The sequence below is a fragment of the Homo sapiens genome, chromosome 6, assembly GCF_000001405.40.
Source record: "Homo sapiens chromosome 6, GRCh38.p14 Primary Assembly".
NCBI lineage: Eukaryota > Metazoa > Chordata > Mammalia > Primates > Hominidae > Homo > Homo sapiens.
This window is the reverse complement of record NC_000006.12, coordinates 8157757-8282809: the sequence shown is the minus strand read 5'-3', so window position 1 is coordinate 8282809 and position 125053 is coordinate 8157757. Positions and strand designations below refer to the sequence as shown.

Genomic DNA, 125053 nt, shown 5'->3' with positions numbered 1-125053 from the left:
GGGCACTTTGGCAGCCCAGAGGGAGCTCGTCCCAGACAATCAAGAGGAAAAGAGGAAGCGAGAAAGAGATCGAGACCTGCTCTCGTGGACAAATGATCCCGGGAAGAGGGAACGGCGGCCCACGCACGGGATTCAGCCTCCGATCAAGCCCAGCAGGCGCCTGCCGGCCGCGCCGAGTGCCGGGCTTGCCGAACCGCTGCTCACCTAGAATCCACGCCCGCCCTCGAGCGCCGGGCGCGCAGCCCCGGCACACACCACCCCACGCCCCGTGCCTGTCTTCTTCACACTTCCCCGCGAACAGAGGGAGCCGGCTGGGCCTCTGCCAGCCCCAGAGAGGGGCCTTCATAGTGCAGCAGAGGGCTGAAGGGCTCCTCGAGCGCGGCCAGAGAGGACGCCGAAGCGGAGGAGGCGCCCAGAGCGAGCGAGTGCTGCTATCACGTTGTCACCTCTCACAGTGATAACAAGGAATGGGCTGTATTTCGGGATGGAATAACTGTCTTACTTGAGATATGCAATGTCATATATCTTCAGGCAGATTAGGGAAAGCCATGAACAGCAGTCAGAAGAATTTAAATAAAAGTGCCTTGGCTAGGCGCAGTGGCTAACACCTGTAATCCCAGCACTTTGGGAGCCCGAGGCGGGCAGATCACCTTAGGTCAGGAGTTCAAGACCAGCCTGGCCAATATGGGGAAACCCTGTCTCTACTAAAAATACAAAAATTAGCCCGGCGTGGTGGCACATAACTGTAACCCCAGCTACTCGGGAGGCTGAGGCAGGAGAATCGCTGGAACCCGGGAGGCGGAGCCTGCAGTGAGCCAAGATTGCGCCATGCACTCCAACCTGGGCGTCGCAGCGAGACTCTGTCTCTAAATAAATAAAGTGCCTTGAGCTGCTCTAGCTAAAACGTTCCTGAACCAGGTGAAGGTAGAACCTAGAAAACAAACTAGAAGACAATTACAGATCATTCAATTCAACACATTTTATTAGCACCTCCTCAGTGCCCAGCACTTTGGTGGGAGCTATAGAGACTACAACAAATACTAAGAGCTAGAAATACTCTGATCAGTATCAATAAACATTTTTTGGACAAATAAATGGGGAAAAATCATTATTAAGTAGTCTAGAAGGAATAACCACATTGGAGCAAAAGTTTCAAAAAGAAAAAGAGGATTATTTTTTTAAAAAACCATGAGAACTGAGCTAATGATGTGGGCCATAGGTTTCTCTCTAGTTAAAAAGAAACGTACCTTAATGAAATACTACATAATGAAATGAAATAGCCCTCTTAACAGTGGCCAGAATAATGCTCTGCTAAATATATGACCTTTTAAAAGTTCTAGATTTTGTTAACATTATCTGGATCATTTAATTTAAACAAAAACTCACGTGAGCCTTATAAATTGAAGAAAAGTCAAATCAATAAAAAGACGTTAGATATTCTTTTTTAAAAACCATGGCAACAAATATTTTCTCTTTTTTTTTGGGGGGGGGGGGGGCATGGAGTCTTACTCTGTCGCCCAGGCTGGAGTACAGTGGCAAAATCTCGGCTCACTGCAACCTCCGCCTCCTGGATTCAAGTGATTCTCCTGCCTCAGCCTCCTGAGTAGCTGGGATTACAGGTGCCTGCCACCACGCCCAGCTAATTTTTTTTTATTGTTTATTTTTAGTAGAGATGGGGTTTCACCACATTGGCCAGGCTGGTCTCGAACCCCTGACCTCAGATGATCCGCCCACCTCAGCCTCCCAAAAGTGCTGGGATTACAGGCGTGAGCCTCCACACCCAGCCCAAATATTTTCTTAGTAGGGTATAAATGAGGACATTGTCAGTAAAATGCTCCCAGCAACTGGTTTCTAGTCTTTCTGTTACATGAGAAAGAAAAAAAAAAAGGAAGAGAAACGGGAAGGACAAGGGAAAGTGGGTGGGGGGGTTCAGAGAGACATTGATTCATTCGCTCAATGTAAATAAGTTTCACTGAAACTAATACAATCTATAAGGTCATTTCAGCATGAGAATGGAAGTTGAGTGTACATCCATTTAGACACAAAATCATGACTCCTACCATGCTGTCCTTTCTAAAGACCATGAGTAAGCCAAAATGTTTTCTAAATTACATTTTCCACATCACCTGAGCTAATATATCAGAGTAATGTGAAATAGTATAAATTTGACTTTCAAAGGGGGTGTTTCAACCTGCATTTTTAAGTGTGGAAAATTAAGCTAATCCTTCTGAATTGATTAACTGCAGAAAACAAACCTGTGGGGAAAAAGGATCTATTTTCTGACTCTCTAGGCTACTCTCCAGGGGAATATATTTTTGATGTTCTCTTGGGAAGGAATGATGTAGGGTTGTCATTAAAAAAAAAAATCACACATCACATTTAGTTACATGTGACACAGTTGCCAGCCTGTACACCCAATTTTAACTGGGACATCCTTGCAGCTCTTTTGTGGCTCTTCTGTTTGTGGCTTTTTATTTGTTTTGTATTTGTTCACTGAGGTAACGACACCATGAAGCATAAGTGGCCTGTGCAAGGTACCTCATAAAGTGGACACATAAGTGTTTGTTGAAGAAAAGGAAAGGGAGAAAGGTTTAGAACAAGGTTAGGGAAAAAAATCACCACTCTGTTTCTGTTTTTATTTTACTCTTCAAGATATTCCTCCCATCCTAGCCTATGGCTAGGATCTGGAATCTTGCACTTATCCATCAACATTTTAAACAAATACCTGCAAACAGTTTTCTGAGAAATAAAAGAAACAAGTGAAGGCCCTTATGAGAGAAAAAAACACGGATTATTTCCCAAAAAGCAGGACTGTTTGACGTGATTTTAACAGGAACAGAAAGCAAATGGTCCCTGCACCTTCCAACTCACCCTTTTGCAAAGTCCAGCCCGTCTACAACACAGACCTGAAGCCTCAGGAAATAGTCCCAGCAATGTGAAGTGGGAAGCCTTACCTTTTGGCTCTTTCTCTCTCCCTCCACCCTTTACCCTTTTGCATTTCTTCCTCCAGCCATGGACATTATTTTAATCACCTTCAAGGAGGTTTTCGGAAAGAGAGGCTTGAGGGAGAGGAGGGGACAATGTAATAATTGTCCTTAGACAAAGGCAGAGAAGGAAGAGATAGAAAGGAGAGGGATGGAGAGGACCCAAACACAGAGCCTCATCTGCAATGCAGGGCCTGCGGTCCCCAGATGTTACCAAAGCATCATCTTCCCTTCCTGCAAGAAAAATTGGATTAGTCTCCATCTTGTCTCCTAATGGACACACTCTGTGATCTTTAGAGCTTCATTTACTGGGTTAATAGTGCTTTGCCTCAGTTCCTCTGCTATGGAAGGAAAAAAAAAAACAAAAACCTGTGAGAAGAAATATTCTGGGTGCAGTCCGCAACCACTGACACGAGTAATATCGTATTCATCACAGAGAGACCTCGTATCTCATTACTGCTGAAGAATTGCCCCGGAGGCGTCTGAGCTTGGCCAGACCAGGCCTCTCATGTGGAACCGTTCAGGTATATTGTGAAATGATTTAATGCGATAATAATGTCCACTTTGCGAGATAGATTATGTTTTTTATAGTGGCTGATGGTTAATGAATGATACATTAGCAAACATCACTAAAACGTTATTGGGAAATGCAGATGAAGAGACGGAGTGCTTTCTCTTGCTTCTTCTTGGCTTTCTCCCCAGGCGGTCCTGCTACCCCTCCCCCACGTTGATGCATAAAGATGAAAAGCAGAAGAACTTACAAGAATCAGAAAACTTAATTAATTTAAAGGAAAAAAAAAATCCCAGCTGTGTGTCCCTGCCTCTCAGTCTCTCCTTACCAGAAGGAAGGATGAATAGTAAAAATGTTCAAACATGAGCTGAAATATCTCTTCTTAAATCAAATGAGAATCAATGAAAGCGCGAACCTGAACAAATACATTATATGTTGACCCAGTTTATTAGATGAAGCCGTTTACCCTGATTTGATTTATCTGGCAATACACAGCTCAGCTGTGAAATGAGATAAGCCGAGCCCATTCACCTTATTTACTGTATTATCGCAGCTCTTGCTAGCACTGCCATGGTTAAGGGTCTGTCAGCATTTCCATTACAAATCCCTATTTTCAGTGGCTGCAGAGATTCACTCCCAGCTGTTAGTGGCATGGCCGACCCTATGCCAGGAGTGCAGCCTCTGCGTGGAAGGATTCCACTGCATTATTCACCATCTCCAATGCCGATGCTGAGTAACCAGGGAGAATGTGAATTTCTCTAAGTTGGTGAGGCTTCTTCACACCAGGCGAAGAGGTCAAGCGAGCTCCCAGCTACATTTTATTTTGTTTCTTCTCATTGACCTTTTCTAAATAGATATTTCCAAGATGTTCTCTTTTCATGTCCGTTCATTTTGGAATGCCAAAGCCTGCCTGCTTCCCAGTCCCCTTCTCCACCATCCCTCCTCCGAGGTCTTCATCAAGCAGAGAATGAGGGACTGGGATCCTAGAAGACGGGCTGTGGAGTTCACATGGGGCCTTCCCAGGAGAAGGGAAACAGACCCTGTTATTTTGAGGTTTTCAATGAACACCTATAATCCAGATGCCCAGATCCAATGAAGTTATTATAGAAACACAAGAGAGAAAGAGAGGCGAGGGGAGGGGGATTTTGACTATTGAAAGTTTTGCTTAAAGAGTAATAAAAAAGTATGTTTCTTATCAGCCAGTGTCATTCCTGCACATATGGGCAAGAACCTCCCCTGCGAGCCTCCCTGACACACCTCCAGGCTTTGGTGCAGGCACAACGCTGCAAAGCAGAAAGCAGGCAGGCAGGAAGTTCAAGGGAACTGGTGGTTAACACAAAAGCCCCTCCCCCACATCCCTGCGCAGTCCACGCTAGTCTCAGGCCTGACGCGGGGCCTGGCCACTGGGCTGAGAGGGCAGCTGACCCTGAAACCGCAGGGGACTGCCAGGCAACATGGCAGGCTGGCCCTGCCCTCCCTTGAAATGCCACTAAAATAAAGGAAATAGAATAAAATAGGCAGAAGCCCAAAGGGACAAAGAGAACAGGAGAAGATGCATCAGCAGATGAGCAAGGTTAACTGATTTTTGGAAGCTGGTAAGAGAATGGAAGGCAGGTGATAAGAGGAAACCACTCTGCAACTAGAACCCTCAAAATGCCTCCCCAGACACCCTGCCCCAGAGATGCAGATTTAGTCTCTAAATATATTCACCTAGAGAGGCTCCAGATGCCAGGCACGGTGGAGAGGCAGGGAGCTCCCATCCTAAAAACAGAAAGATTATGAAACGTCTATGACTGAGCTATGCCCTTTACTCACTCTGTTCTTCCCAAAATGCTGGTGGCGGGGAATGTGCTCTCAATACAGGAATTTTTTTTTCAGATTTGATGGAGAAATATGAGGAATATATACATAAAGCAAATAAAGAAATGAAGCAAAGTATTAATTCAAGGAAAGCCAAAAACTGTGAAGAAAAATGCATGATCACAGTATACAGCAGGCTCCGCGGTGAACAATATTCACAAAGTTTCTGCTGATGTCAACAATGGTGACTATAACCATGTTGGTGTGATAGGGAGAGTGAGGTATGAGAGACAGGCTGAGCCTTCATCTGCAAAAACAGGACACAAATGGATAGGTTTAAAATTGGGAGATGAATGATTAGCAGTATAAGCATATTTAGAAATGTGGGAATAAAAAACCCAAAGAAACAACTGAAAGAATTAAATGTGATGAATCGCTCACATTATTCATAGTGGGGGATGTGGGAGGCAGGTAGATGAAGGTTAAAGGTGGGGTAAGGATAATTCAGTCATGAACATTGGATTTAATTATGAGCCTCCTAGGATTCTTGATCGATCTATCTATCTGTCTATCTATCTATCTATCTATCTATCTATCTATCTATCTATCTATCCGTCTATCTATCTAATCTATGTATTTATATTATAGGGGTATGAGTGCAGATTTCTTATTTCAAATGTTACGTAGTGGTGAAGTCTGAACTTTCTGTGTGCCCATTGCCTGAATAGTGAACACTGTACCCAATACGTCATTTTTCAACCCTCACCCCCCCAAAACCCTTTTTTAGTCTCCAACGTCTACTATTCCCCTCTATGTCTATGCGTACCCATTGTTTAGCTCCCACTTATAAGTGAGAACATGCGGTATTTGGCTTTCTGTTTCTGAGTTATTTCAGTTAGGATAAAAGCCTCCAGTTCCATCCATGCTGCTGCAAAAGACACAATTTCATTCTTTTTTATGGACTCTTTATTTAACCCTCTGTTGATAGACGCTTAGGTGGATTCCATATCTTTGCTACTGTGAATAGCGCTGTGATAAACGTATGAATGCAGGTATCTTTTTGACATAAAAATGTATTGCCTTTTGGCTATATACCAATAGTGGGATTGCTGGCACTCTTTAAAACAAGATGCAAAAAACGTGAAATACACCTAAAAACAGGAAGTGAAATCCTGGTCAACAGGTAGGTTCCGGCTTCCTACTGTTCATTTGGATTTCTCTGTAAACCTGAAGATGACAGGGCTGCAGTAGCTGAGAAGCGCAGGGACATGGGAATGTGGCTCTTCCCCAAGCCCCTCCATCCCTGCCTTCCACCTACAGTGGCCTTCTTCCATTGCTTGAACACTTGGGCCCTCTTCCCGCCATATACCCATGTCACAGGGGTTTTGCACAAGCTGTTCTATCTGCCTGATATAACGTTTCATCTGCCTTTCTTCTCTCTTCTTCCCGTGCTTCCTTCAGCTCTCAGCTCAAAATACCTTCCTCATGGAACTCTCTGCTGACCACCCTTAGTCAAGTGCCCTGTTACTGACTCTCATGTGACCTTGAGCTGCTCTTCTGAAGCTCACAGCAGTTGTACCTCTGTCCCTGGGATCCTCAGACTGATGTCTCTCTCCCTCTGGTATTCCTTTATAGCTACACAAAAATATGCTGACACAGGGTTTTGGAGAAAATATATCTTTTACACCAAAAATAAATAAATCTATAAATAAAGGACCTGGTACAATGCCTAGCCTAGAGTTGGCTCTTGAGGAAAAGTGTGATGATAACTCAACCAGGACCCTGGAAACCCTTCCCACCACTGTAAGCAGCAGTGCCTAGATTTTCTCTCTCTGCTCATAATTCTAATGACTAGCATAGTAGCTGTTCACAGAAAGCACTCAAAAATAGGCCGGGCACGGTGGCTCATGCCTGTAGTCTCAGCACTCTGGGAGGCCAAGGCAGGAGCATCGCTTGAGCCCAGGCGTTCAAGACCAGTCTGGCCAACATGGTGAAATCCCGTCTTTATAAAAAATACAAAAATTAGCCGGGCATGGTGACGGGCACCTGTAGTCCCAATTACTTGGGAGGCTGAGGTGGGAGAATGGCTTGAGCCCCGGAGGGCAAAGTTGTAGTGAACCAAGATTGCACCACTGCACTCCAGCCTGAGTGACAGAGCCAGACTTTATTTCAAAAAAAAGAAAGAAGGTACTCAACAATGTGTTGAATGAAAGAATAAATGAATGAATGAATAAAAAACACAAAATAAGGAAAGAATGAGGCTGATACTTTTTTAATGATGGAGCATGATACTGTCACACTTGTGTAAATCCAGAAAGAACTTTCCCATAAAAGTGTATGTGTCCCAGCCTTGAAGATCCCACTCAACAGTGCGGAGAGTGGAAAGGGTATTATTTCTGTAGTTCTGTGGTTAAGAAATGCCCTTGTCTCCTCAGTACCCTTCCTCCCGAGAGAGTCATCCACAGCACTCCATCATAGTTCAAGGAACAGAGAATAAGCAGCAATACTTCACAACTCCTTCACTGGGAGTAGTTGTTTGGAAACTGGCATTCCAAAGGTATTTTAAGTTCTCAATTATACATCCAGGAAAGAACTCATCTTGCCTATTTTAGAGATAAACTCCATAATATGCAGATGCCTTTTATATCTTTTGTGATTGCACCTAACAATGAGTCCAAAGGCATTAATGAGGACAAGTCACTGATTTGGGGATAATTTCTTTAGGGCCTTATGGGATTCAGAGGTTAATTTTACTCACAGTAAAATTGGGTTTCAATGGGACACTAACAGTTTACCAGTTTTCCAACAATGGAAAAAATTAGCCATGCGTGGTGGTGTGTGCCTGTAGCCCCAGCTACTTGGGAGGCTGAGGTGGGAGGATGGCTTGAACCTCAGGGACAGAGTTTGCGGTGAACCCATGCCCAACCAACATCTTTTTCCCGTGGTGTAGAAGGTAGCAATGACCTTCACTATATTTCTTTTCAAATGGTAAAATTTGAGAGCTGTATCTTTTAAACAATACCACTGTTTTCAGCTCAGACCCGGGACTTGTTTTGAAGCCTCTGACTGTGTGAACACAGCTGGCTGTGGACCAGAGAGTCATTCAGATGCTTAGAGACAGCTCCAGGGGACCTAGCTGTCTGGGAGCAGATGGCCCATCAAATTGTATCAAAGCCAATATAGAAATATAGATGTGCTTTATTCAAAATTTCTCTCATGTGGCTGGGCCATACAGGGAAGGACCTGTGGGTAAACCTCTGGCCTTAGCAACTGTATATATATTTCTGTCATGACAATACTCAAATTTACTTTTGTGGAATCTGGAGCAAAATGCTAGTAGGTATTCCCTGAATTTAAGACTTAAACATTTGAACACCCAATTAAATTATAATGCTGATAAAGGATAACACCTGTTTCTAGGAAACATTTGGATTCCAATACTTTATTAACCAACTTTCCCCAATGCCATTTTGATATTCAAATTTCTTCATGTGGCATCTTTTAAAAAAATACGTTCTTCTAATACCAAACCAAGCTATTTTTCTACTTGGGGATGTTTTTTCCCCTTCCAATTTACAACAGATATAAATGGTTCAAGAGTTTATTTCTCACATCTGCTCTGCATTCAGGGATCTGCCATAGTATTTGCAAGCAAGGAAATTCAGTTTGGATTGTTTACACCGGCTGCCCACCAGGCTGCAACACAAATTCAGCTGGGACCTACTATGTCGCTGTTGCAGAAGCAACAAAACACTGCTTAAAGGACTCAGGAGCCAAAAATACTGCCCCTTTATAGTTACACAGAATGGTCTGACCAAGACAGATTGGTCGGTATTCTGTTGCAATTTCTCTTTATATTAATATTGCAGTACCACATCTTCCTCAGCTTTAAAATGCCTCTTTCTACCACCAAACAATGTTCTCATATGGGACAAACTGGGAAAAGCTTCTCACACCAAGGCTATTTTTTTTCCTGAAGTCCAACAGTTTTGGTACATTTTCAGAAAGCATTAAATATTTTGAAACCAGATGCATCTGGATTTCGATCCTGGTTGGGCCTAAACAGACTTCCTAATCCTACTGAACCATAATAATAATATTGCCTGCTTCATGGGTTTGAGATAGCCAATTCAATGAGATTTTTATCATGTGTATCAAAATATGACATGAATGAACATAAGATACATGCCAATTTTACCAGGAAAAGATTTTGGGGAAAAGAAAAGTAGTTTCATGGTACATGTGTTAAGAATTAATTTAATGCAGTTTTGGAAGGGGGAGTCATGACTTGTTAAATGTTAATGTGTTAATGTTAATATGTTTGTAGTAGTATATGCTGAAATCCAGGCAGAAATCAGCTCTTTTTCTAATTCCCATGTTTGGTCTATCCATACCGGTTTTTCCTATCTTTCTTAGTTATGCAGACTTTGATTTTGAACTAAGTATAGGTTGACCCAGATTAAAGATGATATTTTCCATCCTCCTTATAGAGGTAAAGTGGCAGTGTATGTGGCAGCTTCTAGGGAGTCCCTTAAAAGATAGTGGGTTCATCTCTGCTGCTTTTTTCTGTCTCCCTTCTTCCTGGTGGATGAAATGCAGCTACCTTGGCTGCAATCCAGGAAGCCTTCCTAGACCATGGCACATCAGATGACAGACAGTGGATGGATGAGAGAGAGAGATGGATCCCTGACCATTGTGGAGCTACTGTACCTAAGCGTACTATCTACCCTGGGGGCTCCTTTTATGGAAAGAAAGAAAATGCATCTATCTTGAATAAGACGTAACTATTTGGCATTGGACGGGATTTTGCTCTGTGATGCAGGCTGGAGTGCAGTGGCGCGATCACGGCTCACTGCAGCCTCGACCTCCTGCCTCAAGCAATCCTCCTGCCTCAGCCTTCCAAGTAATTGGGACTGCAGGTGCATGCCACTACACTCAGCTGATTCTTTTTATTTTTTGCAGAGATGAGTTAGATATACCAGGGCTTGTCTCTAACTCCTGGGCTCAAGCAATCCTCCTGCCTCAGCCTCCCAAAGTGCAGGGATTACAGGCATGAGCCACCGTGCATGGCCCCTATTTTCGGTTTTCTGTCACACTCAACTGAAGGAACCCCTACTTGATACATGGCCCCTTCCAGTTCCCTTCCAGGGGTGGTGTTTGCTGCATTTAGCAGCTTTCAGTATACTTCTTTTCCATTTTCTTGGTTGGTGACAAGACCAAAATACCACTCTGCAGCCCCTTCACCACATTTCTTTATAAAGTCTGTAACATGGAAGTTTGAATGTTAGTATTAATAACACCTTAGTTGCTTCTGAAACTTGTTATAGTAATAAAACTGTAAAATGTTATGAGCATAACTCCATCTCATTTTTCCTTCTCTGATTAAGTTGTCACCTGTGCGCAGAAGCCCTGTGTACTGTGGCTCACTAGAAACAGGGAAATTTGGAGATACTTTCCTTAGAAGGGGCTGCTCTGGTTTGCATATGGTTTGTCTGGCCCTGCAAGTCTCCTGTTGAAATTTGAGCCCTGTTGTTAAAGGCCTGGTGGGACCTGGTGGGAAGTGTTTGGGTCACAGGGGTGGATCCCTTATGAATGGCTTGGTGTCATTCTCTAGGGAATGATTTCTCCCTCTTAGTTCCCAAGAGAACTGGTTGTTGAAAAGAGCCTGGCACCTCCCTGCCCTTCTTTCCTTCCTTGTGACCTCTACACACACCAGCTCCCCTTCCCCTTCTGCCATGAGTGGAAGCAGCCTGAGGCCCTCACCAGAAGCAGGTACCAGCACCATGCTTCTCGCATAGCCTGCAGAACCATGAACCCAATAAACATCTTTTCTTTTATAAATTACCCAGCCTCTGGTATTCCTTTACAGCAATACAAAAATATGCTAACACAGGGTTTTGGAGAAAATATACCTTTTATGCCAAAATAATAATAATAATAAAGCTTTAAATAAAAGACCTAGTACAATGCCTGGCCTGGAGTTGGCTCTTGAGGAAAAGTAGAGGTGGATGGTGATGATAACTCAGCCAGGACCCTGGAAGCCCTTCCCACCACGAAGACAGCTTGATCTCAGCTAGGAGTTCTGGATGTCCAGCCATTGTTCCCATACAAGGAAAGTAGTCTCATAAGTTTCTGACCAGAAAATAATCCTTTTCCTCAGAGGTCTCCAGCTGTGGTAAGAGGAGTTTCATCTTTATTATTTGTCTTATGTTGTTTTGATTTCTTAAAAGCCCAGAGATCACTCAGAGAGGCACTCATTGCCCCACTTTTCATGGACTCCTGCACACACCCAAACATATATCTCGAGGCAGCTGGAAGGTGACTGGGCTTCTACCAATATGGTAGGTCCAGCCAGTTTGTTTTCATGATCAAAGTGCAGGTCCCTGATGTCCTGACTGTATTATTCTCCACTGTAGAAGCAAATGCAAAAGTGTAATCTAAAGAGCTTCAAGACATCAGCCAGTGTGCATTGCATGGGGCTGATGCAGCTACCCCCATCTCAGATTCATCTCTACTCCAGGTGCTCAAACTCTTGAACACCTGTTAAGTCAGCCAGTTGTGTGAAATCAGCATACGTCTGCAATGAGGAGAAAAATGGCATGAGAAATGTGTGGGAAACCTGCTCCTCTGTGCTTTTGTATCATGTGTCCACCCCTGGGAACCTTCCCTCAGCTGGGAAAAAAGAGGAAGGCCAACCCAAAGTCTTGGCTTGATCATTTATTTAGCTAGGTGACTTTTCTCAGACTGAGTTTCCTATTATTAGAAATAACGAGCTGAGAGGTAGAATGTGATGAAGATCAAAGGAGATGACATATGGGAAAGTGTCTGAATAACTCTGAACATTCATCTGTACAACACATTGGATTGGAAGTGGAGGTGACAGCAGCACTTTCTGAGAAGCTGCAGTAGAGTCTGTCTACTTCATGGTACTCATTATGCTCAGACTAAAGAACAGAGAAATCCTGTACCAGCTCTCCAGTTTTTCAATGAAGATCAATCAGTTTTGTCACACTGTCTTCTGCATTACTGGCCCCACTTGCTGATACAATGTCTATCTTCCAGCCAAGTATGCAGAAAGACTAGAAATGAATAAATGAACACCCTGTAACAAGCCTGCTTGTTTTCTTGACCTCTTCCAAAATGACATAAGCCAGTGTGATTTTGGATTCCATCAGGAATACAAAATAATCCCTATGACTCTGTTTTTTATATCAAACTGATAAATGATTTTACCCACAACAGAACCAGGATTTTGAAAGTCAGCAAATTAAATAAGCATGCAGACATTATGGTGTTGCTCCACAGTCAGTAGGGCATGAGTTTTCAAAGTGTTCTTTCCTGCAGTAAAAAGACGGCCACAAAGTCTTTGATGCTCCTTTTATGGAAAAGTAAAGTTTATGTTTTCATCCTTTGAACTGGGGCAGGCTCTGTGATTGCTTTGCCCCAGGGTTAAGAAATTGGAAACTTCCACTTCCTCTCTTGGACATTCTCTGGGAGCCATGTGAAACGCTGAGAACAGCTGCCATGCCAGAGAGGCCATGGCACCACCCACTCTTCAATAGTCTCAGTTCACTCCAGTCATCTGGTCATCTCTACTATGTTAGGTTTGTTGGTTTATTTTTTTTTTATGGCTGCTATACAAATTGCCACAAACTTGGTGACTTAAAGCAGCACACATTATTTTTTTATAGTTCTGGAGGTCAGAAGCCCAAAATCAATTTCACTGGGCTGAGACCATGGTGTCAGCAGGGCCTCGCTTCTCCCAGGGATTCTAGAGAAGAACCTGTTTCCCTGCCTTTTCCCAGCAATGACAGCAGAACTCCATGCATTCTTTGGTTCATGTCCTCTCCCACCATCTTCGAAGCCAGCAATGTGACATCTTGTGTCAGTCCTCACAGGGCCTTTTTCTTCTCTGTAGTGAAATCTCCCTCTCCCTTCCTCTTGTAAGAACATTTCTGATTGTATTTAGGGTCCACCCAGACAATTTAGGATGATCTCCCCATCTCAGCATCCTTAATCACACCTGCAGAGTCCCTTTTGCCATATAAGGTAACAGTCACAGATTCCAGGGATTCACACCTGAATATCTTTGGGGACCATTATTGAGCCCACCACACCCTCTGAGGCACATCTGTGCAGGAAACTGTCCTCCATACCAGCCCACCCGCCAACTGAATCCACCACCAACCAAGCACAGTCCATGCCACCTGGAACAGAAGAACCTTCCAACTGAACCCTGCCCAAATCCCTGACCCATAAAAGCAAGAAACATAATAAAATGGTGGTTGTTTTAAGCAACTAAAGTTTTAAGGTAATTTGCAACATAGCAAACCGGAACAGGTACTAATGGGTCTTGGTTGATCTGTGCCACTCTCTGTGCACAGGTTCATCCTATGATAGAACCACATATCTTTGAAACAGCTGTCAGGGTCAAGAACGCTTGGAGGAATATCCTGGTTTTCTCCATCACCACTGCTTGTGATGAGGGAAGTGAAAGGAATTGATGCTCCCGTTCTATTAATGGGCTTGGTTCTAAGCAGGTGAAAAACAGCCGAACATCTTCCCCTATTTCTTTTCTAGACTGTTTTTCACGCTTTGCTTAGCTTCATATTTTCCCTAATGTCTGAAGTAAAGACATGCTTTCTGAGTAAAATAGAAATCATGGGTCTGGGGAGAAGCATTTCAGCTTCCTTTTTTCTCATTTCAATATCTGACCTCACGAGCAGAGACAAGTTGCCCACGCACCTGTCTGCGAGCCACCACCACAGCTGCTCTTCCCACTCCCAGCTCCGGCGGGTCCTTCTTGTGACCTGGCAAAGCCTGCCAGGGTGTTTTTAATATTGTAGGAGATGAGTTGTCCTAATAGCCTCTGCCCTTCCTCTGTCACTGTGGGAACGAAACTTGCTTTCTAATTTTCTTGTTTGGAAGATTGAAATCCTTGATGCTGACTCTTAAACATGCTGTATGAATAAATACTCCTAAACAGTTTAAAGCAGTCAAGGGTCTGTGTAAAATTACAAAGGACTTCCCACATAAATTACTGAGTTTGTTTACTGGAGCTTGAGTCAGGACATTGTGTTCTTTGCAAGGCACTTCATTTCTTCATGGGCACAGATCATACATTTACTTAGAGAGACATCCATGTCCCCAGGGGTTGTGGAGGAAGAAGAGACATGTGAAGGCAAGTAGGATGTTGTCATAGCCTGACCCAGGCCACCGTAGGAGTCCTAATGTCTGCAGACATTAGCCTGGAACCCATGCTAATTCCTCCCCCCACTTCAGAATCACAGCTGATAGAGTTTAGAGTCATCTCCTATCACAGTATTTGCATTTCACTAGGTAATTTACAAAAACTCTCCCAAGAGAATGAATATAATTTACTAGTGAACCTGGTAGAGAGATGTATTTTGAGGATAGGCACAAAAAAATACTATTTGCTGAATGAACAAATGGACACCCCCATGTTCAGCAGACTGGACTTACATATTATCTTGCTATTTGTCTATAGTCTTAAATTCAACCACTGCCTTTCAGGGTGAAAGGTTGGAGTCAGACTCCTAAAATCATTTTGAATAGTGGCTGTTTGCCATTTTTTCTCCTTCTCAAGGAACATTTGTTGAGGTCAGGGGAATATTGAGAGTGATGGCTAATTTCTCTTTTACCCACTTTAAGCACTACTCAATTTTGTTTCGTGCACATATTTTTTTTTTCATGCATATATATTGAGCGTATGATAGGTGCTGGCCAGTGCTAGATCTAGGGTGTGTTGTGGACCAGACTAGGATGACAAAGCATCCTGGTTTGCCCCGGCTGAGGAGTTCCCAGGACACTGGACTTGGAGCTATAAAACTAGGGAAGTTCCAGGTAAACTGGAAGGAGTTGGTCACCCCTCTCCTAGCCTACCATTTCTGGTAGAAAACAGAAAATTTATAGTAAACACAGAATTATAATACAACTGTGAGGCTGGGCATGGTGGCTTATGCCTGTAATCCCAGCACTTTGGAAGGCCAAGGTGGGCGGATCACTTGAGGCCGGGAATTCAAGACCAGCCTGGCCAACACAGCGAAACCCCATCTCTACTGAAAATACAAAAATTAGCCAGGCGTGGTGGCACACGCCTGTAATCCCAGCTACTTAAAGGCTGAGGCATGAGAATCGCTTGAACCCAGAAGGCGGAGGCTGCAGTGGGCCAAGATGGTGCCACTGTACTCCAGCCTGGGCAACACAGCAAGACCCTGTCTCAAATAAAAAAACAAACAAACAAAAAAAGCAAACTGTGAGATAAGTTGAGAAAGGAGAGGAGAAAGGAGTCCTAGTTTGGTACTTAAGAAAGTTTTCCCTTAAAAGAGACACTTGAGTTGTTATTAGAAGAATCAGTAGAAGCTAGCTAATAAAGCAAGAGAAAACCCATCCTAAGAAAGCCACAAATACTTGTGAAGGCCTTGATGCTGGAGAAAGCACCGTGAATGCAAGGAAATAGAACACATCCTCTGTGACTGCAGTCCAGGAAAGAAGGGAGAAACTGCCTCAGGCCAGAGTGTGAAGACCTCTGTACCTAGCATTGTGGATTCTAGATTGTACCCTAAAGGCAATGGGAATTCATTGAAAGGTTTTCAGGAAAAGAATGAAGTCTTCATGCCATCAGGCTTCACCCAAGGCCTCTGCTATCAAACTCTTCATTCTTTGTGAGGGGCAACCCTACTCCATGCTAGCTCTGAACCAAAACCCCTTTCAGGCATAGTGAAATGAGCCACTCCTCTTTTCAGCACCAACAAACTGATATATGCATGGAAAAGAGCAATTTTAAATAACTAGTGATGGGTAAGTGTGAACTGCCCATGCAGACTTTTACTGCTACTTGAAAACACTCTGGAATTCATCTGGCTCACCCCATCCTGTTAAAAGGCCCAAACTCTCACCCGGGTGCAGCCCACAGTGACCCCAGGCTCCCAGTCACCCCCACCTCCACCTCTCCATGCCTACTCTGCTTTCTGGACCTCTGCATGGTGGACAGTTTCTTTTGCCCTCAGCCCTTCCAAGTGTGTCCATTTAACAGAAGGCAGGATTTTCCTAGGTCACTGTCTCAAAATGTGGTGCCAGGACATTGACATCACCTGGGAGCTAGTCAAGAAAGCAAACTCTTGGGCCCCTTGCAGACCTACTGCCTTAGAATCTCTGGGGTGGCTCCCGCAGCCTGCATTGTAGCAGGCCCTCTAGGTGATTGCGACGCACACAGGGGTTTGAGAAGCACTGTACTGGGCAAAACTCTGGCTTCCCAGCTGGCTCCATGCTGGGTGCTGCTTTCTCCCCATCTCACTGACCATGAAGAGTGGGAACAACTCCAAATCTAGTCCTCTCCACTTCCTCACTGTTTCTAAACCTTTCCTTCACCTTGGTGGCAACCTCTAGCCGATCGGCCTCACTGCCTATTTGAGGTCTGTTGGTGTGGTCTCTATGTACCTGATTTCCTATCTGGCCATGATCCTCTATTACCAACAACTCTCTCACCTCCCTTATCAACAGCTCAAACTCCTCCCCCTTGACCTTCCACTCTCTCCGCCTTTCCCATTCCTCATTTCCAGTGAATGCAACTCTACTTTCTCTGTCTTATTACCAGTTGCTGAGCTGTATTACAGTCAGTCAAACAACCAGCATTTCATCAAGGGCAGGCCCTCCACACCTAGAGCACCCTGCCTTGCTTCCCCTCCCTCTTTCCTTCCATCTCTCCCACTTTCCTTCCTTTGTTCATTCCTTCTTTCCTTTCTCTTCTCACCTCCTCTCTCCTTCTTGTCCCTTCCCATCCTTTTTTCCCTTCCTTCCTCTTATGTCTTGGTTGGTTCCCTGTTGAATTCTCCCCAGCAGCTCTCTCATCCTCAAACGCCCAAACCATTCTATAAAAGTCTGGATGGGCTGGGCATGTTGGCTCATGCCTATAATCCCAGCACTTTGGGAGGACGAGGTGGGTGGATCACCTGAGGTCGGCAGTTCAAGACCAGCCTGGCCAACACAGTGAAACCCCGTCTCTACTAAAAATACAAAAATTAGCTGAGCATGGTGGTGGGTGCCTGTAATCCTAGCTATTTGGGAGGCTGAGGCAGGAGAATTGCTTGAACCTGGGAGGCGGAGGTTTCAGTGAGCCGAGATCACACCATTGCACTCCAGCCTGGGCGACAAGAGTGAAACTCCATCTCAAAAAAAAAAAAAAAAAAAGAAAGTCTGGATGAAGCCTTCTTGTAACCAGGAATGTTCAGTGAGGTCCACAGTTCCCTCAGAATCACCTGGGAAGTTTGCTAAAGATGCAGGTTCCTAGTCCAAATGGTGGAAGTCTAGTTTCCTCTCAAAATACTCCTTTAAATATTTGAAGATAATTAGCACATCCTCCCTAAGGCTTGTCCTCACCAAGTAAAACACATCTATTATTCCAGGCATTTTTCTCACACGCTACTTGTTGGACCCCTTATATAATTCTTGCTGTGCTCCTGGGTGGTTTCTGGTTTTTCATTCTCCCTTTTAAAATCATTGCAAGGTCAACATTTCCATCTTTCTTTTGGCTTTCCCTGCACAAAGTGTCACCTTGAGCAAAGGGCCTTCTCTTTTCAGTTCAAGCACATTTTGGAAATTTACCAATTTATTGGTTAAATATAGTTATCAAATGCGGTCAATCATCATAGCTGCTTAGAGAGCTTTACAAAAAAAACATTCAGGGGCCAAACCCTCGCCTCACTGGCTTAGAATTTTTAGAGGGTGAGGCAGGGACTCCTTAAAAATCTCTAGGGATTACTGTTAACCAGCCAGTCCTGGTGCACCACTGACCTAGGCCTTTGGAAAAACTTCTGGTATTAAACTCTGGAAACTGCCTCTGTCTCAAATAATTATTTATCCATTTAATCCTTGGGTATTTAACAAGAAACTGAAACCAGAGTATTTCTCTCTCTCTCTCTCTTTTTTTTTTTTCAGCCAAGTATTTCTTTTTTGGTTCATCTCCCCAGATTATAGAGTTTTTCAAACCCCATGGTATTTTTGATGTGTAATTCCAAGTAGAAATATTATTAGGCAAACAATTTATTAATACATCTTATCTCATTTAAAAACCATCACAGGAAATTATCTTCAAAAAATCTTTGGGGCCACATGTTAGCATATCACAACAGTAAGCTTTGCTTTGAAATTATTTTTAATAATCTATCCTTGGGACTTTCCATGGGAAATTAATTTTAGAAACCTATTCATAACCTAGACACATTTCTCCCTTCTTTCCCCCACTCATTATAACTATAAATCCTAGAAGTAGCTCAAGAGGCAACCAAAGGAGAACGCTGAAAGGTGGTGAGATGAAAGCCACCAGGTTTGGGGTCCCAGGACTGGAGGAACATCACAGGGGCAGGGCACCTTACATCCTCCCAACCAACTCAGGACTCAGACTTGCTGACTCAGACCCAGCATTTCTTGACCCCAACCTAGCAACAGAAGGCAGCCCAGGAAGCCTCATTTCTCTCCTGGAATAAACAGGAATTCCTCCTGCAATAGGAGGCAAACCTGCACCATTTACTATGGCAAGGGGACTGGATGCCTGATCCCGGAGCCTCGCTAACAATACCAGAAGAGATGCTCTCCTGCCCTGCAGGGCTTGAGACTTCTCTACCCCAGTGAGAAATACCAGAGCAACAATTAGCTGGTCAGGGAAGCCCCGTCCCCATTCCAATGGGAACTTCCCTTCCCCACCAAGGTAGACATGGGGAAGGCTCCCCTGGGGAAGCCCCTCAGCCCCTCTAGCAGCCCTAGCAGGAACCAGTGAGAGCCTCGCTGGCAACGTATAAGCCAAGCAGACAAATAACACCACAAAGGCTCAGAAAATTAAACTACAGGCTGGGTGCAGTGGCTCATGCCTGTAATCCCAGCACTTTGGGAGGCAGAGGGGGGCGGATCACTTGATATCAGGTGTTTGAGGACTAGCCTGGCCAACATGGTGAAACCCCATCTCTACTAAAAATACAAAAATTAGCCAGGTGTGGTGGCAGGTGCCTGTAGTCTCGCTACTCGGGAGGCTGAGGCAGGAAATGGCTTGATCCTGGGAGGCAGAGGTTGCAATGAGCCAAGATCACGCCATTGCACTCCAGCCTGGGCGACAGAGTGAGACGCTGTCAAAAAAGTAAAGGAAACGAAAGGAAAGGAAACAAGGAAAGGAAAGGAAAGGAAAGGAAAAGACAGGAAAGGAAAGGAAAAAAGGAGAAAGAGAGAAACAGAGAGAGAAAGAAAAAGAAAGAGAAAGAAGAAAGAAAAAGAAAGAAAGAAAGAAAGAAAGAAAGAAAGAAAGAAAGAAAGAAAGAAAGAAAGAGAAAGAAAGAAAGAAAGAAAAGGAGGAGGAGAGGAAGGAAGGAAGGAAGGAAGGAAGGAAATTAAGCTACTGTTGGAACCACAGCCTACCAAATTAGGCAAGATCCTTGAGAACTAACCTATACGAGGTGACTACCTGCCAAAATAAAAGATTTAAATGGGATCCAGTGTCGCTCAACATAATAGCCAAAATGTCCAGGATGCAATAGAAATTTCCCGTCATACCAAGAAAATCACAACTTGAATGAGAAGAGACAGCCAACTCACATCAACTTCAGTTGAATCCAATGCTGGAATGATCTGAAAAGGATTTTAACTCAGTCATCAGAAAACATATACGCAATCCATCAGATTATCTTCAAACAAATAACAAATTAGAAAATCTTAGCAAAGAGAAGGGAGTTATTTTTGTTAAGCCACATGGCAATTATGAATGTGAAAAAACAGACTAACATAAAAATCTATCTATCTATAAAGAAATTCAAGAAAATATGGAACTAATTTTTAGAAACATTATTCATTTTATAGCTGCAGCTCTGGGGGCTCTTTAAGGCTTGTCGGATGGACAGAACCCATACCCTTGCAACTTCTTGTAAATTTAGGGTCCAGAAATGCGCAACATTTCAACAAGTGGCACAGAAAGGGAAATCTGGAGGGGGAAAATAGAATAATGTCTAAAAACACCAAAAAAATGCAAATTATTCTACAGGTTTTTCAATGATTCCAAACATTCACTCACTGATGGTCATGGGATGACTGTCGAAACAGTAGAGGCTCAAGCCCACCCTGGTGATTCTTTTTCCATGTGTCTTCCCTGGGTGCTGTGTTCATATATTTAGTGAGCTTCTTAGGAGCTACTGAGGCAGCCGATACATGGCTTGATTTGGGAGAACCAAACCTAAGAAACTATCACTCTTGGGTGTAATGCCCATCCAACTTTTAGCCCTTTATATGAGACTGTGAGTTCTAAAAGCCAGATGTCTTAGTAAACCTCACTGGGGTCGTGAAATAAGATATAGCAGTCTCAAAAATTCTGTAGTATATGCTTTTCTTTCTTGCTTTCCTAAGAGTTACCATCATCCATTCTCCTATGACCCCAATAAGATAACTCAGAGTGGTATTAGAGAATGGTGTTTCATTATGTGAACCTCTCTAAATCATTTCTCCAAAATAAACGTTGATATAGCAGAAGGCTAATAATGTGGTTATATTATGTTGCAGGTGTCACTGAGTGGTTGGAAAATCATATTTTGCAGTACATAAAAGGTTATTTGTTATGGCTCTTCAGTGATATCCCTTTCTAAATTTAATCACAGGCCCCACCTTTTAAAATATTGGGGCTAGCCAGGCACGGTGGCTCACACCTGCAATCCCAGCACTTTGGGAGGCCGAGGTGGGTGGATTACAAGGTCAAGAGATTGAGACCATCCTGGCCAACATGGTGAAACCCCATCTCTACTAAAATACAAAAAAATTAGCTGAGTGTGGTGGCGCACACCTGTAGTTCCAGCTACTCGGGAGGCTGAGGCAGGGGAATTGCTCGAACCCGGGAGGTGGAGGTTGCAATGAGCCGAGATCATGCCACCACACTCCAGCCTGGTGACAGAGCAAAACTCCATCTCAAAATAAATAAATAAAATAAAATAAAATAAAACATTGGAGCTAAAATATTTATGACTAATGGCTGAAAATTTTGGCAAAATATTAATGACAAGAGTAGTTCTTTGTGCATCTTATTTTGTTGATAATGGAGTTCTTAAACTGGGCCTTGGATCTTGTCCTAAATAGTTGTTTAGCTTTTTGGAAGGCCTTTGTCTTGGATCCAACTCAAACTTCATCCTCAAAACCATAAACTCAGAGAGTCCTCAATTAATACAACCCATCGTCATTTTCATTCATCAGTTTTAGTCACAACGGTAAGTCAAGAGGTGCTGTAGCACCATTTTATGGGCTCAAAATAAAGTCTGTTAGACATTTTCAGATACCCATTTCTTGTTCAAAAATTATTCTTTCCTTTTAAGAAAAAAAAAAAAAAAAGGATCCCAATGATAAACACCTTTCCACGAAGGTACCTTGTCAGATAGTGGGACATTTCTAAATAACATGTTCCCAGATTTGATCAGGCTTGTTTTGTCTGGCAAATGAATTATGTAAACCTTATCCACCAGAAACTGTTTCAAGTCAATTAATTGTTGTAATTACTTAAGATTTCTTTTTAATGAATATGGCTCTCCAGGGATTCGATGATATCCTGTCATCTGTAGGGCCTGATAAATGAAATGTGATTTGTGGCTCACTGCAAACTGAACCCTTGTACTTGAGCAATGTCTGCTTCCTGCGTGCTCGTTAAATGGAAGAAATGCCCTTGATGGAGGCAGGGACATTCATTATAAACAGTTCCCAGTTAGCTTGAAAATGAGGGGCTGAATTGACTGTACTCACCCTTCTTGCTCTCTTTCTCTCCTTCCATCCCTTTGGAAGGGAATTAACCAAGCCCATGACCTCAGTGAAGCTGCACATCATAATCATCATCAGTCTCACCATTCTGTCACTCATCTCCATTAGGTTCAATAAATTGAGGTCTCGAACAGCTATATGGGGATGATCTTGGAAGCTAATATAGAAAGCAAAGGATTATTTTTCCAGCTCTGCTGGCTCTCTGTCTCTCTTTCTTCCTCTATCTCTCTCTCCACCGCCCCCCCAACTAATATTTCTCTCATTTTTAAGGATTCATCTCTCCAAGAATTGATAAAGTAGGGTAACTTCTCTCTTTCAGGGCCACCCCATTTCCCAGTGATTAGTAAATTAGACTATAGCTAAAGAAAGGGAATCTAAAAATGGTACAGCAAAGTTCTGGAAACCAGTCCCAATTTTCAGAAATATGGGCACCCTCTATTCTAGCAAACAAAACTCTGTAATGAAACACAAATTTTCAACTTATCTATTATCGTCAGTGGTTTTATTTTTGCCCAGCGAAACATTTAGTCTACCCCAATAAAATAATGTTTTTCTGGGACATTTCTATTTGGTGGAACTCATAAAGTATGTGTTCATAAAGAGGCTTCTGTCAAAATTTATAGAGAGGATTAAAATAAATGAACATTACTGAGCCCACAACACTCTTATAAAACAGTATTGCTATACTCATGGTCTCAAATCAAATGTTTTTTGATTCACAACTGAAAACAGTCAGATTGGAAATACTACAAATAAAAGATATGTTTTCTTTGAAATTCATCACTTTTGCTGAAATTTATGCCACTGGATTGTGTGAAACTGGTTATAATGCATACCTGTAATAAAACTCTCCAACCACAATTCTAAACAGTTATCAATTACTATCCCTAAACAGCAATGTTTGCTGATTTGAAGTGAATTAAGATTTCGCCTTCTGTATTGCAGACTGTTACCATTCCCCTACAAATTCACTAGTTTTAACCAAATTTAAATAGGAAAGATATTGTAGTAAACAAACATTGATTTAAGACTATACGCCTTTTCACAATGGCATATCTTGCACTGCTTTAAAGGCATAACTCGAGGAAAAAAACTAGGAATATAAAAGACATTTGAAATTAAGAAATTTGTTGGACGTATTCATTCAATCAATAAACATGTATTTAGTGGCAGATAAAGAACCAGGCACTTGTCTAGACCTTTTAGTGACAATGATGAACCACCACCTTGATCACCCCATTTATTCAATATTTACCACAAGCCAAGCACTGTCCCAAGAGCTTTGCAAACAAGACACACTCCCTGTCCTCAAGGACTCACTGAGCCTTTAAACAATCTTTTGTTTAAATAAAGATTTCACAAGACAGAACAACTAGATTGCAATGTGCAACTTCTATTGACTGCCTCTGTAAGGTGAGTACCCAGAGGCAATAGTTGTTAGTTATTATTTATTTTTTATTTATTTGTTCATTTATTTTTTGAGACGGGTCTCACTCTGTCACCCAGGCTGGAGTGCAGTGGCGCGATCTTGCCTCACTGCAAGCTCTGCCTCCCAGGTTCACACCATTCTCCCGCCTCAGCCTCTGGAGTAGCTGGGACTACAGGCGCCCGCCACCACACCTGGCTAATTTTTTTGTATTTTAAATAGAGACGGGGTTTCACCGTGTTAGCCAGGATGGTCTGATCTCCTGACCTCGTGATCCGCCCGCCTCGGCCCCCCAAGGTGCTGGGATTACAGGTGTGAGCCACCGCGCCCCGCCTAGTTATTATTTATTACCTGGGCTGGGTAAGTACCCATTGCTGGGCATTTATGCAGATGGTCCCCTCATGGTAAAGAGCTGCCCAAGTTCTGGGTCTGATACCAAACCCAATAACTGCATGATTTTTGGCAAGTTATGGTCATCTCTTTACCTCTGCTTCCTCCTCTGTCAAAATGCAAATAATATCCATAATGATGATGATGATGATGATGACGATGGTACCTACCTCTCAAGATTTGTGTGAATTCAATGATTTCATGTATTATAAGCACTTTGTGCCGAGGACAGAACAACTGATCAATAAATTGTTTGTTATTGTTACCATCATCACAGCAGGCAAGTTAAGCATTATTATCTAAATTTAAGCAGTGAAAAAATAGAGGCACAGAGAAATTAAGTAACATTCCTAATATTATATGGCTAGGAATAGAACTAAAATTCAGAACAGCTTTCTTTCCCGACACTGGCAAGTGCTGCCTAGATGAATTGCTGGGTACAATTCTGCAGCATATCAGTTATTTTCTCCTCCTTTTCCTCTTCCCCTTCTTCCTCCTCTCCCTCCTCTTCCCCTTCTTCCTCCCCTTCTTTATCATCATCATCATCATCAGTAACCATAGGCATGTATTGAGATCCTAGGTGGCATACTACACTAGGAACAGTGGATTTGATACCATTTTAGTTGGATGCAGTCTTTCCCTTCTAAGATAGGACGGTAAAGAAGTGGCACAGAACAAACCGGATCCCTTAATAAACCCCTATAAAATATGTGGTATTGGGTTCATTTTGCCATAAAATTGATACTCTGATTGATTAAATAACTTGCCTAAGGTCACACAGAAAGTGGTTGGAAATGAAAGAAAGATCTCCTATTTCCCAAGATTTTGTGACGTAAAAATTATTAGAAAGGGCAATGAGTTTTCCCTGTTCCAACTATGCTATGTCTCCTGAGCCCCCTTTTGACCGATGACACCTCATTTCATTTATTTTTAAATAATTTTTTCTAAGAATTTGCTCCCATTTATTTTTCTACATACATTTATTTTCTATACACATTTCAGAATCACCTTGTCAAACTCACACATTAATTTTGTTGAAATTTTGCTGGTGGTGGTGTTGTTTGTTGTCTGTTGTTTTTTGAAACATGATCTCATTCTGTCACCCAGCCTGGAGTGCAGTGGTGCAATCATAGCTTACTGCAGCCTCAACCTCCCGGGCTCAAGCGATCCTCCCACCTCAGCCTCCCAAGTAGCAGGAACAACAGGTGCATGCACCACCATGCCTTGCTAATTTTTGTATTTTTAGTAGGAACAGGGTTTCACCATGTTACCCAGGCTGGTCTCAAACTGCCGGGCTCAAGCGACCTGCCTGCCTCGGCCTCCCAAAATGCTGGGATTACAAGTGTGAGACACTGCACCTGGCCAGAATTTTAATTAGAATTATATTAAATCTATCAATTAATTAAAGAAATTTGACATACATACTTTAAATACTCAGTTTTCCGTTTAGCAACTTCATTTGTCTTTCTTTTAATTTGTCAACTTTTACTTTCTTTATTATATGTTCCTATATTTACTCAGGCAGATCCTGAACATTTCAGGTTCAAAATGTTTTAGGTAGTTTTTAGAGACAATTTGCTATTGACAATTTGCAAAAGACCCATTTTCCATTATATTTTCTAACTGGAAATTATTGATACTTAGGAAAGTATTAATTTTTTAAAAAAATTATTTTAACCAGTAATTTATACTTGTCCCATCCAAGTGTGTTTTTCTGCTTTTCTTGGTCACAGAGCTACCCAGATTTCCCAAACCCTCTTGAAGCTCAGCAGGTGAAATGTCTGGCCAATGGGATGTGGATAGAAGTGATATTTGCAACTTCCAAGTTATCACTAAAAACATTTGTGTTTTTATCCTGGAGCACAAGCTTGAGATGAATCATTTTTAAGCACAAAGAATTAAACAGCATTCTAGAGCAGAATTTAGCAAACTATGGCCTGTGGATCAGATCTGACCTGTAGCCTGACTTTTGTATGGCCCGTGAGCTAAGAATCGTTTTACCTTTTTAGATGGTGGTAAAAAGATAAATACAAAAGGAAGAGAGAGAGAGAGCGAGAGGAGATGGGATAGGGAGAAAAAGAAAATGTGTCAGAGACTATATGAATCTCAAAGCCTATCTGGCTTATTACAGAAAACGTTTGCCAACTCCCATCCTAGGGGACTATTGTCAGGAAGATAGAAAGAACCTGGGTCTCTGAATCACCATGTGGAGCAGAGCAGTTGTATCATTCTTGAACCACTGAACTCTGGACTAGTGTGACAGGTGAAAATAGATTCCCATCTTATTTAATCTATCATATTCAGGCTCTCCTTGTTACAAGAACCATTTATCTAATTAATCAACTAACTAACCTTATTAGTTTGGACAGTTTTTCAGTTGACCTCTTGCAATTTCTAGATAAACTATCATTGGCAAACAATAATAGGGTTTTTTTTTTCCTCAGTAACAAACATGTTATATCTTCTATCCTTGTTTTTGGTCTTATTTTTTAATAGCTGGAGGTTTCAAGACAATATAAATTGATAGTGGCAGCAGCATACATCCATGTTTTGTTCTAAATTATAATGGCAATGCCTCTAGCTCTTTACTGCCTAGTAAACTATTACCTTCTGATTGTAGATATTTTTCATTATCCTAAGCATATTCAGAAGAAAAATTGTTCAATGTTTTTTCTCCTCTTTGATTTATCCTTTTCAAGTTTTGATATCAAATGTATTCTATTTTTATGAAAGGAATTGGAAAGTTTTCCATCTATGATTAGCTTGTATAGCTTAGAAAGAGCTATGATTTAAAAGTTTGAGAAAAATTATGTCAGAATAATCCAGCTGCAGAGCATTTTTTTCTTCAAAAAGTTAATTTCTTTCATCACAATATTCAGTTATCTATTTCTTGAGTTGATTATAATAATTCATATTTTCCTTTAAAATTATTTTGCCACCAAATTATTAACAGACTTATGTTAATAGGTCTATACACAGCATTCTCTTTAAATTATTTGATTTATTCAATATCTGATGTAATAATTGCTTTCCTATTTTGCTTGTCTTCTTTCATTTTTTGTTATCAGAATTTTCAGACATTTGTTGCTTTTTAACTTTTTTCCAAAGGGCACATTCTTTGATTTTGTAACTTAATTTTGTATTTGCTTTCTAACAAATTTATTTTGTGGTTGTGTTTATTTCTATAATATTCTTATTTCTACATTGGTTATTAAGCTTTTAAATAAACTGTATAATTCTTATTTTTTCTTTTTCAATAATAGAAATTTATACTGCTACAAATTTGCATCAGAGTCCAAATCCTGTTAAGTAACATCCTATTGCTTTTGAGAGGTAGTGATCTTCATCACACTATTTTAAGATACCGTGTGTTGTAGCTTGGGGTTCCCAGAAAGCAGACCCTGAACAAGTACTTGGGCGTAGAAAGTTATCTAGAATGTGATTCTGGGAAGCATAAAAGAGGAAGTAGAGAAAGTGATAATGGGCAGGAGAAAAGCCAATAAAGAGTGAATTAATAAGTGGTTTAATGCTATGAGCAACGGGAACTCCATCTCTGAAAAAAAGTTGATAGCATGTCCTGGAAATGTCCCATTGAGGAAAGGGAAAGCTGGGATATGTACCCGTAAACATTCCTGAGGGTGTTAAATCCTCAGTAATTCTAGGCGGCCATGCCTGTGAGCAAAGCACACTGAAGAAATCCTTAAAGCTAAGAAATAGAAAGCCATGGTGGTTTGAGGCAGGAAACTATCACTGCTCATGGATGCTGTTCATCTCAGCTGAAAGTGAACTTAGGCAAGGGCTGGGGGGCTAAGGATGAGCATCAACAGCATCTACTGCAATGTGTAATTATGGATTTGCTTTCATTTTTATTCAAGAATATTTTCCCAAGTGGTTTGTTGGGGCTTCATTTTTTAAATGTGTATGCTTTTAGATTTTAACACGAGTATTCATTGCACATTAAAATACACATTCTCAGCTGTAATATGTAAGTTTTTCTGTAAATGGAAGAAAGGACAACAGATGAATCTTTAGGAAATTTTACATTTCAGAACAATAAACACTATTGTTTTTAGCATAGCTGTTTTACGGATTTCTTTTATTCATTCAATTAGTATCTACTCCAGTGTGTTATTGTTCAAATCATGTAACATTTTTATATTTCTTTAAGTTTTTTATTTTGAAATAGTTTCAGAATCAGAAAAATTGAAAGAAAAGTACAGAAAACTCCTGTATAAACTTTATCCAGATGTAAGGGTCTCTTTCTGAACTCAATTCTGTGTGGTTAATCTGTTTGTCTATCCTTTCGCAAATATCACACCAGTTTGATGATTAGAGCCTTATGATAAATTTTGAAGTCGCAAAGTATTAAAATATATATATAACAAAAAGTCTTCCAATTTTGTCATTTTTTTAAGAAATGCTTTTGCTTTTAGTTCCTTTGGTTTTCATATATATAATATACACACATATATAACATATATGTGTATAATATACACATATATAACATATATGTGTATAATATACACATATATAACATATATGTGTATAATATACACATATATAACATATATGTGTATAATATACACATATATAACATATATGTGTATAATATACACATATATAACATATATGTGTATAATATACACATATATAATATACACACATACAATATACACATATATAATATATATACAATATATACATATAATATATACATATACAATATATATACATATATAATATATACATATATAATATATATACATATATAATATATACATATATAATATATACATATACAATATATACATATATAATATATACATATACAATATATACATATATAATATATACATATACAATATATACATATATAATATATACATATACAATATATACATATATAATATATACATATACAATATATACATATATAATATATACATATACAATATATATACATATATAATATATACATATACTATATATACATATATAATATATACATATACTATATACACATATATAATATATACATATACTATATACACATATATAATATATATACATATATATCTCTCATATATTTTCGAGACAGGGTCTCAGCATGTTGCTCAGGTTGATCTGAAACTTCTGGGTTCAGACAATTCTCCCGCCTTGGCCTCCCGAAGTGCTGGGATTACAGGTATAAGCCACTGTGCCCAGCCTGATTTTCATATACATTTTAACAGAAGTATTTAAAGCTATAAATTTCCCTCTAAGCCTGCTTTAGCTGTATTTGACAAATTTTAATATGTTGTACTCCATTATTCATTTTTAAATATCTTCAAACGTCTCTCTGATTTTTTCTTTGACCTTTAGATTGCTTAGAAAACAGCTGATTAATTTCCCAACATTTAGGGTTTTTATAGGTTTTAGGGTTTTTATAGATTTTATTGTTTTCTATTTTTGATGTAATTTTATTATAATTAGAGAACATACTCTGTGTGATTTCAATCCTTTTAAATTTATTGAAATTTTTACTGCACAGCTAACCTTCATGTTATATTGGTGAACATACCATTGACAGCTGAGAATATGTAATCTGCATTTGTTGGTTAAAACATTCTATAAACATCAATCAAGTCAAGGTGGTTGATAGCATTGTTCTGGTATTCTATGTTTGTTTTAGTTCATTTTGTGTTACTGTAAGGGAATACCTGAGACTGGGTCATTTATTGTTTTTATAGAAAGGTTTATTTAGTTCATAGTTCTGCAAGCTGAGAAGTTCATGGTCATGGTCCCGGCTTCTGGTGAGGGCTTTCGTGCTGCATCACAACGTAACAGATCGGGGGTGGACACATTCACAGACAAAATCTGAGGGGTGTCCTGGCTTTATAACAACTTCCAGTCTTGAGAAAACCAATCCATTCCCATAAGAACTAACCCAGTCTCCCACGAGCAAGAACCCACTACCTCGAAAGCAACATCAAGCAATTTGTGAGGTACCTGCCCCCATAATCCAAACACCTCCCAGTAAGCTCCGCTTCCCAAAATCATCACATTAGGGATTAATTTTCAACATGAATTTTGGAGGGGACAAATATTCAAACCACAGCAATGACTTTATTGATTTCTTTGTCTAGTTGTTCTATTAATTGCTAAGAGAGGCATGTTGCAGTCTCGTGTTTTCATGGAATTGACTATTTCTCCCTTTAATTCTATCAATTTTTGATTAGCATATTTTGAAACCCATTATTAGACTTAAACACATTTGAGATGGCTATCGCTTCCTGAAAAACAAAGTATTTTATCATTACAAAATATCTTTATCTCTGGTAATGCTCTTTGTCTTGAAGTCTTTTTTATCTGATATGAATTCCACTCCACTCAACTATCATTACTATTTGCACAGTATATCTTATTCTATCCATTTCTTTTTGATCTGTCTATAGCTTTATAATTAGAGCACTTTTGTATACAGTACATAGTTAAGTATTGCTTATTATCCAGTTTGATCATCTATGCAGTTTAATTGGAGTGTTTAGTTCATTAATATTTAGTGCACTGTTGATATGATTGGAATTAGGCCTATCATTTTATTATTTATTCACCATCTGTCCTTTTAAGTTCCTGCTCCCTAGTTCCTCTATTCTTGCCTTATTTTAGATTCTTTGAATTTTTTTAAAAAATTATTTTATTTTTCTGTCAGCTTTTTAGCTTTACTGCTTTGCATATTATTCATTGGACACTATGGGGATTACGATACACACTATAAACTTTTCAGTCCTTTTACAATCAATATTGTATCTCTTCCTATATTCTACGATACAGTTGGTATACGTATTACATCTGTAGACTATATATGCCCCCACAAGAATTTTGTGTAATCAGTACTTTAAACAGACCTATGTAGTGTAAAAGAAAGTAAGAAGAAACTTATTTTATATTTACCCAGGTATCTACCATCTCTAATATTTTTTTCCTGAAAATATAAATTTACATCCAGTATTATTTTCTTTCAGTCAGAAGAACTTCATTAGCATTTTTAGTGCATGTCTGCTGTTGACAAATTCTCTTGATTGTTTTTTATTTGAAAATGCTTTTTGTTTGCCTTCATTTTAAAGGATATTTTCACTGAATATAGAATTTGGAGTTGAAAGCTTGTATTTTTCTTTCAGCAGTTTAAAGAAGTTATTCCATTTCCTTCTGGTCCCCAGAGTTCCTCATGAGAAATCAGTGATTATTCAGAATGTTGTCCTATTGTATGTAGAATGTCATTTTTCTCTAGCTGGTTTAGATATTTTCTTTTTATACTGAGCCCACTTCAAGTACTTTTCCGCCAATTCTCACTCTTCTTTTCTTCTGGGACTCAAATTACTCATATATTCGATACTTTGATATTTTCCATGGTTTCATGTGGGTTTTTAAAATTCATTTCTGTTTAAATCATTATCTCTTTGGCCTACAGCTTGGATAATTTCAAGGTCACGAACTCTTTCTTCTGTTGTATACAGCATGCTGTCAAGCACATACAGTGATTTTTAAATTTCAGATATTGTATTTTTTACTTATGTAATTTCCATTTATTTCACTTTTTATGGTTTATAATTCTCTGGTGAGATTTCCAATATTTTCGTTTATTTTAAGTATATATTCCCCTACCCTTGAGCATAATTGTAATAGCTGCTTTAAAATGCTTATCTGTTAATATGTGGACTTCTGTCCTGTGGTTCTTTAAGCCAGTAGGATGATGGGTTTTTATCCATTTTTGACAACCTGACAGGACAACAACTGGGACTTACCCTCAAGCTAAAAGCCTTAAGAATGTGGGACTCACTCAGTTCTCTTCCTTGGTTTAGCTTTTAGTGCTTCTCTAGTATCTGCCTGCTTTTATTTGCTCCCTGGTGCCTTAAAGTAGTTGTTTTTTAATATTTTGTCTCAAGGATATTTTTTATTATTTGTGAAAGTGCTGAGTTTATAGGAGCTAATATATCATTACCAATTAATCACTTTTGACCATATTTTTTGTGATTTTCTAAAATTGGGGATGTCATGCAACTTATATAATGGAATTTCTGTGATTATCAAAAACTTTCAAATTTGAGTAATGTATATGAATAAAATAATTTCATTGTTACTTGTTTGAAACTGCCCTTTTACTTACAGACATTGTGCCAACAACTAGGGACTATTAGAAGTTTACAGAAGAAACTGAGTGAAAACCACCTATCTGTCTAACAGATATACTTGCCTTTTTTTTCTTTTTTTTCCTCACTACCTATCTGTATAATCGATATACTTGCCTTTTTTTTCCTCACTACATTTTTTATTTTACCTTTTTTTAATTCTTCAGTCTCAATTCACCCTCACCTTAAATAGACAGGTATCCCATCCTTTATTCTCCAGAAAACAAAATCCTAGGTGTTAAATTTGAGGCACTTTATACTGACACCTCTCCACTGCCTCTACTGAAATACACAGCAAATATTATCAACTTCTACTTCTCTCTTCAAAATAATACTTGCATTTGTTTTCATTCCCAAAGCAAGACTCACAGATGCTGAACATGTAGTATGTGCTCAATAAATACTCAGGTGAATGAAAGAATCTCATCCATCATTACGCCTCTGTACATTTTTCTTGAGCCACTACTTCAGCCAGAAATTCCTTTGCTAAGAGACAAAACAGTCTTAATTGAATATTCTGCACGGTCTTGGCTCTATATCTCAAACTCCAAATTATGTTTAACATTTCTCCTAGTAGATATTTAATTCTAAATATGATTGATAATAAACTAGAAACTAAAAGGCTCAAAGCTTCTTTAGCAGACATTTATTTTCCTCCCTCTATCCTCTCACAGCTCTTGGTTCATTTAATGTCAGCCAAGGAGGCTTATCCATGGATGATAGAAGGTCTATCTAGTTCCCTGAGCAAATGGGCAGATAAACTGATAAGAGAAGTGATCCTTAAGTATTTCAGAGGTGAAAGTTCTCTGAGACCTTATTCAACTTGGAGTTACTTGTGCTGAGTTTTAAACCCCTCATCTGGAAGAGTCCATTCCATTATATAGTGTGGAAAGTGATTACTTTCCAGAAACCTGTTCTTTGCTGTCAGTTACTGAATTATTTGCAGCAGGTGGAAGTTTCTTTGTTCTCATCTGACTAGGAGGCACCCCACCCTGACAAATGGCTTCTAATAGCCAGGACCAATTATCCAGGCTTCTGTCTCTCAATCATTTGCACTCTGGGTCCCCTGCTTGGATGCACACATCTACTTTTTTATACAATTCATTTTTCTTTAGCTATTATCTCATCTCAATTAATACTGGATGGTTTTAGATTATCCTCTTCTATGCCATAATGTTGAATTAGAGAGAGAGAGAGAGAGAGATGATAGATAGATGACAGATAGATAGATAGATAGATGTTTATGTATTTAACTAAAGTAATATTTTGTGCTTGCTCACCTTCATACACACCAGTCTGTGCTCATATACAATATTTCTACAGCACTTTGAATAGGAAATTGAATTGATACAAAGGCTTGTGAGATTAGAATTGGAAAAAACAACTTTAAAGTTCATATGGAACCAAAAAAGAGCCTGCATTGCCAAGTCAATCCTAAGCAAAAAGAACAAAGCTGGAGGCATCATGCTACCTGACTTCAAACTATACTACAAGGCTACAGTAACCAAAACAGCATGGTACTGGTACCAAAACAGAGATATAGGTCAATGGAACAGAACAAAGCCCTCAGAAATAATGCCGCATATCTACAACTATCTGATCTTTGACAAACATGACAAAAACAAGAAATGGGGAAAGGATTCCCTATTTAATAAATGGTGCTGGGAAAACTGGCTAGCCATATGTAGAAAGCTGAAACTGGATCCCTTCCTTACACCTTATACAAAAATTAATTCAAGATGGATTAAAGACTTAAATGTTAGATCTAAAACCATAAAAACCCTAGAAGAAAACCTAGGCAATACCATTCAGGACATAGGCATGGGCAAGGACTTCATGTCTAAAACACCAAAAGCAATGGCAACAAAAGCCAAAATTGACAAATTAGATCTAATTAAACTAAAGAGCTTCTTCACAGCAAAAGAAACTACCATCAGAGTGAACAGGCAACCTACAAAATGAGAGAAAATTTTTGCAATCTACTCATCTGACAAAGGGCTAATATCCAGAATCTACAAAGAACTCCAACAAATTTACAAGAAAAAAACAAACAACCCCATCAGAAAGTGGGCAAAGGATATGAACAGACACTTCTCAAAAGAAGACATTTATGAAGCCAAAAGACACGTGAAAAAATGCTCATCATCACTGGCCATCAGAGAAATGCAAATCAAAACCACAATGAGATACCATCTCACACCAGTTAGAATGGTGATCATTAAAAAGTCAGGAAACAACAGGTGCTGGAGAGGATGTGGAGAAATAGGAACACTTTTACACTGTTGGTGGGACTGTAAACTAGTTCAACCATTGTGGAAGTCAGTGTGGCGATTCCTCAGGGATCTAGAACTAGAAATACCATTTGATCCAGCGATCCCATTACTGGGTATATACCCAAAGGATTACAAATCATGCTGCTATAAAGACACATGCACACGTATGTTTATTGCGGCACTATTCACAATACCAAAGACTTGGAACCAACCCAAATGCCCAACAATGATCGACTGGATTGAGAAAATGTGGCACATATACACCATGGAATACTATGCAGCCATAAGAAATGATGAGTTCATGTCCTTTGTAGGGACATGGATGAAGCTGGAAACCGTCATTCTCAGCAAACTATCACAAGGACAAAAAAAAACAAACACGGCATGTTCTCACTCATAGGTGGGAATTGAACAATGAGAACACATGGACACAGGAAGGGGAACATCACACACCGGGGCCTATTGTGGGGTGGTGGGAGCGGGGAGGGATAGCATTTGGAGATATACCTAATGTTAAATGATGAGTTACTGGGTGCAGCACACCAACATGGCACATGTATACATATGTAACTAACCTGCACGTTGTGCACATGTACCCTAGAACTTAAAGTATAATTTTAAAAAAGATTAAAAACTTTTATAAGGAAAAAAAAAAGGCTTGTGAGATGTAAATCTTATTCATAGTAAAAGGACTCCTGCACCTGAAGATTGTCCTATAAACCATCTCTACAACATGCATTAAATTCATGTTTTTCTGTTCAGACTCTGACCCAGGTTTTCTAATGTCATGCAGTGTCTTTGCCTCTAGATGCTCCAAATGTCCATCTATACTTCTCACATCTCTACACTCCAGAGGTTTAAATTCAGATCTCTTTACACTATAATTTTTAAGTGTTTTAAGATCCCTTCAAAAACTTTCTCTACAGTCTCCTTCTTCCTCAAAGAGTATATATGTGATCAAACCAACCTCCAAACTCAGCTTCATTTGGATGAATGATTAAGACTTTTTCATTTGTGTATTTTGTTCCTATTCATTCACAAAATTCTCTTAATTTTTCTTTTGTTTTGTGTTGTTGTTGTTGTCCTTCATATGAATTGAAACAGTCACAAAATAACCAGTCGACTCAGGCAATTTTAAGAACAATCACTGAAGCAATATGTGGTAATGACAGATAAAACAGAACAGGTAAACTAGATGTTCCCTATTTAGCCAATTATTTGTAGATACAAACATAATTCCCTATTCACATATGAAGTCTTTGTTTATTTGCATTAAGGCTGCATGGCCATATCTGTTCAAATTTGCAGAGTGTCATATTTTATTATGATGATCATTGTAAAATAGATTGCTAATATCTTCCCCGTACCCAAAATCTGTCAGAGATATTTTAGGTATCACTGCACCACTAACTCAAGCTGTTCATATAGAAGGAAGGTAATCAGAATTGAGAGAAAAAAATAGAAAAGAAAATAAAAACCATTTCCCAAAAGTGCAGGAGCACATGAAAACTTGTCTAGCTAATCATCAGGAGTGTAAAATGTTTATTTCTCAGTTAATAAGCACCACCTGTGTTTATAAGAAGTCTCTGATGACTTGTTTTGTCTCTTGCAAAGAACATAAAACGTTCTCAGATGGATTTCATAGAGTATATGCAGATTATTAATACATTTTCAAATCCCACCATGACTGATGCAGCCTTCATTGTCTTCTTTCCACTCCCTACTACACACTTTCTTCTTTAATTTTTTTATTGAAATGATATAGTATAAAAAATCATTGACTACATATAAATCAATTGTCTGTGACATGTTACAGGGAAAAAGAAAACATCAAGATTGCCAATAACAGGCACTCAGTCTCATAAAACTTGTAATCAACTTCTAAGCCAAGGCGTAAACTGTAATATATTGCCACAAACCTATAACAATAATAAACTATTTGAATTGCACCTTCACATTCTCAGTCGTTAATAACAAATAAGCATGAAAAAATTTTGACATTCATTCATTTTAATGGGTGTCTGCTTGTTTATCAGATTGTGTCATCTGGCATTACAAAATACAGCCTTATCCTTGGAAGGGTATGTAGAGAGAAAGTGTCTAAGCTTTGGGTACTAACTACAGACAATAAGGACTCCATTTGTTGGAAAATTTTAAGAGTAACTTATTCTTTATCTCAGTTCAAAGATTATACCAAGCCTTTCCTTAGTCCTAAGAGAAAATAAAAAAGCAGATCCTCCATCTGATTAATTTTTATTATTAGGACTCCTCCAGGCATCTATTGCTGCAGAAAAGCCACTTCAAAATGGTGGCTTGAAACAATAACAATCACTTATTTTGCTTATAAATCTGTTAGCTAGCCGGGCTCCACTTGACAGTTTTCATCTGAGGTCTCTCATACAGTGGCAATCAGTCTGTGGCTGGGTCCGAGGGCTGAGGTTGTCTTGAGAGCTTTTCATTCACGTTTAGTGCCTGGGCTGGGAGGATTCAAACAGCTGGGTGCTGGAACAGCTGGAGTTCCTTGGGCGGCTCTCTCTGCCTCTCATCTCTCCATGTGGTCTCTGCATGTGCTGGCCTCAGGGTAGCCAGACTTCTCACATGGTGACTGAAAGCTCAGAGCAATTGTCCTGAGAGGGAGCAGGTGGAAGCAGAATCACCTTTTATGACCTAACATCACAAATCACACTTTGGCCGCTCTCTACTAGCCGAGACTGTCACACAAGCCCAGGTTCAAGGGGAAGAAATATACATGCCACCTCTTGAGGAGGAGTCAATGAGGTTCTTAGATAACATGGGAAACAGTGTGGTCAATTATTTTTGCAAAATACACTCTGCCACCTAGAGTTCTGTGGCACACGTCCACACTCCAATGCACACACACTCACACACAATAAACAGAATTCTTGCTTGATAATGCAGCGAAATACCATGAGGCTAATAGTGCAAAGTTTCCTGAAATGCTCCCAAAAGCTCCCATAGTTGTGCTGTAGTCACTTTGTAAATGACCATGTTAGACAAATACAGTTGGGTTCATGAAAAGATGTCTTAGTGCCTTCAATACACCAAGAGGCAGAAAGAATCTCAGAAGCCTCGTTGCTCAAAATAGGGCTTATGGACCAGCAGCATCGCGTCACTGGAGCGCTGGTTAGGAATGCGGATGCTCAGGCCCCACATGGACCTACTGAGCTAGCATCATCCCCAGGTGATCTGCATGCACATCAAGCATTGTCTTACAGGACTGTGCAGTATGGAGTGTTCGCCAAACAAATGTGTCTGTGGAGTCCTACGCTGGGCACTTCCTGGGATTATGGGGAATTCACTTTGGGATCACTGTGATATAAGTGTTCATAGGGACCTGCAGCCTCCCCCACACCATGCCCGACTGTCTAAAACTTCTCCCAAGAGAACTTGATGGCTCAGATCTCAGGCCTGAGAGGAGTGAAAAAAGGCTCCTGGCACCTAACCACCCAGCTGTCTAAACTCTTCTCGCCCTCCCCACAGTCCACTGGGGCTTAGGAAGGTGGGCTCTTTTCATAGCTTCCTTTCCTATTTGGTTGGAATTTCCCCTACACCATAATCTAATTTATACTTCATTCTTCACTGTACCCCAGTGCTCAGGGCAAGTCACATAGGAGGGAGTCCACCAGAATCTGTGGAACGAAAGAATAAGTGGGCTGGATGCAGTGGCTCACACCAGTAATCCTAACACTTTGGGAGGCCAAGGCAGGAAGTTTGCTTGAGGCCAGACGTTCAAGACCAGCCTGGGCAACATAGCAAGACTCTATCTCTACAAAAATTTTTTAAAAAACCAGCCATGCGTGGTAGTGCATGCCTGTAGTCCCAGCTACTCGGGAGGCTGAGGCAGGAGAATTGCTTGAGCCCAGGAGATCAAGGATCTAGGGAGCCGTGATCACACCACTGCACTCCAGCCTGGATGACAAAGTGAGTCCCTGTCTCCAAGAAAAAAAACGTGGGGGTGAGTGTGGTGGCTCATGCCTGTAATCCCACTGCTTTGGGAGGTCAAGGCAAGAGGATCGCTTGAGACCAGGAGTTCGAGACCAGCCTGTGCAACATGGCGAGACCCTCTATGTACAGAAATTTTTTAAGAAACATTAGCCAGGCATGGTGGCACATGCCTGTAATGCTAGCTACTTGGGAGGCTGAGGCAGAAGGATCACTTGAGCCCAGGAGGTGGAGGCTGAAGTGAGCTATGATCACACTGCTGTACTTCAGCCTGGGAGACAGAGGAAGACCCTGCGTCAAAAAAAAAAAAAAAAAAAAAAAAGAATAAGTGAATGAATGTTAGCAGACGGGGAACAGAGGAAGAAACCAATTCATAGATAGCTATGTGAACATGGGTCAGGAAGAGCAGTCACTACATCTGTTTCCTTTTCTTTTTCAAGTGTACCTGTGCTCTCCCTTGTCTTACTCAGATGTGCCTTCCCTATGTCAGTTGCTCAGCAGAGGACCCAGGACCATTGAAAAAATGACAGTAAGTTTTATTTAGAAGCCTCACTGAAAACTATAGATGGAGGCCTACAGCTTGGGGGCAGTTCTGTCAGACTGCTCCAACACAGTACTACAACTCACAGTTTATATACAGGTGGTGAAGATTCAGTAAGTGCAAATCTCATGAAAGTTTGGGTGTAAGAGTACATCTGGTTATAGATTACTAAAGTACATTTGGTTATAGATTGTGGATGCATAATCACTAACCCTGTCAGATGTTATCTTATGTGTAGGAAAAGGCAAGGCGAGGTCATTTATCTTTTAAGGAATGTAATGACTCAGGCAAGAGACGTGGGGAGGCTGTGTGCTCTATTCTGTTTTGTCTTCAAGGCATTCTTCCAGAGAGCTGCATTTCATCAGAGTTGGGGGTTCAAGCAGAAATGAGCAAGCGTGGCTTCTTATATTGGTTACTTTGTCTCACAATAGTCAAGTCTGTATATATACTGGCAGTCTTTTCCCAATTTCCATATTCCTCTTCTATTTTCTCCTCCTCCTCCTGTAAGCGTATAGCCCTCAAGGTTGTTTTGCTTATTGTGAAGAAATGGGAAAGAGGAGGAGGGAGAAGGATGTCAGGGGTTTGAGGGATTTGGGAGTGATTAAGAAACAGCAACACATAACAAGCTTGGTGCTTGGACAGGGTTGCATGGGGGAGAAAGTCCCTCATAGAAGAAGTCTGTTCAGAGGCTAAAAAGCAGAGGCCGCTGCTCAGAATGGGGGAGCATAGGCAACTCTCCAGGAGAAGAGGGGAGAAGAGGGGCTCAGATGTCTAGTGATGTGGCACAGCAGCACAGAGAGCAGTCTCTGGGTCAGGGAGCTCAGAGGGCTCATTGGGAAGAATAGCAGCTTGGGATTTTATCATGGGAAGGCCGTGTATTATCAATAGATGACAGCTGTTGGGTGAGGTTATGCAGGTATGCAAATCAGGCAGTTTCTAAATGGCTTCAAAATTTGCTTGTTTGAGCTATTTTAAAAATAACTGATGTGTACAAATTTGGATTGGGCACTAGTAAGCATTTGAGCTAATGGGTCTCAGCCCACAGTCAAAAAATTGACAACTGTGGGGCCAGTTCGCAGAGGCTATCAATGTTCACATATATGAGAGAGGAGGACGGTGTCAAACATTCCCCAGCACTGCACTGCGAGGAGGAGAAAGCAGAGAAGAAGTTGAAGTGGCTAAGGGGTTTTTCTTGGATGCTAGGATTAGCTAATTACGCCTCAAGTAACCCAGCATGGCCCACCCTGTACTATCCTGTAGTGGCAATTCAAGAATCACTGGAATCAATCAAACCATGGAGAAACACAAATTGCTCTCATTTACAGATTCTTTGGGAATGGAAGTACCGTACTAAATGCTATCAAAATACCTACGCTTGTCAAAAAGATGTCATTATTTTACATTTGTCTGATGCTTTACTATAAAATCGAAAATGTCAACCACAATCCTTCTTGCTTAAGAAAATACTGTGTATATGGAAATGGCGTGTACGGTTATGATGACACTATTGACTGGATTTTGGTTATGCATTTTTTTTCAATAAGGAAATCATTGTTATGGAGTTTGTGTTTCTTTTTTTCTTTTTTTTTTTTTTTTTACAGAAGGCAGTATCATTAGTCGGGCACTCAGACTGCATAACCCTTCTTACAACAGGCTCAGTCACAAGGAACCATGTAGATTGGAAAAAGAAACACATTACTGCACACCCATGAAAGGGGTCTTTGTAAAAGCACAGGGGGCAAGGAGGTGCATCTAGATCAATCAGCCTCAAACACAGGGTGAGATATTATCAAACCAGATTTCACTCAAGCTAACAGCTCTTAGCTCTCAAGTTCAACTGTTTTCTAATACATCAAATTTTCCATTAAAAGGCAAACTATTGGTAGCATTTTTGGTGGGGGAGATTATGGAAAATAATTTTAGAATGTTCATGTCCCCTTCCATGGGACAGAGGGAAGGACCTTTCATAGCCAGGTAGCAATTCTAGAAAAATGAAGCCTCTCATGTTGGAAGAAAAATAAACCAATTTTTAATACTCAAGAATACAATGGCTGTTTCCATTTTCAACCTGGTGGTTTATTTACACTTTCGGGACCATTACAGATCTCCTGCGAGGCAGATGAAGTGGATTTCATTTCTGCTCTTACGATCCATAATAGCTGCACCACAAGAAATAGCAATTCCCCTTCTACATCAAGTTATGCTAAGTGAGGATATAACATAAGTGACTTCACATGAACATGGGAATTACATAAATGAGTTGTTTAGGTAAAAACCACTGCTAAGTTAAGCTGCCTATTTTTTCACTCATGAGGGTTGAATACAGTGACAAACTCATTTGTGGATGTTGGGCAATTTGATCCAAGGTGACCTGTTACTGCCTCTGCTCAGAAATACATATTCGTTACAAACTAATTCTCCTTTTACCAAACTCATGACTTTGAGAACAATAATCCTACCTAGCAGCTTGCAAAATCTGTTAGGGCTGGACAAGGTACATTTTTTTTTTTTTTGAGACAGTCTTATTTGGAAAGATCAGTGTAAGAATTCAAAGCCTACTGGTTAAAACCATTAGTCTATTCCTGGACTGGTCCTTACTCACTAAGCCATCCAAGGTGCAACTTAGACATCCTGTGCCCAGGATCCATTCCAATGCCCTATAGACATTCAAATCTACAGCATTTCTTTGAAGTAAGACCTCAAATTCCTCAGGCCAAAACCTTTCCACACAGTTAACTTTGCAAAGAAGCTTACTTATATCAAGGGTGGAAAACATTTTCTTACTTAAATTCTCTCAAGATAAATAATTAGGTCTCTAATTAAAGGCTTGAAGCATTTCTGATTTTACACGAAGACATACATCAGCACAAGAAAACATGTTAGCACGTTCAAAAATAACACCATCATTTAATATCTATATTAAACCTTCTCTTAAAAGCAAGAAACAAGTAGGAGATTGAGTCAGAATTGTTGCACTGTGTCAGCCCCTTCTCAGCCTGTGTCCTGAATTCTCACCTATCATTCTAGCTCTCCTCTAAGTGCAAACATCCAAGCATGTGAAAGTTTTGCGTGCAGGTGTGTTTCCTGTACCTGCCTCAGTGTGAAGCCACCCTGTTTCTGGCCCCGAGGAGAAGTTCTCTTTCCTTGCAGCAACATAATGTTTTAAAAAGCTGACTTTCAAACCTCTTAGTGAATTTTTTAATGGATTAAATTCATCATGTCACCAGCTGCTGTGCAGCTAATAGAGCCATAAAACACTGTATTAAAGGATTACCCATGCAAAATTTCCTCTGGTGCTAATGTGAATTTTAATACTTTTAACATTTAGTTGAGACGGGAATGTCCAAGAACAGCTTGTCCAATAGGTTGTTCTATGAAATTAAGTTCCTCGTCTCATCAGAAATGCCAGGACTCCATTAAGTTAAAGTTTTACAGAGAGGCTACGATGATTCACTGTGCAGCATTTGTGAAGAGAGAGACAGCATCTGCTTCTACATTAATGCTATCTAAAAAAAAAAGAAGAAGAAGGGAGGAGAAAAGCAAAACAGTCATGAATCCCGTAAGTTCACGGAGACTGGGCTGAACAGAAGAAAACGCTAACTTCAGATTTGTGGAAGGTCAATTTATAAAAACGGAAAACAATGCTAATAATTGGGAACACCTAAATTTATATCCTCTTACAAGTCACTTGTCAGAAGGTCAAAAAGTCTCAAAGACACACAAAGTGGCGATTATACAAAATCACATGGATATCAAACTTTGCATAAGAAGAAATGTGATTATCTATATCTGGGCAACAGAAGAAAGAACCGAGGGAAAAATGTAGCTGATAGGGAGTGAAAAGAATCATAGGGAACGATGGCGGAAATTATGTAGTTCAAGTTCTTCATTCTACAGGGGATAATGCTGAGACCCTGAGAAGTTGTAGCTTGCCCAAAGGTTACACAGCTAGTCACATGCAGATTGGAGAATAAATCGCAGGTTTCCTGACACCCAGCCCGAGACACCATGTGTCTCCCTTACGTATCTATAAATATATACATATCGATTTTATTTATGTGAAATGGCTTACATATTAAGTAACAATAAAGAAGCAAGGAGTAGACAATAATAAGATCAGGATCCTCCAGCGATATGTTGATAAATAAGCTAACAAAGCTGTATATATTGCGTGTCGTTTCCAAAATAGTTCTAAATCAGACCACTTTCAGAAGACTTAACTTGAAATGTTACATTCTTTGTTTCATCTCCTTCCCCTTTTTTCCTGAGTGACCCTTCAAATCCAGATTGCAACTCTTACCTGTGCTTCTGAAACATTACAGCATTTCATTATTTGCTAAAGAAATTGCATCTTAAGTGAGGTTACTAAAAACAATGCAATCTTTCTTGAATGTTGTTCAGTAATTGGGCTAAATGTAATCATCGACGGAGGCTGCAAATTCTCATCACAATTAAAGTGGACATTAGAGTGTGTACCATGCCCTATTTGAAAATACAACCCAAGGATAATTGGTTTTCATGGAAATTCTCCAAAGCCAATGTTCTTCACCCCGACTGAATTTTGTCCACAGCTCCATATTTTGTACTCTGTATGTATTGCTGTTCTGAGAGCCTGTCATTTCTTATCAGAATGAGAAAGGCTAAAGAGATAATATTTCAATAACATACTGGCCTGATCATAAAATAACTCAATGGAAATGTGTAACTGCCTCAGGCAGCTCGGCAGGGTACTCAGCAGTCAGATCATTTCTATTCTGGGTTTTTTTTTTATGGTTACATTTTCTGTTATATCAGACATCCCCTCAAGTCTTAGTTATGCTTTTATTCAAAAGGGAGAACCACAGTATAAAGACCTACAAAACTTATTATGATATATTACTCTAAAGAAATAAAAGTCGCTGCCACAGTGGCATATTGATAAGGACAGGCCCGCCTCTTTCACTGACCTTTCTCCATCATCTCCCCCACCCGGAGTTGAGGCTGAGCTTCTCAGTTGCTAGGCAACAGGGGTCACAGTTTTCAGGTCTTCAACCTAGTCAAAAAGAAGACATGATCTTCAGAGAAAAGGCGGATACTCGGCAGCAGTGAGAATTTCAATACATACGGAGGTTTCTGATTTTTTTTTATCATGCTAAAGGCTGAAATGGAGAAATTTTGACTTGTCAAAAGATTGTGGGAACAGGTTTTTAAGTTCTGGTGATTAGAATCTATCACTGAAACAATATGAAGAAAATACAGTCAAGCCTCTTTTTGATGAACGCACTGACATGTGGCTTAGGATTTTAGCTGCCAGGAGAATGATGATCAAGACACGTCAAAAACAGATCTTGGGAGATGAATTTGGGGGCTGATTTGGAGATGAGGGTTTTTTGGTTTGGGTTTTTTGGTTTGGTTTTAACATTCCTTCTCAGACATTACTGCATTCTGGCATGTTTAAGAGCAGTGCTGCAGGCAACACAGCCGCTCCTGAAGGTCAGCTGCAAGAAAGCTCATTCCCCACCCCTTTTCCTAGCACCAAGTCAGCACTCCCTTTAAACTTTAATAAAGGGCAGGAGAAAGAACCTATTCCTCAACCGGAGAGGAACACGGCACCACTATGTAATTGCATTTGACAGTACATTCTGTAGGTATGTATTTAACTTCAATTATTATTACTCTAATAACACTTCAATCATGGCAACTTTTTAAACACAGAATTTGGTAGATTTAAAAAAGTGTGAGAGTTAGTAAGAGGGCTTTCGAATTTCCCAATTCATGGTCTACTTGATTATTTTTGTCCTAGAAAAAGAGCAGCAATTTTTATTTCACCTTATTTCAATACCCACTCACTCTGTAAATAATAGCAGTATCTTGGAGAAGAGAAATAATTATTAACTCCGAAAGTTTTAATTTGCTCAATGTGACGTTTTGAGGGAGAGAATAAAAAAGTGTGTGTGAGTGTGTGTGTGTGTGTCTGTGTGTGTGTTGGGAGAAGATAGCTAATTATAAACTCCAGATGAATAATTTGAAATCTGGACTTTAGAAAGCCAGATATAACGGTTTCCTGGTTTCTTTCACTCTGGGCCATATCTAAGTTCCTATAGCTCCCACCTGATTTGAGCCCTGGCCGCAAGATAGACATCCCAGCTCATATAAATAGCAATGAGATAGCCAGGGGGCAAGTCATGTGCCTGGAGACTGTGGCTGTCAGATAACTCTAATGATTTCTTTGGCCCTTCAGGGTGAAAAATTTACTTCATACTTTTTTTGTCTAATATTTGCCATTTTCCTTTCCCTGAAGATAACTGTCATTTTTAGATATGTCTGCTGCCTTTTCCAAGTTGTCAGCATCAAAAGAACACAAAACGAGGCAGTTGGAAAAGATGTAGACCCCGTTCCACTGAGTGAGAAGCACAGAGATGCTTTAAAAGGCAGAATTGGGCCGGGCATGGTGGCTCATGCCTGTAATCCCAGTACTTTGGGAGGCCGAGGCGGGTGGATCACCTGAGGGCAGGAGTTCGAGACCAGCTCGGCCAACATGGTGAAACCCCGTCTCTACTAAAAATATAAAAATTAGCCAGGTGTGGTGGTGCATGTCTGTAATTCCAGCTACTCCAGAGGCTGAGGCAGGAGAATCGCTTGAACCTGGGAGGCAGAGGTTGCAGTGAGCCAAGACTGCACCACGGCACTCCAGCCTGGGCAACAGGAACAAAACTCCATCTCAAAAATAAATAAATATAAAGGCAGAATGGGTGAAATACTTCTCAGCTATTGCTAAGCGTCCTCCTCAGATCTGTTCTGCACCAGGTCCTTGCTGACTCACAGATCCTGCTTTTTGTTCAGTCTTGGCCATGACTTCCAAAACTCACAGGCCACAGAGGGCAGGAAGGGGAAACATGAGTTTCCTTCAGAGTGGCCTCCTGCAATCATAAGGACCATCTTGGATGGTGTTTCTAGGCTTGTGTGGACAGTAGACCGGAACCTGTCCAGAAACTGGCTGGCTGGTCTACAAGGAGGCAAGCACAAAGTCAAGAGTAAGAATTAATTTTTTTATTATTATTATTCTTTTTTTCAGACAGAGTCTCACTCTGTCGCCCAGGTTGCAGTACAGGGGTGCAATCTCGGCTCACTTCAACCTCCACCTCCTGGGTTCAAACAGTTCTTCTGCTTCAGCCACCCGAGTAGCTGGGACTACAGGCATGCGCCACCACACCCAGCTAATTTTTGTATTTTTATCAGAGACGGGGGTTTCACTGTGTTGGCCAGGCTGGTCTCGACCTCATGACCTCAAATGATCCACCAGCCTCAGCCTCCCAAAGTGCTGGGATTACAGGCTTGAGCCACCGCACCTGACCAAGAATAAGAATTTGGAAATTTTCACCACCATTGGATAGAGTCACTATATGCCTGTTGAATCTAATCAAAAAAAAAAGAGATCCTATGTATTGTATGTCTCTTTCTATGAAACTCTTCCAGTAATTTTTATAATATATTATATTTTATCAAAGTATGGGCCCACAATGGATTGGATCTTTTTTTTTTTAAAGTTTTTTTAAACGCTGGCCCTGGAAAAGGACTGTCTTGAGCTGAGGTTATTGTATTCAACTTGCAATGGTCCTAGTAAAATTACGATGAACCAGGTCTCTATACAGAAAACTCTTTAAAGTAGAGAGGCAGGAGCCCACTGAGGGTCCCAGGGGGAATCTCCTGCCCGAAATCTGTTTGCCTTAAATGTCACGATGCCTGCAATTTTTTTTCTTTGAGCTAAGCATTTCTTCTCTGAGTTCTTTTATTTATTTATTTATTTATTTATTTATTTATTTATTTATTTATTTTTTGAGACAGAGTCTCACTCTGTCGCCCAGGCTGGAGTGCAGTGGCGTGATCTCAGCTCACTGCAACCTCTACCTCCCGGGTTCAAGCAATTCTCCTGCCTCAGCCTCCCAAGTTCTTGAAAGGCAAATCAATGTAGATACATTGATATCTGTGTGGGTTCGCCATTAGACTGATTTTCACTGAGTGTAGAAGGCAGACATTGACCACTGTTGCAAGAGGAAAAAAAGCAAATAACAATAATAATAAATAAAATAATTTGGGTTAAGTGTAGGGTTTGGTGGAGAATCCAAGAATCTTCGTTCTGACAGGGGTCCTTATGCCTCCACACAGCTTTTACTTCTCTATCTATCTCTGCTGCCTTCCACGAGGTTGCATCTCCCCACATTCCTCCCCGGGGAGTGGTCCTGACTTCTCCAGAATCTTTCTTACCCTGCTCCAGCCAAGAAAGAACCAGAAGTTCCTTCAGAGGAGGACAGCTAGAGTTTGCCCTTCCTTGGACTTTGTCCTTAGATCCATTCTCCACATTCCCCCTGCTCTGTCTGTACCTCAGGGATGGTGGTTTCCAGAATGCTTGTCCTCTTGGCTTCCACTTAGATTTGTTCAATGGGAGGTGCTCACAGAAGACTGGAGCACAAGACAAAGGGGGAACCAAAGATTCTCTCCTTCTCACTCTACTTTGATGGACACCTCCAGCAGTAGCTACATCTGTCTAGGATTCCAGCTTCTACCAAGCAGTTCCCATTGTGGTTCCAGAACCATCCAATGGAGCCAGCTTCTGGGATCTGGTAACACCATCTTTCCCTGTGTCTCTTCAGCCCTTCCTCACATTGCAAGTCTCTGAGCGCCCCCATAGTCCTGTCTGCCTCCTCAGTTCTTCTAATACCTATGTTATCAATACACTAAATTAAACTCTCTCTGTTTGAAATGCCCAAATTGATAGTTATTCTCTTGACTTGATATTCTTATGGGTAAGAGACCTAGTTGTATGGGCAACTATGTAACTAATATCTAGGCACACAGCTTGGGCAAAGAGATTTCTGACAGAGAATAGAATATGTGCATGTCAATCATGACTACAAGTTTATCACTGGACTGGAAGCTCCTTGGGCATCAGAATCCTGCCTTGTTTATCCTTGTATCCCCAACACATAATTGGTGCATATTGGAAGTTATTTGAAAATTTTGACTTTTTAAAAAGCAGAAAAATGAATGTTTTATTTGAATACTTTTAAATAAAGAAAAAAAATGTGTTCATTCTGTACTGTGCAGAAGTAAGACTACAGTCCTTCATTTAATCTTTTTAAACCACAGAAATCCCTGGACACTGGTTTTTAGACCAATCATTAGCCTAATATTTTGGTGATATAATGAGCCCAAAGGAACATAATTTTCCAATTAAAAAAAACTCAATCAGATTTGCCTTCAAAAAGGAAGAAATTGTTTCAGTAGAATTCCTTGCTGAAACCCAGATTCAGCTAGTCAGTTTCTACCTGGGCAAAGTGTACTTACTTGTAAGAGGTAAATTATCACATCGTAAAACTGTCTGGTGGGGTTCTAACTGTTTGAGGTGTTAAATACCTATGTCACCTTCAAAGAAAACTACTTTTGACATTTACTTCTTAGAAGAAAGGCAGGAGCTAAGGTAGGCGGGACTGGCCTCAGGCAAAATTGGGAAGTCTGGTAGATTGTTCAGTTACCTGCCTCCCTTCTTAACCCCACTCATCCCCTTTCACCTCGCTCTCTCTAGCGCGCGCTCTCTTTCTCTCTCTGCTGCTGGTGCTGCTGCGTCTCTCCTCACCTCCTTTAGAGTCTTCATCTACACTGAGCTCCAAGTAACTGATAATAGCTTAGAAATGGCCGTGTCTGGAATACGTACATTTATACAGTAAACAATTAGATCGGTGTTCCTCAAATTTTAGCAACCATTAGAATCACCTGGAAGACTATTAAAATACAGATTGTAAGGCACCACCCTAGATCCCCTTTAGGCAGTCTGGGTGGGGCACCAGGATTTGCATTTTTTTAACAAATTCCCACATGATGTTGCTGCCACTGTATGGGGACCACCCTTGAGAACCACTGAATTTGTGGTGATACCTACCAGGTTGGCTGAGGCAGGTTCAAGTCCTTCTGAATATGGGGCTGCCTGTTTCCACATTTCCCAAACAAGGACAAGCATCAGAATTTAAAGAATAAACCAACAAATAACCAAACTTTTTTTTTTTTTTTTTTTGAGACAGAGTCTCACTCTTGTCACCCAGGCTGGAGTGCAGTCGCATGATCTCAGCTCACTGCAACCTCCGCCTGCTGAGTTCAGGCAATTCTCCTGTCTCAGCCTCCTGAGTAGCTGGGATTACAGGTGCTCACTACCACACCCGGCTAATTTTTATATTTTTAGTAGAGACGGGATTTCACCATATTGGTCAGTCTAGTCTCGAACTCCTGACCTCAGGTGATCCACCCACCTTGGCCTCTCAAAGTGCTGGGATTACAGGCGTGAGCCACCACACCCAGCCCCAAACATTTTTTAAAAATACAAATTCCCCTGGCTGTACCTCCAAGATTCTAATTTGGTAGGCCCATGGTGGCACCTAGAAATTTTTTTAAAGCACCTGATCTGATGCTGAGGCTCAGGCCTTTGCGAACTCTCTGTTGAGAGGCCAGTGTGCAGGGAAAGACCATTACCTCTTACATCAGGCAAACCAGAGTTCCACCCCAGCCCCATTGCTCACCACCAGTGGAACTCTAGATAAATTACTGAAACTCCATAAGCCTCCATGTGTTCACTCACAAAATGGAATCTTTAGTAGCCTTAAAACGACCTCATTTTGTCAGCTCCCACCCTGCCTATCGAGAGGGCAACCTCTAACTCTGGATTCCATAAGGGAGAAAGAAAGAAAGACACTATGCTTGTCAATGACATTTTTAATTTGGGGCTCTCAACAAAATTTCAAGGTAGGGGGACAAATCTTCCTAATCTTTTTTAGTTGCAAAATAAACATTCTGCTCATCAGTTGCTTCTTTGCAAAGTGGTGGCTGCTTGGACAATTAGCATAACCCATCTCATTGTAGATTCCTTAAGTAGAGTAGCAGCATGTTTGTAGATGACTTTCAACAACAGGCTCTGATCCTGTCATTTTTCCCGCAACTCCTAGCTATATGATTTAATTGGGGAAAAATCTACCATCAAAAAATCTTAGAAAAAGGAATGTCAGATTAATTAATAAATTTTGCAGCCCCTCTTGCCACAAGAAAATGACGTGACTTAGCAGTTTCCTTAATTTATTCAATAGTTTTCAGAGGTGCTACATACTAGGGCTATATAGGTGAAGACCAACTCCTCAAAGGGCCCATGCCAATGAGTGTAATGGTCATGTAAGCAAATCCCTCAAATAAAATGTTGTGGGTTCCTGAAAAGAAGCATGTCAAGGGTACAGTGTCTCCTTAGGGAGAAAGTATGCTATAGCCTATAGAACATGAGGCTAAGCGTGTTTCAAAAAATCACTGGCAGATTGGGCGCAGCGGCTCAGGCCTGTGATCCCAGCATTTTGGGAGGCCAAGGTGGGTGGGTTGCTTGAGCCCAGGAATTTGAGACAGACTGGGAAACATGGCAAAACCCCATCTTTACAAAAAATTAGCCAAACATCATGGCATGTACCTGTGGTCCCAGCTACTCAGGAGGCTGAGGTAGGAAAATCGCTTGAACCTGGGAGGTTGAGGCTGCAGTGAGCTGTGATTGCACCACTGCATTCAGCCTGGGCAACAGAGTGAGACCCTGTCTCAAAAAAAAAAAAAAAAAAATCACTGGCAGCTCTCTAAAGGATAGAGGGAATGATTCATGCCTAGATGCAAGAAAAGCAGTTAAGTAAGTGGTTTCTGAACTTCAGCATGCATAAAAATCACTTGCAAAGCTTGATTTTAAAATACACATTCCTGGGAGCCACCCCAGATTCAGAGCCTGAAAAAGAATCCAAGAATGTGCATTTCCATGAAGTGCCAGGTGACGCTGATGCTACTGTCCTTGAGTCACACTTAGTCCAAGCCGGAGTTGGAAGCGTGTTGAGACGGCACGGGCAAATGTGTTGAGGTGGCTTGCAATCTAGTGATGAGGGCCTGGAAGGCAGGTCTACTTGTTGGAAAATGGATCATTCACAATACATTCATTTGGAGAAACAATGAAGCACACTTTGCTAGGGGCAACACCAAGATTGGAGGCAAGAAGACTCTAGAAATGTTATTTCTAGAGAAATACTAGATATTACTAGAGAAATGTGGGCTTTACACTCGCAGAACTGAGTTCAAATTTCAGCATTGCCACTTACTGACTGGGTGATTTTAAGCAAGTTACTCAATCTCTCAGACAATTTCTTCATCTATGATATGAGCAAAACAATATCAAACTCCAGAGATTTTTAAATATTAAAGGAGATGACATACATATAAGAGAATCTGACACTGAAGCCAACATTCAGTGGGCCCATGAATGGTAGTAGTAAGTGCATGGCCTCTGCTCTCTCACCTCACAGAGCCTAAAAGTTAAGGCTATTTTTAAAAGTTAATTTTATACAAGGATGATTTGAAGAAATTCTATATTCATGGTTAAAATAATGTTCAATGGAAGAAGTTTGTTTTTTTTGTTTTTTTGTTTTTTTTTTTGTGAGACAGGGTCTTGCTCTGTCACCCAGACTGGAGCGCAATGGCGTGATCTCAGCTCACTGCAACCTCCACCTCCCAGGTTCAGGCAATTCTCCTGTCTCAAACTCCCAAGTAGCTGGGATTGCAGGCGCATGCCACCATGCCTGGCTAATTTTTGTATTTTTAGTAGAGGCGGGTTTCACCATGTTGGCCAGGTTGGGCTTGAACTCCTGACCTCAGGTGATCCACCTGCCTCGGCCTCCCAAAGTGTTGGGATTACAGGCTTGAGCCACCGCACCTGGCCAGGAATAACAGCTTGTTAACAGTCGCCACCTCCTAAGGATATTTGAAGTTTAAATGAAATAATACATCTAAAGACCCCAACATGTGATTTTTTTTTTTTTTTTTTTGAGACAAGGTCGTGCTCTGTCACTCAGGCAGGAGTGTGCAGTGCCGTGGTCAGCGCTCACTGCAACCTCAAACTCTTGGGCTCAAGTGATGCACCTGCCACAGCTTCCCAAGTAGCTAGTACTGTAGCCACACACCACCATGCCTGGCTATTTTTTTTAATAGAGTCAAGGATCTAACTATGTTGCCCAGGCTGGCCTTGAACCCATGGCCTCAAGCAATCCTCCTGCCTCAGCCTCCCAAAATGCTGGGATTCCGGGCGCAAACCACTGGGCCCAGCCTGTATTTATTATTTCATAGAAACTCAGCAAATGCTGATTTATTTCTCCCTTCCTCCTGTTAATTCTAATGGAGGAGATTTCTAGGAAAGTCTCATGAAGTAGATGTGGTTTGAGCAGAACTCCAATTCTCCTAAGCCAGGGCTTGCTTTAGTGGGTTTTCCCCAGTGTTTTGAAGGGATAATATTCTATCAGATTGCCAGACCACTGCAACAACACTCCCCAGTGCTCCTAGACCCTGTTATGTTCAGCAGCACACAGATTGCAAAGCATTGTTATTGTCCTGCTAATAGATGTACCCTACCACCGAATCGCTCCTGTCTCTGTGTGATGAAAGGCAAGGAGAAAACCTGCTGAAGTGTAACATTTAGGATCAGAAACTTGAAAGTGCTTTTTAAAATTCTATCAGAAAGATCATGAAAGCCACTTTGGTCAAACTCACTGTGCATGTAAAGGGCTTTTTGAACTTTTTACCTTTTGGTGATGCTTTTGATCCGCAACGCACATGATCTCATTAAAAACATATTATTTAGCTTAAACTTGGAACACTTACCATTTTTTCCAGTAGCCTGGGGCTTGGGGCAGAACAATGCAGTTCATGGCAACATGACATAAAGTATCTGCCAGGATATTGCTGCAAAGGTATGCCGGGGAGGAGTGGACCCTCTGCTCAGACACTTCAGAGAGCTTTGCAAGGTGAGGTCAGCACTCGCCTGCCAATGAAGTGAATCCTAATTACTCAGGAATGCTCAGCCTGGGCTGGCTGACACTCAAAGCAATCAATCTTAGTGGAAGAACCAGAGACACCTGGTTTTCAGATGAGAATTACTTTCCCAGGTCCAGGTAAATAAATGGTCTTGTTTTTCAACTCTCATATCATCTTTGGAGCAAAAGTACAACTTAAATCGCGAGACTACTGATTTGTGGCTTAGCTTTCCTTCGTGAACTGAAGGTGGTTGAGGTCTAACAAGGTAAAGAAAGCTATTGCGAATGTGAACACAATGTATAATGAATAATGACTCCTCTTATTTTAAATTACATTTGATAGCTTACCGTGCAAGATTATTCAAATACCCCTGTGTGGTGGGTGGAAAATAAATAGAAAACAAAACTGTCCAAGTCAAGCGGGTAACAATTCCAATTAAGAAACAATTTAAATCAAGGAAAAATAGATCACCAGGTAATGGTTTGTTTCCAGGGGTGATATATTTCCCAGTTAATGTCAATTTCTCTTTGTATATAAGTCAGCCCCTTCCTACTTCAAAAACGGGATTAACTGGGGGAAATACATAGTTCCTCTTATGTTGCAGCCCCAAATCAAACACCAACGAGGACCTGATAAAACAAAATGCCCAGAAGTTGGAGGTGCAGAGTAATTTGTGGGTCAGTAAAGTGAAAGACACTGACTTTTATCTTTCTTGCCTTTCATCCTGCTGACTTGTCACCTCATGTGGCTTCAGACGTCCTGACCCAGTTGGAGGAAGGAAATTGCAGGGAAGGGCAGTCTCAGCTCACTGCAGCCTCGACCTCATGGGCTCAAGCGATCCTCCCACCTCAGCCTCCTGAATAGCTGGGACTAGAGGTGTGTGCCACCATGCCCGGCTAATTTTTGTATCCTTTTGTAGAGATGGGGTGTCGCATGTTGCGCAGGCTGGTCTCAAACTACTGAGCTCAAGCAACCCACCCACCTCGACCTCCAAAAGTGCTGGGATTTCAGGGGTGAGCAACCATGGCTGGCCAGCTTTTTCAACAGGTTATTTTCTTTCATTTCTCTTCAGTTCTTGACATTCCCATTTCCACTATCCCAACTGCCGACTGGCTCCTCTAGAACCATTTTTAAGGAATACCTATCTGGTCTCTTTTTTAAAAAAAAACAAAAATAGAAGCAAAAAACAGGGTCTGGCTTTGTCCCCCAGTGTCACCTAGGCTGGGGTGCAGGGGCGTGACCTCGGCTTACTGCAGCCTTGACCTCCCAGGCTCAAGCTATTCACCCACCTTGGCCTCCCAAAGTGCTTACAGATATGAGCCACCACCCCTAGCCTGGTCTCATTTTTAAGAACCATTGGTGATATTACCAACTCCTGATTTTTCACAAATTTTTCACAAACAGATGGACAAAATTATTTCTGTGTCTAAGAAGTAATGTGAAGAAGAGATACAAAAGTCAGCCAGGCGTGGTGCCTCACGCCTGTAATCCCAGCACTTTGAGAGGCCAAGGCAGGCAGATCACCTGAGATCAGGAGTTTGAAACCAGCCTGGCCAACATGGTGAAACCCTGTCTCTACTAAAAATAGAAAAATTAGCCGAGCATGGTGGCATCTGCCTGTAATCCCAGCTACCCAGGAGGCTGAGGCAAGAGAATTGCTGGAACCCGGGAGGCAGAGGCTGCAGTGAGCCGAGATTGCGCCACTGCACTCCAGCCTGAGCGACAGAGCGAGACTCAATATCAAAAAAAAAAAGGAAAGAAAAGACACACAAGTCCTCAGCTAACTCCAGCACACTTTCTTTAACATAGTAAATTACTTTAAAATAAATTTACTAAAATATATCCAGTTAGCTAGTGGAATTTCGTTGGGGTTTGAGGTTTTTCCTGAGTTGTTTAAATTGACTCAGTCATGAATGACTTTGTAAATTAAAAATTAAATGGACTTTCAAAAAATAAAATACATTTACTCAAAATAAAATTACTTAAAAAGAAATTCAGGAGTCTTTACTATTAAGTCTCACGTAGCTTGGACTAATAGTCTCCAAGTTCAGTGCCTCACCCAGTAGCACCATCACTCAGAGCAACAGAAGTCTCTTAAAAAACTTCACAGTAGGCCGGGCGCGGTGGCTCACGCCTGTAATCCCAGCACTTTGGGAGGCCGAGGCGGGTGGATCATGAGGTCAGGAGATCGAGACCATCCTGGCTAACAAGGCGAAACCCCGTCTCTACTAAAAATACAAAAAATTAGCCGGGCGCGGTGGCGGGCGCCTGTAGTCCCAGCTACTCGGGAGGCTGAGGCAGGAGAATGGCGTGAACCCGGGAGGCGGAGCTTGCAGTGAGCCGAGATTGCGCCACTGCAGTCCGCAGTCCGGCCTGGGCGACAGAGCGAGACTCCGTCTCAAAAAAAAAAAAAAAAAAAACTTCACAGTAAATTAAGTACAATTAGCAGAGCAAACATCAACACTACCAGCCCAGGAAAGAAGTAATCGCTCAGCCTTCATTCTCAGCGCCCATTAAGACTTGAACCATTTCTCAAATCAGTGATCTTTTTAAGTGATCATCATCATGAACGCCCTCCTGAATTAGGGCCTCCTCATTATGGGGCACATAATGATATTAAACTTCAGCCTTTGTTAAGAAGTGGAGGTAATAAAGCTTTCCAAGAAGCGACAGCTTATAATTTTGATCCAAACTATAAAAATAGCTAAGTGCTTCCTAATGCTTTCATAAGCTAGGCTTTTTAAAATGTTCCTTTAAGAAGCATTTCCTTGAATGACAGACATAAACGGCTGGAAGAGACCTTTGAAAGCAGATAGTTCTGCTCCCTCATTTAACAAATGAGAACACTGAGGCCCAGACATGTCAGGTGATTTGCACAATGTCCTACAGCCAGTTAGTTGCAGAATCAGCTTAACATGTAGCAAATACAGTCATCCCTCGGTATGGTTCAACAACACAGGGGGTATTGGTTCCAGGATCTCCCAAACTCCCAAGGATACCAAATTCCAAGGATGCTCAAGTCCCTTATATAAAGTGACATATTATTTGCATATTTGCACACCCTCCTGCGTACAGTTACGCACCGCATAATGATGTTTTGGTCAACAGCAGACTGCATCAACAGCAGTGGCCCTAGAAGATTATAATGGAGCTGAAACATTCCTATTGCCCAGTGATGTCTTAGCCATCCTAACCTGGGCCTGACCTGGTGGTCCAGCACGTGCCTTACATGTTTGTGGTGATGCTGGAGTACACGAACCCACTGTGCTGCCAGTCAGCACATGAAAAGTAGAGCACATGAACAAGGTGAAACCCCGTCTCTACTAAAAATACGAAAAATTGGCTGGGCGTGGTGGTGGCCGCCTGTAGTCCCAGCTACTCGGGAGGCTGAGGCAGGAGAATGGCGTGAACCCGGGAGGCAGAGCTTGCAGTGAGCTGAGACGGCGCCACTGCACTCCAGCCTGGGCGACAGAGCAAGACTCCGTCTCAAAAAAAAAAAGAAAAGAAAAGAAAAGAAAAGTAGAGCACATGCAATTATGTATAATCCATAATGCTTGACGACAATAATAAACGACTGTGTTACTGGTTTATGTATTTACTATACTTTGTATCATCATCTTGGAGTGCATTGCTTCTACTTATAAAAAAAGAAAAAAGTTGGCCGGGCACGGTGGCTCATGTGTATAATCCCAGCACTTTGGGAGGCTGAGGCGGGCAGATTACCTGAGGTCAGGAGTTCAAGACCAACATGGTGGAACCTCGTCTCTATTAAAAAAACAAAAATGAGCCAGGCGTGATGGCGCACACCTGTAATCCCAGCTACTCAGGAAGTTGAGGCACGAGAATCACTTGAACCCAGAAGGTGGACGTTGCAGTGAACCAAGATGGCGTCACTGCACTCCACTCTGGGTGACAGAGCAAGATTTCATCTCAAAAAAAAAAAAAAAAAAAGGAAAAAAGTTAACAGTAGACAGTAGACCGGTCTCAGGCAGATCCTTCAGAGGGATTCCAGAAGAAGGCATTTTTACCATAGGAGATGACAGCCCCATGTGTGCCGTTATGCCTGAAGACCGGCCAGTGGGACAAGATGTGGACATGGAGGCCAATGATATTGATGATCCTGACCCTGTGTAGGCCTAGGCTAATGTGACTGTTTGGGTCTTAGTTTTTAACAACATTTTAAAAAGGAAAAAAATTAAAATTTTAAAAATAGAAAAAAGCTTATAGAATACGAATATAAAGAAAGAAGGTTGGGCACGGTGGCTCACACCTGTAATCCCAGCACTTTGGGAGGCTGAGGCCGGTGGATCACCTGAGGTCAGGAGTTCAAGACCAGCCTGACCAACATGGTGAAACCCCATCTGTATTAAAAACACAAAAAATTAGCCAGGCATGGTGGTGGGTGCCTGTAATCCCAGATACTCGGGAAGCTGAGGCAGGAGAATTGCTTGAACCCAGGAGGTAGAGGTTGCAGTGAGCCAAGATCATGCCATTGCACTACAGCCTCGACAATAAGAGCAAAACTCCATCTCAAAAAAAAGAAGAAACAAAAAGATTCCTGTATAGCTGTATAATGAGTTTGTGTTTTAAGCTAAGTTTTATTACATAAGAGTCAAAATTTTTTTAAATTAAAGTTTATGAAGTTAAAAAGCTACCATAGGCTGTTTATTATCGGAGAAAGAAAAAACAATTTTAATAAATGTAGTATAGCCTAAGTGTACAGTGTTTACAAAGTTGACAGTAGGGTACAGTAACTTCCTGAGCCATCACTTTCACTGCCAAATCACTCACTGACTCACCCAGAGCAGCCTCCAGTCCTGTGAGCACCATTCATTCAACAATGGTACACCTGTACACCACTGTACACCACTACAGGCCAGGTACGGTGGCTCACGCCTGTAATCCCAGCAATGGGAGGCTGAGGTGGGTGGATCACAAGGTCAGGAGATCGAGACCATCTTGGCTAACATGGTGAAACACCGTCTCTACTAAAAATTTTTTAAAAAAATTAGCCGGGTGTGGTGACATGCGCCTGTAGTCCCAGCTACTCGGGAGTCTGAGACAGGAGAATCACTAAAACCTGAAAGGCAGAGGTTGCAGTGAGCCGAGATTGTGCCACTGCATTCCAGCCTGGGCAACAGAGCAAGACTCCATCACAAACACACACACACACACACACACACACACACACACACACTTACCATTGTGTCACAATTGCCTACAGTATTCAGTACAGTACCAGCCTGTGCAGTTTTGTGACCTGGGAGCAAAGGTTTCTACCACACAGCCTAGGTGTGCGGCAGGCTCCACCATCTGGGTCTGTGCAACTGCACTCCACGGTGTTCATTCGCACAAGGATGAAATTGCCCAGTGATTCATCATTTCTCAAAATGTATCTCATCATTAATCAACACATACTGTACTTCAAAGCTATGTAAATTGTTGCTATACTATATTGATTTTTTAATTTTTTTATTATGTTTTTGTCATATATTGTCAATCCGAGGTTGATTGAATCCAAAAATTTGGAACCCGAGTGTATTAGTCAGGGTTCCCTAGAAGGACAGAACTAATAAGATATAGATAGATACATATAGACACAGACATAGATATGGGAGTTAATTAAATATTAACTTACAGGATCACAAGGTCCCACAATAGGCTGTCTGCAAGCTGAGGATCAAGGAGAGCCAGTTCAAGTCTCAAAATTGGAGAATTTGGAATCCAATGTTTGAGGGCAGGAAGCATCCAGCATGGGAAGAGCCAGGCCAAGTCTCAAAACTGGAGAATTTGGAATCCAATGTTTGAAGGCAGGAAGCATCCAGCATGGGAGAAAGATGTAGACTTGGAGGCTAGGGAAGCATCCAGCATGGGAGAAAGATGTAGGCTTGGAGGCTAGGCCAGTCTCACCTTTTCACGTTTTTCTGCCTGCTTTATATTCACTGGCAGCTGATTAGAGTGTGCTCATCCAGATTAAGGGTGGGTCTGCCTTCCCCGGCCAACTGACTCAAATGTTAATCTCCTTTGGCAACACACTCACAGACACACCCAGGATCAATACTTTGCATCCTTCAGTCCAATCAAGTTGACACTCAGTATTACCACCACACCGAGGATACACATGGCCAACTATATAGTTAGAAATAAACATCACTGAGACAGAAGTCTAAAAGCATTTCCACTTTTCTGTTTTTGCTGACTCTAGTAGGCACCAAGAAGAATCCACTGAGTCCAGGTAATTGACTCATTTCCTCATTGCCATAACTATGACAAAGGCACTCCAGATAGGATTATCAGACTTAGCAAATAAAAACACAGACTATCCAGCTAAATTTGAATTTCAAATAAACAATGAATAACTTTTTAGTACTAGTATGTTCCATGCAATACTCGGGACATACTGACACTAAAAGGAATGTTTGATTTTTATCTGAAATTCAAGTTCAACTGAGCATCCTGTACATGATCTGACAATCCTAACTCAAGCCCTTATGAAGATGATAACAAGAAATATTGAGAACTGCTGAACTATGACATTATATCAGTTTTCTAGGGCTCCCATACAAAGTACCACAAATAGGGATGGTTAAAGGACAGAAATGTATCATCTTACAGTTCTGGAGGCTGGAAGTCTGAGGAAGTCCTATTCCTTCTGAGAGAGCATTTGTTCCATGCCTCTGCCAAGCTTCTGGTGACTGCTAGCAATCATTGGCACTCCTTGGCTTGTGGACCCATCACCCCAATCTCTACCTTCTTATTCATGGGCATTTTCTCTGTGGGCAGGTTTCTGTGTCCAAATTTCTCCTTTTTATAAGGACACCAGTCGTACTGGGTTAGGGCTCACCCAATGACCTCATTTTAACTAATTACATATTTAACGATCCTATCTGCACACAAAATTCCATTTTGAATTACTGGGAGTTAAGACTTCAATGTACGAATTGTGGGGGAAGACAGGATTCAACCCACAACAAATTACTTTATTATTATTATTATTATTATTATTATTATTATTATTATTATTATTGAGATGGAGTTTCCCTCTGTCACCCAGGCTGGAGTGCAATGGCAGGATCTCGGCTCACTGCAACCTCCACCTCCCAGGTTCAAGCAATTCTCCTCCCTCAGCCTCCCAAGTAGCTGGGATTACAGGTGCCCACCACCATACCTGGCTAATTTTTGTATTTTTAGTAGAGACGAGATTTCACCACGTTGGTCAGGCTGGTCTCAAACTCCTGACCTCAAGTGATCTAGCCGCCTCAGCCTCTCAAAGTGCTGGGATTACAGTCGTGACCACCGGGCCTGGCCAATACATCACTTTTAATGGCAAAAACTGCAATTACTTTTGCACCAACGTAAATGGCAATGGGAACTAGATATGGCTTATAACATACTCTTGAGTACAGTAGTCCAGTCCTGGGATTCTGACAACCATCACTGTTTCCCCCTCGCTCAGGCTCACGTAATAACTCTGAATCTGTTTCGATGAAAAATATTTCAAAACGAAGCTGGTTTGACGTCTTTGGTCTTTTGCTGTTTTCCAGAATCGTTCTTGGACACTGCTCTCACTGAGCTTACCGTCAGGACTTGATTTCCATGGAGAAGTTTGATTCCCTCCAATACGCTGGCTGCCAGCCCTCCTCACTAAGAAAGGTGACTCTGGGACGGCAGCCTCCTTCCTTCTGAGCCCTCGTCCTATACCTGTGTCCATTTGAGTGGTCTTGTTCTCTCTGACCCCATCAGCTCGGTTAGGCGCATTGGCAATGTGAGGAGCATGCGAAAGCCCCTCTGTTAAAAAGACTCACTTCCTACTTAAAGTTTGAACTGAAAGTGGACCACAGAATCGGTTAGTTGTAATTACTCTTTAATTAGTTTATGCCCCAAATTATGAGGGCTCCATATAAAGCCAGATAGATCTAATGATTGCTCAATTATCTTACAGATAGTTGCAGAATTCGCTTAATATATAAGAAATCCAGCAAGAAATAAACCTCTTTGACATCAAAGTCTAAAAGCATTTCTACTCACAGAAGAGACTCTAAGTTAAATGCTCTTTCCTCTCCACCATGCAGCCTCCTGCTATTTTCTAAATAGTCTAAAAGATGCAGGACTGGCCAGGCACTGTGGCTTGCACCTGTAATACAAGCATTTTGGGAGGCTGAGGCAAGAGGATCACTTTAGGCCAGGAGTTCAAGACCAGCCTGAACAATATAGCAAGATTCCACCTTTACAATATTTTAATAAGCTGGGAGTGGTAGCACATGCCTGTAGCCCCAGCTACTCGGGAGACTGAGGCAGGAGGATCCTTGACCCCAAGAGTTTGAGGCTGCAGTGAGCTATGATTTGATTATAACCCAATGAAGCTGGTTTCTCTCATCAATAAGACTTTGGACAGTGATTTGCATATGCCTGATGGAGCTATAACATTTGCTTCAAAGTTTGCACCAAGAACTGTAGATGCCGCTCACTAGAATATTCAGACATCTGGCTTTGTATAAAAATGACTGGGGCTGGGCACAGTGGCTCAAGCCTGTAATCCCAGCACTTTGGGAGGTAGAGGTGGGAAGATCGCTTGAGTCCAGGAATTCGAGACCAGCCTAGGTGACATAGTGACATCCCATCTCTACAAAAAAATTAAAAGGCATGGTGGTGTGCACCTATAGTCACAGCTACCTGGGAGGCTGAGGCAGGAGGATCACTTGAGCCCAGGAGGTTGAGGCTGCAGTGAGCCATGATCATGCCACTGTACTCCAGCCTGGGTGACAGAGCGAGAACTTGTCTCAAAATAATAATAACAATAATGCCATCCCAACTACAGAATTGATGGGATTCTGTAGTTCAGAGGCTGTCTATTAAGATACCAGAAATTACTTCATCTATGTGAATGCTCAGTTCACTTTTCAAATAAACACTGATTTCTACAATTTGATGTTTAATCAGATGCTCAGCCTAATCAGTATGCACTTTACCTATTTGAAAGAGTACATTCAACAGTGACCACAAAATGTTACTCTCCACAGTTAACCCTGCCTTTCTCAAGTCTAGATAAGCTTTTGCATTCTAGACTATGGTATGTCTGTTACATGTGTATGGCAGATCCATCTTACAACTCTAGCCCAAAAATCTATTTTTGTACTATCCTTGAGCTTAGGATAGGGTTTCAAGATTCTCATTCTACCTCAGATTGTGCCTTATTTATCTAAAATCCTTGCTGAAGTTTCACTGGGTGAGGGGTATTGTAATTAATATCACTGAAGAAAAAAAACCAGAAATGGTAATTTACTATCACCAATCCAGATGTTAACTTTTGATCTTTTGTCCTAGTGCAAAGATTGCCTTTAAAATCAGAGCCAGAAGAATTTTAGACAGTGCTGCTAAATCAGCCCAATCAATGAGGTAGTGTTCTGAAGTTCACCTTGCAGAATTAAACTTGAAATCATACTTTTTTCTACTCCTGTCAAATCCTAATTTTCTTCTGTCTGAAACAGATATATTTTGAAGAAATTTTTTTTTTTTTTTTTTTTTTTTTTGCTCTAGCTTTGCATAGGCCTTTGGCTGAAAGCAGTCATGCTGTTATTTAACCTGGCCTGCTGGGATTCTTGAGGTTATGAAGGCTTTTAAAAAGGTTATAATCTTAGAAGTTATAGTATAAATTTGCATTCCATTCAAGTAGAAAATGAAAAAACAGACACTGTTAGAAAAAGAGTAAAATGCATTCATCTGATTTTTAAAAAATATAAATTGTGGATAAAGATTTTCTTTTGTGTAGGCATATAAAACAAAGTATGCATTTCTGGTTTGAAACTTTGGTGTTCTTTATTCAAGATCACTTCATCTTCACTCAAAGAGGCGATATCTTGTTAATGTATCTCCATTTCTAGCACACTGACATCAGTAACATGTCATATCAAGGGCATAATGTCATATTATATTGTAATAAGTCCTTCCTTCTCAATCTTTTGTCTCTGTGTGTAAGACAGGGCCTCTCTCTGTCGCCCAGGCTGGAGTGCAGTGGTGCGATCAAGGCTCACTGCAACCTCAACCTCCTGGGCTCAAGCAATCCTCCCACCTCAGCCTCCAGAGTAGCTGGGACCACAGCCATGCACCATCATGCTCAGCTAATTTTTGTATTTTTTGCAGACATGGGGTGTCACTATATTGCCCAGGCTGGTCTCAAACTCCAGGGCTCAAATGGTCTGCCCTCCTTAGCCTCCCAAAGTGCTGGGATTACAGGTGTGCACCACCATGCCCACCCTGGGATGGCATTATTTTTATTTCTAGTCCTTAGTTGTATCTGAATGTAATTAAATATCATAGGTATAACACAAATGGCAAATGTCTGTGGATAGACAAGCTGTGAGAAGCATATTAGAGGTGATTGTTTTAATTTTAACGTATTTCCAATCTCCAAACAGAATAATGGTACCTGATGAGTATTCTTTAGAATAAGAAAAATAAATATCTCCAAGGAGGAAAGAATTGGTAGCTGAGGAAATAATGGTTATGTTTTAAATTCGGTTAATACAGGGTTGGGGAAACTCTACTATGTCAATCCATGTTGAACCACCAGGTGGCACACTACTGCCTTCTTTCCACCATTCAACCACAGAAAAAGAAAATGCCGTTGGGAGATGTTGGGTTTAGTTTATTGGTTGCTTTTTACACAGAAAATTCACCAAAACCAACTTAGCCACATGAAGATATGAAGCTACAAGTGGTTCTTTCTCAGCTTTAATATTTTTATTACTATCAGTAGAATTTATATTGCTTTGCTTTTTCTTTAAGCTTTGAGCCATCAAGACGTAAACACACCAACAGAAATGCTAATAAAAACAAGCTCATTGATTACTCTTTACATGAAAGCAGAAACAACTGGGGAAATAATTTTACTTTTCAGAATACTTAAGGATTACCGGCATTTAATACTCTACACGAGCATTTCATATTTGCAAAGTGTATTGTTATATATTTATAAGTAATTACTCACAATAATGAATGTGGTGGCATTTTTTAAAACCCATATGCAATCTAGGTCAAATTCTGAACATTGCACAGATTTCTCTAGCTTTTTGCAACATTTATTCAATGACTTCATTGGCAAACTAACCAGAATCAACCCAATTTTTAAAATACTTTTAACGGAATTCTATGTTTATACTGATTTAGATTCAGCAATTGTCATAATGCCTTACAAATAGTCTTTCCGCCTAAAAGTAAATACGTCTTTAACTCCAGTTTACTGAAAAAAGTACCCTTTTTGCTTACTGAAGTATATCAAACACATTTTGGATTTACCTCAGTTGACTAAGTCCTGGCAATCGGTAAATTAACTAGCACTTTAAACAGAACTTTTAATGTCCATTGATGAAATGGGCTGCACAAATGAGAAATTAGCTTCTTTCAGTTCTAAAATCACAAGGCAGAATGAGGTGAATTCTAGTCCCAGTTTTGCCACCAGCTAGCTGTGTTGCCTCAGGCACATTATTTAAACTCTTTATACCTTCTTTCTCTCAAGTGAAAAATTAAATAAAGTGGAATCTTTCTAAGGTTCTATTTTACTTTTAAAACTGTATGATTTTATTTTTATATTTGAATCTTATATTGTGAAGCATAGTAAAGTATTTCAAAGTAATTCATCAAAGTAGGAAAAGCTAGGAAAAATTCCTAAAGCAATGACCCCCTCGAGTGATGGCAGCAGTGTGCAGACAGCTTGGAGTCTTCTGCATCTCCTCTGATGAGTAAAACCAAGAGCTCTCACCACACAAAGGAAGAGCTCTACACACACCTTTTGCTTTACAATTTCTTCACTTACTCTGGCTAATTGATATCTAGCCACCTCAGAATGAATTCATTAAGCTCTTTCTCTAGCTGTCTTGCACAGAATTTTCAGTAGTATAGATCTGTTTAACAGATTCCAACTGCTGGAACCCACAATGCAAGCTTCCAGAATGATTGATAGCCATAACTTGAGAAATGTATGTTGTGTTCGGTGAAACTCCGTCTCTACTAAAAATACAAAAAATTAGTCGGATGTGGTGGCGGGCGCCTATAGTCCCAGCTACTCGGGAGGCTGAGGCAGGAGAATGGCATGAACCTGGGAGGCGGAGCTTGCAGTGAGCGGAGATCCTGCCACTGCACTCCAGCCCAGGCAACAACGAGACTCTGTCTCAAAAAAAAAGAGAAATGTATGTTGTGTTCATGTAAGATGGTCCTATAGGCACTACATCCCTTTTCTCATAATGCGAATGAAAACGAGTTATTTTCTTATGTTCGAGTTGCATTATATCTCATATATTGAGTTTACAAAAGCAAAAATTCCTGAATCCCTCAAAATTGAGAATGACTATACTTACACTAGCCAGATACAAAATCTCTACTAAGTAAACAGACCCACATGTTTTATTTGCAGACTTATGTTTTTATATCTTCTGTTGGGGAATATGTTTCTTCTTTAAACAAACAAGGGCTTCTTTCCCCATTGATTGTGTACTTCTGATGATGTTTTAAAAAAGACTTTCACAAGGGAGGGATGGGTCCTTAATCAAGACTTTAAAATGAGGGCAATAAATATATTTTATTGGTTATAATACCTTTTTCTTTATTAGAAGGATAACAGACTGCTGGTTAACTGGTCATGAAATATTAATTAAAAAGAAAAAATATATGATAGAAGTATCTCAGTGAGTGCTAACTCATGCTTTTTTTTTTATTATTATACTTTAAGTTTTAGGGTACATGTGCACATTGTGCAGGTTAGTTACATATGTATACATGTGCCATGCTGGTGCGCTGCACCCACTAACTCGTCATCTAGCATTAGGTATATCTCCCAATGCTATCCCTCCCCCCTCCCCCCACCCCACCACAGTCCCCAGAGTGTGATATTCCCCTTCCTGTGTCCATGTGATCTCATTGTTCAATTCCCACCTATGAGTGAGAATATGCGGTGTTTGGTTTTTTGTTCTTGCGATAGTTTACTGAGAATGATGATTTCCAATTTCATCCATGTCCCTACAAAGGACATGAACTCATCATTTTTTATGGCTGCATAGTATTCCATGGTGTATATGTGCCACATTTTCTTAATCCAGTCTATCGTTGTTGGACATTTGGGTTGGTTCCAAGTCTTTGCTATTGTGAATAATGCCGCAATAAACATACGTGTGCATGTGTCTTTATAGCAGCATGATTTATAGTCATTTGGGTATATACCCAGTAATGGGATGGCTGGGTCAAATGGTATTTCTAGTTCTAGATCCCTGAGGAATCGCCACACTGACTTCCACAATGGTTGAACTAGTTTACAGTCCCACCAACAGTGTAAAAGTGTTCCTATTTCTCCACATCCTCTCCAGCACCTGTTGTTTCCTGACTTTTTAATGATTGCCATTCTAACTGGTGTGAGATGATATCTCATAGTGGTTTTGATTTGCATTTCTCTGATGGCCAGTTTACTGGGATTTTTTTTCTGCATAAAGTTAAAGGTATGTGGACCCAGTCATGTCACCCACAGGGAAACACCAGCTGGTCTCGTAGCTCGCATACTAGAGGCTCATCTGGTGACAGCAAGCCATGGAGTCTTCTCTGCACCAACATTTGGGGCTCACATTGCATTTGGACATAAGCAGTCAGAAAGCATGCCCAGGACAAAGTGTTCCTGACAGATCTGCCTCTGCCTCCAGGACCAGATAGACCTACCCAAAGCAGTGTGCGTGAACACAGCAACTCTGCATGGAACATTCTGTTTTCACCAAGCAACGCAAGACAACAAGAACTCTTTCTGCCCCAGGCACCCATCTTGGCTAACTAGAGCCTTCCATAACTTCCAATGAAATACCCACATTTCTCCCAGATTCTGTTTTTACCCATGCACTTCAACTGCTCCCCTCAACTGGCTAGAAGACGATTTACATCTTAAATTTAAGAGAAAAGGCAGATGTTTTAGGATGGCAGGGGAAAATAATCCTCAAATACTGCCTGTAATATTAAAAATGGAGTTAAGCGAAGTTTCCATGGGCAACTCTGATATACTGATCTCATTTCGCTGGAAGGGACCCTGACAGATAGAGACAGGAAAGTAACCTCACACTCAACTGTGGGGAACAGCAGAGGTGTATGTTCTGTGGCCACCCTCCGAGGAGAAAGGACTGACTTCAGTCCTCTGCAGCAATCGGCATGGCAACCAGAAATCCCCAACGACCCACTTGCAAACTTTAACATGTAGTGAATCACCTAAGGCAGCTTCTGATTCCACAGGTCTGGAGCGGAGTGGATGATTCTCAGCCCACACTGGGAACAAGGAGGCCCTCTCCTTCTCTCCCTGAAGCTCTGACTCAGGCTGGCCTTTGTCCAGTAAAGTGAAAGAGAAGCAGAAACTTCACTGAAGCCTACAGGATTTTTTTTTTAATGCAAACATTAAGGGCACAGTGGCTCACGCTTTTAATCCCAGCATTTTGGGAAACCAAGACGGGAGGATTACCTGAGGCCAGGAGTTCGAGACCAGCCTGAATAACATAGCAAGACCTAATCTCTACAAAAAAGAAAGAGAGAGAGAGCGGATCACCTGAGCCCAGGGGGTCCAGGCTGCAGGGAGCTATGATCACACCACTGCACTCCAGCCTAGGCAACAAAGCAAGACCCTGTCTGTAATAAAATAAAATAATAAAAAATAAATGTAAACAAATGATTTACTGTGGATACATGATTCTTGGTGACTTCTAAAATTTCAGTCAGTACAATATCATCTACACAATAAGTAAAAATAAAAAATCTTCAACAAAAATTTAAACAACTTTTGAAATAATTGATAATCCCAAGGTACTATTTCCCTTTCAGGAATTTTCTTTACTTCCAAACATGAGCAGGATTGGGTGTTTTATTTTCCCCCTGATTAACAATTTATTTTCTTTTAAAAATTATCGTAACAGTAAAATTCTCTTTGTTCTCTTTGGGTACACAGGTCTATGAATTTTAATACACAGATAGATTTGTGTAACCACCACCAAAATTGGGATATAAAACAGTTCCATTACCTGTCCCCCCAAAATTGGTGGAATTTGGGTTCCCAAATTTTTACAGCTTTCTCTCTTTTCCTAATTCCTCTTTGCTTCCACATTTGCAGACAACATTTTTAAAAAATAAAATTAAGTATTGTTTTGCAAAATCATCCAGAAAATTCATATTCTCCTCGAAGTCACAGAAGACAAAAGAGGGCTGAGACTCGAAGGCTCAGAACTACTGTGGCAAAATCTTGAGGTTAACTGAATCTGAGTGAGAAGTATACACAGCCTCCTGGTTTGAGCTCCCAGATGGAGAACAAGTTTGCTCAGGTTCAAGAGTGTTGTACTTGGACCTTCCTGAGGATGGGAAATTCTCTACAGTGGTCTCTTTATTGTATTGCCAGAGTCAAACCCAGAAGAAAGTCCAGGCTGTCTCAGAGCCAGTAGTGACCTCTAAACTCTCAGCCTCAAAGTTGGAAGGCAAAGCACCCCGCTGCCTGGGGATTGCATCAGAGCCCCAAAATGGGTCACCGGCAGAAAGCAGAAACAAGTCAGGTAATTTCTTCTGTTTCAGCTTCCAGGGCAATGGAAACTATGGAATCTATACACCCAAAAAGTTTCAAATCACAGAAAAGCTCTCAGATTCTTCAATTATTCATATTAACAACTATGGGTAAAAGAATAAGCCTTCAGGAGATGACAGAATTGCCTTCATTTGGGGGCTATTTCCAGCCCCTGTATACTTTTAACTCCATTCATGCTGAAGAGCTGAAGGTCTTTTAATACTGCCTTTGATTTACGGAAGGGAAAAAAAAGATGGTATTACTGAAAAGACCCATTACTCCTGTGCCTCGTCATGTAGTTCAATGTTAAGTACTCTACAAAACTGAATCCTTGGTGGAATGCAATTCTGTAATTCAATCGAGAGATCTTGCTAATGTCCCAGTCTGCAAGAACATAGCTTAAGGGTTTAGGTTTAGAAGGAAACCTTGCAAACCAGAGATGGAATTACAGCCTGCCTCTTCAATCAAGAGATGAGTGAGGGTTGTTTGCAGTGTAATATTAAACAATTATTAAGATTTTTTCAAAGAAAGTGAAAGAATTATAAAGTTACGTTTGTCTCTGTGGGAAGGTAAAGGAAGAAGAAAAGACAAAACACCAGATGGGCAAAATGTTGATCACTGTTGAAGCTGGATGTTTAGAAAATGGGGACTGAGTATACCATTTTCTCTACTTTCCTATGCATTTTTACAATGCCCATAAGAAAAAGTTAAAAAAAAAAAAGATGCCACCAAAAGTACTATGATAGGAAAATAACACTTCTGAAAACTCATGGAATTTGTAGATGTTTCTCACTTGTGTATTAAATGTCAATATAAATAAATATTATGTGATAACTTTTGCAAGATTATAGGGCCCTTAGTGGGTATAAATGAAGACTTACTGTCAGTGCTGGGGTCAGATATCTTCTAAGTGGACTAAAGGAAGTTTCTTATGTAATGAAGCCTGTGCAGTTGTCTCATTACGTATTATTCACACAGACACTTGCATGCAATATTAGATACAGTCATGCACATCACAACGTTCCTATCAACAATGGACTGCATATCCAACAGAGGTCCTTGAAAGATTATAATACATATTCTTACTGTAGCTTTTCGATTTTTAGACATGCAAATATGTGCCATTGTGTTCCAATTGCCTACAGAATTCAGTAATGTAACATGCTGTATAGGTTTGCAGTCTAGGAACAACAGGCTATGCCATATAGCCTAGGTATGTAGCAGGCTGTACCACCTAGATTTGTGTAAGTACACTCTGTGATGTTCACACAACCATGAAATCACCTAACAATGCACTTCTTGAGACATACCCCCATCATTAAGCAATACATTACTGTGTACATATTCAGACTTCCAAATAAAAAAATTAGAATGCTGGAGACAGGCTATTTGCATCACAAAAAGGCCATTGCCATATTCCTTTAAACACCACTGCATATTAATAATACGGCTCAAGAATTTCTACTTATCTAACAATCTGTTTCTTAGCTCTAGCTACAATTATACTCTTCTGGGGAGCATTTGAAAAATACTTACTCCCAGTCTCTACTCCAAACCAGTGAATCAAGCTGTCCAGATGATTTTAAAATGCATCCAGGATTGAAGGCCATGAGGCTACTGCTCTCAGGAACAGAGCTAAGACTTAGAGTAAGGAGAGTTCTTCAGAACTTATCAGGATAACCCATCAAGATGCCATATTGTTTGGAAACCTCAAACATTCATGCTAAGTAGGGAGGTATCTGCTGTGGGGAAATTAAATTATAATGAAAGTCATAATATGCTTAATGTTAAATAGAATTATCTACGTGAAAATGGAAGAAAAAAATAAAGCCAGATTTCTTCCCCAAACCTCTGACTGATGGACCCTAGGCTAGACCTTTCAAATGTAAAATAAATTTAATTTCTGGCCCAGCACAGTGCCTCATACCTGTAATCCCACACTTTGGGAGGCCGAGGTGGGCGGATCGCTTGAGTCCAGAAGTTCAACACCAGCCTGGGCAATATGGAGAAACCTCATCTCTACTAAACATACAAAAAATTAGCCAGGTATGGTGGAATGTAACTGTGGTCCCAGTTACTTGGGAGGCTGAGGTGGGAGAATTGCTTGAGTCCAGAAGGTCGAGGCTGGAGTGAGGCATGATCGTGCCCCTGCACTCCATCCTGGGCAACGGGAATGAGACCCTGTCTCAAAAAATAAATACATAAACTTTACAAAATGAAAAACTAAAAATATTTAATTTATTTAAAGGCATAATTAAACCAATAATTACATTATTATTTGAATAAAATAAATTGTGATTGCTACAAGTTATAAAATGGCCATAATCATCATTGTCACTCTGCAAACATCTCCTACCTCCACCTCATCTGTGCCCCATTTGGGAATCCGTAAAATGTATGTTGATGAGGCAGCTGGGTTAAACCCACAGTTCCCATAGGGGAGGGGTAGTTTTCACCAACACCAAGGGAAAGGCCTTACCCTGAGCTCTCTTCTCTCTTCTGACAAGCAATAGTTTTTAACGGTGTGGGCACAAGTTAAAACCAGACTTGTATCCTTACTGGAATTCTGTTACCACTAAAATTAAGCATTGGGCGTAGATGGGACCCCCAGTGAAGGCCCAAGGAGCTCCAAGAGCCCAGCCCCCAACCATTCCCATTCTGCCTTCTCACAGCTTGTCAGCTTTCCAACCCTAAGCCTTTTGTCTTTTGATGTTTATGGTTTATGTTCATGTTTCGGCTTTAACTTTTAACATGTTTTTACTTCCTTATAGAATTTAAATGCAGACTCCCAGTGCTGGAAGGTCTGAATTATTCTTTCACCTATGGGCCATGCCGTAAGTCCTGAACTCAACCATCAACATCAGAACCTACCATGCAAAATTTCCTTTCTTCTCTATCCAAGATTGAGTCTAACACACCATATAAGTTAGTCCTAATGGGACTAAAAATCCAAAATCAAAATGGCTTTCTCTGGATCTTATCTGGCATCATCCAATTTTTCTGTCTTTTAAAACAATTATTTTGTGATCAGCCTACATCATTCCTAAATCAGCTGCTAGGTAAGAAGTATCAGAGTAACTAAAGAAGTACCTAGAACTTAAGCTCTTAAGCTTGGAAATAAGACAGACTTGGAATCCGGCTAACTCTGACATGTTGGCCAGGTTATTGACCTCTGTGAAACGAAGGAGAGACACCTGCAGTGTCTAAAAAGTGGATTGATGGGAGAATCAAAAGAGATCAGCATCCAATACACTCTCATTAATATGCATCATTAGATACTAGCAGAGAGGTACAGGAATGCACAGAAATGTTGTTAGAAGGGTGTCTTCCCAAACTGATGGCAGCTCGGAGACGGGAGACTGAATTGAGATATGTGAAATACGACCTGCCAATCTTACTCTGGGTACTCGTGTATTATTTGAGCTGCTTATAATACTGCAGTGAAAATATATTATTGAGTCCCTTTTAAAGAACAGTTTGTCCTCCTCTCTTTATCAGATACTAAATGTAACCACTTATTAACAATGCTGCCAAGGAGATGAAGTAAGCAGGGGGAAAATATCCTGACTTGTGGTGGGTTGGGTGATGGTGGATCAGCAACGGCTTGAGGACTCTCTAGTGAAACACGCAGTAGGAGGGAAATAAAGACACAGTAAGGAGGCTGAGGAGAGCAGTTCACTTGAGGTCAGGAGTTCGAGACCAGCCAACATGGTGAAACCCCATCTCTACTAAAAATACAAAAAATTAGCCGGGCATGGTGGCAGGTGCCTGTAATCCCAGCTACTCGGGAGGGAGGCTGGGGCAAGAGAATTGCTTGAACCTAGGAGGCAGAGGTTGCAGTGAGCTGAGATCACACCACTGCCCTTGAGCCTGGGCGACAGAGTGAGACTCTGCTTCAAAAAACAAACAAACAAAAAAAGGTCTGGACCAGACTACCGCATTATCATTGGAAATTGGCTCAGTAGGAACTGAGCAAAGTGGACATTTTCAACCACACCCTCCCCATCACAGTGATGTGCCTCATGGCATGCGATTCCTTGGAAGAGAGTTAGGAAAAGCTCTAGGTAAAGTTTGGTGGTCCTGGGAACTCTCTTCCATGGAATCTCATGCCCTAGAACTTTGCGTTTGATGAGATTTGATTAGCTTGATGGGTTTGTCTGTCTAATCACAGGATAGTCTTTTCTATCTTTTTCTCTGTTCCCAGCATCAATTCTTATTTAGGGGAAGGAGGTCGGGGAGCAGGTTCATAAACATACATTTCTTGCTTTCTATGCTCAAGGCTGTCTGTTCTTAAACCAACAGTGTCACCTGTCACACAATATCAGAAGGGGAGACAAGCCCTCCTGGCTTTGGCCTAGCCTGATTTCAGCTGCAAGCAAATAAGAGACCAGTATCAGCTCACCTCTATCCCACTAATGCTTTTGAGGATCCATCTCCCCTCAGAATGGGAAGGCCTCCAGTACAAAAATGATAATGCATGGGTGGTACAATCACAGCCAAATGCAAAAGTCATTGCTGAAATACTTTAGTGTACAGTGATATATTTAATCTTTACAAATACACTGTTTAATCCTCTTCTATAGATAAGATGTGAATTATTATCCGTATTTTACATGTGACCCAACTGAGGTTCAGAGAGATGATGGCTTATTCACTCTCATGCTGCCTGTCGGAGCACAGACAGACTGACATTTTCTTATTCCTAACCTAGTGCCCATCCTACTGGATCACAGCTGCCCGGTCACTATTCAGCACATACAGGCACTAAGCAAAGCACAGAACTGGACACTGCAGAGGAAACAAGAACAAAAGTTCCTGCAGCCGCTCAAAATCCAACAAGGAGAAGACTTTCATGGGATGAAAAAATAACTGTGATACCAGTACTAAACATTCGAAAATAGGTAAGAAAAATCAATACAGGCCAATAAAAGCTATGGGACCTGAGGATTCAAACTGAGTAAAAGGGAAGATTTTTTTTTCAACAAACAGTTCTTCACAAATATTTATTGAGCACCTACTGTGTGTCAGGAAATTTTCTCCAAGATTGAAGACCTTGTACTTTTCTTTTCCTGCCTCTCACAGCATTTGGAGAATCTGGGGGTGGGGGAGATATGAAAGAATACACCTGGATGACTTTTTGGGGTCCAGGGAGTGCATAGTTGATGGGACCTTCCTTCCATGAATGGTGGATGATGCTGGGCTGAGACCCAGGACGTCGTGCTCAATTACACATTTGCACATGGCTGTCTCGTGCCCATCCCCCATCGAACAATCCATACCTTGACCATTCATGGGACCAGATTAGGCTTTAGAATCTACCTAATGTACCATGAAATGTGTAGTGTCTCCAGTAATCAAAGCGGCCATGCTGACCCGACCTCCTTGGTAGTCAGGTAGACCTGTCAGGCTCCGCAGCCGTATTCTTCTGCTTTTTATCCTTTCAAGTCACTGTGGGAAAATAAATCTCAGTGCAACTCCTTCCAGCTCATCAGTCTTCCCAGTTCACCCATCCACATCCACATCCTTTATTTTTCTGTTTTCCTGAAGCAGTTTCTCCTACATCCCAATCGGAGCCTGCCCCCAACCAGGGTAGCTGAAAAGGTGATCCCAAAAAGGATTTGGGGTGTTATTTTCTTCAGAGGAATTGTGTTTTTTTAAAAACATGTTTTATTTGTTGCTAATTTGAGCGATAGTATTTGCCACAGACAAAGTTGCATGCTTAACACTGGGCCCCGAGCTGACCCTAAGTGGTTTTAAATCTAACTCAATTAAGCAATATCACATTTAACTAATTAATTAGCAAAGGCTGTGTGCTTACTGTATGCCAGAAGTTGCATATAGAAAAATAATTGATCTCATTTATTACATGATCATTTTTCAAGGAAGTTATTGTTAAATCCATTTGAATGAAATAGATAACTGAGATTGAAAGAGGTTAAGACATTTGCCTTAGTCTCATACCTTTGTTTCATACACACTTCCATCACCTCCACGTAGACCCTCTGTTCTGTCAGGCTGTTCTCCTCATTAAGCCATCCATTTCACAATGTCCTTGACCTTTGAGTCCTGTGGTCCATCACCCTGGCTTGGAATATCCTCATGAATGCCCGTTCACACCCCACTTACCCTTTGTAGTCAAGAAAGCTCCTAAATCCTGTTGAACTTTTCTTGACCACTCTAGTCTAGTCCACAAAGTTCTCCCTCTCTTCTGAACTCTTCCACAGCAGCCAATAGGGAGCCTCTGTGCCATTTCTTTAAAGGATTGTATTTGAGAACTTTGGTGATTAGTTCCATATCCTATATTTTGTACCATTCATAGTGTTGTACACATAGTAGATGATCAATAAACACTTGACCAACTGACGGATTGACTGTTTCTAAACCAGTCTCCTGCACTGTTGGAGATCTTAGAAAGATAAAGGAGGTCCTATAAATGTTTATTTTTCAATAAATCTATTTTTATATTCTTCTGATGGAAGGTAGGAAATTAATCTCCTTTTTGCATACTATCTTTTGCCACACTCTTTTTAAAAGTCTCAATTCTAGATTATACTCTTTTTTATCCCATCAGCAAAAATTTAACCATTTTCATTTCTTGGACCAAATGCAAAATGTGAACTTAGTGACTCCAATTAATTATAGGGAGTTCTTACTAACCAAATCAGGGATTCTCTGTCCAAGAACGAAAAGCTGATGAAGGTCTTAAAATCCACCAACAGCTCCGCCACTTCTTACACTGCCCCATTCGTAGCTACAATCAGAACTGAGTTGCCTTTGTTCCCCTAGAAATGATCAGCTGACACCCATCAGATCCGCTGATGTACACACAGGGTTAGGTCGACCAGGGCCCGAAGATTTCTGCATGCCACTCTTTGTGCAGCCTAACGATACATGATTTTAAAGTTCTTAACCCACCTCTCCTCCCTGCCCCCCAGAACTAATCTATATGCTAATTTGCACTTGATAATGCTGCCCCACAATATGGTAATTGCTGTAATGTTTTCCAGGGAGAAAAAAAAAAAGTAGAAATTGAGCTACAGCTTCAGCGCTGATGCCTGCGCAGTCACAAGACGCTCTGCACAGACGGGGTATCAAGCCAGAGCCCACGTCCAGCAATTGGCCACACTGAGGTCAGAATGAAATCATTCTGGAAAAACTGGAAATGCTCTCCTAGGCCACACTATTTTGAAATGATCCTCAGAAGCGTGATAAGTATCAGAGGCGGCAAGCTGTAGCCGCCTGAGTTAAACCTAGCTGCGTTCCCTCATCTGTGTGTTAGGGCCTTAAGATTTACAGAAAATCTCAAACCACTGATTTGACAGTGCAACCTTTAAAACACGGCCAAGCCTTCCAGGGCTTCTGGCTTCTCCATATCACCTTTATGTGCATGAAGGTACTTTCCTTTTTGCCTATTTCCCTACATATGCTCTCAATGCTATTAAGATATCAAATGCAGGAATGACAACAAGAGAGTCCTAATTAAACAGCAGCAGCGTGTGCCCTCGAAGGAACAGCCTGAACCCAAATAAGTGGAGCTTGGGACCGGAAAGGGGGAAAAAGACAATGGGGGCTTTGAAATCAGCTGGGTTTAACGCAACGGGTCTGTTGTGTGTATTTAAAAGGCCAGATGACACGAAGGGCTCTCCGTGCTGTTAGGACAGAGACCAAGCTCTGGATTCACCAAGACAGATGGGTAATAGTCACTGAGTCCTGTGACCAGAATCCAATTGTAATTGGCCTCAGAGATCACTTATGGCAATCAGGGAAGTAATAGGCTTCTGAATAATTATGAATAATTAGGCACATTTATGAATAATTACACCGATAATAACTATCTAATTCACTCCATTTTAAAATAGTAATTCAGTCATTATGGATTGGGTGCTCACTCCCTTCATCCTGCCTCTGCATATTCATGGCCTAATCCATCCTCCAATCTTACAATGACTGGAGTCCCTCTCCAGGTCAGCACTGGACTCACCTTGGGGACAAAGGACCATCCTGGTCCTCGGGGTTGGAGTTTCCTATCCCTTTGATTAATTTGAGAGGACTCTGGGCAGTAGAGAGATCAGAAAGGATATAAGAAAATATTTTCCTAAAACATCGAAGCTTTGCCATCTTGTGACTCATTTATCAATATGCAAATGACTTCAAAGTAATGTCCACGAGCTCTTTGCTCTTTTCAATACTGATGATAAAAAGAAGCAGCTGCTTGCACATGTCATTGTAGAGAATACCAGTGCATTAGACAAGGGCAGTCTTTTTATAGCATTTCTGATCGAGTACTAGTCTGCTTAGAAAATCAGGAGTCCTGGCTGAGTGCGGTGGCTCACACCTGTAATCCCAGCACTTTGGGAGGCCAAGATGGGCAGATTGCCTGAGCCCAGGAGTTTGAGACAAACCTGGGCAACAAAGGGAGACCTTGTCTCTACAAAAAATAATAAATAACAAAAATTAGCCAGGCGTGGTGGCGTGCACCTGCAGACCCAGCTAGCTACTTGGGATGCTGAGGTGGGAGAGTCACTGGAGCCCAGGAGGTTGAGGCTGAAGTGAGTCAAGATCGCACCACTACACACTCCAGCCTGGGCAACAGAGCAAGACTCTGTCAAAAAAAGAAAGGAAGAAAGGAAGGAATGAAGGAAGGAAGGAAGTCAGAAGCCCCGATTTGAAGATGGAATCTTAAAATGATGTGTCCTCAGGCTTCAGACATAATATGTCCTCGCCCTGTGGCCATATTCTTTCCTCCCCCATATTCTCTCCTTTTCTTTTATTTCTGTTCCTCCCCCTTTTCTTTCCCTCCCCCCTCCACCATCGTTTGCCTACTTCTCTATCACTTTCATATCTCTTCCTGTTATATTCCAACAACGACAATCAAAAGTTAGCTTATATTTTTCTGATTCCAAACATACTGTCTGTGAACTCAAAAAAATTTAAAAACATCGGGATGAGAAATTTTTTTAAAAAGTTAAAAATCAATAATCTCAGCACCAGAGAGAAGCAATATTAACTTAATACAGTATTTTAAGGTGTTTTCTAAACATACTTTACACAACTGAGATTGCAAAAACAATTTTGCATCTTGACATTTCCCTGAACCTTATAGAATCAGCATTTTCCTTATTGTTAAAAACTCATGTTTGATGGTAAAATCATAAAATATGAAAGTATACATGATCATTAATTCCCTAAACTTTGGCAACTCAATATTTCCCATTTGTGCTATTTTGCCATGCTCTTTTGTGGGGCAGTCTTCTTTTGTTCTTATATCTCGCCACATTCTTTCCTGTTCCTTTCTCTTCCTCTTAAATTAAGACTTGGGTATAAGGAGGTATGCTGCCCCTGAATTAAGACAGGGGAATAACGTGACTGGTTTAGTGCACAGGAAGGCTTACCACACACAATCTTTTCAGGTACAAGCAACATTAATATCCCGCAGTTTAACTATCAACAAAATCTTTTATGCAGAATTAACCATAACAGAATTCCATCTTGGACCCAACCCAAGGGGGCTCAGTAACTGAAATACATTATGATGCATCCTTTCCTGAGGCTTGATTACAGGAAAATTGAGACATAAATGGCATCCTATTGAGCTTCTGGAATACTAGTTTCCAAATAATTATCAATGGATCCCATACATGAGAATTGCCCAGGGAGCTTTTTAAAAATGTGTCTTCCCGGACTGCACCAAGTGATATTTTGATTTAAGAGATCAGGAGGGAGGATCAGGCTGGGCAGGAAAGAAGGCAGCAGATATGCAGTCTCATGTCTGCCATGCCAAGAATCCTGCATGTAATTTACCGAGGAGCAATATGGTCTGATGAGTGGCATGGTCAGACAGACAAAGGAGAATGAAGACTCCCATGCAAGTGACTGGCAGACACTGGCTGATCATGAGAAAGGACACCATGTGGTATGAAGACAGGGCTGGAAGTATGTGGATCAGTTAAGAAATTGTGGTAACCCAGAAATCTAGTTTACAAATGATGAGAACATGAAATGAGGCAGTACCGTAGGGGAGTGGAGAAGCACATTGATATGAAAGCTGTATATGGTAGAGTTAATAAACTCATGTGAATGTTGGATGTGAGAACTAAAAGTCAAAATCAGGATGACCCCCAGTTACCTGACTAGAATGAAATCCAGGGGAGCAGCAGCTGGATTTGGTGCAATATGGTGGGAGGAGGAAGGGTGATATATGATAGGTGGCCATGATGAATTCAGTTGGAAATGATTTATCCAAAAGAGGAAAAATTCTCTCTTATCACAAGGTCAGGAGTTCAAGACCAGCCTGGCCAACACGGTGAAACCCCGTCTCTACTAAAGATACAAAAAAATTAGCCAGGCGTGGTGGCAAGTGCCTGTAATCCCAGCTACTTGGGAGGCTGAGGTGGGAGAATCGCTTGAACCCGGGAGGTGGAGGTTGCAGTGAGCCGAGATAAGGCCATTGCACTCCAGCCTAGGTGACAGGGTGAGACTCCGTCTCAAAAAAACAAAAAAAAAGAGGAAAAGTTTTGCTTTGCTTTCTTCCCCTCATATGGATATTTGTATATGATGCAGTGCAATAGCACCCCAGAGAAAGTGAAGCCTTCTTAGGCTGTTGGCCTTTTATGGGGAGCACAATAGAGAGAGGCTCTCATAGTACAGATACCTTCTCTCATCTGTTCACTGTATGCTCTGGAGGGGGGCGATCAAATAATTTCTGTGGGATTTGTTTCCCCAGGTAACCTGAGGACAGAAAAAGCCACACATCTAATCCAGCGGGATGCTGGTTGTAGGTCTTTGCAAGTTCTCTCTCCTGGCATGTTCAGACATCTGCAGTTCCTTGCACTCAACAGCTCTAACTAGATCTGATGTCACAATCTCCAAGTCCCAGTAGGATTTCCTGCAGACTTTGAGGAGACTTGACATCCAGAGGAAGATTTACCACCAAATCCCAAAAATAAAGCCCAGGGGCTGCTCCTTGGGACATTTTAATCTAAGAGTTGGAAGAATCGAACATTTTACTGAAAGAATATGGACAGACTAATTTTTTTTTTTTTTTTTTTAGATGGAGTCTTGTTCTGTCACCAGGCTGGAGTGTAGTGGCATGATCTCACCTCACTGCAACCCGACTCCCTGGTTCAAGCGATTCTCCTACCTCAGCCTCCTGAGTAGCTGTGATCACAGGCACGTGCCACCATGCCCGGCTAATTTTTTGTATTTGTAGTAGAGACTGGGTTTCACCATGTTAGCCAGGGTGGTCTCAATCTCCTGACCTCGTGATCCACCCACGTCGGCCTCCCAAAGCGCTGGGATTACAGGCGTGAGCCACCGCACCCGGCCCAGACTAACTTTAAAAAGAGAGTTAACCAGTGTTTGGGTTTGTCTGGGGGCAGTGTGGGGTTGAGGTTCATTTTTGTTTTTATTTGGGCATTTTATCTCTAAGGCACTGGCTAATTTCCTACTCTAAAAAAGAAACCCCTGAATATTTCAAAGGAAAGGGAAAATAACAAGAGGAAATTCAAGGAGAATTTCTCAGTGGATTTTACTGTATCTCAATTCCCAGTATATTTTCTAGGTGAGCTAAATGGAAGAGACTAAGAAATACATCTTGAAATTATAAAGTTATTAAGAATCATGATTATAAAGATTATTCAGCAACCTAGGAACATGTCCCGGAAAAAAAAAAAAAAAAAAAAAAAAAGCAAGCTATTCAGGTAGAGATTCAATGATTGCAACTATAATTTTAAAGCATAGAAAAAGGAATGGGAAGAAACATCAACAATGTTCCTGTTAGATTCATGATCATACATTTTCCTTTCATCTATTCTACATTTTGTTTTATAACACGGTCATGGTTTTTTTAAAAAGTGCTTTGGTCAGATGAGGAGAAACTAAGAGGAGGAGGGGGAACCCGGAAAGGTCAAGGGTCTTGCCCAAGGTCATAGTATAACCCGGTGGAAAGAGCTAAAAGTAGAACACATAATTTGTCATGAGAATCACAGTCTCCCTTGAGCCAGCAATGGGAAAAATGCAGCCTCACCAGGCCAGACTCAGTTTTCCTAACTCAGCTATCACCTTTGATGGAAATGGAAGCCCCCTGTTTGGAAAAGCAGAAATGAGGACCCTTTCCAGAGTAGTCCCAGGGAACAGAAGGTCGAGCCGTGAGAACAGCTCCATTTTTTTCTTAGCAAAGGGGACTGCACTCACCAAGGGAGCTGCCACCCCCTTGGTGGCAGCCTGGGTCTGTTGTCGCAGCAGGTCCCCCTCCTCCTTTCTTGCCCCATTCTCCCCAACCCAGCAAACAGGGGCCATGACCACGTTGTTGTTCTTGTTATAAGGTATTTGGACAAAGCTTCTGCTGCTGTCCAGCAACCCCCGCCCCCTCTGCCCCCAGCTAAATCCAAATGATTGATAAGGGGAATACTTTGAAATTTTGAGATGGGGGTGCTGGTGGGCAGAAGGAAAGAGAACACGCTTCAGACAAAGAGCAAGACAGAGTGGGTGGCGTTGAAGCATGGGGGACATTAGAACCTGTCAAGGCTGGAGAATGATTCATTGAGGTAATGATGATAAACACTTCATCTCTGAGCATCTATGTGCATTTTACCTAACAATCTCAAGCGTCCATACTTGAAGAAAGGCTCAGAATAAGTCATACGAACACACCCAAATGGGAATCCCTTAGGAATGGGATCTGAATTGTAAATGCCTGCCTGAATTTCACACATCAAATTACAATAAACAGAATGATATTTTAAGCAGCTTGGTACTTAAAGGGCACCATGCGGAGTCCTGAGGATTTTCTTTTACTCTAGAATTCCAGTCTGTGCCAGTTGGAGCTTTGCATATCTCTCGCTCACTTGGACATTTCTGGTTGTGGATTCTAAAGTGAAACAGAGGTTTCTCATCAATAGCCAAGTCCTTCTCTTGCCACAACATAGTTCCTGTAAAGCCAGGTGCCTCCGCAATAGAAGATAATGCCTGTGAGATTGAATACACATGGACAATAGCCAGATCATATACAAAAATAGAACTCCAACCCACGACCTGCAGCAACTAGCCAAGGAAACCAATCCCTTATCTATAGTAACCAATCCAGGAAGCCAGCCCACTGTCCATCTACAAGTCAGACCATTACCTCTAGCAACCAGTTCAGGAAGTCAAGCAATAACATCCATAACAATTGGCCCAAAATGTCCAGGACTTCATTAATTGTCCCCTGAAAAATTAATCTCTAACTTTTGCTCCCACTTCCAACTTAGGACCAACCAGAGAAAGTCAAATATGTCCTCTTAACTAATCACATGGGATGTCTGTGTTTCCATCCATTCACGTTGCTATAACAAAAGACTTTAGACTGGGTAATTTACAATAGCAGAAATTTATTTCTCACAGTTCCAGAGGCTGGGAAGTCCAAGATCAAGGGGCCAGCAGACCTGCTGTCTGGTGAGGACTTGCTCTCAGCTTCAAAGATGGTGCCCTGTGGCTGTGTCCTCCCCTGGCGGAAGGCAGAAGGATGCACTCACTCCCCCCAACAACCTCTTTTATAAGGGCACTGATCCCATTCATGAGGGTTCCACCTTCACTACCTAATCGCCTCCTAAAGGCCCTACCTCTAAATACTATCACACTGGCAATTAAGTTTCAACAGATAAATTTGGGGGAGACACATTCATACCACACACCCTGCTTCTAGTGAGCTGTCTCCAGTTTCCTCAATCAGCACGCGCCTGAAGCCTTTGCTCTGCTCCACTCTGAGGCTTCTCCACTCCTCTGTCTGCATGTGAGTTGCTAACAAAGCACAAGTAATGTTGACCAATTCCCTTGTTATGACAAGTTCTGAATAAGTAACCATTGCCTCTTCTCATTTGGTTGGTCTTCGCTTATTTCCACATGCCTCAGACTTGCACTTCCAGAAAGTTTTAATGAGAAAAAGTCCATCAAATCAGTCCTTAAGGAGTCCGAGGACATACTGCAGGCCTGAACCTGCAACTCCAGTAGCTTGAGTCAGAATATGGCCTATAGTGACCACCCAAGTCACTGCAGTGTTTTTCTTCTGTATTTTTCACTTTAGCCATTGGCTTAGCCATGGAAAAACGTACATATGGGAACACTCTCAGGAAGTAGCTTTATATCATTCTCTGAAATAGGAATTGAAATAAGCCAAGTCTGGCTCAACTAACAGCTTGAAATAATCAGATTCTTAGCTATAAGCTTTTATGATCCGCATCAAGCATATTAAAGAGAATTCTGGTACAGAGAATAATAAAACTAATCTTACATATTGTGATTTTTAAGGGTAATAGGAATGCTACTATGAGCCTCAACTTATGCCCTCCACTGACCTGTCATCAGGCCTAAATTTTCTTCATTAGAGACTAATTTCTTTGAGTAAAGCACTCCTCAGAGTCACTACAACCAAAAGACTAAATGCACACCAGAATCACTTGAAAAGTTTTAATGAATAAGGGCTTCCTACACCAGACCTATTTCCTTTCCCAGGGTATGGTCTCAGAAATTCTCTCTTTTTTTAATTGATAAATACAAATTATATCTATTTATGGTGCACCAAATGTTTGTTGAAAACTGTATGTTTGAAAGATGTATACATTGTGAAATGGCTAAATCAAGCTAATTAACATATGCATTACCTCACATACCATTTTTTGTGGTTAGAATACTTAAAATCTCTCTCCTCCCAGTTTTCAAGTGCACAATACATTGTTACCAATTACAGAAACAATAGATCTCTTCAACTTATTCTTTGTGTCTAGCCAAAATTGTGTATCCTTTGACCAACATATCCCCACCCCAAACCCAGTAACCATTCTATTCTCTGCTTCCATTTCAACTTTTTGAGATTCTACATATAAGTGAGATCATGTGTTATTTGTCTTTCTGTGCCTGGCTTATTTCACTTAGCATAATGTCCTCCAGGCTCATCCATGTTGTTACAAAAGACAGGATTTCCTCCTTTCTTAAGGCTGAATAGTATTTCATTGTGTATATACGCCAGTTTTTTTAATCCATTTACCCGTTGACAGACACTTAGGTTAATTATACAGTAGTCCATCCTTATCCATGGCTTCACTTTTCATGGTTTACCTGTGGTCTACCACTGTCTGAAAATATAAAATGGAAAATCTCAGAAATAAAACAATTCGTAAGTTATCAATTGTGCACCGATCTAAGTAGTGGGCACTGTCACCTCTCAAAAGACCCTTGCTCGGCCAGGTGCGGTGGCTCACACCTATAATCCCAGCACTTTGGGAGGCCGAGGCGGGCTGATCACAAGGTCAGGAGATTGAGACCATCCTGGCCAACATGGTGAAACCCCATCTCTACTAAAAATACAAAAATTAGCCAGGCGTGGTGGCATGCACCTGAAAGCCAAGCTAATCAGTAGGCTGAAGCAGGAGAATCACTTGCACCTGGGAAGTGGGCATTGCAGCGAGTCGAGACTGCATCACTGCACTCCAGCCTGGGTGACAGAGTGAGACTCTGTCTAAATAAATAAATAAATAAAATTAAGCATTATTTACTATTATTATCTATAGGTTTCACTCACTACTCAGAATTGAATTATAATTTCTCTCCGCTATATATCTGTTGGTTTGCCTGATGACACACAGAATATAAGAAACTTAAAATGATCCAGCCTAACAATTCAAAATTACAAAGATATGGAACCAACCTAAGCGCCCGTTGACCAATGAGTAGATAAAGAATGTGGTATACCAACTTCAAATTATACTGCAAGGCTAAAATTACCAAAACATGGTACTGGTATAAAAATAGGCACACAGATCAATGGAACAGAATAGAGAACACAGGAATAAAGCCAAATACTTACAGCCAATTATCTTTGATAAAGCATGCAAAAATATAAATTGGGGAAAGGACACCCTATTCAATAAATAGTGCTGGGACAACTGGCTAGCCACATGTAGAAGAATGAACATGGATCCCCATCTCCTCAACTTATACAAAAATCAACTCAAGATGAATCAAAGACTTAAATCTAAAACCTGAAACCATGAAAATTCTAGACGATAACATCAGAAAAACTCTTCTGGGCATTGGCTTAAGCAAAGAATTTATGACTAAGATCCCAAAAGCAAATGCAACAACAACAAAAATAAATAAATTGGGCCTAATGAAACAGCTTCTGTGCAGCAAAAGAAATAATCAGCAGAGTAAACAGACACCCCACAAAGTGGAAGAAAATGTTTGAAACCTATGTATCCAACAAAGGACTAGTATCCAAAATCTGCAAGGAACTCAAACAAATCAGCGAGAAAAACAAAAATAATCCCATCAAAAAGTAGGCAAAGGACATGAATGGACACTTCTCAAAAGAAGATGTACAAACAGCCAACAAACATATGAAGAAATGCTCAACATCACTTCATCAGGGAAATACAAATCATGGCCACAATGAGATACCACCTGACTCCTGCAAGAATGGCCATAATTAAAAAGTCAAAAAACAATAAATGTTTGCTTGAATGTGGTGAAAAGGGAATGGTGTTACACTGCTGGTGGGAATGTAAACTAGTACAACCACTATGGAAAACAATATGGATATTCCTTAAAGAACTAAAAGTAGAACTAGCATTTGATCCAGCAATCCCACTACTGGGTATCTACCCAAAGGAAAATAAGTCATTTTATGAAAAAGACACATGTGCATGCATGTTTATGGCAGCACAATTTGCACAAACAAAGATATAAAACCAATCTAAGTGCCCATCAACCAGAAAGTGGATAAAGGAAATGTGGTATATATACACCATGGAATACTACTTAGCCATTAAAAGGAAGGAAATAATGCCTTTTGCAGCAACTTGGATGGAGCTGGAGGCCATTATTCTAAGTGAAATAACTCAGGAATGGAAAACCAAATACCATATGTTCTCACTTATATGTGGGAGCTAAGCTATAAGGACACAAAGGCATAAGAATGATATAATGGACTTTGGGGACTTGGATGGGGGGTGATGGATAAAAGACTACATATTGGGTACAGTGTACACTGCTTGGGTAATGGGTGTACTAAGATCTCAGAAATCATCGCTAAAAAACTTATATATGTAACCACAAATCACCCGTACCCCAAAAACTATTAAAATATAATTTAAAAATTAAAATCAAAAAAAGAAAAAGGAAAAAAAGAAAGTTTATGTATATATAATATATAGTATATATATAGCATATGTTGTATCTATATATATATTGTGTGTGTGTGTATACATATATATATATAGTGGGTCTATATACACACTATGGAATACTACTCAGCCATAAAAAAGAATAAAATAATGGCCTTTTGCAGGAACTTGGATGGAGTTGAGGCCATTATTCTAAGTGAAGTAACTCAAGAATGGAAAACCAAATACCATATGTTCTTACTTATAAGTGGGAGCTAAGCTTTGGAGCATACAGAGCAGTACAGTGGACTTTGAAGACTAAGAAGAGGGGACAGGTAGGAGAGGAGCAAGGCATAAAAAACTACATATTGGGTATAATGGACACTATTCAGGTGATCAGTACACTAAAATCTCAGACTTCACCACTATACAACACATCCATGTAACCAAAAACCACTTGTACCCTAAAAGTTATTGAAATTTAAAAAAATTTAAATTATGCAGCCTAGTCAAGTGTTGATTAATTGAATATTGCAGTGAAGTAATACATACATCGAGGGTCAGTATATATAAACATATAAGAATTACAGTATACTATAATATACATATCATTCAAGCTACACTGCCAAAACATAACTTTTCTTTGATAATTCAAGAATTCAGGATTTTTGAATGCCTTATGATCATTATTTTGAACACTTATTTTACGGATTGCATTGTTTTCCTGTGATAGAGATTTCTAGAGAAAAATACTGAATAACAGACAGCTTTCATATAGGAGTAATAGTAGTAATGATATTGATCATAATATTCAATAATATCATGAGTGCTGACTACATGCCAAGCATATAACTCATCCTTGCCTTACAATCATTTTAACAGACTCTTCTGATACCCTTTTGTGCTTCAATGCAGATTTCAAGAGACCAGAAGACCAGCCCAGGTCAAACAGCCAATAAAAGGCAGACATAGGAATTTGAACTCTGACCTATCTTCCCCCAAGCTCTTTTGTTAAAAGCTCTCGGGCTTCCACAGCAAGGTTCAACCTACAAAGAACTAAAAATGAGAAAAGAAATATTGTATTGATGAGCAAGTAAAAAACAGCCCATTTTATAGGAGAAAAATTGCAAGGCTAAAATTTCATTTAAAAAAATTTTTAAAGAAAAAACAGCTAAAATAAAGTCAAATTTTAATTGAAATGATACTTAAAAAGTGTTTTATAATCTATTAAAGACCTTACAAATAACATATTACATAGTCTACTTTAAACGGATATGGAATGTGTAACCTTATTTTTTGTTTTAAAGTGGTATTTGAAATAGCGTTAAGCACCCTGCAAGTTCATATTTCTAATGTAATGGCTACATTTCATCTCACTGTTACTTTTATCTTCCTATCTCCAGAGGCTGATGGAAAAAGACGTATTAAATGTGATAGGATCAGTAGAATTTTGAGTAATGTCAAATAAAATGCCTTACGTGTTGTTGCTGTTTTGATTGTATGACATCTTATAGACTTTGTTCTCTGCCAGAATGATCAATCTGTCACTTGAGTTATTTGACTATTGATTCATTTTCAGAAATGTGTTGACATAAGTCTTACTGTGAAAAGAAAAGCAGCTCCCCTGTCTCCTGATACCAGATTCTGAGTCTCGGGTCTTTGGCTTTTTGCATGATTAATGTTGTTCTGAACCTAAAGAATCAATAAACATTTTCTGAAGCAGAGATATCTACATCCCTAAAGAGGGTTGCCTATTTAGTTTCCTACTCAATCTACAAAATGCATTACCTTGTAATGAAAGGATCAGGCCTGGCTGGTTGATGTGAATCAGGAAGTCTGTTCCAGTGTATTCTTTTCAATGTGAAAAGTCCTACATTTAGGAGTACACCAAATAGCCCCCCACGGTGGCCTGGAAGAGTAACTACATTTACACATTCCCAAATGACCCAAGTTAAATGTTGGGAGGATTTCATCCTTTGAGGACTCTATGTTGAATGCTGCTGCTAATTGTCTTCTTAAGAGAAGAAAACTGAAAGAAGCGTGCACACACATACACTTTATATAGAATTCTCTGGAACAGACAGCATCATCCTTAAGGGCTTAGAGATCCACCCTGTTCTAGAAACATCATTCACTAAGGTTGAGAAAAACTTGCTTCCCCCTCCTGAAGACATGTAGTTTGGCTCTTCTGCCTCTTTGGGAGAGAGATATGGCCTAGCTGTATATAAACACAGATGTGTCACCCACACAAGAGCCCAGGAAAGAAAACAAAGGACTCAAAGCAGTTGATACGGAAAAGACAAGAGAGGAATCTCTTTGGAATCCTCTCTTCTTCCACACATTACATAGAATTGTCCTCAAGGATAATAAAGCCACAACTTCAATCCTTTTCAAGGTTAGAGCTCCTTTCCAAGTAAAGCAAATGAAATAATGTGAAGGCAAGATTTAATTGTGTGAAGGTAAAACAGGAATTCAAGGCAAATATCAGGTATTATTGACTCCCCTCTGCCTCTGACAGCTACACACATTCAATCACACTCCTTCGGTGCCAAGGAGCGTGACAAGGCAGTCCAGCCATGAGTAAAACCTGACACGGATCCACTGTTTCAGTCTATATCACTCCAGACCCAGGGAAGGACAAGGAAAACTTGATGGCTGAATGCATGGCTGAGCCCTTTGTCTGGCAAAAATGAAATTCTTGTTGTGATTCTGGTCTCCTGAGTTGGGGTTGATTCACAAAATTAAGTAAGACAAGGAGAATGTGATCTGATAAGCCTGGAAATGACTGCCAATTCATTCAGCCTGAATGGGGTTCCCACTGGGACCTTGTCAACACACTGGATTTGAGCTCAAGAGTTCCAAGCTTTTCCTGTAAGAGTTCCATGCCACCCAGGGTCACCAGCTTAAAGAGGAAGAATGGGAAAACTTAATTTTCTTAAACAAGATGCCATGGCGAGCTCTGGGTTCAGTGCAGCAATGACTCCAAAATCAGCCAGCTTCTGGGGCTATTTGTGGCACAAATCTTCAGGGAGAATTCTTTCCATGCCTGGAAAGAAGAGAAATTAGCAATCCAACCATGTCATTGAACCAACCTGGGACATTATTTAATACATCTAATTACATGAGAATAATTTCATTAGCACCAGCTTTCATTTGAATATGCTGCAAATGGTCCAAAAAAATTATATCTCCTTCCTGGAATACATTCATAATGAGATTTTGTGGCTGAAGATTTACTCCATATGACAACTACAAGGTACCAAACTTTGAGCTAAATGAACACGCTAAACAAGCAGGCAGTACTTCTTGGGTTCCTAATTATCATTATTTACAAAGTATCAATGAACAGAGTGAAATTCTGTAAAATGTTTGAAGACATTTATTCTAAGCCAAATATGAGTGACCATGGCCCACGACACAGCCTTCAGGAGACCCTGAGAACATGTACCTAAGGTGGTTAGGGTGCAGCTTGGTTTTATACATTTTAGGGAGACATGAGACATCAATCAAATACATTCAAGATATACATTGGTTCACTCCAGAAAGGTAGAACAAATAGAAGTGGGGAGGCTTCCAGGTCGTAGGTAGATTTAAAATTTTTCTCATTGGCAACTGGTTGAAAGAGTTGTTATCAATAGAAAGGAATGTCTGGCTTATAAGAGGTTGTAAGAGGAAAGGAATGTCTTTGGAATCCTCTCATCTTCCACACATTACATAGAATTGTCCTCAAGGATAATAAAGCCACGATTCAATCCTTTTCCGGATTGTAAAGGTTTCTTTTTTTTTTTTTTTTCTTTTTTTTTTTTTTGAGATGGAGCTGTTGCCCAGGCTGGAATGCAATGGTGCTATCTCAGCTCACCGCAACCTCTGCCTCCAGGGTTCAAGTGCTTCTCCTGCCTCAGCCTCCCAAGTAGCTGGGAGTACAGGTGTGCGCCACCACGCCCAGCTAATTTTTGTATTTTTAGTAGAGATGGGGTTTCACCATGTTGGTCAGGCTGATCTCAAACTCCTGACCTCAGGTGATCCACCCACCTCAGCCTCCCAAAGTGCTGGGATTACAGACATGAGCCACCACACCCAGCCGATTGTAAAGGTTTCTTAAGGTTTCTTCAGACTTAAGGTTTGTGCTGGTGTTAAATGCTGGTCAGCTTTTCTAAATCCAAAAGGGAGGAGGGCATAAAGAGGCATGTCCACCCCATCTTCCCATCATGGCCTGAGCCAGCCTTTCAGGTTCAGTTTGGAGGGCCCTGACCTAGAGGAGGAAATCCACTCAGGTGATTGGGGGCAGGCCTCCAAACTTTATTTTTGGTTTACAAAAGTATCTCATAACCACCAGGCAAATGTCACTGAAGTCCTATGCACCACTTTACCAAGAAAAACTAAGTGAAAGACATCTTTGCAGAGGCCAGAGATCACTGGATTCCTGGCTCCTTATTAACCATCCATCTCTCTGAAGGTGGAGAAGAGGGCTTGGAGGCAGGAGAGCCCCACACATCTTCCACTCTCTCTTATTAGGCTGCAGTGACCTAGGTTTCTTGCTTTGGAAGGGTTTTCCACCAAGAGCAGAAAATAAGGCTTTCCCCTCTTTCCTGCTCTCTCCCTCTCCATCTCTCCTCCCCACCTTCTCTCCTTTCTCCTTTCCTCCCTCTTTCCCTCCTTTCTTCCCTCTCTCCCTCCCTCCTTTCCTCTCTTCCTCACTCTCTCTTTCTTTTCTTCTTTCCCTTCCTTCTATCCCCCTTCCTTGGCTCCACTCAGCACCACCAGGAAGTAGACACTCACTGATGAATCTTACTACCTAATAATGTAAGCATTCTTATTTTAATTTTGGCCCAGGCCAGTCTCAGGATATTTAGCTAAGTGTTATTATAGAGAATGCACTCACCCCATGACACCTTAAAGACTAACCGATGAATATGTCAAAAGATGACATACACAGCATCAACTGGCTAGCCTAAGAAGTTGGCAATCACATGATCTTTCATTAACTTTATTTGACTTGGCCAAGCTGCCCTCTGCCTCTTCAGACCCCTCCTGTTGCTGGTGCCCCTCTGTGTTTTATTTTCCTTCTGCATCCGCTAGAGGCCTGCATCTCTGCCAATCGCCACCAGTTCCCCTAACTACTTAACCGTATCTGGTATCCAGTAGCCCTGAAATGCCATTCTGTTGGAATCAGCAGGAAAAGGACGGCAGTTATAGATGAAGGCGGGCCACCAGTAAAACCTCATTAATACCTGCAGCTTTAGAGAAAGGAGAGAAACAGCCATGCTTCAAAAATGTCAAGAACACAAGATGACAAAAACAGCATTCTTCTCCCCTAACCCTGCTCCAATCACCCCCCTCTAGCCCCACACCAAGAACAGTAATGTTTTATGCAGAATGACTGCGAGAGAAAAGGCATCCCCAAAAAGAAACCCAAAGGGAAAAAAATGCACTAAATTCAGTCCTTCTTCGCCCATAACTCTTCTGCCACCATAAGTAAGTTCATTCCGACATAATCTCTACTAGAGCAAAAGAGAGCTTCAGGTGAAAGGTTACCTACATTTATAATGTCAGGCACCGGGCCTGCCAGGTAAAAGGTAAATGGTAATTTTGTCATTAGCATGCCTGACCCCTTGGCCGCACCATATCTCACAGGAAACAGTAAGAACAGCTCACCTGTCAAGATGCAAATGCTTAAAGGTCAATGCGCACAGAAATCTTCCAGAGCTCACAACTGAATTGCTGACACCTTTTATTATTGCCCGCTTAAATAAATGATTCAAGGGGCAAGACAAGGAAAGATGGGCTTAGTGTCGAGATTTACATGAAGGGTTCTTGGAGTTTTTTATTCAAAATAATAAAAAGGAAAACCTTTGGCTCTGTTTTAATATTCAGGAACAAGCAAAGCTTCAGAACTTTACAAACATTCCTAGGCTTGAAGGATTTTCAGTATTCCTCAAAAAATTCACTATCAGTTTTTAATGTAATTATGTAAGGAACTTCCTCTCCTGTTTTGCATTTTATTTGATATAGAAATAATTTCTCCATTTTTTCTTCCTTTTTACTGGGGGCAGGAAAGCAGATAGTAAGGAAGTCTTTCGCAGCATTATATGAACATTACCCAATTTAAACAGCAAAAGGGATGAATAGAAATTAAAAAAATTTTTGTTTACAATTAAAATCATAGAAAAATTGCATGTTGGGACTGGGTGCGGTGGCTCACGCCTGTAATCCCAGCACTTTGGGAGGACGAGGCAGGTGGGTTATCGGAGGTCAAGAGTTTGAGAACAGCCTGGCAAACATGGTGAAAACTGATCTCTACTAAAAATACAAAAATTAGCTGGGTATAGTGGCAGGCACCTGTAGTCCCAGCTACTTAGGAGGCTGAGTCAGGAGAATCGCTTGAACCCAGGAGGCAGAGGTTACAGTGAGCCAAGATCGCGCCACTGCACTCCAGCCTGGGTGACAGGACACGACTCTGTCAAACAAAAAAACAAACAAACAAACAAAAAAAACTTGCATGTTGCTTTTAAAGCAAGCATGGCAATTCCTCAAATGGTGAAAGATGGTCTTACCCCACAGCCCAGCAATTCAGTTCTAGGTGTGTACCCAAGAGAATGAAAGAAAGAACTTGAACGAATACGTGTACACCAATGCACGTAACAGCATTAATCATAACAGCCAAAAGGTGGAAGCAACCCAAATGTCCATCAACAGATGAATGAATAAAGATGTAGTCTATCCGTACAATGGAAAACTATTCAGCCTTACAAAGGAAGGACATTCTGGCACATGCTACAACACAGATGAGCCTGAAAAACATGCTAAATGAAATAGGCCTTTCACAAAAGGACAAATAATGGATTATTCCACTTATATGAAATGTTCAGAATAAGGAAATCTATAGCGGCTGAAAGTAGATTAGTGGTTACCTAGGGCTGGCAGAGGGTGGGGAAGATTGGGGGAAGATAGATGACACAGGGGTACAGAGTACCTTCTTGGGCTAATGAAAATGCTCTAAAATCTGTTGCAGTGATGGACACGCAATTCTGTGAATATTCTAAAAAAGTAAGCATGGCCAGGCATGGTGGCTCACGACTGTAATCCCAGCACTTTGGGAGGCCAAGGTGGGCAGATTACCTGAGGTCAGGAGTTCAAGACCAGGCTGGCCAACATGGTGAAACCCTTTCTCTACTCATAAAATACAAAAATTAGCCAGGCATGGTGGCGTATGCCTGTAATCCCAGCTACTGAGGAGGCTGAGGCAGGAGAATCATTTGAACCTAGGAGGCAGAGGTTGCAGTGAGCTGAGATCATGCCACTGCACTCCAGCCTGGGTCAAAGAGCAAGAATCCGTTTCAAAAAAAAAGAAAATGTAAGCATGATCTATTTGGATGGAAATGCTAATATTGCTAATGGGATAAAGGCAGAATTGCGGGATAAAATACTACTCTTATTTGCTAAATCTCACAAGTCTAGATAAAAGGGCTCTGATAAGTGCTGCAAAAAGTATCTTATTATTAAGAAAATAATAAAAATTTTATAATTTAGAATTTTTCCATATGTTATTAGAGAACTGACAGTTTCTCTGAATTTGTATCTACATAAAAATCATCAACCTTTTATTCAGACACAGAGATCACTAGCTTCCCACTAGTGCCGGCAAGTTGCAGGTTCCAGTCCGAAGCCTTTACAGATGTTCCTGCCAAGCTGCAAAAAGTCAGGGCTTCCAGCCCTCTGGAAGCATTGTGGAAGGTTAGCTACCTTTCACTAGCTCCTCACTGGTCAGGAAGATGGCTTATCACACTTAGAATAGTTCCCTACCCTGTACTTAAATAAAACCCTAACCTCTTTTGAGTTACTTTATCACAGCCACTCTTCTGTACCCCACACATTGCCACAATGTTGGTGCCTGAGGCCATTCTAAAAAAAAAAAATAAAGATCACTAGAATGCCAAGCAAAAGATGGGGTTGGTCATTTGGAGGTTTATATTTTAAGCTTCAAAGACTATAAAAATGGGCTCAGGGAAAGAAAATATATGCAGAAGAGATGTGTACAAATAGTCTTAAGTATTTTTAAGGGTGCCAACTCTAATTTTATCATGATAAACCAACTTAAAGCAAAAGAAGATGCTAACTGCAAACTTTACATCTGAGTACCTTCTTGCTATTCCCAAAGAGGCAACCAACTTCCAAGAAAATCTGTTTGTAGCATTATTATGGACTGAATGTTTGTGTGCCCCCCACCAAATTCCCATGTATTGAGATCCTGACCACCAATGTGATGGTATTAGGAGGTGGGGCCACTTTGAGGTAATCATGAGGGTGGAGACTCATGAATAGGATTAGTGGCCTTATAAAAGGGATCTCAGGGATCTCATTCACTTTTCCATCACGTGAGGACACAGCAAGAAGATGCCATCTACAAGGAAGTGGGCCTTCACCAGACACCAAATCAGCCAGCACCTTGATCTTGGACTTCCCAGGCTTCAGAACTGTGAAAAATAAATGTCTTTTGTTTATAAACTACCTAGCCTATGATATTCTGTTTTAGCAGCATGAATGAACTTTAAAGCAAGCAATTACCTTCACAGACATCAATGGGCAGCTGTCATGCATCAACTGCCCCACTAGATAATGGTGTGAGTGATCCCTACAAAAATAGGATCAGCCTAAGTCTTCCAGGATTTTTCTCCCAAAGGATCTAATAACTCTGCTTCACCCTCATTTGCCAGACTTCCTCCCTTGGGTCTCATGGCTTCCTCTAAACCATCCCATTGGCTGCTCTTTCCTTCCCCACTCATTACTCATGTCATTTTTAAAACTAACTGAAGAGAGTTACCATCCCACACTATGGGATCCAGTCTGTCTCTCCTAACGGAGCTGAGGTTCTAGGCAAGCCTCATCCTGTCCCTTCTTCTCCTCCTCCCTTTCTTCCCACTTCCTCTACCTTTTCCTCCCTTTCTGTCCCATTCTCCTTCCCACTCCTCTGTCCCATACACCAAATTCCTACACAACTTGTGTAGCTCTCTGAGAACCATTTGTAAAGAATTCACTGAAGTTGGCAGTTAGGGCAAGATACTCAGACAACTAGCATTCTTCCAAAAATCCTTACTGCAGGGAGGGGTGGCAGCCTGGGACCTGCTGGTAGGAAAACCTGTTGGTAGGGGGACAGCCTGTGAATAAAACCAATCTTCCGTGGACCCTCTCAAGATCCCCCTTGCTAGGTCAGCTCTGTGATTGACCATCAGGCACCAAGAACTGGGAGCCCCAATCTGTTGGTACTACTTGAAAGTCTGGGCTCTAAGAAAGCTCTGCACAGGGCCAAGCCTGTCCTGAAATGACAGAGATGGACTTCCCTTCAAGCCTACTTTCTCTCTCCCCACATCTTCTTCATTTGGGAGCAGAAGGAAGACAAGGTTAGGACTTCATTAGGCTTCTGTATGTGTGGATCAGTTTGATTATTTTTAAATATAATAGAGTGGTCTTAAAGAAGCACATGAATAAACTAGTCACTCTCTAGTAGAGCCTGGAGTTACCACTAGGAGCAATAGGAAGAGCAACAACCAGTGATAGATGCAGCTAAATCGGATCATCACCAAACCTGAGCGGGCAAGGCCCTATTACCATTTGTCTAAGGGGTAGGATATAACCCAGGTACATTTGGGGGTATTCCCTACCTGTCTGCACATGTATTAGAGCCCCTTGTTTAGCGAATTTCTGGAAAACGTAATATGATCAATAAATTCAAATTCTGAACAATATATCACTTCAGCTGGCTATGAGGCAGCATGTAGACCAAGGAAGAAAAGAGGCTCTTGCGTTTTTCATTACAAGTTTTAGCAATGATTAAAGATAGCTGGAGCATTATTTTATTTATTCTGCTTGAATGAATGAAATAAAAATTACCAAAGATTATTCCATGTTACATGGCCTGAGGATAAATTTCCTCATTTAAATCCTAAGACCAGATCAAGTTATACTATGCCCTATGACTGTATAATTTTACTTTTATATAATGCAATGATCAAAACCCTTACGTTTGCATTTCTATGCAATACATGTAAATATATGTGTGTATACAATTATTTGAGCATAAAGAAAAATAAAGATATATTCTAGGCTGTAAACATCTGTTGGAGGATTACACAGGAGAAAAGAATAAGAAAGAAGCATGTGAACGTTGGACAAAAAAGAAAAAATAAGATCAAAAAACATTAACAAATATGGTATCATCCTATTTACATTATCTTAAATGTTTTAATTTAAATTTTAAGAAATTTATATAATTTTATTCATACGGAACCAAAAAGAGCCCGAGTAGCCAAGGCAATCCTAAGCAAAAAAAAAAACAAAGCTGGACACATCATTCTACCCAACTTCAAACCGTATCACAAGGCTACAGTAACGAAAACAGCATTGTACTGGTACAAGAACAGGCACATAGACCAATGGAACAGAATAGAGAACTCAGAAATAAGACCACACACCTGCAACCATCTGATCTTCAACAAACCTGACAAAAACAAGCAATGGGGAAAGAATTCCCTATTTAATAAATGGTGCTGGGAGAACTGGCTAGCCATATGCAGAAAATTTAAACTGAACCCCTTTTTTACACCTTATACAAAAATTAACTCAAGACAGATTAAAGACTTAGGTGTAAAATCCAAAACTATTAAAACCCTAGAAAAAAATCTAGGCAATACCATTCAGGACAAAGGCACAGGCAACGATTTTATGACAAAAATGCCAAAAGCAATTGCAACAGAAGCAAAAATTGACAATTAGGACCTAATTAAGCTAAAGAGCTTCTGCACAGCAAAAGAAACTATCATCAGAGTGAACAGGCAACCTACAGAATGGGAGAAAATGCTTGCAATCTAGCCATCTGACAAAGGTCTAATATCCAGAGTTTACAAGGAACTTAAGCAAATTTACAAGAAAAAAAACAAATAGCCCCATTAAAAAGTGGGCAAAGGACATGAACAGACACTTCCCAAAAGGAGGTATACATGTGGCCAACAAACATATGAAAAAAAGCTCAGGCCAGGCGCGGTGGCTCACGCCTGTAATCCCAGCACTTTGGGAGGCCGAGGCAGGCGGATCACGAGGTCAGGAGATCGAGACTATCCTGGCTAACACGGTGAAACCCTGTCTCTACTAAAAATACAAAAACTTAGCTGGGCACTGTGGCGGGCGCCTGTAGTCCCAGCTACTCCTCAGGCTGAGGCAGGAAAACGGCGTGAACTCGGGAGGCGGAGCTTGCAGTGAGCCGAGATTGCGCCACCGCACTCCAGCCTGGGCGAAAGAGCGAGACTCCGTCTCAAAAAAAAAAAAAAGAAAAGAAAGAAAAAAAGCTCAACATCACTGATAATTAGAGAAATGCAAATCAAAGCCACAATGAGATACCATCTCACACCCGTCAGAATGGCAATTACTAAAAAGTCAAAAAACAACAGATGCTGGCAGGTTGTGGAGAAAAAGGAATGCTTTTACATTGTTGGTGGGAATGTAAATTAGTTCAACCATTGTGAAAGACAGTGTGGCGATTCCTCAGAGACCTAGAGCAGAAACATCATTTGACCCAGCAATCCCATTATTGGGTATATACCCAAAGAAATATAAATCATCTATTACAAAGATACATGCATGTGCATGTTCACCGCAGCACTATTCACAATAGCAAAGACATGGAATCAACCTAAATGCCCGTCAATGATAGACTGAATAAAGAAAATGTGGCACATATACACCATGGAATATGATACAGCCATAAAAATGAATGAGATCATGTCCTTTGTGGGGACGTGGATGGAGCTCGAAGCCATTATCCTCAGCAAACTAACACAAGAACAGAAAACCAAACACAACATATTCTCACTTATAAGTGGGAGCTAAATGATGAGAACACATGGACACGTTGTGGGGAACAACGCACACTGGTTGGGGCCTGTCGGTGGGTGGGGGCTGAGGGGAAGAATGGAGAGCACCAGGAAGAATAGCTAGTATATGCTGGGCTTAATACCTGGGTAACATGGCCGGGCGTGGTGGCTCACGCCTGTAATCCCAGCACTTTGGGAGGCCGAGGCAGGCGGATCAAGAGGGCAGGAGATCGAGACCATCCTGGCTAACACGGTGAAACCCCGTCTCTACTAAAAATACAAAAAAAAAAAAAATTAGCTGGGCGTGGTGGCGGGCGCCTGTAGTCCCAGCTACTCGGGAGGCTGAGGCAGGAGAATGGCGTGAACCCGGGAGGCAGAGCTTGCAGTGAGCCGAGATCGCGCCACTGCACTCCAGCCTGGGCGACAGGTGACAGAGCAAGACTCAGTCTCAAAAAAAAAAAAAAATTATATATATATATACACACATACATATATGAGAGATCTAATGATATCTATATCTATATATCTATATCTGGGTAACAGTTGATCTGTGCAGCAAACCACTATGGCACATGTTTACCTATGTAGCAAACCTGTACATCCTGCACATGTAGCCCTGAGCTTAAAATAAAAGTTGAAGAAAAAAATTTATATAATTTAAAAAATTAAACAATAAGGCAAGGCAATTTTTTAAAGAGAGTGATTATGGCCCTTCTGTATTTGGGTAAAATTCCTGCCGTGGTAGAATTGGCAGCACTGAATCGTGACTGCCCTATGCTTTTTTCTAGACATTCTCAACGTGTGAGCTGCATGAGGGTGGGGCATGTGTTACATTGTACCCCACCAACATGCCTGGTTCCCGGAACATGGGTATTCATTCGTTTGACTGAACGAATAACTGACAAGGCAGTCACTTCCAATAGATCCTCATAACAGACCAATAAAGGGAACAGTGGATTATCCTCCTTAACTGAGAAAAGGAAGATACACATTGTAAGACTGCACAGCAACTCTCTGACATAGCCTACCAATTTGATGGATTTTTGAAAAATATTTTCCCTCTTCTAATTTCAGATCCAGTGGAAATACTCATGTCCTGTTTTAAAAAACAAAGTAACTTCAGAATGCAAAATGAACAGATAATAAGTGTCACTTGCCTTTCAGACAAGTTAAACATTCTCATTTGTTTCCTCTCCCTTGACCCTTTACAATCTCTGTTGTTTGGTGTCATAAAAAAGCTAGGAGGTAAACTCTCAGGAATACTTTTCCCCTGAACATAGAGTAAGAAATTGAATTTTCCATTTCAACGCACCATTTGTACCTTCATCATTCAGGATTATACAGTATCCTTAACATAGATAAGAACAAAATTGTTGTAGCCATATTTCACGGTTGCTTTCTAAAGAACTCCTGCTGAATTGTAATCATCTCTCAGTATTGCTTGTGGGTGTCCATTTAATGAGAACTTCTTTACAATTTTCTAGAAAATTGTTAATTCCCAAGAATTTATATTATTAAGATCATTAAACTATGTTATTTTCAATAGACTATTAAAGATGACGCTAATAATGTAAATTTACTCCCTGACCCTGCAAAAGAAGTTGATATATGCTATTTCATTATATCTTTATCCTTGCCTTTTTAAAAAGCAGATCCTTATCTTCATTTACTTTTTTTCAATTTTTCAATTGTTAAATTTTTCTATGTAAAAAGATGCCATTTGACTTGGGGAAAAACCCCTTCAATTTAAATTAGAAAGTTACACAAAACACTAGTAATATTGTTTTACTTCACTCATTACTTAAAAGCAATATTTCCACTTTCTTTTCCCATCTTCCCTCTGCCTCTAAGTGAACATGGCCTCATAAACACAGTTCACAGAAGCAAACATGTTTAGCTGTGTCAGACTCAATTGGTTCCCAGAGAGCTTCAGACAGGGGACATAAAAAAAGGCGACAGTTTCAGAAGCCACTAAAATTTTATACTTGGCTTTGTGACCAGGATTAACGCCTTTTAGCAAAACCCCCTAAGAAATGCTGGTTGCTTGCTCTGCGCCCATCACAACCATGAAAACTCCCCAACACGTCAGCCTTCCTCATAAACAGTAAGTGTATTGTAAAACCGTTTACAGCTGTTGTAAAAATATTTTGACTATTTTACCCAACCACCTCAGTAAGACACCTGATACTAGTTAAAGGAAAAAAAAAAAAGAGAGTTTCCCCTTTTCAATCAAACCTTCCAAAACTGAGGGTGGGTGGAGAAGAGGAAAGTTCCTTTTCTATTAAAGTCATATGTTGCTCTGCCTAAGCAGCACATCTGTTATAAGGTCTCATCAAAAAAAAGTGTCTTTTCTTCTCTGGTCTTTATTTCCAGTAGCAACGATAAGCTTCCAGCTTCTGTTTTCCATCTGAGAGAGGTCAAACATTTTATTGGGATGGAGTCCAAGCTACTGTCTGTCAAAAGGAATAGAGAAGCCAAACCATTCATGTAGGACATTTCCAGAGCTGTCCTAACAAAGTTGCTTCCTCCAGGCATGCTGCCCCTATGAGCAGCAGGCTCGAGTTCAGCCCCACGCCGGCCCCAACAGCCTGGCACCCTTGTGAACACCCACACAACTTGGCCTGCACTCTTCAGCTCTGTGTGCAGCTCCTTATGTGATTACCAGACACACTCCAATCATAGTGCCCACCTGAAATCCAGAGATGATCTCTTATTTCACATAGGTATATGGACTGAGAGACTGAAAATACAAATAGACAGAGGGTGAATATACAAATAAGCAGACATACATTTTTTAAAAAGTGACCCACAATCTATGCAACCAGCCCAGGAAACCAACCCATCATCTGCAGGAGCCAGCCCAGGAAGCCAGCCTGATGTCTATGACACAGACTTTTAGGAAGTCAGACGCTATCTCTAGTAACCATCCAGGAAGCAAAACAAAAACCGTTGTAACATTTGCTCCAAAAGGGCCAGGACTTAATTAAAAACTGACAGTTTTTCTAATTTCTGTCCCTATTTCTGAGGACCAAGCAGAGAAAGCCAAGTTGCACTCTACCAAATCCCATGGGACACCTCACTTCCAGTGAGCCCCCTCCAGCTTCCCGCACCAGCAGCCTCCAATCAGCACACTCTCCGAGCCTTCCCTTTCCCCCACTATGAAGCTTCCCCACTCCTCTGCCTGCCTCTGAGTTTCTGCCAAAAGACAAGTGATGGCAGCTGACTTGCTCATAGCACGTTCTGAGTAAGTAAACAGCCTTTGCTTATTCTCATTTGATTTTTCTTCATTTATTTCCACACGACAAAAATAAAAATTCTTTCCCAATAACTTCCGGTATTTCTTCAAGGGCAATTCTATTACATGAATGGGCTCAGCTTTTTGAGAAAGAGTCTGGTATCCACTGCAAGTAGGAAGAGATGACTTCCGAATTTCTGCGGGATTTTCCCAGAGGGCTCTGTGAGGCGAGTGACTTGTTACACTGCCCTGTGCAAAATGTCCATGGGTCAGAGAAGAGAATGAAAGTGTAGACTTTACAGCCCCACTCCCCAGGGACATTTGGACTCCTGTGATAATTCAAAATTTTACCCAGACCCCAGGACTCATGTCAAACTCTATTTCTTCCCAAAATATCTTCCCAAGCCCTTCCAGAGGAGAAGACTTAACCCGAGGGCTGCCTTCCCAGCCTCAGCCCTCACACTGTACTTGAAATCCAACCATCCTGGTCCTATTTGTGCCCCTGAATTAAAGTGCATTTTCATCTCCTATAACATGCCTTTTCCCTAGCCCCCAGTAAATGTTTCCCCAATATTCAAGGCCCAGATGAAATGGCACTTCCTCTCTTTATCTTCCCCTAACTTCCCCAAGCAAAATTACTTGCTCCCTCATCTCTGTTTGCAGAACTGAATGTAAACCTCTGCAACAGAACTTGCCATGGGACATCAGAGCAATTTGCTTATATGGCCTCCCCCTAGATGGACAGATACTCCTCAAGGACAGGAACTGTGTCCTTGATATGATGTATGCTCAGTCTTTGAACTGTGTGTACGTCATATCTCTATAGCAAGTGAAACTGGAGGGAAGAGAAGGGAAGGGAAAAGAAGGGAAGGGAAGGGAAGGGAAAGAGGGGAGGGGAGGGAGGGAAAGAGGGGGGAGGGAGAAAGGAGACATGAGGGAAGGAAGAAAGGAGGAAAAGGAAAGAAGGAAAAAAGAGAAAAGAGAGGAAAGTAAAGGAGGGAGGGAGGGAGACAGGGAAGAAGGAAGGAAGGGAGGGAGGGAAGCAGGAAGATTTTAAGAGGCGCTTAGCACATCCAACCTTTATCATGCCCTTCAGTTTTCTACATAAAGCTCTATTTGCAGGTGCCATTTCTGTTCAGGCACACCTAATAATGTTGTAGTGAGAGTCTAGTATGTAGCATTTGCTAGTAACAGAGCAAAATGTGTACACCTCCCTGAAGTTGGTAAGACACAAATGCTATCTCTTCGGCGAGTGGACAGTCGGATGAAGAGTCCCGCCTGTGCCCCTCGCCAGCTCTGTGCTCGCTTCCTAAGCTTCCTGGACCCAAGCTTTGGCATCGGTAACATGAGAACGCTAACAGCAACTCAGAGGGCTGCTACTGTACAATTAAATTAGACGTGTAGGTAAAAGTCCTGGCACAGGAAAAGCAGTCAAGACATGTTTATTTCTTTGTCTGCTTTGATTTTCTCATCTTTATTCAGGCATTCAAAATCAGAATTCAGTAGACCTGGATTGTTTCAGGCACCCAGGCACACAAAAATCATTTTTCCTCCAGAGCTCAAATGCTAAAAGCTTTAATATTTTTGAGTGACACCTCCAAAACAGGAAGTTACATTAACAAGCAAACCCATCTTCATGGATGAAACAGAGTCACCAATCTCAGAGATAAAACACACTCAGTGCTGCTGTCTTAGAAAGCCACTTCTTCCTCTGGACTCTATCCACCCCTTCCTTCCCCACCCCCAAGTTCTCTCTCCAGGTCAAGAGAAAGGCTACCCAGACACAAGCCTCTCCACTCAGTCAGCTTTTAAAAAGAGCTCTGCATTCCAGGGAGCTGAACCACAGTAAAAACAAAAACATTGCCTGCAGGGAGGATAACAGAAAGGAATTTGGGGCATGAAACAAGCTGCCCATCTGACTTCAGAAAGCCCAGCCAAGCCCTCCAAGGGCAGCTTCGGTGACCCCTCGCCCCTCTCCTGGGGTACTTGCTGCTGCTCTGGTTTTATTTATACTGGTTGCCATCAAAGCAAAGGGTGAAAAATGGTTTAGGCAATTTGGTTGAAAGAGGGGGAGTAGGAGGAAGAGAGGGTAGAAAGAGTAATGATAGAGAGAAAAGAAATTAAAACTGTATTAAATAAGACAGGGAAACTCTACAAATAACCAATTTAATTGAGGGGAGTAAAGAACTGAGAAGAGTGACTCGAAGTTAGATTCTAAACAGGCCAGGTTTGTCCTTGGTGCCCTTTTCCAAAGGCTCTATTTGGAGTTATCGTCCGTGGAATTTGCTAAGCAAGGCAGAAAGATGGAGGGCTGTAAGGATGTGTGATCACAGGTCACTGAAGATGGCATCAATCTCTCTGACATCCACACACCTGAAACCAGGCTGCAAATACAAAAACAGCCTTCTTGAAACACAGAAGAGGTGCACTGTGGGCTCTGTGGGCTTCTAGCATAATAACCGCCTTTCTCCTCCAAACTACGAAAGGGGCTGGCTGGACCCAAGCTCAGAGCCCACCTGGTTCGTGCTGACCTCATTTTCAGGTATTCCCTAGGAAGCGATGGATGTGGGAAACCCAGCAGGCTGGGAGGCACCAGCCATTTAACTTCAGTTTTGAATGATATTTGTCTTCTGAGTTGGCCCTGCAGGAAAGGGATGAGTGGTCCTGAAGTTGTCAATACAATACAGAGTGAAGGCTGGAGGCTCATCAACATCCAAGAAAACTCAAGGCAAGACCCTGCCTCGTCTCGTGGAGTTTGTCTTGACCCCAGTAGAGCAGAATCTTCCCTCTTCTGTGCTCCCAGAACATGGAATCCACATCCCTATTAATCCGTCAATCACATGTATTATAATCTATAGATTTGCGTGTTAGTCTACTTAGTAAACTATGAGTCTCTCTCTAAGGACTGTGTCTCATCCAACTCTTTAACTCCAGTGTTCAGCACAGTACCTGGTATATTATAGATTTTCAGTAAACATTCATTAGATAAATGGATTAAATTGACCAAAACCTAAAAGAGAGAGACCTCTTCTTCAACTAGTCCCCACTGACACCAAAAGTAGACATGCTTTGGTGTCAAACAAGTCCAAAACAATTATTGTCCAAACAAATGGACAATAATTTACTCACTTTTATGTTTCCACCTGGCAACTTAATTTTGAGAAGCTAACTATAAATAACAACAATTTTTGCAAAAGATGTAGCAAATATTTCCACTTAAATTTATTTGTGCTGCTTCCCAAAGTGGCTGGGATCCCCAGAACTTTAATGAAGAATTCTAATGAATCCAGGCATGGTGGCCCATATCTGTAATCCCAGCATTTTGGGAGGCCGAGGCAGGTGGATCACTTGAGCTCAGGAGTTGAAGACCAGCCTGGGCAACATAGTGAGACCTTGTCTCTACAAAAAATTTTTTAAAAATTAGCCTGGTGTGGTGGTGCACACCTGTGGTCCCAGCTACTCAGGAGGCTGAGATGGGAAGATCACTTGAGCCAGGGAGGTTGAGGCTGCAGTGAGCCGAGGTTGCACCACTGCACTCCAGCCTGGGTGACCCAGTGAGATCCTGTCTCAAAAAGAAATAAAAGGAATTCCAATGATAATTTTCAAATACAATAGTCTCTGCTAATTTGCTGAGGTCAGTCTTTCAATTACAGACTCTTGAGTTCCACCCTAACCTCACTGCATTAGAATAGTCAGGGAAAGGATTTAGGAATCCACACATTTTGAACAAGATCTTCAAGTGGTGGTTAGGATCACGCAAATTTAGGTAGTGCTCTGTCAGGGAGTACTAATACTAGAAAAAGCAAGACATTAGGAGCCAAAGGACCTGTGTTCTCTACCTGTCATTTACTAGCTGTATCACTTTATGCAATTATTTAACTGTACTGAGTTTATTTTCTCATCTGTAAAGGAAGGGAAGTAATGCCTGCCCTACTTACCCAGCAGGCAGGGTTACTGTTAAAATCAAATAGGATGCTATAAGAAAGGGACAATGTTCTGAAAAAAGCGCCACCAGTATAATGAACTCAGCCTCAACCATTTATTCATACATGTACCCTTTTCTGCCTTCAAGACAACATAATCTCTCAAAGTTGAGAATAAGTGGGCATTTCAGCGCTTAGCAAGAGTCAGGAATCCCCAAAAAACGTGGGAGTGGAATAATTTCTTGATACTATGACAAGCCAGCAGCAAAACTACTGCTGTGAGGGATTCTAAGCCTCATGATCACACAACAGCGACAGTCCAAGTTGGGGAGTGAGAGGTCTTTTCCTTCTAGAACCTTCCAAGGGACTCAAGAGCAACACCTGCCAGGCTGAGCAGTGAAGGACAGACTCTCCAGTGATGGTAGAGACTTAGGCATGCATACATCTACAGACATGGGAAGGAAGGGGGAGGTTCTGTTGTCTGTTTCTACAAACTGACCATCTGTGACACCGTCCTATCTATGAGTCACCCAACTAATTAAACTACTTCACTTAGTCTAGTCCAGAAAAATGAGAAGGAAGGTGCTCATGATTCCCTCTGTTGGTTTTAATTGTACCATGTATAAATCATTGACTTTGTGAATCTTTGCTCTGTCAGTCTTTCATTTTTCTGTGACAGTTTTTCATTTTCTGTCAGTCTTTTCATTGTTCATTCTCCAAAGAATGTTGCCCCAATTGTTTATTCTTAAATTTGCCTTCTTAAGTCTGAAACCCCATTAAGGCAAGTGACATTTTTTTGTAATGCCACCAGGTAGTCCAGTTATGAGTATTTTGTTTCATGGAATAGTCAGGAGCTACTCAGGCAGCTGGAGACATAAAGAGAAATCAACCCAACAAGAGCAGCCCTGCACAGCACCATGATGGAGTGGGGAAGATGAACGGTATTTGAAGACCGTGGTTCCAACAAGGTCAGAGTGTAAGGAATCATTTTTTGATAACAAGTATTGCCAGATGCAGCAAATAAAAATATAGAACACAGGCCAGGCATGGTGGCTCATGCCAGCAGGCAGGCAGACACTTGAGGTCAGGAATTGGAGACCAGCCTGGCCAACTAGCAAAACCCTGTCTCTACTAAAAATACAAAAAAAAATTAGCCAGGCATTATGGCGCACACCTGTAATCCCACCTACTCAGGAGGCTGAGGCAGGAGAATCACTTGAACCCAGGAAGTGGAGGTTGCAGTGAGCCGAGATTGCGCCATTGCACACTCCAGCCTGGGCAACAGAGTGAGACTCTGTCTCGAAAAATATATGTATAAATATATATGTATATTATATATATACACACATATAACTATTTTTATATATATAATATATATATAAAAAATAGTTTTATAGAGAGAGAGAAAGAACACTCAGTTAAATACAAATGTCAGGTACACCGTGTAATTATTTAGCATAAGTATGTCTCATGCCCTGTTTGGGACACATTCATACTAAAAAGTTATTTGTTAATGATCTGGAATTCAGCCTTCACCAGGAATCCTGCCTTTTATGGGGCAACCATAATGATAACAGTGTGCTCTCCCTGTCTTCCTTTCCCCTGAGCCTCAGCCATAGTTGCCCATCAGAGAGGTTTAAAGATCCTGATGACCAGACCACGTCCCAGCCCAACCAGATAGAATCCCTGGAGGTGGGACCCAGGCTTCTGTATCTTCATCATTCCAAACCTCTGCCAAATTTGAGAACCACTGTCAGACTTCTGGTGTTTAGACTTTTCTTTCAAAGGAAAAGGCAAATGAGCTAGTTTAGAATGAAATCTGAAGGACAATCACCCATGTATCTATAGGCACTTGATTTATGGTAGAGATGACACTGAAGAGCAGGGAGGAAAGAATTCAAAAAGAAAGAAAAGAAGGAAGGGGGGGAGGAAAGAAAAGAAGGAGAAAAACGAAGAAAGGGAGGAAAGAAGGAATGAAGGGAGGGAGGAGGAAGGGAGAGTGGAAGGGAGCATTTCTGCCTCATATCATACATAAAAATCAATCCAGTTGTATTCTAGATTAAATGTGAAAGGCAAAATAGAACGACTTTATAAGATAATATAGAAAGAAGAGAAAGATTTTTTAAAATAAAACATAAAGGCACAAACCATAAAGGAAAAGATTGATAAATATATGGCCACATTAAAATTAAGAATATTTGGTCTTCAAAAGACATCAATAAGAGAATGAAAAGCTAAGCCAGAGAGTGAGACAGGCTACTTGTCATTCATGACCTGTTCATATCCTGAATTTTTTTAAGCCCTACAAATCAACAAGAAAAAGATTCGCCAATAGAAAATAAGCAGTAGACTTACCAAAGACTTCACAAAAGAGGCTATGCGAATGGACAATAAATATGTGAAAAGGTGTGTAACTCCTTTGTAACACAGGAAATGCAAATTAAAACCACTTTTTGAGGTGTCACTATATACCCTGCAGAATCGCTAAAATTAAAAAGAGTAACATGTCAAGTATAGACAAGAATATATATCAAGGATAATTCCGACACACATCTGGAAAGAGTGTACATTGATACAATCATTCTGGAAGAGATAGTCTACTACTAATAATAAGAATCTGACCTGACGCAGTGGCTCACACCTGCAATCCCAACACTTTGGGAGGCCACAGTGGGAAGATTCCTTGAGGTGAGGAGTTTGAAACTAGCCTGGGCAACAAAGCAAGAACCTGTCTCTAAAAAAAAAAAAAATCAGGCCTGGTGGCCCACACATGTAGTCTCAGCTACTCGGCTGCTTGGGAGGCTGAAGTGAGATCACTTGAGCCCAGGAGGTTGAAGCTACAGTGAGCCATGATTGCGCTACTGCCTTCCAGCCTAGGAGACAGAGCAAGATTCTGTCTCAAAAAAACAAGCAAGCAAACAAACAAAAAAACTAATGTAATCTGCTAAAGATGAATATATCTATATACTTTACAACCCTGCAGCTCTAGTCCTGGGTTATAGGTTTAACAGACATGGCTGCATGTGGACATCAGATTTGTACAAGGATATTCATAGCAGGGGACAATCCAAATATCTGTCAACAGTAGAACAGGTGAAAAAAATTGAAGGAGAGTCACACAATGAAATGTATAGCAATGAAAACAAACCACAGCCTCAAACAACAACCTGGATGAGTCACTCACATAAACTTGAGAGAAAGAAGCCAGACACCCAACAAAGTAGGCAAAAATACAGAGCATCAGTATCCACACATAGATGGTAAAAGATAAAGTAAGCAAGGAAGTGACCACCATGAGAGTCTGGAAACTGGTTGCCTTTGGGGAGTAGGCTGGGAGCTGTGATTAGAAAGGGGCACACGGGCGCCTCTAAGGCTGGAGTATTTGCTTTATTATATTTCATTAAGCAGCGTATTTATGATTTACGCACCTTCTTCTTTAAGTGTGCTATATTTCAAAATTAACAAAGTTTTATTTAAAATGATGCTCAGGACAAATTTATATGTCTTCCATGAAGACTTCTTGCACCCCATTCTCTGAGCAAGTTTTGCATAAACCTGCCTCTAAAGTGTTGCCGCTCCCTCCAGGGCCCTGCCCACCACCTTTCACTCCCACAGGTTTTTCAGGTGAATTCTGGTTAAAAATGAATAGTAGTCAAAGCAATCCTTTAAAAACGCAAGTCAAGACATGTCACGCCTTTGCTCAAAATCTTCCCAGATCTCCTCATGTTACTCAGAGGAAAACTCAAGCCTTCCCAATGACCCCTAAAGCCTTCAATGATCTGTGAGCGAACACCAGCTCACCCCTCCGGGCCTCTGCCGTCCTCTGTCCAGCCACACAGGACACGTCTGTGCTTCAAACTGACCACACAGTCTCCCACCTCCCCAGCCACTCCCTCTGTCCACAAAGGTCTCCCCCAGCATTCACATGGCTCCCCTTCTTCTGGCACTTGATCAAATGTCACTTTCTCATGAAAGCTGACCCTAGCCACTTCATTTGGAATCGTTACACCTCCCACTGCATTCCTCATCTCTCTTATCCTGCTTTTTATTCTCCGGTGATACTCATGACTTCTACCTTCTAACATCATTGACTTTCCTACTGGTATTTGTTGCCTATCATTCCCCACTGGAAGGTAAGCTCCATGAAGGCAGGGATTTTTGTCTTTTTTGTTCACTGCTATATCCCCCACACTTAGAAGAGTATCTGGCATGAAGTAGGCATACAATAAATATATGTTGAGAGAGTGAATGAGAGAATGAATGAATGAATGAAAAAATTTATCAAATGCAACTTGGAAAAAGTTAAGAAAAGTAGCTGCCAATAATGGAACGATCTGCAAATTGAAGTGACACAAAGGATGAGATTGTCAAATCAATCTCAGGTGAATTAGAGATTCTGCTCAGTGTCAAGCCTTCCTGGTCATTCTGAGGACACAGGTCATCAAGAGTCAGGGGTCAGGCAGAGAGGTCTGGAAGCAGCCAGGTCCTCTCCACAGCAGATGCTCTCCAGCTGAGATGAGGACATGACCTCTCTAAGTGATCTGTAGAGTTCACGTCACTTACAGCAGAGTTCCATCTCCTATACAGGACATCCATGTTTACTCAGTTTATGTGGTAGAGTCATGCACCATGTGGCAATGTTTTTTGTTTTCGGTTTTTGGTTTTTTGAGATGGAGTCTCACTCTTGTCACCCATGCTGGAGTGCAGTGGTGCGATCTCAGCTCACTGCAACCTCCTCCTCCTAGGTTCAAGGGATTCTCCTGCCTCAGCCTCCTGAGTAGCTGGGATTACAGGCGTGTTCCACAATGCCCGGCTAATTTTTTTTGTATTTTTGGTAGAGATGGGGTTTCAGCAGGTTGGCCAGGCTGATCTCGAACTCCCGACCTCAAGTGATCCACCCGCCTCAGCCTCCCAAAGTGCTGGGATTACAGGAGTGAGCCACTGCGCTCAGCCACCATGTCACAATGTTTTGGTCAACCACAGACCACATATATGACTGAGGTCCTGTAAAATAATGGAGCTGAAAAATTCCTATTGCCTCGTGACGTCATAACCATGGTAACATCAAAGCACAGGGCATGACTCCAGTGTTTGTGGCAAAGATGGTGTCAACAACCCTGCCGTGCTGCTAGCCATATGAAAGTCTAGCTCATGCAGTGATGTTCAGCCCAGAATACTCGATAGTGATAATAAACAACTATGTTGCTGGTTTATGTATTTACGATACTATACTTTTCATTCTTCTTTTACTTTTGAGATGGAGTTTTGCTCTTGTTGCCCAGGCTGGGGTACAATGGCATGATCTCTGCTCACTGCAAACTCCGCCTCCCAGATTCAAGTGATTCTCCTGCCTCAGCCTCCTGAGTAGCTGGGATTACACGCGCACGCCACCACACCCGGCTAATTTTTGAATTTTTAGTAGAGATGGGGTTTCACCTGTTGGTCAGGCTGGTCTCGAACTCCTGACCTCAGGTGATCGACCCGCCTTGGCCTCCCAAGGTGCTGGGATTACAGGCGTGAGCCACCACACCCGGCCTCTTATTTTTAAAACTCTAACTGTAAAACAGCCTCAGGCAGTTCCTTCCAGAGGGATCTCAGAAGAAGGCACTGTTATCATAGGAGATGACAGCTTCCTGCCTGTCACTGCCCCTGAAGACCTGAAGCAGCTAGGGTCAGCTTCCAGGAGAAAGTGATATTTGATCAAGTGCCATCTAGTGGGACAAGGTGTGAAGATGGAAGACAGTGATAATGATGATCCTGACCCTGTGTAGGCTTAGGCTGACATATATGTTTGTGTCTTCATTTGTAACAACAACAACAAAAAAAAAATTAAGGAAAAAATTAAAAATTTTTTAAAATAGAAAAAAGAATAAGAACATACAGAAAGGAAATATTTTTGGACAATTGTACAATACGGTTGTGTTTTAAGCTTAGTGTTATTTCAAGAGTCAAAAATTAAAAAAATTTAAAAATTTATGAAGTAAAAAGGTGACAATAAGCTAAGGTGAATTCATTATTTCATGTAGCCTAACTGTACAGTGTTTGTAAAGTCTACAGTAGTGTGAAGTCATGTCCTAGGCCTTCACTTCACTCACCAATCACTCACAGTTTCACCCACAGCAATTCAGCCCTGCAAGTTCATTTCATGGTAAGTGCCCTCTACGGGTATACCATGTTTATCTTTTAAACTGTATTTTTACTGTATCTTTGTTATGTTTGGATATGTTTTGACATAAATACCATTGTGTTATAATTGCCTACAGTATTCGGTACAGTAATCTGATGTACAAGTTTGTAGCCTAGGAGCAACAGGCTGTACCATTTAGCCTAGGAGGCTGTTCCAGCTAGGGTTGTGCAAGCACACTCAATGATGTTCACACAACAAAACTGCCTACCGATGCATTTCTCAAAAGGTTTTCCTATAGTTAAGGAACTCATGAGTGTATTTTCCAGGGAACTATGCTCCAGAAATGCATACATCCCAGGTCATTTGAAGTGAGAAAATATTGATAGATATTGATAGAAAAAGGGCAACTGGAACAGGCAAATGTTCTGGATCCCACTCAATGTCCCATCTCCTGCTGCCTCCTGTGGCTTCAGTGTCAGGGCACGAGGGTCAAGGGTTGTTGCTCCAAAGAGTTGTGTCCTGGGGATGGCTCTGACTCCCCTGAACAATCTATTAACAATTAAATAATTGTTTAGAGTTTTCCAAAATTGCATATGATTCCACTTTCTGGACAAGACCATATTATGTGTGTTGTCACAATAGGGACATTGGAAACAGTGAAAAAGCAAGTGTGGCGCCAGGCATGACCTTATGTTTGGGTCAACCCCAAATCTTGCAGAGTTCTGATTTGGAAATGTCCTCACGCCATCAGACAATAAAATTCTTTTTTTTTTTTTTTTTTTTTGTGAGATGGAGTCTCACTTTGTCACCCAGGCTGGAGTGCAGTGGTGCGATCTTGGCTCACTGCAAGCTCTGCCTCCCGGGTTCACGCCATTCTCCTGCCTCAGCCTCCCGAGTAGCTGGGACTACAGGCGCCCACCACCATGCCCGGCTAATTTTTTGTATTTTTAGCAGAGACGGGGTTTCACCATGTTAGCCAGGATGGTCTCGATCTCCTGACCTCATGATGCACCCACCTCAGCCTCCCAAAGTGCTGGGATTACAGGCGTGAGCCACCACGCCCAGCCCAAACAATAAAATTCTTGAAGACAGCACAGTGTCTTGTTTTCTTTTGTATCTTTAACTCTTATCAGTGTTTGGCCTTTAAATTGCAGGATAAACGGAGGAAAAGGACAAAACTTCCCTGGGCTGTAAGTGCACTCCTCTGGCCTCCGTGCCCAGGTCCACAGGCCTTAGGTCACAGAGCAATGTTGAATTCTTAGGATGTGAGCTCAGGGGTGACCCAGCTGAGCCATACGCACTCATGCCTCACTACAAAAAATCTCAAACATGCATATGAAGTACCTCTATGTTGGCTGAGGGGGTCCCTAGCAGGGGTCCAGATAGGAGAATTGGTTAGTGGTGCCTCTAGTTAGGACTATAAGCCAAAGCAGGTGATGGGTCACAGGAGCACATACCCCTGCAAACCTCTGGTCATTCCCACCCAAAGAAAAACCTTTCATTCCCTTTAAAACCATATAAAACCTGGGCAAGGCCTCCCAGTACTTCTCCCTTCCATTTGGCTTGGAATCGCCTCAGAGGAGAAGGAATGTGTAGATTGGTGTGAGAAAGAGAGAAAAGAATGAAATTCCTTTTTCTGCCCCTATGTTCAAAGAGGCACAAGCAGCTAGTCCCTGCGCACATTAAAAAGAAATAAAAAGAGAAACACTCCCATGTGTAAGTTGCTCCTTAGCAATGACGCAGCCATTGCTGGGAATGTCCCTAGCTCTTTCAGACATTGGAGTAACCCTTCAGGAGTGATTGCTTCTCCGCACTAATGTTGCCCCAGTGGCAGCTTCAGAAACTGCTCCCTTACCCAGGGGCTCTTAGGCTAATTGTGTCTCAACTCAAGTTACACACAGGCACATTTAGGGCCAGTCTTGGGTTTTTGTGTAGCTGCCACAAAGGTTTAGATCAAACAAACATGATCCCACCAAATACCTGCCTGGGTCCCAATGGATGCCTCAAGCTAGTCTTCATTTCTATGGCTTCAATGTCAATTCTTCCCAAGTTTAAAGGCCACATTCAAGGGTATCATCGTTAGCCTAAAAGTTTACCCTAAAATTAGCCTATTTTTAATTGTCCTGTCTTCCTTACCTAGAATCATGGAGATGAAAGTGTTCCTAGAAATTGAGCCCCCTCTGCTGGGCGCGGTGGCTCACGCCTGTAATCCCAGCACTCTGGGAGGCCAAGGCGGGCGGATCACGAGGTCAGGAGATCGAGACCATCCTGGCTAACACGGTGAAACCCCGTCTCTACTGAAAATACAAAAAAATTAGCCAGGTGTGGTGGCAGGCGCCTGTAGTCCCAGCTACTCGAGAGGCTGAGGCAGGAGAATGGCGTGAACCCAGGAGGCGGAGGTTGCAGTGAGCTGAGATCGCGCCACTGCACTCCAACCTGGGAGATGGAGCAAGACTCCGTCTCCAAAAAACAAAAGAAATGCGCTCCCTCGTTCTACCCCACCATTATATGAATGAGGACACGGAAGCTCACTCGAAGAGCTAACATGGCTCACCTGGTATCTCAGAATAAATGGGTGGCCAAGCCAGCCACAGGCAGGCCTGTGGCTTCTTATTCCCTCTCCAAGGCTCTTGCTACTGTGAATGCCTTGGCTTCGGTGTAAATAAATTGAATGAGGTATTTCCTAAGAGCAGAGTGAGGGGGATGGCGAGTAAGTGGGTATTGGATTCCTAAAGTAGGCAGAAAGGCACAGAGAAAATGAGTAGACCCAACTCACAAATGTTGCCTGCGGCTAGACCTTTTTACATTTAATATACGATGATAATAATAATAGATCCACTCAGCCACTCTTTTCTTCCGAGGGACCAAATTCACCTGCGCTTTTCAATGGTCAGATAGGAATGATATTCGGGGGCAATGACATTCCATATACATTTTGCCCTTGACGTCCCAGGGTACGCCTTCCTTGAGGGTTATAATTCTTTAGCTGACTTCGAGTCTACTCCTGGTTCTCACACCAATGACTTACACCCAAGAGTGTATATCTATTATAATTGCTACCTAAAGAGAATAAGAATTACAGATAAGTAATTTTCTTTTTCTAATCTAACCCCCTGGAGGCATTTTAGTAGGCGATGACAGGCATTTCTGCTATAATTTATACAATTTCATTTTTCTTAATCATGGATTTTAGTTCTCTTACGTCACCTGCTTGAAATGAAGCAGAACTTTTTGGTCGCTGCTTTTACATTTATAGTCTCACTTGCAAAGTGTTTAAAATGTCCACACAATTATGAGAAATTCAGATTAGCATCTTCTCTGAAATGGCTTTCTCCTAATTGCCTCCAAATCCTCTTAAAACAATTTATAAAGTCTGAATTTAAGTGCTTCGGTGGGACACTGTATTTCGAGTACTTAAGTGAAAAGTTAATAAGTGGACATTTACAGCTATTTGCCTTGGCAGATAAATTGGTGATTAAGAATGTATATCTAAAATCATTTGTATGGTACAACATAAAAGAAAATTTAGGAAATGTTGAGGAGTGGGTTTGGGTAATTCATTTTTGTGGTTCTCATCTTTTTTTTTTTTTTGGTTCTCATATCTAACACAATGCCTGATGCGTGAAAATATGTCAGTAAATTTTGGTGATTTGCGTTTAATGTATTTAAGATGTCATCAAATAATGCAACATTCTGATAACACCTTTCAACCTCCCACCCACTCCTTCAAAGCCAATTCAGTGCAGCCGGTCCTAAGGAATCCAAGTCAAAGCAGTGCTCCCCAGTGCACAGAGTCCAGACGTTCTCATACAACCCAATATCATCTAAGATCCAGAACTGTGGGTGGCAACATCATTGATGGATCATCAGATCTGTCTACGTGGTTATTAAACAAGATTTTGTTGGAATCGAATGCAATAATATAGAATGGAATGAAAATGAACAGAACACATCTCCCACGGTAAGAGAAAGCACTGTTCTGTGAAATTATTTATTTCCCTGTGTACAATGGGCTAGTTTATGCTATAAAATGTATTTCTTCCTTTGATTCAAAACAAGTTTGAAAACCGCTATAGGAGGTTGAATAGAGTCTCCCAAAATGACATGTCCATATTCTAATCCCTGGAACCTATGAATGGGACCTCATGTGGAAAAAGGTTCTCTGTGGATGTGATTAAGATAAGGGTCTCAAGATGACTAGATCATCCTTGATTATATGGGTGAGACCTAAATCCAATGACACATGTCCTTATAAGAGAAAGACAGAGGGAGATATGAGATAGGCTGCAGAGAAGGAAGCAATGTGATCACAGAGGCAGAGACTGGTGTGGTGTGCACACAAGTCAAGGGATACCTGGAGCCACCAGACGCTGGAAGAAGCAAGGAAGGATCCTCCCCTAGAGCCTGTGGAGGGAGTACGGGCATGCAGACTTCTTGATTTCAGACTTCTAGCCTCCAGACCTGTGATAGAATAAACTTCTGCTGTGTTAAGCTACCCAGTTGCTGGTAATTTGCTGCAGCAGCAACAAGAAACAAGAAATATAGTCACTGATCAAAAAAAGACAAAAATTCTAGGTGTTTACAACAACTCCAGAATCAGTCTTATCCCAAACCAGTCTCCACCAAAATCCCAAGGTTACCCAAAACATGAAATTCATTCTAGTCTAAAGTTCACCAAGATTTTTTATAAGTCTTGCCTTTTATGAGAAGCCTAAATATCTGAGGACCCACAATCTGATACAGCTCCAGGAAAGGAAAAAGAACCCCACACACTCACACGCAGTCATCAAAACAAAATAAAGACAATCCTCAGCCTGTTCTCATCTGACAAGGAAATTTTATGCAGCTTAATTTTCTATGAAGCTATTATTTTGTTTAATTTTCCTAGGATAAATTTATAATAATAGCAATGCTTCTTCAAACTCAAAGGATGGACTGAAAAATCACTATTTCAGACTTTTCCCTAGCCACTAGGGCCAGCCGAAAAAGGGAACTTGGCAAGGATGACAAAAGATGGCTCATTTCATAACAATATAATTGTCAATCCTCACTATATTCTTTCCCAGATTGACAAAAAGGAGTGTTATGTCTAGAGATGTAGGTATATTATACATGAGCCTTTAGCAACTGTAAGCTATCCAAGCTGCATGGAATATAATTCAAGCCTGATAAAGGGGAATTATAGGTACTTATAACAAATCTATTGTAGTCTTCGTATCAGCTGTAATTAGTGTTACGAATTACCAACTACCAACCATAGCTTAAAGCAATTGACTTTGTTTTTCCTCCAGCTTTACATGAGGACCTTTGTTCATGTCATTTGAAGTAAGCAACATCTACGTGAAAAACACAAGAGGCAAGACATCCCAAATTTTGTTCACTCAGTCATCATCTTTCCATTTTAATGTGAATTACTCTTTACACTAGTACTAGAACACCTAGTACAATGCTTTGCACATAAGTCACTCAATAAGTACACTGAACCTAAATGAATTATGTACTTTGAGAAGGCAGTAAAAACTAGATGTTTGGTTTAACTATCAAGTGGGAAAAAATAGAAGTGGACATATGAATAATTGTGACAAAAACCAACAACTAGCTCATTGCATTTCTGACCAGTGTGCCCTTTTCCCCTTACATTTAAAGGGAAGGGAAGGGTAGGGGAGGGGAGGGAAGGGGTAAGGAGGGAAAGATTAAAGGAAGAAAAGGAAAAAAGACAGATCAAGACAACCAAGATTTTCAAACTTCATGTGCCCCCACTAATAATAAACTGGTTGAATTTCAAACCTCTCATCAACCATAATCCCTTCAATCCCCAGCAAGCCACAGCAAATAGAAATCCACTGGACTCTTTCAGGCCTTGCAAAGACAAACCACTGTTCATCAAAGATATGTTGACATTGATGAATTGCTCACCTCATACTCATGACACTGTCTGTGAAAGTGATTTGTGTACATTAGGGTGCACATTAGGATAACACAGGAAGCCCTCAGGAGTGAACCAAGACAGAGAAGAGAATGGATGGCTGGTGACAGGAAGCTCCAAGAGTGGGTCAGAATGGGGTAATCACAGTGGCATCTGGAGTCCAGAGGGAGGCTACCTGCACAGGTGGCAGAATTCGGTGCAGCCTTTTCTAAAATTAATATTCCTTTGCCTTTCTGGGCAAATAGACTACTACAAAATTACGGAAACAACCCTATATTTGAACATGCCGCTGATTAGCTCTACCCTTGAACAGGTGACTTAACTTCTTTCAGCCCCAATTTTTCCCTTCAGTGAAATTATGATAGCAACAAGCTTCAGGTTGGTGATTATTCGTTACTTAACGTCCGTTAGTGCGCTGGGCACAGTAATTGATAAGATACTGTGTCCGGAATTGGTGGGTTCTTGGTCTTGGCTGACTTCAAGAATGAAACCACAGCCCCTCGCAGTGAGTGTTACAGCTCTTAAGGTGGCGCGTCTGGGGTTTGGTCCCTCTGATGTTCGGATATGTTCGCAGTTTCTTCCTTCTGGTGAGTTCATAGTCTGGCTGGCTCAGGACTAAAGCTGCAGACCTTCAGACCTTCGCTGTGCGTGTTACGGTTTTTTTTTTTTTTTTTTTTTTTTTTTTTTGAGACGGAGTCTCGCTCTGTCGCCCAGGCCGGACTGCGGACTGCAGTGGCGCAATCTCGGCTCACTGCAAGCTCCGCCTCCTGGGTTCACGCCATTCTCCTGCCTCAGCCTCCCGAGTAGCTGGGACTGCAGGCGCCCGCCACCGCGCCCGGCTAATTTTTTGTATTTTTAGTAGAGACGGGGTTTCACCTTGTTAGCCAGGATGGTCTCGATCTCCTGACCTCATGATCCACCCGCCTCGGCCTCCCAAAGTGCTGGGATTACAGGCGTGAGCCACCGCGCCCGGCCGTGTCATGGTTCTTAAGGCGGCGCGTCTACAGTTGTTTGTTCCTCCCAGGGGGCTGTGATCTCGCTGGCTTCAAGAGTAAAGCTGCAGACCTTCACGGTGAGTATGACAGCTCATAAAAGCAGTGGGGACCCAAAAGTGAAAGAACAAAGCTGCCACAGTGCAGAAGTAGATCCCAGCGGCTTGCCAGTGCCGGCTCGGCAGCCTGCTTTTATTCTCTTATCTGGCCCCACCCACGTCCTGCTGATTGGTAGAGCCGAGTGGTCTGTTTTGACAGGGCGCTGATTGGTGCGTTTACAATCCCTGAGCTAGACACAAAGGTTCTCCACATCCCCACCAGATTAGTTAGATACAGAGTATGGACACAAAGGTTCTCCAAGGCCCCACCAGAGTAGCTAGATACAGACTGTCCATTGGTGCATTCACAAACCCTAAGCTAGACACAGGGTGCTGATTGGTGTGTTTACAAACCTTGAGCTGGATACAGAGTGCCGATTGAGCTGGATACAGAGTGCCGATTGGTGTATTTACAATCCCTGAGCTAGACATAAAGGTTCTCCAAGGCCCCACCAGATTCAGGAACCCAGCTGGCTTCACCCAGTGGATCTGGCACCGGGGCTGCAGGTGGAGCTGCCTGCCAGTCCCGCGCCGTGCACCCGCACTCCTCAGCCCTTGGGTGGTCGATGGGACTGGGTGCCGTGGAGCAGGGGGTGGCACTAGTCGGGGAGGCTCAAGCCGCACAGGAGCCCATGGAGGGTGTGGGAGGCTCAGGCATGGCGGGCTGCAGGTCCTGGGCTCTGCCCCGCGGGAAGGCAGCTAAGGCCGAGTGAGAAATTGAGTGCAGCGCCGGCGGGCTGGCACTGCTGGGGGACCCAGTACACCCTCCACAGCCACTGGCCCGGGTGCTAAGCCCCTCATTGCCCGGGGCCGGCAGGGCCGGCTGCTCCGAGTGCGGGACCCGCCAAGCCCACGCCCACCCGGAACTCCAGCTGGCCCGCAAGCGCCGTGCGCAGTCCCGGTTCCCGCTCGCGCCTCTCCCTCCACACCTCCCTGCAAGCTGAGGGAGCCGGCTCCGGTCTTGGCCAGCCCAGAAAGGGGCTCCCAGGATGCAGCGGTGGGCTGAAGGGCTCCTCAAGTGCCGCCAAAGTGGGAGCCCAGGCAGAAGAGGCACCGAGAGCGAGCGACGGCTGTGAGGACTGCCAGCACGCTGTCACCTCTCAATACCGCACTCAATAAAATTTTACAATTTTGTAAGTGTAATCCTGTACTCAGCTGCCCAGGGATCACTGTAGCCTAGTAGCATCTAGAAAAAGGTGTATTACTAAGTTAAGTTTCCTTCAAACACAAATTAGTACGTTTCTTCAGTGAGGATAAAACTGAAAAACCAGGTTTCCTCCAGCCCAGCCTTCAGGCTCCACCAGCTTTATAAACAAGGACCCCTAACACTGCCTCTCAACTGCTCAAAACCTCAGAGGGGCCAGGCGCGGTGGCTCACGCCTGTAATCCCAGCACTTTGGGAGGCCGAGGCAGGCGAATCACCTGAGGTCAGGAGTTTGAGACCAGCCTGGCCAACATGGTGAAACCCCGTCTCGACTAAAATACAAAAATTAGCCAGGCATGATGGCATGTGCCTGTAGTCACAGCCACTCAGGAGGCAGAGGTGAAACAATCGCTTGAACCTGGAAGGTGGAGGTTGCAGTGAGCCGAGATTGCGCCATTGCACTCCAGCCTGGGCAACAGAGCAAGACTTCGTCTCAAAAAATAAAAAAATTAAAAAAAAAAAAACCCTCAGAGGTTCAGAGGCTTCTCACCTTCCATTTCATTGGGATTTCATTCAAGGCAGTGCAGTAGACCAGAAAGAGCTTGTACTTAAGAGTCGGTGGCTCACGCCTGTAATCCCAGCCTTTGGGAGGCTGAGGTCAGGAGATCGAGACCATCCTGGCTAACATGGTAAAACCCCGTCTCTACTAAAAATACAAAAAATTAGCCAGGCGTGGTGGCCGGTGCCTGTAGTCCCAGCTACTCGGGAGGCTGAGGCAGGAGAATGGCGTGAACCCGGGAGGCGGAGGTTGCAGTGAGTCGAGATCGTGCCACTGCACTCCAGCCTGGGCGACGAGCGAGACTCTGTCTCAAAAAAAAAAAAAAAGCGTCAGTCAAAACTAGCTTTAAATGCTAGTCCTGCCACTTGGGAAGAGGCAATCTCCAGCAAGTCCTTTAACTTCTCTACACCTCAGTTTCCCCAACTGCAGAAAAGCAACAATAACACTTTACAAAAAGGAAATAACAAAAGGGAGAAATAAACTTATTTGGGGACAGTAGTTTTAGGGGTTGAAAACTATGACATTCTCACAAGCAACTCTCAATACATGCTGCAAAGTAGGCACTCAATAAATTCAAACGTTTTCTTTCTTTTCTAGCCTTATTCCAAACCTCACATCATTTTATCCTGTGTCCCACCTCAAACCAAGGGCTCCCTTTCAAAGCCTGCACCATGGCACCTTGGCAGCACTCGCTCTGTGCATTCTGCCTGGAGTGCTGTTCTCCATCCCTAAATATCTGAATCCTACCCAGTCTTTGAGACAAGTTAAACAGCACCATTCCCACAAAGCCACCCTTCTGCCCAGCAAAAACAATACTCCTCTTTCTGAGCTTCCTAACCTTTGTCTTTGAGCTTCTTGCAACTCTTCACTTTGTGTTTGCAGTCATCACAGCTCTAAGGCCTATATCCCCCCAAAAGCAAATTTTCTAAGGGTGCAGTCTCCATTTATACCTTCTTTCAGAATCAGTGCCTTACAGGCCTGGTGCATCTCAAGCACTTGAAAAATATTTTTGAGTAAATAAATCAATAACAAATTATGTGCATTCAAAGAAAATTTTATATGAAATATCTATGCTCAATTAACAAATAAGAAATTTAGGCCAGGCGTGGTGGCTCACGCCTGTAATCCCAGCGCTTTGGGAGGCCAAGGCAGGCAGATCACGAAGTCAAGAGATCCAGACCATCCTGGCCAACATGGTGAAACCCCGTCTCTACTAAAAATACAAAAATTAGCTAGGTGTGGTGGTGCGCACCTGTAGTCCCAGCTACTTGGGAGGCTGAGGCAGGAGAATTATTTGAACCCAGGAAGCGGAGGTTGCAGTGAGCCGAGATTGTGCCACTTCACTCCAGCCTGGCGACAGAGCAAGACTCCGTCTCAAAAAAAAAAAAAAAAAAAATTAGATTAACTCTCCAGACTAAGCCAGAGATTCTCTGTCTTCTTCCATTGTACTATATATGTGTAAATAAAGTAATTTGCATGTGTTTCCCAGCAAGCTTAAGAAGATATCTAATATGGTTTGTTTCTGTGTCCCCACCAACTCTCATGTTGAATTGTAATCCCCAATGCTGGAGATGAGGCCTGGTGAGAGGTGATTGGGGATGGATACATGGGGACATTGGGGACGGATTCCTCATGAATGGTTTAGCTCCATCCCCTTGGTGCTTTCCTCAAAACAGTGAGTTCTCATCATTTAAAAGTGTGTGGCACCTCCCACATCTCTCTCTTGCACTTGTTCTAGTCATGTGACATGTCTGCTCCCCATCCACCTTGCACCATGATTGTAAGTTTCCTGAGGGCTCCCCAGAAGCCAAGTAGATGCCAGCATCATGCTTCCTGTACAGCATGCAGAACTGTGAGCCAATTAAACCTCTTTTCATTATAAATTACCCAGCCTCAGCTATTTCTTTATAGCAGCATGAGAATGGACCAACCCAGTATCCAATACCTGCTTTCAATATTCCAAACATTTTAAGGCCCTTCATTTTCTGTAAAAAGCAAATGAATTTAATTGTGCTACTTTCTAGCATTGACAGCTTTGGGGCTTTGTGTAACAGAAATCAAAGCAATTAGTTATTTCATTAATTTGATGGTGGAAAATTTATCAAAAATATCACCTGTCTTTGTGTACACTAGTGAATTGACTGAAGTTTTTTCTCTTTTAATTTGTTTAGGGTCATATAAATGACACATCAAACATAACTAAATAATCCAGCTTCCTGAAAATGCATCTCTATAAATCCTCTAAAATTTGTTTAGTTTTTAAAAAATCTTTAGCACTTTAAAAAAGCTAATTAGCCAGGCACAGTGGCTTAAACTTGTAATCCCAGCACTTTAGAAGGCCAAGGCAGGTGTGTCACTTGAGCTCAGGAATTCAAGACCAGTCTGGGCAACATGGCAAAACCCTATCTCTACAAAAAATTACAAAAATTAGTCGTGCATGGTGGCATGAGGCTGTAGCCCCAGCTACCTGGGAGGCTGAGGTGAGAGGATTGCTTGAGCCCAGGAGGCGGAGGTTGCAGTGAGCCAAGATCATGCCACTGCACTCCAGCCTGGGCAACAGAGCCAGACTTCATCTCAAAAACAAACAAACAAACAAACAAATAATCAAAAAGTGAACTCCTTACTAAGGACAATGCAAAGAATAAGCTAAGTTATGTGTAAGGTCAATGATGCCTCATGCTTGCACACTGCCTTAATATATTTTCTCTTTGCCATGCAAAGAGTCTGTGTCTTGGGAAACAGAAACTAAACCTAATGCATTGTTACTCTGGCTGCCACTTTGTTCAGGATTTAGAGACAGCCCATTGATAGACAATCACACAACTGTGAGGTTTTTCACAGATATATTATGATTTATGTATCCTGCATAAGGGAAGAATGTTACATTCTGATGATGAAGACACTACCTGCCTGAAATCTAACCCTGTCTTGTTCTCTAACCTGTAACAAAACCTTGCACCTGTCTTTTGAAATTCAGGGCACAATATTTTCTCCATTGTATAAGAATATTTTGAAAGCTGATTTTTTAAAATATAGAGCATTTTGAAAGAAAGTGATCTTTATACTGATAAACCTCTGAGACATTTAATGGCCAATATCAGTTTATCAATTCTGCTCTCCATGACGTTAAAATGCACCCTAACCTCTTCTTCATTGATATAAGCGTTTTCTACTAAACAAATTTGATGACAATGTAGCAGGTTACCCAACATGACAGACCACAGGATTAAACTACACACCTATCAGCAAAATTTTAAAACAAAAAAAATAAAAACTAGAAGCTGACTAAAATAACTAAATTGAAAATTCACTAGAGAAGTTCAAAAGCAGACCTGACCAGGCATAATAAAGAATCACCAAGCTTGAAGACAAATCACTTGAAATTGCTGAGTCTGAGAAACAGAAAGAAAAAAGAATGAAGAAAGGGAACAGAGCCAAAAGGACTTATGGGACACCATCAAGAGGACGAGTATGAAAGTTCAGAAGGAGAAAAGAGAGAGAGAAAAGCAGAAATCATTTGGAGAAGCGATGGCTAGAAACTTCCCAAATTTGAGAAAAGACATGTAGTTACAAAGAATCTCTGCAAATTCCAAGTAGGATAAACCCAAAAAGACCCACACTCAGATACATTATAATCAAACTTTAGATACTAAAGAGAAAGAGACAGTCTTGAAAGCAGCAAAAGAAAAGTGATTGATCACATATAAGAGGCCCTCAATAAAATTATTGGTGGATTTCTCAAGAGTAACCTTGCAAGCCAGAAGGTAGTGGTGCAATATATTTAAAGTGCCGGGGGGGGGAATCATCAACTAAAAATTCTATATTTGGCAAAGCTGTCCTCCAAAAGTGAGGGAAAAACCAAGACATGTTAAGATAAACAAAAAGCTGAGGTCATTCATTACCACTAGACCTGCCCTACAAGAAATGCCAAAGGGAATCCTTCAAATTGAAATGAAAGGATGCTAGACAGTAAATCAAAGCCATCTGAAAATATAAAATTCTCCGGTAAAAGTAAATACATGAAGTAAATACATATAAGAAACAGTATGATTTTAATTTTGGCTGTAATTTCACTTTTTATTTTCTATAGGATTTAGAAACAAATTCATAAAAATAATTGTAAATGATAATGGGTACATAATACATAAAGATGTAATTGATGACATTGATAAGATAAAGTTGATGAACTGAACTATAAGAGAATAGAGATTTTATATACAATTGAAGTTAAGTTGGTTTTAATTTAAAATACATTGTTATAACTTTAGAATGTTACAAGTAGTCTTCATGGTAACCACACATAAAATATCTATAGAATATACACAAAAGAGGCAGGGTATGATGGCTTATGCCTGTAATCCCAGCACTTTGGGAGGCTGAGACGGGTGGATTATGAGGTGAGGAGTTCAAGACCAGCCTAGCCAAGATGTTGAAACCCTGTCTCTACTAAAAATATAAAAATTAGCCGGGCATGGTGGCAGGTGCATGTAATCCCAGCTACTCAGGAGACTGAGGCAGGAGAATCGCTTGAATCCAGGCAGCAGAGGTTGCGAGCTGAGATCACACCACTGCACTCCAGCCTGTGCTACAGAGTGAGACTCCATTTCAAAAATAAATAAATAAATAAAATAAAAAAAAATTTAAAAACAATATACACAAAAGAAAATGAGAAGGGAATGAAAATGAGTCATTACAAAAAACACTAAGGAAGGCAGGAAATGAGGGGGAAAAAAGCTATTAGACATGCGGAAAACAATTACTAAAGTGGCAAATGTAAGTCCTTTCATGTGAGTAATTACTTTAAATGTAAATGGATTAAAATCCTCAATCAAAAGACATAAATTAACAGAATGGAGTAAATAAAAAAAAAAAAAACAGGACTCAACTATCAACTCCCTATAGGAGACTCACTTTAGATCTAAAGACATGTACAGGTTAAAAGTAAAAAGATGAAAAAGACATTCCATACAAATAGTAACCAAGAAAGATCAGGAGTGGCTATACTGGGATCAGAACAATATTGACTTTTAGTCAAACACTGTTACAAGAGACAATGAAGGACATCATATAATGATAAAGAGTGATTTCACCAAAATACATAACTATTATAAACATGTATGCACCAAACATCAGAACTCCAAAATATATGAATGAAATATTGGCAGCTTAAAGGAAGAAATAGATCTACAATAACAGTAGGAGACTTTGCTACCCTACTTTCAATAATAAATACACCAGTCAGATAGAAAATCAGTAAGGAAATACAAACATTTAAAGGCGCTGAAAATATTTTACCTCAAAATATGCCGTTTGTATTTTGAGAAGGCTATACACAGGGACTGCAAACACAAGAACAGCCTGCAAAGCTGTCTACTGAGGGGAAAGGTTACATCTGTAGAGGAAATAAAATGAAGTAAATAACAGATGCAAATAAGCTTTCTCTGAGACACTCCCCCCTTATCCAGATCTAGAAAAGATTAACTGAGAGTTTTAAACCTTTAAAGGTATTTGCTAACTGATAAGCAAATACCAAGGCTACCATTCATTCTTTCTGAGTGCTGATCCCTGTGACGTTTCATCTCCTTAATAAGATTACCTTTGCCCCATGCCTTTCGTCCTCTTTTCTCCCTCCCATAACCTGGCTTGGCACCATAACCTGTTTTGCCATCTTCCTCCAAGCCCCCATTCTTTCCGTAACCTCAAGAAGGTTTAAAAGCATCAACCATCTGGTCATTTCTTTGAGGTTTTCCTATTTTGTATGACTTCCATGCCCAAATGCACATTAATATATTTGTATGC

At 41.3% G+C, this 125053-nt stretch overlaps 1 long non-coding RNA gene across 4 annotated transcripts, besides 2 other annotated features; it reads right to left on the bottom strand.

The window, feature by feature from the left end:
- Positions 1–21827: 21827 nt before the first annotated feature.
- LOC105374910 (uncharacterized) lies at positions 21828–124629 on the bottom strand. 4 transcript variants are annotated; one of them, XR_001743950.2, is made up of 4 exons: positions 124550–124629; positions 114890–114996; positions 43794–43879; positions 21828–22243 (listed from the first exon to the last, which is right to left on the bottom strand). It is a non-coding gene; the product is annotated as an uncharacterized LOC105374910 (long non-coding RNA). The 4 variants fall into 4 exon arrangements; XR_926441.3 differs by lacking the exon at positions 21828–22243 and adding an exon at positions 36581–36970; XR_926440.3 differs by lacking the exons at positions 21828–22243; positions 114890–114996 and adding exons at positions 36581–36970; positions 52537–52696.
- Positions 52455–52976: an enhancer, noted in NCBI's record as "OCT4-NANOG hESC enhancer chr6:8230067-8230588 (GRCh37/hg19 assembly coordinates)". NCBI's record gives its function as "activates a minimal SCP1, AML or CMV promoter by ChIP-STARR-seq in naive H9 embryonic stem cells {active_cell/tissue: H9 hESC(naive)}" and the evidence as "EXISTENCE:reporter gene assay evidence [ECO:0000049][PMID:30033119]".
- Positions 102397–102942: an enhancer, noted in NCBI's record as "OCT4-NANOG-H3K27ac hESC enhancer chr6:8180101-8180646 (GRCh37/hg19 assembly coordinates)". NCBI's record gives its function as "activates a minimal SCP1, AML or CMV promoter by ChIP-STARR-seq in primed H9 embryonic stem cells {active_cell/tissue: H9 hESC(primed)}" and the evidence as "EXISTENCE:reporter gene assay evidence [ECO:0000049][PMID:30033119]".
- Positions 124630–125053: the final 424 nt, after the last annotated feature.